The sequence below is a fragment of the Panicum virgatum genome, chromosome 5K (genome assembly GCF_016808335.1).
Source record: "Panicum virgatum strain AP13 chromosome 5K, P.virgatum_v5, whole genome shotgun sequence".
Lineage (NCBI taxonomy): Eukaryota > Viridiplantae > Streptophyta > Magnoliopsida > Poales > Poaceae > Panicum > Panicum virgatum.
In genome coordinates this window covers 17,274,011-17,418,189 of record NC_053140.1, presented here as the reverse complement: position 1 = coordinate 17,418,189, position 144,179 = coordinate 17,274,011, and the positions used below count along the sequence as shown (strand labels likewise).

At 45.3% G+C, this 144,179-nt stretch overlaps 4 protein-coding genes, 1 long non-coding RNA gene and 3 pseudogenes across 8 annotated transcripts; 7 read left to right on the top strand and 1 right to left on the bottom strand.

The window, feature by feature from the left end:
• Positions 1-3,666: 3,666 nt before the first annotated feature.
• LOC120706720 lies at positions 3,667-5,472 on the top strand. Its single transcript, XR_005688407.1, has 5 exons — positions 3,667-3,978; positions 4,064-4,114; positions 4,258-4,380; positions 4,537-4,592; positions 5,104-5,472. It is a non-coding gene; the product is annotated as an uncharacterized LOC120706720 (long non-coding RNA).
• A 9,700-nt stretch (positions 5,473-15,172) lies between these two features.
• Positions 15,173-34,872, top strand: LOC120706714 (annotated as a pseudogene).
• Positions 34,873-49,388: 14,516 nt separating this feature from the next.
• Positions 49,389-50,454, top strand: LOC120706719 (wall-associated receptor kinase 3-like). The gene has a single exon (XM_039991428.1). It carries the CDS (start codon positions 49,418-49,420, stop codon positions 50,384-50,386), a length of 969 nt encoding a protein of 322 aa, XP_039847362.1. The 5' UTR covers positions 49,389-49,417; the 3' UTR covers positions 50,387-50,454.
• A 1,219-nt stretch (positions 50,455-51,673) lies between these two features.
• Positions 51,674-53,491, top strand: LOC120709749 (pto-interacting protein 1-like). The gene is made up of 5 exons (XM_039995407.1): positions 51,674-51,710; positions 51,817-52,043; positions 52,074-52,097; positions 52,196-52,322; positions 52,988-53,491. The coding sequence occupies exons 1-5, from the start codon at positions 51,674-51,676 to the stop codon at positions 53,275-53,277; spliced, it is 705 nt and encodes a 234-aa protein (XP_039851341.1). The 3' UTR covers positions 53,278-53,491.
• A 23,683-nt stretch (positions 53,492-77,174) lies between these two features.
• Positions 77,175-87,918, top strand: LOC120706715 (annotated as a pseudogene).
• A 2,024-nt stretch (positions 87,919-89,942) lies between these two features.
• On the top strand, positions 89,943-101,458 carry LOC120706713 (phospholipase D zeta 1-like). Of its 3 annotated transcripts, XM_039991424.1 has the most exons (20): positions 89,986-90,452; positions 91,699-91,800; positions 92,235-92,353; positions 92,494-92,635; positions 92,778-92,945; positions 93,032-93,205; positions 94,405-94,644; positions 94,722-94,838; positions 95,984-96,123; positions 96,211-96,360; positions 96,468-96,624; positions 96,696-97,235; positions 97,869-97,979; positions 98,167-98,313; positions 98,385-98,582; positions 98,693-98,794; positions 99,122-99,253; positions 100,411-100,476; positions 100,792-100,853; positions 100,935-101,422. In XM_039991424.1, the coding sequence occupies exons 1-20, from the start codon at positions 90,213-90,215 to the stop codon at positions 101,182-101,184; spliced, it is 3,357 nt and encodes a 1,118-aa protein (XP_039847358.1). In that variant the 5' UTR covers positions 89,986-90,212; the 3' UTR covers positions 101,185-101,422. The 3 variants fall into 3 exon arrangements, with proteins under 3 accessions (XP_039847359.1, XP_039847357.1, XP_039847358.1); XM_039991423.1 differs by having other exon boundaries at positions 89,944-90,452; positions 100,792-101,458; XM_039991425.1 differs by lacking the exons at positions 100,411-100,476; positions 100,792-100,853; positions 100,935-101,422 and having other exon boundaries at positions 89,943-90,452; positions 98,693-98,821; positions 99,122-99,256.
• A 2,109-nt stretch (positions 101,459-103,567) lies between these two features.
• On the bottom strand, positions 103,568-107,744 carry LOC120706716. Of its 2 annotated transcripts, none has more exons than XM_039991426.1 (7): positions 107,260-107,744; positions 106,169-106,366; positions 105,783-106,055; positions 105,525-105,627; positions 105,333-105,451; positions 104,926-105,102; positions 103,568-104,543 (listed from the first exon to the last, which is right to left on the bottom strand). In XM_039991426.1, exons 1-7 carry the CDS (start codon positions 107,533-107,535, stop codon positions 103,758-103,760), a joined length of 1,932 nt encoding a protein of 643 aa, XP_039847360.1. In that variant the 5' UTR covers positions 107,536-107,744; the 3' UTR covers positions 103,568-103,757. The 2 variants fall into 2 exon arrangements, with proteins under 2 accessions (XP_039847360.1, XP_039847361.1); XM_039991427.1 differs by having other exon boundaries at positions 107,152-107,287.
• A 3,266-nt stretch (positions 107,745-111,010) lies between these two features.
• Positions 111,011-115,933, top strand: LOC120706717 (annotated as a pseudogene).
• Positions 115,934-144,179: the final 28,246 nt, after the last annotated feature.

The following is a 144,179-nucleotide window of genomic DNA, read 5'->3' as shown; positions in this document are numbered from 1 at the left end:
GATTGTGATTACCCCTTTGATTGCAGGCATTTTCATACACAGATAAAGCTGATGGATGATTGCCTCAAATTTGTTGATGATGCCACGGCCGAAGATTGCGTTGTATGGGTAGTTCATTTCGACGACATCGAAGATAACGGACTCGGTCCTTGGGTTTGATAGATCCCTGAAGGATACCGGGAGGGTTATCTTTCCGAGTGCATTCACACGTTTGCCCCCGAAACCAATGAGCGGGATATCCGCTGGTTGCAGAAGGTTACGATCAATGTTCATTCGGTCGAAGGTGCTTGAAAAAATGATATCCGCGGAGCTTCCGGTGTCAACCAGAATTTTCCCGATGGTCCAGCCTTGTATATTAGCTTCGATGACTAATGCATCAGTGTGGGGAAAGCTGAGCAGGTTTACATCTTCTTCGGAAAATACTATGGGCATGTGAGACCATTGCGTTTTCTGTACGGGTCCATCCACCATGATGGAATGAACTTGTCGAAAGTAGTTTCTTCTTTGCTTTTTGTTTTCGAATTCCAGTGAAGATCCTTCGGATATTGGCATTATCCTTCTGAAGGTTGGTAGTGCTGTAGGCTGGGCATTTTGGTTTGCTTGATTTTCTTGCTTGAGTGGAGGGCCTGGCGGAGGTGGGGGCAGCTCTTCTTGAGTTGCTTGAGCTGTGGGCGGGGGGGGGGGGGGGCAGCCTTTGTTGGTTTTGCTGCGGGGGTTGCCAGTTTATGGGATATGGATTATAGCCGAAGGTTGGCACAGTTTGGAAGGGAGGGTTAAAAGTTGATTGCGGAGGTTGGAATTGTAGAGTTTGCTGGGCAGGCCAGCTGGTGTGTGCCACGAGTTTTTCATTTTTTTCAGCTTCCATTCTTTCAAGTGTCCTTTTCTTTTCGGGACACTAATTTGTTCTGTGACCAGCATCTTCCCCATGAAAGTGACAGAATAATTTCTGCGGGCCCAGCGAAGGTCCGCGTCCTCGGCCTCTTCCTCTTCCTCGGCCCCTGTTGGACCTGCCTCTTTGATGATGTTCTTTTGGGTTGTTGTTGTTTTGCTCCTTCGGAGTTTGTGTGGGTGGTGGGACTATGTAGGGATCAAATTCTTCTGTTTGATCCGTATTTTGCGAAGAATCAACAGGGAGTATGTACTGGTTTTGTTGACTGGTGTTTGTTTGGTTGTTTTGCTGCCAGCTTAGCTGTTGCCTCATTAACTTTCTTTGCTCGACCCTTCGCTTGTGGTCTGCTTCGGACTTGGCGTATTTTTCCACCTCCGCATACAACTCTGATAGACTTCTTGGTGTCTCTCTGTCAAGGTGTGATGCCAGTTGGCTTGGGAGGAGACTTTCGATGAATTTGGCTATTGCATCTTTCTCAGAGAAGTTTGGAGTTTGTGCTTTTTTCTGCACAAATCTCCGAAGGTACTCGGGCAATGGCTCTCTGTCCATCTGTATGCAGCTGAATTGTTGCAAGGTGTTGATGGACAATCTTTTGAATACTTGGAAGTCTTGCTTGAGTTTTTCCTTGAGTTGTACCCAACTTTGTATCGAGAGAGGCTGAATGTAAGAATACCAATGTGCAACTGGACCTTCGCATGCCATGACGAAGGACTTTGCCATGATTGGATCATCTCCGCCAGCTGAAGCGATTGTAGCTTCATAAGTCATTATGAATTGAGCAGGGTCAACTGACCCGTCATATTTTGGAAGTTGGACTGGCTTATAGCCATATGGCCAGGATGTTCGCTGCAAGGCGATTGACAGCGGTGATGTTGAGTCGAATGGAGGGCTTGGTTGGAAGTGTTGATCTTGATATATGTGGGTTGTCTGGCGAAGGTCTTGACCTTCGTGTTGTCTGGAATGTTCAGCAACTGCGTGGGTGTTCGAAGGCTCCTGTGGTTGTCCAACCTCTTCCTGCATTTTCTGGATTTCTGCTTGCATTTCTGCAACTTTGCGTTTTGCTTCGGCCAGCCTTTGAGCTTGCTCGGCTGCCCTCTTTTTGGACGCTAGTTGGTTGGCCAGGTGAGCTTTTTTCATTTCTAGGACGCGAAGCTGAAGGTTGAGCTCGTTGTGCATGTTTTGTTCGAGCTGGACATCTTCAGGTTGGGAGAAGTTGTTTAATGTTTCATCTTCGGTTGTAGTTGTTGCTACTGCTGCTGCTTTTTTGCCTGCTGCTGCAGCCTTTTTGGCCTGGATAGCACGTTCGGCTTGAGTGCGCTTTTCTTTCTCAGCCAGCTGTGCTGGAGTTGGTTCGATTGGAGGAGATTGTCCTACGGGGACCTCGTGAAGGTTTGAACCTTCAGCGTCATGAGCGCCCAGGTTGGTGGTTTTCTTTCTTTGTGGAGCCATCGTAAGGTGATTTTCGAGCTAAGAACACGGTGGGCGCCTCTATTGGGGTCTTAGGTTCGATCCCCAAACAGAGGAAACAAGTTACAGGTGAAGATTTGAACAGGCAGAGAGATATTATGCAATAATCATTGCATTAGCAGTCATGCAATATCATCCAAAAGTCTGTACAACGTTGGGTAGGGGGGTATTTATACCCCCAACCTTATTACATCATTCCAGAAATGCCCCTCCGGTCCCCACGAAGGTTTAGAGATTACAACAGGGGTATTTGGTAATTTCCCAAGGTTGGACAGTCCGACTTGAATACTCCTACTCGGGTCACGTGTTTCTTGCCCTTCTGGTACCTTCGGTGGTAGCCTTGGACAGGCTTCGCATGGAGTTGCCTTCATGATTTGCCACTTTTAAGTTGTAGTCCATGCCCGAAGGTTCCTGTCATGATCTTTGTGCGCATGACTCCGAGCGATCGCCGGAACCTTCGGACTCCGTAGTGCGGGGCATCCTTCGGTGGCGACCTTCGCCATTTTCGCTAATCTTCGGTGGACCTTCGCAGTGCCCGAGGCAACCCGAAGGTCAAGGCATCATCTTCGGTGCCGGGTCTCGGTGAGCTCTCCGATGCTTCGTCACTTTGGTGGACCTTCGGCTCACCTTCGGGTGACCCCACCTTCGCGAGGGGGGCGATCCCCAACACGCCTAATCTCGTGGTCGCCGCCCCCTGCTCCTCCTCCCCCCTCCGCTGCTGGCACCCGTGGGGCTCGGGGTGCGCCGCCCCATGGAGCTCGATGGCAGCGCACGGGCGGTGGGGAAAGGCCGGCGCGGAGGTGGAAGGAGGGGTCCGCGGCGACGCAAGGCGGCGGCGGGCCGCGGCAGCGCGCAGCGAGGCCGTCCGTAGCAGGGGTAGGGGCGGCGCACGGGGAGCTCGTTCGCGGCGGGGACAGGGGCGGCGAGCGGGAAGCTCAGGGGCAGGGGCCGCGGCATGCGGCGAGGCCGTTCACAGTGGCCGGTGAGGAGGCGCAGCGCGACCCGTGCGGCGGCGGCCGCGGATAGGGCGGCGTGGCGACCTTTTAGGAGCGGCCGGAGTCCTCTGGCCCTCTCGCTCCCTTCTCCGCCCTCCTTGCTCCCGGCCGTGGACAGGGCGGCGGGGCGGGGGAGCTCGCGCGGCACCGGCGGAGGTCTGCGCGCGTTGGCGGAGCACGCGGCGACGGATCCAGACCGTTCGCTTTTTTTCCCTCACGAGCGAACTGGCTCATGGCACCGGCAGGCGAGGCCCCAAGGCCTCCTCCTCGCCAGCACCGGGGGGGGGGGGCGAAGCTCTAACCGCGGATCCGTGAGAGGCGGGCGTCAGCGGCTACCTGGAGGAAGGAGCTGCACCTTGCCGTCGCATCGGGATCCGGCGGTGAAGAAAGGGAGCACGCCGCGCTGGCGTGGCGGCCAGTGAAGGCTGGAGCTGGATTCGTGAAGGCGGCGGCCTCGCTCCCCCGTACCGGCCGCCTCCGTGTAGAGGAGGCACCACCCGGCGTGGAGCCGGGCCAAGTGGTCGTGCCGCCGCCGGAGGAGAAGGGTTGGCGGCGTGGGGGTCTCTGTCCCGGAATTGCGCCCTTGTTCTTCCCAATTCTAAAGCATCAACATCGTCCCCCGCCATGGTAACGAATACGCATCCCATCGTCACAGTTCTTTTTTTGATACATTTTTGTTTCTCACCTTGGTTCTTGGTTGATGTGAATCCAGGTGCATCGGCTCGTGGTCAACCGGGACCCCAAGTTCAACAAATTCGTCGAGGTGGGTGGTTCACACTCGCGCTTTTGTTGTCAGAAAACATAACTTGATCTGATTAAAGGCAAGATCAAATCTTGCTTGCTATTGAGTTCCGATTGTGTCAAATCGTATAAAGTTGATTCCAACTTTTTCTCTTTTGTTTGAAGATGGTCAAAAGGTTCTGAAGCACAACTTTGATACCAAGATTACCTCAACGATTAATTCCTCCAACTGTAAGGTTCCGGGGGTTGCCATATTGGTCTGTTTGCAATCTCGATTTGCAATGTCGAGTGAGTATCAACCTGGTGCTGATTCTCTCTCTCTCTCTCTCTCTCTCTCTCTCTCTCTCTCTCTCTTGTGGGGAATTGACTTAGCTGATTATGGGATGACATAAGCCTGCTTTCCTTTTAAATGTTCTAACATTTCTCATTACCTTGAATTTGCAGGGGGCGTTCAACTGAACAATTTGAAGAGCATGCCCGTCAAGTAGATGTGCTTCCTGGTAATTTTCACATTGCTCGTTTTCTTCTGCTGAAACAGTTGGTAGTAGATGCTTAGTGTTGATCATAGTTAATTCCATTCATGTGATGTCTACCTGCAATTGTTGGATAGAGCACTCCCCTTCTCCTTTTGCCTAGATATGGTGCAATCATTTCATGATTTGTTGTCTGCATGACTATGGCACAGAACACTTCTATCTCAGAGAAACTGATATTGCTTGCTACTCATTACATGTGTTTTCTAGGATTTTTATTTTATCCCTTCAATTCTTATATTGTGATTTTACAATAGAGTTACAAAGGACCTATCTTTTTTTGTATAATGCAACTGCATAACTAAAGAACTTCACGAATTAAATGATCACAACATAGAAATAATCGTGAAAATTACTGTGAGATATTCTAATGCATATTCTCAAAAGGAACACTCTTTGTTTTCTGACAGTGGGCATTGCTCTGTAGTATGTTATTGAAGTAAGAAAGCTTTGTAACCTGAGGTGTCCAATTTAACAGGAAGATGCAATATCACGGTCTGCATAGACATTCCACTTGCCGCTGAACTTGCTGCACCTTTGGCCGAGAATTGTATCTGGCGCCAGGTGAGAGGATCTGGTGCTGAGATTTCAGGTTCTGATGGACCAGCCACGGCAACGGAAAAGGTAAAAAGCACTGCCATCTCGGGCATCGTGATTTTTCCTAATAGAGCTTAAGTGGGCTAATAATTTTTTTTTGTTCTATATTTGTGGAAGATTACTTATTTTGTCTTCTACTAAGGATAAAAAAGTGCAGTCAGAGGGGAAAAAGTAAGCCTTTATTATTTAAAAAAAGAATGTTTAGAGTAGTATTGAGAGAAGTACATCATATCCTAAACTACCAAGAGGGAAAAAAGTAAGCCTTTATTATTTGAATTTAAAAAAAGAATACTTAGAGTAGTATTGAGATAAGTACATCATATCCTAAACTACCAATCATTTATTCTAGGCTTGCTTTTTTTCTAGCAATGGTATTAGAATATATTGTTTCCCCTTGACATGACCATAAAACAATTTCTTGTTTTCCATTGACATCAATAACATAAATATAGTGAAACTCTGCCAATATATGTAATAGAAAGGAATATAATTTACAAGGTGAAGAATTCTACACAATGTACCCATTCAATTGCCCAGTGCCCGTTGTGGCAGAACCACCTGAATTATCCCGGCTCAAGTGCGCTGGCCATCACCATAAAGGCAACATCGACAACGCACTTCAAACGGAACAATTCTTGGTCTGTCGGGTAACGTCCCGATACGACCACTGGTTCTCGGATCGAACAAGTATACCCCGCACGAAGGCGAGTATAGAGATATTACAACCATACATATTTTACAACACATGCATAGTATTTATTACATCAAGTTCAAAGTACTTAATACAGATACAAACTTAGTAAAACATTATACAAAACATAAGTTTAAGTTCAGAGTTCAAAAGCAGCGGAACGAAAACACGACGGCTACAACACGTCGCAAAAGGACACCAAGCTAGCCCAAGGAAGGTATCACTCATTGGGGTCATTGCCGGCCGAAGACGGATCCCATTCTACGGACCAGCCAGGAGGCAAAGAGCAGGGCCAAGTCAGACTAGCAATCTGGTCCTCAAAACCCATACATGAAAAATGTTTCAACAGCAAGGCTGAGTATTCTAATACTCAGTAAGACTTAACTGTCAACGGATATACTTAGTCCACCTAGCTAGACTATGCAGGGCTTTGTAAGGCTCTGGTTTTCCTTTTGCTGAAAAACAATAAAGAGTAGGTCCTTACTCCCAAATTTTAGCTTCCAAGATTCTAGTTGATTAACCATTCTATGTAAGCAACTAATGCTTCTCAACCATGGTAGAACTTTAATCAAACATCAAGATTGATCAAATAATGTTACTCTTATTAATCTGTGTGGCAAAGGGATCAAGCAGTCCCAAACCGTGAGAAGCGGACGATTCGAATCGAAATTTGTTGACCTGGCCAGGCAGACTTAACACACACATTTGGAACACCGTCGGGTCGTTCCCAAACAACCGTTGACCTTTCATTCCGGCTTGTGGATAGGGTCACTCTCCCCGACTACAGGGCACCAACTTCCTCCTTGCACCCGTGGTGTTGCGCAACATAAACATAAATAAAACCTATCTCTAAGAGAGAGTGAAAGGTATATCCACTCCCCGGTCCGATCGGCTACTAGGCTTACCGTGTACCATATTTACGGCATGTGGCTAGTACGTTCAAAAACTTAACCACCGCTACCACACACCGCGACATTAGCAGAATTTATCAAAACAGACGGGGTCTCACCCAAGGTCATGATATCAAACACGACCCCGCCCGTCGTCCTTATATTGATAGCAGAAAGTAAACAAGCAATTCCTATAGAGCTCGCGAGTGACAGGCAATCACTCGACTTTTACCGGTCCTATAAGCTTAGCAATTATTCGAACTCAGGTCTAGTGTTCAGTACATAGGTTCCTAGGATCATGCATCTAGGGTTTCAATTCAAATCCTAAGAACTGTAAATGCACAAGTAATAACAGTAAATTGTAATAATTTAAAATACTGGGTTATGTCCGGGGCTTGCCTTCTCGGTAGTCGCTAGCTAAAACAGCCTTGGTCTCTTCCGAACTTTGGTCCGGGTCTTCAGTTAGTACAGCAGCGTTCACCTGGACTTTTAGATCACCTCCTTCAGACTCGGGGATCAACTCGTACCCGTCAGCTAGATCGGTCATATCTATATGTGATATAAGAACAATATTATAAACATACACACGAGGTGAAGAAATTGCAGTCTAACAATTAGCAAACAAACTTAACACATGGGCAGTCATTTATGGAGTAGTTAATTAACATCTCTTATTTCACAGAACAACATGATCAACTTCACAAAAGAACTACACTATCTTCATAAAGCAAGTGGTAGTTGTTTCCTATAGCAAATAAAACATAGTTTGCTAATGAATCAACAACTCAGTACTCAAACAGCAAGAAATTCAGAAAAAATTAATCTAAACAGAAGGTATACAGAGTAATTAATACTGAAAAACTCATACCATTTCATGCAGCCATTTAATCAGAATAAAACATTTACTCAGGAAGCACCTAGAACAAGATTAAATTCTACAGTACAAACCACAACACTTATGAAGCTCAAAATTTCTTTGAACATGCTTCAAATACTTATGAACGTCCTATAAATTTTGCAGAATTTATTTAGGCATAAAACAGAAGTAATAATTTTGACAAAACTAAACCACATATGATAAAGCTAATTAGTACAGGAAGTTATATAATGTTTCTGGTTCTAACATTTTACAGGCATGAATATATGGCCAAAATAGGGTTCCATAAATTTTCTCAGATTTTCCTAAGCAAGGAAACTATTTACCATAATTAAAGCCTACTTAACAAACATTAAATCAAAGATATAGTTAGACAGCTCTAAAATTTCCAAAACATGGGTAACAGCAAGTTTGTAGTTACATGTAAGCATGGAAAAATTTTCACACTCAGAACTTAAATATTTCTACCAGCACAAAACTAGTAGATTTAGGAATCTTGAAACTTTGACCTAGTTAATGATGCCAAAAAGGTTTCAAAGTTTTACCAGGTACTAGTAACACTGTAATACACAAGCTAACCAAAGCTCACATGAAATTACTGAGTAGAACTCCTAGAACAATTAAAGCCTAATTATTCAATTCTTTTTCTTGGATTAAAATACAGACCAAAACTGACAATGTGCATGTAACAAAAGTTGTAGACCTTGTAACAAGGATTCCAAAACATTTGGATTTCTATTTTTATGATTTTTCTACTAATTTCTAAGAATTTTCGAAGTTCAGCCTAAAAACAAAAGGAAAAGAACTGAAGACTTGCATCCAGGCCCATAGAAGATTTGAAATCCTAGCAACCATGCCCCTGGTCGGAGTCAGAGCGAGGGGAGGGGGTTGACCGGCCGAATCCCAGTGAGGTTCGTCGCCGGCGGCGAGGGAAAAGAGACTGGGGAGCAAGAGGAAGTCAAGGCGCACCTAATGGTGTGCTTGGACGGGTCTGGGATGGTCGGAGCGAGGTGGTCCACTGCGAGCAGGGCGACGGCGGCGGAGAAGAACTGCGGTCGGAGCTCGGGAAACGGCGGCGAGGTTGTTCCGGTGGAGAATAGGTGACGAGGAGGGGTCGGTGAGCTGCGCGAGGACAAGGCGGAGCTATTGGTGGGGTCAACGCGGGCGGAGGTGGTCTGGAGGTGCGGCACGACGGTGATGTTCTGGGGGTTCTGAGCAGGGAGCGGGCGAGGCAAGGAGGGGAAAATGAAACAGAATTGCTCCTGGTACTGAGGCGCGCGCGATTTGGGGAGCTGAGGCTCTGCAGCGAGCTGTCCACGGCGACGGCGAGATGGTGGCCGCGGAGCTCGTCGGGGTGGCGTGGCGAGGGGAGGAGAGGTCCAGCGCGGGGGGAAGTGGGTCTAGAGGTTTGCAGAGGTGCCGTGTGGGGCGGTGGGCGAAGCAGGAGGTGGCCTGCGTCCTCCCACGGCGGCGGGTAGCGCCGCTCAGCGCCGGCGGCGGTGAAGCAGAGAGGGAGAGAGGAGGAAGATGAAGAGTGGACTTCTTTGTAAATTCAGAAAATTCCAGGGACCCTACTATAAATCAACAATAACTTTTAAACTAGGGCTCAATTGAAAAACTGCCCAACATGAAAGTTGTTCAACTTTTTAAGATCTACAACTTTGATGTTGTGCAAAAATTGATTTGACCAATGGTTAATGAGTTGTTTTGAAAACATTGGAAGGATTTTGAATTTAATGGACTTTTGTCTTTTCCATTGCAAATTCAGTTTAATTTCAAACTAAAAAGCAAAATTTTCTGCCATGTAATGATTACACTGAATTTTACACATAAACTATAGAAAGGACCTTGCATTAAATCCTATTTACATAAATAACCTTTTATTTTTACAATAAGATCCTTTTTCATGCAAATTAAGCACATGATGCATAAAATCTACTATGCAGACACCTAGGGTGTCACAGCCTTCCCCCTAAAAGGAATCTCGCCCTGAGATTATAAGAAGAATAAGGATGGAAAGATTTAGTACCTGGATTGGTTCTAAGAAAGTCGGTGATGCAAATTGAAATTTATGTATGATGTTGATCAGACCATCGTAGGGTTAATTTCATACTTCTTATGAGCATCTTAATTATGAATTTAATGAAGTTATTGTTCTCATGATTTTCAGTGAACACTGTGACAGGCTACCTAAAGTCCATTGAGCCCCTGAATGGCACCAACTACCCTAGCTAGTATAATGATATTCAGGTGGCCATTGCTGTGTGCGAGTATGATCTGGCCTTACGTGAGGATAAGCCAGCAGCGCCCACTGATCCCAATGGTGATCGGACTGCCATTGAGAAGTGGGAGAGATGTAACAGGTTGGCAACCATGATCATTAAGCAAACAATGACGCCTGCCATCTGTGGTGCTATTCCTGATAAGGACCAGGCTGGTAATGATCTGACAGCCAAGGAATATCTCTCTAAGGTGGAAGAGAATTTCAAGAGCTCTTCCAAGACTTATGCTAGCACTCTCATTATGAAGATGCCGACTTCACAGTATGATGGGCAAAGTGGAATCAGGGAGCATATTATAAGCATGTGTGACATGGCCAATAAGCTGAAGACATTGGATATGGCTATCTCTGATGGTTTTTTTGGTGCACTTCATTATGACTTCACTTCCTGCACAGTATAGTTCCTTCAAAATAAGTTACAACACTCAGAAGGCGACTTGGAGCATGGCTGAGCTCATTAGTTACTGTGTTGAGGAAGAAGAAAGGCAGAAAGCTGAAAGGATAAAGGATGCTATCAACATGGTCAGCGAGCGCTTTGGGTGTGTTAGCGTTAGCAACACTCCTAAGCATCAGGCTGAGTCTGGTAGCAGCAGACAGCATAAGAAGAAATTTAAGGGCCATAAGGGCAAGGATGTGCAGCATAAGAAGACTTCTGAGAAGAGACTGTGCAAGTTCTGCAAGTCACCTAACCATGAGCAGAAAGATTGCCATGGTTTTAAGGACTGGTTGAAGAGCAAAGATACAATTATTGATTATGTATCTTTCATTGATGAATCATTCTTAGTCAATTTTTCTCCTAATACGTGGTGTATTGACTCAGGTGCCACTGTGCACATTTCCAATTCATTACAGGTATTCAGTTCGATCTGAACTATAAGAGAGGGGGAGCGAAGCCTAAGAGTGGCTGATGGCAATGAGGTCAAGGTTGAAGGCATTGGAAGCTTCGTCTTGGAGCTACCGGGTGGCTTCAACCTTCATTTAAATGATGTTCTTTATGTTCCCAGTTTGAAGAGAAACCTTATTTCTGTTTCACGTTTAGATAAGTCGGGACATATTTGTGAGTTTGGCAACTCTAAGTGCAACATTAAGTTTCATAATATAAGTGTTGGCCTTGGTCATTTGCAAGTCGATCTTTATTTGCTCTCTTGATGATTATTCTATGATGAATGTGAATGATGTAACGCATAAGCGCAAGCGTGATGATGAGACTTCTTCGAAATTGTGGCACTGTCGTTTAGGCCACATTTTGAGGGGGAGAATTGAGCGTCTCATTAGAGAAGAGATACTCCATTCATTATATCTTTCTGAGGTAGATCAACAATGTGTTGATTGTATTAAGGGAAAATTCACTAAGATGATTAAGAAAGGAGCTACTCGGAGTTCAAGCCTATTAGAAATAATTCATACTGATATTTGTGGCCCATTCCCAATAAAGTCTGTTGATGGTTTTGACTCGTTCATTACTTTCACAGATGACTTCATTACTTTCACAGATGACTTCTCTCGTTATGGCTATATTTACCCCATCCGTGAACGATCCGAGTCATTAGATAAATTTAAGATATTCAAGGCTGAAGTGGAAAATCAGCATAATGTCACTATTAAATTAGTGAGATCGGATCGAGGTGGTGAATATTATGGGAGACATGCTCCATTCGGCCAAGTACCTGGACCATTCACTAAGTATCTTGAGGAGAATGGTATAAAGGCCTAGTACAGTTTGCCGGGCGAACCACAGCAAAACGGAGTAGCTAATCGTCGCAATCGTACACTTATGGACATCGTACGCGGTATGCTTAGTTATTCTATCTTGCCTGTGGAACTGTGGATGGAAGCGCTAAAGACAGCCGCACACATACTTAATCGGGTTCCTTCCAAATCCGTTCCTAATACACCTTATGAATTGTGGTTTGGAAATAAACCAATGCTTAATTATTTACGTGTATGGGGCTGTCCAGCCGAAGCTAAGTTATTTAATCCACAGCAAAAGAAATTAGATGATAAGACGGTGAGCTGCTATTTCATCGGATACCCTGATAAGTCGAAGGGATACCGATTCTACTGTCCTGATCGCTTCACTAAGTTTGTTGAGACCAGACAAACTGTATTCCTAGAGAATTCAGGAATCAGTGGGAGCTTTCCGAGGAGGGAAATTAATCTTGAAGAAATACGGGTTGAGCTTCCTATCCCGATTATTCAGGAAACAGTAACACCTCAGTTAGTGCTGCTGTTTGTTCCTTCCATTCAGAGTACACCATCTTTTCAGATTACGCTTCCTGTTCAGAGTACTAGCGCTGTTCCGCCAGTTGTAGTAGCTCCTGAGCCTGCGAGTGAACCACAAGCCGAGCAAGTGGCGCCTAATGCTGAAGTTGAAAACCCTGTCGAGGTGCCTCAAGCTGCACCTCAACCAGAACCTCAGCTTGTTCAGCCCTTAGGAAGATCACAGCGGGCTAGGAAACAGACAACCTTCCCTGATTATGAGACATATTTGAGTGAAGATATGTATAACGTTGGGAAAGTTGATGATCCTAACTCGTTCAGGAGGCAGTATCATGTGAGAATTCTGTCAAATGGGTTGAGGCCATGGAAGAAGAGCTTAAGTCCATGAGTTCTAATGATGTTTGGGATGTGGTAGATATTCCTGATGGAGTCAAACTAGTAGGTTGTAAATGGGTCTACAAGACTAAACGTGACTCTAAAGGGAATGTCGAACGATTCAAAGCAAGACTCGTAGCTAACGGTTTTACACAAAAGGAAGGGGTTTATTACAATGAAACTTTTTTCCCTGTGTCTAAGAAAGATTCTTTTAGAATCGTCATGGTGCTGGTGGCTCATTATGATTTAGAGCTGCATCAGATGGATGTTAAAACTGCGTTCCTTAATGGTGACTTGGATGAGACTTATCTTCATGGCACAGCCGGAAGGCTTTGTTGTGAAGGGCAAGGAACATATGGGATGCAAACTAAAGAAGTCCATCTACGGACTTAAGCAAGCGTTAAGACAATGAAACCTTAAATTCGATCAAGTGATTAAGAAATTTGAATTTAAGGAGAATGATGTGGATAATTGTATCTACACTAAAATTAAGGGTGGTAAATTCATAATTCTAGTGCTTTATGTGGATGATATCCTGTTAGCGAGCAGCGATAAGCGTATGCTGCATGAGACAAAGGGATTTCTTTCATCCAACTTTGATATGAAAGATCTTGGTGAGGCCTCTTATGTTCTGGGCATTGAGATACACCGAGATAGGACCAAAAGAGTACTAGGATTATCTCATAAAGCATATATTGAGAGAATGCTTAAGAGATTTAATATGGATAAGAGTAAGGCCACACATGTTCCATTAGCGAAGGGCGATAAATTTAGTGAAGCTAAATGTCCTAAGAACCAATTGGAATTAGATGAAATGAAGGACTTACCTTATGCTTCAACTGTCGGAAGTCTGGTGTATGCACAAGTCTGTACGCGTCCTGGCTTGGCATTTGCTACCGGAATGTTTGGAAGATATCAGAAAAATCCCGGAGAGGTCCACTGGGTAGGTGTTAAGAAGGCATTAAGTTACTGCCAAGGCACCAAAGACTTCATACTCACATATAAAAAGATCAGATAAACTTGAAGTTGTGGGTTATACTGATGCTGTCTTTGCGGGCTGTGTGGATAGTAGGAAATCTACATCAGGATATATCTACACGTTAGCTGGTGGAGGAATATCATGGAAAAGATCTAAGCAAAGTTTAGTTGCAGCGTCGACGATGCAAGCTGAATTTGTGGCATGCTATGAAGCAACAGGACAGGCTGTGTGACTTAAGAATTTTATTCCGGGCCTTAAGGTTATTGACAGCATTACGGAACTTATAATGTTATACTGCGATAATCAGTCTGCAGTATTCTTTTCGAGTAACAACAAGTCAAATGGCGCTTCCAAACACATTGACCTTAAGTATCTAGTTGTGAAAGAAAGATGCCAGGATCGAACCATTAAGATTGAGCACATAAGAACTAATGCTATGTTAGCGGATCCGCTCACTAAAGGCTTACCACCGAACGTATTGAAGCAGCACGTTACTAATATGGGTTTGGTGGATAGTCTTTAGGTCCTGGTTTAGAGCCATTATGAACTCCCAACTAATGAATAAGTGTTCTACTGAGGTATTACAGTGAGACTGTGGGTAATGAGGTCCCAGTAGTGCATCAAGCTACTGACGGCGATTGGTCCGGTACTTGCTGTTATACTGAGGGTGAACTTTAAGTGTGATGTGAACATTTAGCTTAACCGTTCGATCAAGTGGGAGAATATTAGAAATAAATATTTCTATAAGATAAATGTGATCTTCGCTGTTAAGGAAAACGTTTAAACCATCTAAACGCGATTAAGGAAACATAATGAAAAACCCTAATGGGTTGTGATCAGCAGGACCATTAGGCCTGTTTCCAGAGGCTGGCCCCCAGCCCCACAGTGCCTATAAATATGAGGTCATGGTTAGCATCCTTAATCATGTCATTAGCTAAACCCTAGCCACGAGAGTCTGATCGCTAAGGGCACTGGAGGGGTTCGGAAGGCCACCGCTACCCTACTCGCACATCTTCATCAACAAGAACGCCTACTTCCTCTACGGCTCAGGCGTCAAACTCAGGAGGCCCTAATGGCTGCTTCAACCGTTAACGCTGGTATAATGTCTACCATTTTCCGCATTAGATTGATCTGTCATGAACTAGGTTATGTAAAGATCTTGGGTTATTAGCCTCTAATGTTTAAGCCTGGCTAATTCTAACAGCTGTAAGATGATGCCTAGGGGAAGATAGATTTCCCAATAATTTTGAAACATCACTCTAGGGAAGCAAAGGTTTCCTACAACACTATAATTTTTATAGGAAAAGTAAATAACTCTAGGGAAACTATTGATTTTCAGTAGTGTTTGGCCTTGATATCATATTGAGTTGCATGTACTAATCAATTCAACCCAAAAGAAAGAGATGATAAATTCACTTATACTTCAACACAGAGAAACCCTTTTTATAAGCGGATCTACAACATATAAGCTAGTCTCTGTATGTGGTTATAGGTGAGTATAGTTATGGTGTATGTGTGTGAGTATATGCGTTAGTATTATTGTGTTAAAAGGAAAAAAAAAGATTAATCAGACAAATTCAACTGAGAAAACAAATCCGTCCCAACTGCTGCGTGCGCTGGTCGAGATAACATTTTATTTGGCTAATCGATCGCCCATGCACATGGATGCAGCTAGGGGATTTAATGCAATTTGGTTGACCCGTCAGGGACAAAAATTAAGTCCAATTATTGGCGCTAGCCTGTAGTCACCTTCCTCGAAAGAGGATTACTGATTCTTCACGCCGCTGGATGAACGGCGCCGTTGATGGCATAGGCCGGCCGGGCTTTTCTGGCTTGACAGCAAAGCTAGCTGGGCGGCTGAGCGGTTGCCGAAGTTCCTCGGAGCACAGAGCCTGCACGAGAAGGCGACACGCAGGTAAACCACTGATCCCCTCATCAGCTCGGTGTTTCTTCATTTTACATTGGAGTAGGATTTGTTATTGTCAATCGTAAATTTGTGCCAGGTTAACAGAGTTTCGTACGAAAAGATTCTTTTTTTAGCATCGCGATTTCCTCACTTTGCCCTAATCGGTTTGCCACACGCTGAATCTCCGGCTCACGGCTTGTCCGGACTCCACTGCACCACCTCCGATCCGCCCCTTTTGCCCCACCACCTCCGCCCCTGGATCGTTGCCGACCTCATCCGAGGAAGACTCGAGCGCAGAAGCTCCGATGACTGCGAAGCGAGCGGCACCTCGGATGAGGAGGAGGTGGAGGACCAATCCTGGTTCAGTAAGCCCGTGCAAATGTGTGGTACACTTTCTCTCATGACTTAGCGTTTTGAGCATGACAAAATCTCTTACGACTGCGCGCAATAAGGATATACACAGAGAGTCAACGATTTCTCGTTAATTGGTTTCGTATTAGGATCTCTGCTACAACTACAAACTTTATTGGGAGTATTGGATGTATCTGCAATCTGCTAGTTTGGATGAGCATCTTTGTGCGAACGGCATACAGAAACCCTCAGATCTCAAACATTAGTTGCCTGTTGATCACTTCGACAGTAAATAATTTTGGTTTGCTAGGGACAGCTGTCTAGGTAAACACAATAATAACGAGTTAGCACCAATTAGAAGATTGGTTCAGCAAAGTAAATATTTTCACTTCAATTTCCCTGTTCAAACAACGCAACAGCCTTAGATACAAGACACGTACATGAATGCTTGTTCTATTAGGAAAAAATGTTCAGAAATTTCCAGTTGGAATCTGTTTACATATGTCAGCAAAAAGTACACACTCATTGTCTTCAGTAGGTGGCACTAAGTACCCATCATCATGGTTGAAATGGAACCAATTGCACTAATGCTGTACTATTTGTGATTTGTGAATCATATAACCTCTCCATCATGCACGCTATTAAAACAGTTCACAATTGGGCAGTTCCCATGTGCTCATATTGTTGGAGACGTGTTAAAGATTCCTTGCTCCGGAAAAAGAGGAAGTATAATTACAATGATCACAGTAACAATATTTATCATTTTTGTGCAGGCAAGAATCACTCGCTGCTTTCCATCATCCGTATTGCATGGTCTGTTTATGGATTACCAAGGGAATACTCTTACAGATTTTCTTAAAACAAATGGTCATGTGGTGCTTCAGAGAGTGAGCAACTATAATTTGAGATCTTTCACAGAGGAGGAGATACGACACATTACCAACGGATATAGCGCTTTGCTGGGGAAAGGGGCATTCGGTGAGGTTTACCGAGGCGTGTTAGATGATCAATGCCTGGTGGCAGTAAAAAAATACAAAGATGGGACCAGGAAAGAAGACTTGGCCAAAGAGGTGATAGTGCACTCTCTAATAGCAAACCACAAGAATGTGGTAAGGCTTTTTGGTTGCTGCACCGAGGAAAATGCTCTAGCCATTGTTATGGAATTTATTTGTAACGGAAATCTTGCCAACATCCTTCATCGAGGTAACGCTAATGGCCATGTTTTCTTCCCTCTGGACAGACGCTTGAGCATTGCCATTGAGTTAGCTGAAGTGCTATCTTACATGCATTCAATGTATAGTCCTATTCTTCATGGGGACATCAAACCAGATAATATACTGCTCAATGAAAATTTCGAGCCGAAGATATCCGATTTTGGAATAGCAAGATTGATTTCTTTTGATGGGACCGAGCATACCCAAAATATCATTGGTTCTATTGATTACCTAGATCCTCAGCACACTCAGACTGGGATTCTAACTCCGAAGATTGACGTATATAGCTTTGGGGTTCTTTTGGTGGAGATGATTACCAGAAAGAAAGCCGCAGCTGGGAAAAATTACCTCATTCAAAGTTTCATTGAGGCTCTTAAAAGAGGGAAAAAAGTGAGGCAAATGTTTGATAAGGAAATTGTAGATGGAAAAAAAAGCATAAAGGTGCTTGATGATATTGCAATGCTAGCAGCCCAATGCTTGATATGGGAAAACAAACAGCGCCCAGAAATGGTTGAAGTGGCAGATAGACTAAGGAAGTGTAGGAACGACCTGCAGCAGCGCAGGAGGGGAGCAATGCTTGAGTCTTCAGGTAATTATGAAAGATAAATATGTCGTACGTTGTATTGATGGTTAGTTGACATTTTTATTTTTGATGATTTGGTAATTCAATTACACATATTTCTACATTGACACTCCATAGTCGATATTCTTTACACATATGCCTTTTGCCACTATATTAATGATTAGAAATTTTCCTCTTCCTAATTGTATTGTACTAGTTACTAAATAATTGTTTGATTGTTTTTTTCCATGTGTTTCTCGCTTATAACAGATTATCACATCATTCCTTCCTTGAATTTGTTTAAATTACCCTTCAGAGACTGTTCTACTATTTTTTGTGCCAACTAATTGACAAGCATAATATGTTATTCCTAGATTAAAGTAAAATCTAGGGATTTTTTCCTTTTCTTATAGAGGTATTCCTAAATAGATGCCATTTATATGTGTGCCCCCCCCCCCACCCACACACACCCCACCACAGCACAGAACCACCAAATACGTAAAAAAGTATTAAGATCTTACACATGAAAAATGGTATTGGTAGATTTTTTTATATGGGTATTATAGCACAAAAAATTAAATGAAGCAACGTTCTAGGTCATGTATTGAAGGCCACCTTTACGTTCAATAATAAATATTATTTTTTATGTTGAGCTTATTTTTGTGTTGCTTCTTTTACTCGATTCAAGTCAAACTTATAAATATATGAATAACAATTGAACCTTTTTAAATAAAATATGGTCGAGGCAATTCATGAATTCATTGACCGAGACATTTTGTCTTTCCTTAGATGATATACTAGGTTTTGGTTAATAAAAACATGGCATGTCAATCTCTTAACATATAATGCTATTCAAGTTCAGTGACATATAATAAAGGTAATCACAAATATTTCCTGCTTTAAATAAGAAGGTAAGAAGGCAAAATTGAATATGAGTAGAACTGTACTAGGTAGGACCCTTTAATGAGGGACTAATACCAGTAATATTGTTATAAAATAAAGTTTATTGAATATTAAATGTCACAGTAATCTGGCGCATACGCCACCAAATAAATCACAATGCACTACTTCTAATAAAATAAAATAAAGAAAGAAGATTTATTCTCCATCCACAGATACATGTTAGGACAGTGATGCGGTCTAAAAAATGCAAATTTGAGGACTAATTCTTGCATAATATGTGTAGCAAAAAACCAATCAATTTTAATACTATGAAAATTATTTTTGAGATAAACTACATTCGTGTTTCCAATGTAAATATTCCGTTTTGATAATCAAAGTTTGAAAAGTTTGACCATGTATTTCTAGATTCTCATAAATTTTGTGGGAGTAGCATATTACGTTCCTATCACTAGTACCATAATTTTCCATGTTGCAGGCAGCAACTACCCTATCAATCCCACCAAAAAAGAACAGCCCACGCAAGCATTGGCCACCATTTCCCTTGACGAACTAAAGGAAATCACCAGGAACTTCAGTTACGATACTCTAATCGGACAGGGCTCACATTCTGAAGTTTTCCTTGGAGAGCTGAAAGATAGCCGGAAATGTGTGGTGAAGATCCTTGAATATCCCGATGTTGAGGAGCTTGACAACGAATTCCTATTAAAGGTGATGTCTGCCTATTCTACCTTGTCAACCATCCTCGATATGGCACTTTTCATTTAACATTTGCATAAAGGGATTGTTTTTTTCATCTCTTGTTGCAGGTTCAGTCCGTTTCAAGATTGGAGCATAACAATTTTCAACTTCTTGGCTACTATACAGCAGGGAACGTCTGTGCTCTTGTTTACGAGTACTCGTCAAGGGGTTCCTTGCATGATATTCTTCATGGTGATGAGCCTTTCATTCCGAATTCTTTTGTTTTTGTTGCTTGGTACATTTTGGTATCTGTCGGAGGAAAACTCCAGTCGGGTGGCGGATTGCACCCGCCTAATCCTAACTTAGGATGAGCTTAGAGGTAGTCAAGTAGTGCTTGATCTAGAGGCGTACGAACACAAGAAACACACGAGGATTTAGAGTGGTTCGGGCCAAGAAACCCACATCCACTTTGTGTTGTATTGTCTGAGTGTGTATGGAAGTTGGGAGAGTAACTGAGCTAGACTCTGCATGAGAATGCTCTTTTCTCTCTAACGTGCGCGCTCTCCCTTTTATATGTCCAAGGGAAGTGTGTACACAGATCGGGGCCCCGACAGGTGGACCCGATGATGTATTATTAAATAACGTACACTTTGCCCTTCAATGCCTTAGATCCGGAGATCTTCCTTGTCGGCCTCCGCGCGTATCTTCCAACCGGATATGATCTTGAGTTGTCCTGTCGGTGTAGAGCCAGCTACGAGCGTAGAGGGTATGATGAAGCGCCGAACTGTCCCCTCTGTTCACTGTAGCGCATAATGTTGTTCCATACTGCAGCTGGTCATCATGTCTTGCCGCGCATGCGCGTGGCGTTGAGACACTGCTGCCAGCATCGGTACCAGACAAGCTTGTGGTGGCGGACTTTCGTCTTCGGGTACGTGTCCACGGGACAAATGTGCCAAGATTGCGAGAACAAAGTGGTGGAAGCTTAGAGGGGAAGCGTCACAAGCGTTTAAGGAAAGGATGCTAGGTGAGGGGCCTTGGGAAGAAGGAGAAGACGCAAATGACATGTGGCTAAAGATGGCAACATGTGTTCGGAAGGTGGCCTCAGAGGTGTTTGGCGTGAGTAGGGGAGGCAAACAGGAGGGGAAAGACACCTGGTGGTGGAACGACGAGGTGCAAAGGGCTATTAAGGAGAAGAGGAGTGTTTCAAGCGCCTCTACCTTGACAAGAGTGCAGCCAACATCGAGGGCTATAAATTAGCGAAGAGGGTTGCAAAGCGAGCTGTGAGTGTAGCAAAGGGTAAGGCGTATGATGACCTGTATCAGCGGCTAGGCATGAAAGAAGGGGATAAGGACATTTATAGGATGGCTAGGATCCGCGAGCGGAAGACAAGGGACATCAACCAAATCAAATGTATTAAGGATGGGACAGATCGACTGCTAGTGAAGGATGAGGAGATCATGGATAGATGGAGAGAGTACTTCGACAAGTTATTTAATGGGGAGAGTGAGAGCCCTACCCTTGACTTAGATGACTCTTTTGACGATACAAACAGACGTTTTGTGAGGAGAATTCAGGAGGTAGAGATCGGGAGGCTTTGAAGAGAATGAAGAGAGGTAAAGCGATGGGCCCTGATGGTATTCCCATTGAGGTGTGGAGATGCCTAGGAGATAGAGCAATAGTATGGTTAACTAAGCTTTTTAATCTCATTTTTCGGTCAAACAAGATGCCGGAAGAATGGAGGAGAAGTATATTAGTACCTATCTTCAAAAATAAGGGCGATGTTCAAAGTTGTACTAACTACCGTGGGATTAAGCTGATGAGCCATACGATGAAGCTTTGGGAGAGGGTTATCGAGCATCGCCTAAGAAGAGTGACAAGTGTGACCCAAAACCAATTTGGGTTCATGCCTGGAAGGTCAACCATGGAGGCGATTTTCTTAATACGACAATTGATGGAGAGATATAGGGAGCAGAAGAAGGACTTGCACATGGTCTTCATTGACCTTGAGAAGGCATATGACAAAGTACCGAGAAATGTCATGTGGTGGGCTTTGGAGAAGCACAAAGTCCCAACTAAGTACATTACCCTCATTAAGGATATGTACAAGGATGCGACGACGTTTGTCCGGATATGTGATGGCAACACCACTGACTTTCCTATTAACATAGGCCTACACCAGGGGTCAGCATTGAGCCCTTATTTATTTGCTTTAGTGATGGATGAGGTCACAAGGGATATACAAGGTGAGATCCCTTGGTGTATGCTCTTTGCTGATGATGTGGTGCTAGTTGACGAGAGTAGGGCAGGGGTTAATAGGAAGTTAGAGCTGTGGAGACGCACGTTAGAGTCGAAAGGGTTCAGACTTAGTAGGACCAAGACTGAGTACATGATGTGTGATTTCAGCACGACTAGGCATGAGGGGGGGGACGTTAGTCTAGATGGGCAAGTGGTGATCCAGAAGGATACTTTTCGGTATTTAGGATCGGTGCTACAAAAGGATGGCGACATTGATGAAGATGTTAGGCACAGAATTTCAGCTGACTGGTTGAAATGGCGGCAAGCTTCTGGCATCCTTTGTGACAAGAGGGTGCCACAAAAGCTAAAAGGCAAATTCTATAGGACAGCAATTCGTCCGGCGATGTTATACGGTGCTGAATGTTGGCCTACAAAAAGGCGACATGTGCAGCAACTGAGTGTAGCAGAGATGCGGATGTTGCGGTGGTTTTGCGGGCACACAAGGAGGGATAGAGTCCGGAACGAAGTTATTCAGGATAGGGTCGGGGTGGCACTAATTGAGGAGAAACTTACTCAACATCGGCTGAGATGGTTTGGACATGTCCAATGAAGGCCTCCTGAGGCGCCGGTGCGTAATGGGGTTCTTGAGCGGGTCAATAATGTAAAGAGGGGTAGAGGTAGACCTAAACTGACGTGGGATGAGTTAGTTAAGAGAGACCTTAAGGATTGGAATATCTCTAAAGAGATAGCTTTGGATAGGAGCGCTTGGAGACTAGCTATCAATGTGCCTGAACCTTGAACTTATTTCTTTCGGGTTTCATCTCTAGCCTACCCCAACTTGTTTGGGAAAAAAGACTATGTTGTTGTTGTTGTACCTGTTCTGAAGAAGACGCGTTGGACGGTTCAAGAATGATCGTCCTATTAGAGCTTGTGTCGGTATCAAGAACATCGACTGTATCGGCTTGCTCCTTATTTGCCTCCATCAGTATATTAGGAGTTGCAGTCATCTCATGTTGTACTGGACTTTCTCTATTGGGGATTTCTTCAGCTGCATCCTGGAAATAGAATTACAGTCAACCAGAGTACATGTGTATGCAATAAAGAAGAAGTATTAGAAAGATGAGTTACCTGGTTGGTGTTGGACTCTGATGGACTCGGGGAAGCTAGTGCTGATTTCTTGATAATTCGCCTCGTGATCATCTTCATTTTCTTGGTTAAGACTCGGGGGGCAACAATTGCAGAAGCTTGTCTTCGTTTGGAAGCCGACTGAAGTAAGTCTGGCTGAATAGTCATTATCACTTTTTTCATTGGTGGTGATACCTTGCAAAAGAGGACATGAGAAGCAGTTGGAAGAAAGTGGAATGGCTCCCCGTTGCTGGTCATAGGTTCTGGACCATCCTGTTGCTGCTAACAGGGTGAACAGGATTAGTCAAGTAAAGTGATAGAGGACTTAGAAAGAATAAAGTGCACAGATTCAGTACCTCTTCCTCTGGGATTACATATTCATGATCAATTTGCTGCAGTCGAGGACCTAGAGCTTTTCTGAAAACATGGGTTTTCCACATTTCCCACCATGTGCAGAAGTCGATTGATGAAGGATCAAAGGACAGATCGGCTGATATTGGAATGTGGAGATTATCGAACATGCTGTAGCATCTTGAACTGGTGAGGCCATCAGGCAGATCGGCTCTACTCCACCAAGTGGTGAATATGGAAGTGGGGAGGGACCTGTCCTAGGCCGAATTGCTGAGCTGCTATGACTGGTTTGTAAGTTTCGTAACCTGGCTTGATTATTCTATTGGGGGTGCTGATGCCAACAGGAAGGAAGCCAGGTCTGATCATTAAAGAATACAGATGTCGAGTGCTGTCGTCATCGGCAAAGTTATCTAGTCTAAAGGCAGCTGGGTTCTCAAAGGATTTAGATTCAGTGAATGGGAAATGAAGGGGATTCTCTAAGCCTTTATAGAAGACTATGAACCAGTTTGCTGCATCTGCTGAATTCAGTTTACTACCAGGAAGACTAAATAAAGCTTGGCCATAACTAGTACATCTAATTGTTTTGCCACTCTCATCAGGAAAAGGGTTCTTGGTCAGGCCTTGGAAGTTGGGGATATAGTGCTGAAAGTACAGTTGTGCCCACAACTGAATAAACCACCAAGGGCCTCCAGTTCTCAGTTCCTTTTGGTTAAGCAAGTTAGATGTCATCAAATGGAGATATCTGTAGGTTTCTTCAAGGAAAAGCTTACTTAGGCCGGTGTGGTTGCCATGGGCCAAATGATAGGCCAAAAGAAGATAATTCTTAGTTGGAGCTAAAGAAGGGCCACAGAAGATGAAGTGTTCTAGCCAAAGATTTAAGAAGGCTGTGTATTCCTTTTCAGTCACTGGACCTTTTGTTTTCATGTGCTGACTCATGTAAGTGCCACAGTTTGTGCAGTTAACCTTGGATGAAAGTTTAAAGGGGACTTCTGCCATTTTGTGGGCAGCAGGATTAGGAGATCCAATGTCTAGGCCAGTTATCATGGTGACATCTAGCAGAGTAATGGTCATGGGTCCATGACCGAAGAGAAAACAGTTCAGAGCATCAGACCAAAAATAGCCGATGGTTTTCAAAAGATTTTCATCTTTATCTAGAGGAGACAGTGATACGCTAAGTGCATCGGCTATGTTCAAATCCTGCCACAAGGGCATATAAGTTTTTGCTACTCTGCTGTACCATGTAATCCAACTCTCAGGAGGGTTAGGCCAGACTCTTAAGCAGTCGGCTCAGAGGTTCAAATCAATGTGTTGACTCACGAAAGGGATCCTATTTGTTTCCCAAGAGATCAAATCTATGGGATTTTCATAGGTTCGTGGGCCAAGACAGAAAGATTTTGGATTGGAAGGATGCGGCAGAAGGATGTCTGACACCTGAAGTTTAGAAATTCAGAAGTTCCTATATGGTGTCGTGTTTTAGAGTTTGAAGTTTCAGAAGCTTGCTAAGTTGAAGAAAACCGAAAGAATTAGGCTGAATATTACCTTCAGGCTGCAGATTGCCGCATCATCAATAGTAGGATTTGTTGTCTGAGCTGCAGAGTCTGCCATGGTTCAGATCCGTTGACTTGAGGTTTGGTTGCTGTGGGCTCTGATTCGAATTCCGGATGCTTGGAGAGTTCTTGCTCGAATTTGTAGAGCTGGGTTTTCGAATTACGCTCGGTTTTGAGAGTTTGTTTCGAGTTCGGTTCAAGGTGGAAGTGATACTCTACTCTTATGCGGGTTGCTTCTAGTTTGAATTTCGTCGACTCTTGGATATTTATAGAAGTCTGATGCGTTGCCATCGGCTTTTTGGAAAGTAATCAAGCACACAGAATTGAAGGAAATCGATTTCATTAAAAGAAAAAGGTTTTTACAAGGAAAAGCCGATTGTTACAAAGGAATTAATCCTTCGGCTTTATAATCCTACTCCTACGGCGTACTGCTGGTAGGTACCTAGTACCTACGGCGTTTGGGGCTCCGGGCCGGCGCATCTCCGCCGTCGTCACTGTCGTCGTCGTCGTCGTTGTCGCTGCCGAAGGCGCTGCTGCCGCCCTCGGACCCGAAGTCGCTCCAGCCGTCGTCGCCACTGCTGTTCTCTTCCTCGCTGTCTTCCTCAGAGGACCCGAGGAACCGGAAGGGCTTTCCGCCCATCGGCTCGTCGTCGCCGGAGGAGGAGTCGATCTCCTCTTCCGAAGAGGAGTCGACTCCGTCCGAAGAGGGGTCTTCCTCGTTGCTACTCTCCGACTCCTCCTGGAACAGGAGCCGGAGGTCTTCTCCCTCGGTTTCGGGCTCGTCCTCCTCGGAGACGGTCCCGAAGTCGAACTCCTCTGCATCCCAGTGCAGAGGAGCCAGCGCTTCATACGCTGCTGTCGGGTCCCACTCCGGCATCGGCTCCCGACTCTCCGGGATGGAGTCGATGGAAGAAGTAGGGAGGGGGGAAGAAGGAGAAGAGGAAGATGGAGAGTCTCCGAAGGAGTTGGAGTCAGAGGAAGAAGAGATCGCCATGGCTGGCGGAGGAGTGGGGTTTTCTACGCTACTTGGCTTTGGCAGGAAAAAGGAGTTTCCCGTGAAGAAAAGCCGATTCGGGGTAAGGTTAAATAGTAAAAAGATGGATCGGCAGTTTCATGTTCTACGAGGAGCCAGTTGCAGAGACGTTGTGTCTTCCTTGATGGTTGCAGTGTGTTTTAATGAGCATTAACGGGAAGATGAAGCGACGGAGTGGTTTTGGAATTATCATTGCCAAAACCAGGGGGCATGTGTTATCGCCATAAATTAAGCAAGATGGGCTTAAAGCAGAAGATTAAGAAGGCTTGTAAATCGGCTCCTGCGTGAACATTTGGGCCACATGGGCCATGTATCTTTAGATTTAGTTCAAGATTAGATATAGAGTCCGATCGGGACATGATTAGTTTAGATTGTTTCCCAAGTCTCCGGACTATAAATATGTACCCTAGTTAGTTTGATTAGGATTGGCTATAGGTTGCAAGGCTTTTGGGGTAAGTAGAGGGTAGCATAGATAAACCTTAGTCATAACTAGCATGTGTAGGACGTGTTAGGTTTTTCTTATGCAATTAGATTGAGCCCTAGGTTAAAAAACGATTAGCGACCCTATTCACCCCCTCCCCCTCTAGGGTCGGACACCCCGGTGATCCTTACAAAGGCCTTATCAACCAGTGTGCGGGATGAGAAATGACTTCTGCACTCGCCTCCATAGATCTCTGCGAGCAGCTCGCAACCCTCCTCCTGGGTAATGTACCACATGAAGATGCGACTGGCGCCACGGCGGACCGTGTGTCACTTAGCCAACCGCACTATGCACTCAGCAGGTATATGGTCTTCAGGAAGGATGTTGTCTTTCAGGTGGTCCCGAATCTGGGAGATCCATGCATCGAGACCCCCCTGAGCATTTGGATGCGGCACCACAAGGTCTCCTGGATCTCGGAGATCCATGCATCGAGATCCTCAGTGGTGCTCACAATCCTTGGCGGACCCCACAGATGGAGCGCCGCTCGGACCGCTAGCTTCGAGGTGCTAGTCTGACCCCTTCGCCTAGTTTGGCATGCTGGGCGGATGGTCTCAGCAGCCATCTTTCGAAGACGCCCTCAGGCACAGGTGCTTGAGTTGATGCGCTCGTGGAGAGTTCATCTGCTGCTGAGTTGTTTGGTCGTGGAGCATGTTGCAGCTCCAGCGCATCGAAGTCCAGGAATTCTGGCTCTTTTCCGAGTCGAAACCTGGCCGGACCCTCCGATGTAGGGCTTCTTGTTGTCTCTGTGATGGCCAGACCATCACCTTCTGCTTGGGGGGACCTCTGGGGCCCCCTGGGTAAACTGCTTAGACCTCTCAGCGACCAACACCATGCTGGTCACCTCCGTCATTGCTGGAGGCCTGCTCGCGCCGCTTGCTGACGTGCTTCGTGAGCTTATGGATCTCGTGGCATTCGGAGGCATTGTGGCGGCCCCCGGGGTGGACTGGGCATGACCCGCTGTTGCGGCCCTACTGGCGCGGGTGTTTGCCGCGCGAGTTCTGGCCTATGGGCGCTATTGCAGCAACCGGGGCGCCAGATTGTGGCATGTCGACGCTGCGACTCTTCTCCTCATCGCTGCTGCTGTGAGCAGTGGCACCCGGACCACCCATTTGGGCGGCCCCATCTTGAGGAGCTGAGTGCCATGCACTGCCCTTAGCGGCCCTAGTGCACTTGTCCGCCAAGGCAAACAAGGTGGTGACAGTTTCCACCTAATGTGTGGCCAGCTTCTCTAGCATCTTCTCGTCACGGTCCCCCTGGCGGAAGGCAGTGATAATATATGCGTCTGAGATACGTGGAATGGTTCCTCGTACCTTGGTGAAGCAGGAGATGAATGCTCGGAGGGTTTCTTCGGGTTGTTGCCTCACGGCATGGAGGTGGGCCTCCACGCCTTGCTGCTGGTACATGCTGGCGAAGTTCGCCGTGAACTACGCACAGAGTTCCCCCCAGGACTAGATCGATCTCGGGGAAAGATTCATGAGCCAAGTCCGGGCTGGCCCGGTCAAGACTACGTAGAAGTAACTTGCCATTACGGCGTCGTTACCCCCAGCCGCCGTGATGGCGGTGACGTAGACCTGCAGAAATTCCGACGGGTTGGTCATCCCGTCGTACTTTTCCGGTAGGTGAGGCCGAAACTTGGACGGCCAGGCCACCGCTCGGAGGTGGTCTGCAAGCGCTGCGCAGCCCACCCCAGCCACCAGGGCATGGACGTGTCCCTGCGGCTTCGGTGCTGCCGCGTCAAGGTTCCGACCCTCGATGTTGAGCCGGCGCTCACGCGCCCGCTCCATGGTGACACGGGCGTCCTCTCCCGCGCGCCTGCAGTTGATTTCCTCCCGTGGATTCTCGGTCCGTGCACTCCTCTGTTGTAGAGAGCACATAGCCGGATGCGACGCCTTGACAGCGACGCTATCTTGATTCAGATCCCCCTGCGGAGCCTGGGGTGATCTAGGCCAAGTTGAGGAGGCGGTCGACATTGTCGCGCCATTGCCTCAATACGTCTGGTGAGGCCGCCAGATCCGACGGGTTGCGGAGCAGCTCCCACGGAGCGGGATGCGTTGGGGCCCTGAAGGCCTGCTCGGCAGCACGCTACGGCGCAACGTGCACCATAGCCCTCGATGGAGGGCGGCGAGAGGCTTGTGGCGCAGATGACGCCACTTCCTCCCCCATCAGGTGGTCGTGATGCTCGGCTACCCGAGGCATGGTGATGTCAAGCCAATGATCAAGTGGAAACCAAGCTAGCCCCCCTACCTGGCGCGCCAAATGTCGGAGGAAATCTCCAGCCGGGTGGAGGATTGCACCCGCCTAATCCTAACTTAGGATGAGCTTGGGGACAGTCAAGTAGTGCTTGATCTAGAGCCGTACGAACACAACACATGAGGATTTAGAGTGGTTCGGGCCACCGGAGCGTAATATCCTACGTCCACTTTGTGTTGTATTGTCTGAGTGTGTATGATAGTTGTGAGAGGAACTGAGCTAGACTCTGCGTGAGAATGCCCTTTTCTCTCTAACATGCGTGTTCTCCCTTTTATATGTCCAACGGGAGCGTGTACACAGATCGGGGCCCCGACATGTGGACCCAGGGATGTAATATTAAATAACGTACACTTTGCCCTTCAATGCCTCAGATTCGGAGATTTTCCTTGTCGGCCTCCGTGCGTATCTTCCGACTGGATATGGTCTTGAGCCGTCCTGTCGGTGTAGAGCCAGCTACGAGCGTAGAGGGTATGATGAAGCGCCGAGCTGTCCCCTCTGTTCAATGTAGCGCATACTGTTGTTCCAGACTGTAGGTGATCATCATGTCTTGCCGCGCATGCGCACGACGCTGTGACACTGCTGCCAGCCTCAGTACCAAATGAGCCGCCTCGGTAACTGGCGGGCTTACCGTGTTGTCATTTCACGCCTGCCCAACCCGTCAGAGGGCAGCCCATGCCCTGCGGTGGCAGCGCACGCCTCAGCCACCCGCTCTTAATGCGGCAGGTGGGCTGACAGCGCACGTCTCAACCACCCGCATTTAATGCGGCAGGCGGGCTGGCTTACGAAAAAACACTCGCGTCTGTGGGACACGTGGCGGCACTGGACCCTGGGGTCAGCGGATGCGCCCCACAGGGGCTCGTGGCGGCTCCGGAGCCCTACTTGAGTAGGGAGCGGGGTCCAGAGGTTCGCGCCTGTGGGACATGTGGCGGCACCAGACCCTGGGGTCAGCGGCCGCGCCCACAGGAGCTCTTGGCGGCTCCGAACCCCTTCCCGAGTAGGGAGCGGGGTCCGGACCCCTTGGCTGGCTCGAAGGCTCAGGCCTGCTGGAGGTCCGGCTTCCACATGTGGGGGGTCTGGAACCATCCCTCATTCGGGACCTGTCCGCGGGGTCCGGAGCTGTGGTAGCCGCCATTGAGCGCTTCGTCCTTGTAGACACACAACAGCACCGGACCTACCATCATGTGGGGAGCGGTCTCGGAGGCTGTTGTCACCATCTGTCAGGCTCGGGCTCTCGTACCCAGCTGCCTAGAGGCTTAGTGCGAGGTCACGGATAAGCTCACGCCTCTTTGGCTTGTCCTGTAGGAGATCGTATACCTGTCTGAGTGTACCAACAGTATCTTTGATGAAAGCAACTGTCTCTTACTCCTCATTTGTCAAATGTCACGAGTGTAGGAGAATAGATTGTGTATAATGGATGGATGTATTAGTCCGAGCCTTGAGGCTGAATATATAGAGATACATGATTTGGAGGGCAAGGAGCCTCTGCTACAGATATGGTAGGATATGGATACAATCCTAATTTATCTAAAATAGAGATATCTCTAATATACTCTAACATCCCCTGGCAGTTGACAGGATCTCCTAGCTTGATAAGTTAATTATCTTATCCATTAAGGCAGCACAATACTTGCAAGATTGCTGATGAATTGGACAAATAAGGACAATCAATTCTCATACAAGAAAATCCTTCAGAATTTAACCAATTAAAATTAATCAACAAACCCTCTTAATTGGAACTAACTACCATACTTCAGTTCATACACAAGTGACCAAAATCGACCAACTAAGAGTACATGAATCACTTACCAAGCTTGCAGTTCAGAGTCTTTCATATCAGCAGATGAAGGAGGTGCCCACCAAGGGCCTTGAGCCGATGAACCAGCCTTGCTTGGGTGCTGTAGTCTGGGAATTCAGTATGGAGTGGAGGAGGGCACCATGGATTGCTATGGATATGGAGGGCACCAAGCACCAGAGGCGAACATGGAAGGGGTTGTTGTCGGTGGAACAAGCTGAGCACTTGCTGGGGGAGGAACAGACCGAGCCCTTGGGGTTGAAACTTCTTGAGCCCCAAGCGACACGATCTCATTGGTGCTGGCGCGGAGGTCCTCTTGGACGGCCGTGGCATCTCGCAGGGAAGAGGGCCGGCGGTGGCTCCGTTAGCTAGGGTTTGGAGAAGGGGTTGGGGATGAACCGGCTTGGGGATTTGAGGTATAAATCGAAGGGAAATTGATTTGGCACGACGATTTGGCGCGAGGGAGACTGTTTTGGCGGGAGGATTAGTGGAGATTGGAGAAGGGAGGCGGGGAGCAAGGGAGGCGGGGAGGAGCAGGGGATCGGGAGGAGGGAGAGAGTCGTCTGTTCAATCGCCATCGGCGGGCGGAGAGCGGGCGACTGGGCCTTGGTTACAGCTCCTACGTTGAGCGACTCACGAAAGGCCCACTTGGTTCTCTCTCTCATTTTCTCTCACCTCCACGTCGATTTTTTCTTACATGGCCTGTTGAGTCACCGGCTAACTCATCTTCATTATACTTGCTCGAAGAAAGCGACACGTCCAACAGTGATGAGAGCGGCGGCGCTCCAGATCTCGATGATCCTTTCTTTGATGACCTATTCTTCTCTGCTAGCTAGGGTGTCCCAGAGATCCCTCACGACTACCCCAAAGCAGCCATTAGCGCTACTGCTAAGAGCGGTGGGCGTCTCTCTGATGCCTCGGCGGCTCGGAAACATGACTATTCAACTTTTCCCCCTAAAAGAAAGAGTTATTCCAACTCAATGGCATGCCAAGTTAAACCTAAATGCTACAAGAAGAACCCTCTCCATTTAGCACTAACCAAAGAGCTCTCATGTTACTTTATAGAATACACACTGAAGTAACACAATAGAGAGAAAAAGAAACTCTACCCTACACCTTCTCCAGCGACAGATGGGTGGCAGGTGGGCAAGGTGGCCGACAGTGGGGTCGCCGCCGACCGTTGAGGCCGGCGGGGTTAGGGCTTTGGGGTTTTCGGGGTTGGGATTGTGGGGAGGGTTCCATAGCTGGCTGCCTTAGAGGGATGGCCGTAGGCAGTGGCCAGCCCGGTGGAGGTGGCAGGTTGTGGGCAGCGAGGCCGAGCGGCGATGGCGCTGTCGGCCGGGTGGTGTAGGATCTCTAGTGGGCGGGGTCGGCGGCAGGGTCGAGGAAGAGGAGTGGTTGGGAAGGGTGGGGAAGGGGCCGCGATGAGAGGTGGATGGACGACCGGCGGCGACCTCACTGTCGGCCGTGGGTGCTGGTAGAGGCACGCAGTGGCGGGGAGGGAGGGGGTGAGGGGCGCATGCTGGAGAGGAGGACAAGAAAGTTGGGGCAGGAGAGGAGGAAGAAGGCGGGTGTGGAGGCCGATGGTGGTGGAGGAAGGGGTGCACGCTGCAGATCTGGATGGAGAGCAAGGGAGCCGGCGCCAGAGGCCGGGCGGCTCGCTCGAGCAAGATGTGATGCTGCATCGATGAACTGCGCGAGGAAGGGGATAAGGTTGCGGAGAGAGGTACTCCTAATGTGAGAGCCCTCTTGGAGTAGTTGCCTCCTTATCTAAAATAATGATCTATGCTTAGAACATGATAAGTTACCTTCTACCTTTTTCTGTTTATCAGACATTTTATGACATATTGAACATTTAATATGATAGACTTGGACCAAATTTAGTTGACCAAATTTAGTTATGCTGTGCACGGTCGTTGATTTGCCTTTTTTTTAATGGAATGTTAGTGCTAGGAGCCTAAAACCTAAGAAATGTTTGGATTGAAAAAGGAGGTGAACCTCTTTACAGCTTGATGTTTATATGGAACTATCCTTTTGAGTAGGACAATATCTGTAGCACAAATCATGTATTTTTTACAAATATTTCTACACCGTTTTTAATTTGTTTTCCTGCCGTAAATTTGCTGTTATGGTATAAATACTTTTTTACCCTCAATTTGTCATTTTTGTTTGAGGAACCTTGACAATGTTTTTCTTTTAAAATAATCACAGAACATCCTTGGCTTCAAAATGCAAAGAAGGCTCCTAATGTTCCTCTTCGTGATATTGTGAAATGGAGGCTCAAAGAATTTTCTAGGATGAGTAGATTCAAAAGAAGGGCTCTAAGGGTCTGTATCTGGCTCACCTAACCTTTTCATCCTAGTCGCATGTTCAATTCTCTCTTATCTCAACCATGCCGATGAAAAATTGACTGACAAGATCTAGTTTATATATTTCACTAGGTCATTGCTGATCATTTGTCTGCCGAGGAAGTTGAAGGCATAAAGGAGATGTTCAAGATTATGGACACTGACAATGATGGGATTGTATCTTATGAACAACTAAAGACTGGACTAGCAAAACTTGGTTCTCAACTTGCGGAATCGGAAGTGCAGATGCTCATTGAAGCTGTAAGTATTTCAAAGAATAATCCTCCTCCAGTACGCATTGAAACAAGCAATATTAGATTTCTGTATTTCCTTGGAGAAATCTTTAGGTCGTGAACAAACCAAAGGTTAATAGAAATGGTATCAGAAAGATGTGATATACTGCGGAGGTGAAGCCAGAAATTACGGCCACCGAGGTCATCATCATTTTACGATGGGGTCATCAACACTAAAAATAGTAATAAATAGTAACTTTACATAGGATTATTGGAATTTCATCGGGGTCGGCAGACCCCGACAGCAAGCCGTAGCTCCGCCGCTGATATACCGAAGAACTGCAGACATGATAGGGAATTTCATGAGAAGACACATCTTGAACCAACTTCATAATATTTCCCAGTTATTGTAGTGCGCACCTTTTGATGCCATCCTCCACTTTGTACTCACATCAACCAAATAATATTCCTAACTCCTGGGGTGACTATTGTGGCCTAGAATTATCCAGCTTCACCCTCCTTATCGAGGTTGTTTAGATCAACATTATTACACACAGTAACGACCACACTACGTTCTCACAAAACGTTTAAAATATAAAGCATGCTTATTGAAAACCAATCCGTAAACTAAAAGGTCATTCATGGGATGTGAAGAAACGAAGAACTGATGTCTCCAGCAAGCGACATGCCTTGAATCATTCTCTCATTATATAATTTCCGCTAGCCATCTGCAATGGTTCTTTTTGAGGGAGTTGCTTTAAGTTTTTTAGTTCTCTGGTGAATTCAGTTTGACAGTAGATCCAAATTAAATGATCTGTGATATCACTTGATAATCTTTGGCTTGTCTTGGTAGCGAGAGGAGGACAGATTTTTTTTTGGTTCGGGAGGAGGGTAGATTATTGAACTAGTTGACTTGTACACTGCATTTCTTTTATTGAATTGTATAAACTGCACATCTTTGATCAACCGTGGTGGTATTCAGGTCGATACAAATGGTAGGGGAGCACTCGAATACGGAGAATTTTTGGCTGTCTCACTTCATTTACAAAGGATGGCAAATGACAAGCACCGTCGGCGGGCCTTCCTATTTTTTGACAAGGATGGCAATGGCTTCATTGAGCCTGAGGAGCTTCGAGAGGCTCTAGTGCATGATGGAGCAGCTGATAGCATGGAAATGGTGAATGACATATTGCACGAAGTTGACACTGATAAGGTCATTATATATACTTTCATATCTGATACCATTGGTTCTCCATTAATTATATTCATCTGAATGAATATCCTCTCCATTTACATATGCAGGATGGCAAGATTAGCTATGACGAATTTGTAGCAATGATGAAGAAAGATAGGAGAAAAGCATCCCGGCAACTACTCAAGAGGAAGATTTAACAGGCTTAGAGCAACTCCAACAGTCTCTGTATATCCTTTAGGTTAGGTAAAAATAAAAAAAAATCTCTGAAAACTACACCCAACAGACTCTCTTTCCAGCTCGCTTCTCTTTCCGGCTCGGCAACCCGGGCGGCCCCTTCGCTCGGCATCTTTGCCGAGGGAGTCCCGCTCGCCATCCTGCTCCTCCCCTTCCCGCACCACGCGCGTCTCTGGTCCTCCTAAGGCCGCTCATCCTCCGCTGCTACTCCGGCCCGGGACACTGACGCCATGCTGCTCGCTGTCGGCCGCGCCGTCCTCCACCTGGTTCTCCATGCTGCAGCTCTTGCCCGATTCAGCTGTCTCCCCCACCATGTTGCTTGCCGCCTGCCCTACCCTGTCCGGCCTGACATTGCTCCATCTCACCGCCATCGGCCCCCAGTCGTTCCGCTGGCTCGAGCTCTTGCCACGCCTCAAGCCATTCGCCCTGGTCAACTCCGCCGCTAGGAACGCCGACGACCCTCCTCCGACCACCTCCAACCCCGGCTCTTGCCTATTAAATCGATCGCAGGTGATCCCCTCAGGCAACTATATTGCAGGCAAACCCTCCCCTTGCCGCAATTTCACCTCCACCGACGCAGCCATATCTCGGGGACTACATTGCAAGCCTCAAGTTTTTTCTAGGGTGTTTAGTGCAAAATTTAGGGACCTCATTTGAATTTTACGTTCTCAAAATTTACCTAGTCTATTGGTTTCCCCACCATTTAGTAGGTTTTTTTTACGGACCTTCCAACTAGCTAAATTTACCTACCAGCCAGATGCCGTGCGCCTAACTTTCTCCAGTTTGATCTCGTGGCACCTGATGATGCCAAGTGTTGTACAACACAATGTTTTACAGTGGCAAAGTTCATATTTATGTGCTGCTTGCTTGTACCCGCAATGTGATGCCAAAATATATAAGATACTTGTGATGCAATTCGATGTTCACCTAGTACGCTGGGCGGGTGCGGAACGCAGACAACATATCGGTTGCTGCTCAAACTGCCAAGCAAATTGCTCTGACCCTGATGCTCTCGTGACCGAGAAGACGTCGGCGACTGACGGCTGCCAGCATTCAGCCACGTGACCGAATTGAATTCCGCAGCAGGGTAATGCTTCATCAGTGCTGGAGGGCACAAGCACAAACCCCTGGCCGCACCAGCCGTGGAGCATAATTTGGTAAGGGTAAGGCTAATGTGACCGAATTCCCGGCGGGAACCAGATTAAGCCGGGAAGCATGCGGCTCCATTTGACAGGCATCGGCAAAAGGCAGTTATGTCCATTGTCGAAACGTGACGGGTCGGGGCGGGCAGAGCATGGCTTCGTCCGTCCCCGGCTCCCATCTCCGGTCTCCGCAATTGCTCGATCTGAAGGTCTGAGTGACTGGTGATTCAGTGCCGGATAGGAGGCTAGCTAGGAGCTCTGCTGCATGCAGTGGTGCGCAGTCACTCAACCACACATGTTTTAGAATTATTTTAAGAGAAGAGAGAAAGAGAAAATGGTACTTTAATTCAACTATCCAGAAGCGATGGTCACCCCTCTTTGGTGATGACCAGTTCTCCACCATGCATATGTTGGATGCACACTTCTACATGTTGTCTACAAAACTTCCACTGAAAGTTTGATTTTTAGAATGTTCACCCCTTTTTGGTGATGAACAAAGTTGTGTATGCCCCTAGGCAATTTATGGCAAATATTTTTAGTACGCACATTCATAATAATTATGTGCGAAAAATGTGCATTTTAGTATATTACACTACTACATCTGTCCCAAAAATATGTCATTATATGATATAGAATTTGTTTCAAAATACAAGCCATTTTACCTAAAGATGGCAACCGGTAAAAATCCGCATGGATATACATTTCTCAAACCCGCATCCGCGAGATAAAATCCACATCCGCACCCGCGCCCACAACCCGCCACGAGCCCGAAGCGACGCTCGAACCCGCTATCCGCGGATACCCACATGCCTGCGTGCACGCCCGTGCACCCGCAATATTTAGGAAATGAAGCACATAATCACATTTTACCAGCAAGCAAACATATAAGGCCAAGGTAACAAATGAAATAGTCTCATACATGATACTTCCCACCATCATCTCAAATCGAAGTCTTCACATATTAACACAAATAAAAGCATACAACCACATAAAAGTCATTGTTCAACTCCATTATTACATAGGTTCGCGGGTCTGACGGGTTTGCGGATTCGGGTATCAATTTTTTAAACCTGTTGGCAGATATCCGTTGGGTTTAGAGTTGAACCCGCACCCGTACCCACGGACACAAACTCAGACCCGTATCCGTGCCGGTCGGGTTTGATAGCCGCGCATACGCGGATATTTTATACTCGTTGCCATCTTTAATTTTACCTTATTTGGTAGGTGCATGTACACACAACAATTTTTTGGTTTATAAAAGAATGTGCATCCCAGCTGGAATTCTTGATTTTTTTGTTGGATATTTTTGTGTGCACACAAATATGTGCACCTCATATTTCAATAATTCTGATGATTTTTATCTGCACATAAGTGTGTACATGTCATCCGTTGAATATCTTTTTGTTATATGCAAAAAATATATTTACGTTAATTATTATTTTTAGAGCATTAAATCAGGTTGTGCAATATATATGTGCATCTTGAACAACAATCTCTTTGAGAGTTTGTTATATACAATTATAAGTGCATCTCGCCTTCGAAATATGCATCACTTTAAATTTATTTATCTTACCTGTATTTATGTGCATTCTGATCCTTGAACAAAAACTAAAATATGTTCATACTAGTACCAAGTAGCTATAATTACACAGCCACGAACAGGTCTCTCTACCTCGGTTTCTCCACGTTCCGTCTCTCGTGTACGGACTGCTAGTGACCACACCTCTCCCCACCACGTGTCATACATCCACGGTCCTAGTGCTGCACAGCTAAACATGGGATCTGGGGAACCTAAGTTCCTCGTTCCTCTTTCCCCTAAAGTCGCGTCTCCTGAACAGGTGATCTATGGAAGCACTAGGGCTCGGAACCACCATAAGTAAAGCATTCTTTACGTCCTGTTAGATTGTAAACAAGACACGGCCCATGGGCCTACCGTAGCCGGCTCCCCATCATGCATACATGTACACAACTGTGGTTCCTGAGAAATACATTGCGTATTCCACATATCCTATTCGCTATCATGGTATCACAGACGGTTTGCTCCTGCGACCGCGCTTCCGCAAACCCTAGCCGCCGCTGACCCGTCGCCGGCTCCACCTCAGGCCGCCGCCGATCCTTCGCCGGCCTCACCCCTCGCCGGGCGTTCACCCCACTGCCTACTGCCGATCTTCATCGCCAGGCACCAAACCCTGCCGCTGATCTCGTTGATCGCCAGGTGATCCGTAGCCGCTATGGCCGACGACGCCGCAGCCGCTGCCGCCGCCAAGCGTCATGAGGAGGAGGCCCGCACGGCTGCCGCAGCCCTCGACAAGCAGCTCACCACCCAGGAGGAGGCCAACGCCGCCATCCATGCCCAGGCGATCGGGGTCATGAACATCAAAGTTCTTGTCCCTGTAACCCTAGACAAGCCGGCCAACAACTACGGCCGCTGGCGCTCCATGTTCCTCGTCGTCCTCGGCAAGTACAACCTCAAGGATCACATCCTCTCCGACGTCTCCTACCCTGGCAGATCGGCTTGGGCGCAGATGGACTGTTGCGTCCTCACGTGGGTCTACTGCACCATCTCCAACGATCTCCAACAGTCACTCATGATCCGGGATCCTGCTGCCCGCGACGCGTGGCTGTACCTCGAGGGCGAGTTCCTTGGTCAGCGCGAGTCTCGCGCCCTGCTACTAGAGTCCGAGTTTCGCTCCTTCAAGCAAGGGGATATGTTCATTACGGACTACTGCCACCGCCTCGAGACGATGGCCGCCTCCCTCAAGGAATTTGGTGATCCAGTCGGCGATCGGCAGCTTGTCCTCACCCTTCTCCGCGGCCTCAACGGCAAGTTTCGGTACATGGTGTCGAATCTGCGGATGCAGCGCCCCTTCCCCATGTTCACGGAGGCGCGCACGCTGCTGCTTCTTAAGGAGATCTACGTCAACGACCTCCAGGACGATGGCCTCTCCAAGCCCAAGACAGGCACCCAGGTGCTGGTCATGACGCAGCAACCACAACAGCCTCGCGCCCCCACCGCACCTGCTGGTTCTGGCGGGGGAAACAGCGGCAACAGCGGCAACCGCAACCGTCGCCGTGGACGCGGCGGCAATGGCAGCAACAATGGCGGCAACGGTGGCGGGAACGGCGGGCACAACAACACCGGCAACAAGGGTGCCGGCTCACCAGGACCCCGACCAGGCGTGTCGTATCCCGGGTTTGGCAACCCGTGGTCCGGCTAGCTCCAACTGTGGCCGCACGGCTTCGGCGGTCTCCCTGGCCATCTGCCACGCTCGCCGTTCGACCAGCCGCAGCAGGCGCTGCACATGATGCCGTACCAGGGGGCTACTTCCAGACTCCACCCCCTGGCTTCGGCTACATTGGCGGGCCACCTCCGTCTACGCCCTCGGCCTCTTCGTCGACCGGGACGCCACAGAACGCGCCCTGGAACCCCATGGCCACCGTCTTGGGATCAGGGGTCCCTCACCAGCAACTTCAGCACGATGTCGCTGATGCAGCCAACCAACTCCAGCGAGTGGTATGCCGACTCTGGTGCTGCTTCGCACATGACCGCCCACTCTGGTATACTCTCGTCTCCCCGATCCCCCTCCTTGTCTGGTCCTTCTTCGATCATCGTCGGTAATGGTTCCTTGTTGCCTATTACCTCCACTGGCTCATACTCGTTTCCTACACCACAACGTCCTCTTGTTCTTAATTATGTTTTAGTGTCTCCTAGCATTATTAAGAACCTGATTTCTGTTCGTCGTTTTACCATTGATAATAACTATTCCATCGAGTTTGATCCTTTTGGCCTTTCTGTGAAGGACCTTCAAACACGGAGCGTGATCGCCAGGTGCAATAGCATGGGTGACCTCTACCCGTTCTTCCCGCACACCAGCAGCTGCACACCCACTCTTGCCGCGACGACTACCCTGTGGCACCGTCGTCTTGGCCATATCGATTCCGAAGCTTTGTCCAAGCTTATTAGCTCCCAGGCTATCTCCTGTAATAAACCCAAACATGATCATTTATGCCATGCTTGCCAACTTGGCCGTCATGTTCGTCTTCCTTTTGGGTCATCAAACTCTCGTGCCATCAATAAGTTTGATTTAATACATTGTGATCTTTGGACATCTCCAGTTGTCAGTGTGTCCGGTTATTGATGATTACTCACATTATGCTTGGACATTTCCTCTTCGGCTTAAATCTGATACTTTTACCACTATTACTAACTTTTTTGCCCATGTGCGCACGCAGTTTGGCACTTCCGTGAAGGCTGTCCAGTGCGACAATGGCCGCGAGTTCGACAACTCCTCGGCTCGCACGTTCTTCCTCTCTCACGGTGCCATTCTTCGCATGTCTTGCCCCTACACCTCTCAGCAAAATGGTAAAGCCGAGCGCGCTCTTCGCACCATTAATAATATTGTGCACTCCCTGCTTTTTCAAGGCAGCCTGCCACCCGTCTATTGGGTTGAGTCGCTTCATACCGCCACCTATCTCCTCAACAGGCACCCAACCTCGACTCTAGGTGGCCGTACACCGTTCTTTGCACTCTACGACACACACCCCACTTACACTCATCTTCGTGTTTTTGGTTGTGCACGTTATCCTAATTTATCTACCACTGCCACCCACAAATTATCTCCTCGTTCATCGTTATGTGTCTTCCTTGGTTATTCATCTGATCATAAGGGCTATCGATGTCTCGATCTTCATTCTAACCGGATTATCATCTCTTGCCATGTGGTGTTTGATGAGTCCGTGTTTCCCTTCTCCGAGATGTCCACTTCCCCTTCGGATCCCAGCACACTAAACTTCTTGAACGATGCTGATGACTATGCTATACCCGCAAGGTCTAGCACTGTGGCTGCAGGTTCTCCCATCGGCGCGTCGCCCTCGCTCGTTGTCGAGCCCATCTCCAGCGCGAGCGACCACGGCACCCCAAGTCCCAGCGCGGACACCCTCGGTGCACCCTCGCCACCCCCTGTCGAGCCAGCAAGCTCCAGCGCGGGCGGCTCCGGCGCGCTGCCCCCTACTGCACCACCTTCGGACTCCGGAGGCGCCCCCAACATACTTCCGTATGGCCCTGCTGCCCCTGCGGACCCGTCGTCCCAGGTTGTTGCCAGCAGGGCTGGGCGTACAGCCGCCACGCATCCTCAGCCCGTCGTGCCCATCGTCAACGATCACGGCATGAGGACTCGCGGCAAGTCCGGCTTTGTGCAGCCGGTCGATCGGCAGAATCTTCATGCTGCTGCCCTCTCTCCAGTGCCGATGTCAGTTCGCTCCGCCTTGACTAATCCACTTTGGCGGGCAGCGATGCAGGCCGAGTTTGATGCACTCCAGGCCAATGGCACCTGGGACTTGGTCCCTCGACCGCACGGCGTCAACCTCATCACTGGTAAATGGGTCTTTCGCCTTAAATGTTTGGCTGATGGCTCTCTTGATCGTTACAAGGCTCGTTGGGTTCTTCGGGGATTCACTCAACGGCCCGGCATCGACTACGATGAGACTTTCAGCCCGGTTGTCAAACCTGCCACTGTCCGAGTTGTTCTCACTCTGGCTTTGTCCCATTCTTGGCCTATTCATCAGCTGGACGTCAAGAATGCTTTCCTCCATGGGACACTCAATGAGACATTATATGCTGAGCAGCCCTCAGGTTTTGTTGACTCCTCTCGGCCCAATTTTGTTTGTCGCTTGAACAAGTCTCTGTATGGGTTGAAGCAGGCTCCGCGCGCTTGGTATAGTCGCTTTGCTGGACACATCACCTCTCTTGGTTTCGTTGAATCCAAGGCTGATTCATCGCTCTTCATATACCGCCGCGGTGCTGATACAGCTTTCCTGCTTCTCTATGTCGATGATATTGTTCTGACAGCCTTGTCACTTAGACTCCTTCAGCAGATTATTGTAGCTCTTCAGAAGGAATTCTCTATGATGGATATGGGTCCTCTTCATCACTTTCTGGGCTTATCAATTGAGCGCCGAGCTGATTCACTCTTTCTCTCTCAGAGGCAGTACATGCTGGATATTCTGGACGCTGGTATGAGTGGCTGTAAGCCTTGCAGCACACCTGTTGACACTCACGCCAAGCTGTCTGCGGATGGTGTTCCAGTGGCTGACCCGACACAGTTTCGCAGCATTGCTGGTGCCCTTTAGTACCTCACGTTCACTCGTCCTGATATTGCTTATGCCGTCCAGCAGATTTGCCTTCATATGCATGACCCGAAAGAGCCTCACCTCGCCGCCATGAAGCGCATCCTGCGCTATGTTCAGGGGACCTTGACCTTGGTTTCTATCTTCACCGGACCTCACCTGATGATCTTACAGTCTACTCTGATGCTGATTGGGCTGGTTGCCCCGACACCCGTCGTTCTACCTCTGGCTACGGTGTGTTCTTGGGTGACAATCTGATTTCCTGGTCTTCGAAGCATCAGGCTACTGTCTCTCGATCCAGTGCTTAGGCCGAGTATCGTGCTGTCGCCAATGGAGTTGCGGAGGCGTGTTGGTTGCGCCAACTCCTTCATGAGCTCCATTGCCCTCTTCGTCGAGCCACCATCGTGTATTGTGACAATGTCAGTGCAGTTTACTTGTCTACCAACCCCGTTCAGCACCAGCGGACCAAGCATGTGGAGATTGATCTACACTTCGTTCGTGACCGTGTCGCCCTTGGAGAAGTTCGTATTCTGCATGTACCTACAACATCTCAGTACGCTGACATCTTCACCAAGGGCCTCCCGACCTCGGTTTTCGTTGAGTTTAGAAACAGTCTGAATGTTCGCGGCGCTCCCAGTTCTGACTGTGGAGGAGTGTTAGATTGTAAACATGACACGGCCCATGGGCCTGCCGTAGCCGGCTCCCCATCATGCCTATATGTACACAACTGTGGTTCCTGAGAAATACATTGCGTATTCCACATATCCTATTCGCTATCACGTCCTTATTCAAGGATGCCCTCCATTACCGGAGCTGCTCTATTGTTCGCCCTCAGCCCCTCATCCTTAATCGTCATAGTACATGGCGAGGAGGCCCAAGATGGACATCGAGGAAGGATGCTCGAGCCTTTGCATTATGTATAAGAGAGTCCATAAGTATTTTGTTTGGAGAAAGGATCAAAGTCCCAGCCTAGCTTTTGCTTGAAAGCATGCACGCAGGACAGGGGTTCGAGCACCTCTAAGCTCTCTAGCTCAACCACCGAGCTGCAAGCTTGTCTGCGAGTCCATAGGTATTCACCCCGGTCCCTTTAACCATCAACAGCACCACCATACCGTGCAAGCAGAAGTGATGTTGGATAGGATATATTTTTATGTCAAACATCTTTTTATGTATCTATTTGCAAAATATAATCTTTATTTATTATACTATAAACGATGCTATATTCTTCTACTGTCACTGCACTTCCTAAATATCAAATAAATAATTTGCATATATATTTATTCATTTGTCTTACAAAAGCACGGGTTGATGGGCAAACTTTATTCCGCAAGATATAAAAAATGCAACTTTATCCAGCATAATATAAAAAAATGCTTCCACTCAAATTAAATTGCGCCCATGCACCATCAACCCACTCTTGTTAGCACCATCGATCTCGCTAGACTGCCTTATTATGTTAATTTGAGGTACATCAAAAAAGAATTTAAAAGTATATCTTTGATGGCTTATTAGCAATTTTGATTATTATTAGCTATAGGTCTTAATTTTTTTAATGAATTTATAATACCTATACCTGTCAAAACTACTAGCCTGTGCTGCGGAAGCACGTGTTCGCACGGGTTGATGACTGGTAAATTCTAATGAGCCAAGTTGCTCAACATAAAGCAGCTGCAGCCGTCAATGGTTTGAGATTTGTTTTATATCCACTATCTGCACTACAATAATGCCACGAAAGCAAATATCTTCTACTAAATATGTACATAATAGAAAGGAGGCTAATAGCGTGCTATATCATGTTTTCTTTTATACACTGAGAGGGTGCTAATGGCCAGTTAGGTCTTCACACCTACAAGGCTACAACAACATATAAGCTAGTCTCCGTATGAGTATATTGTGGTTTATGTGTGTGAGCATATGTATGTACGTACGTACCTATGTATGTATGTATTAGTACCATGTTTGAAATACTCCCTCCGTCCTAGGATATACAAGCCGCACATAAGGGTGGTAAAGGGTCTTTTAAAATTTGATGTAGATTATTTAAGAGCTGGACTCTAAAAAGACTGGACTCTAATGTTATACAATTTTGAGCTAAAAATATATAAAAGCCAACTTGGATTGTGAAGAGACCATTAGGAACATGGCCATTACCACCGCTAGGCGCACACATAATTTAACATTCAAACTTTAAAAACTATGACCTACAATTAATCTTGTATAATAAAAGTTTTGTTTTATAATAATTATATCATTATATTCATATTTAAAAGTAGTTTCATATAACTATAATTTTGTTGCTACAAACATTGTATTACAGAAGATATTAAGAGTTAAATATTATTATTGAAGACCGTGCTAAGGTTGACCATGCCTTATATCTTGGGACGGAGAGAGTAAACACTACTGCAAAAAAGATTTTTAGGGGCTGGTGTGGTACCCGCCTCTAGTTCTCGCAGTTAAAAATACCATTTTTAGGGCGAGTAATCCGCTCCTAAAAATTGGTTTCTAGGGGCAAGTCATGCCATGACCCGCCGCTTCAAATCCATGTCCAGAAAATAAAAAAGATAAAAAAAAATTAAAACAGCAAAATAAAAAAGTAAAAAAAAACCTAGCCAAGCAGCCACCACCCACTAGCCTTGTAGTGTCAAGCTACAATTTTTTTTGACGAAATATACACACTTGCATTACCTGGGATTCGAACCGCCTACCTCAAATCTCGCGTGTACCTTCTTTACCACAACACTACACAATTACTTGCGACTCTATGAGATATGCTATTCTTTTATATTAACTCAAAAATTGATTTGTAGGGGCGGGGACGCCATCACCCGTCCCTAAAAATATTTTTCTAGTTTATCTAAAAATTCATTTAATTGTTCACATACAGCAAAACAAATAAAAAAATATGAAACTTCTGCACCGTGGTTATTGTGAACTATAGAAACCAAAAAAATATGCCAAGTATATTTTAGTGTATATAAAGATTAATATTTTAGAAACCTCAAAGTATGACTTGAGTTATATGAGATACTATATAGTTATTGCTATTAGAGAACTTATAATAATTTTTTGAACCATTAACTGACCTTAAATGAAAAAATTTTATCAACTACAAAGTTTTAGATCTCGTCAATTTCTACAATTTTGATATAAAGTTTGACTTCATCTGAGATAATATGAAAAATTTATGATTTTTTTGCGTGGAACCATTTGTAGTGGCGGACCATGCCATCATCCGTCCCTAAAAATCCATGACCCACCCCTACAAATGCCACCATTTTTAGGAGTGGTTCATGACATCACCCTGCCCTATAAAATGCTCTTTTGAGGAGCGGGTGACGCCATTAACCACTTCTAAAAATGGCGCTCATTTTTAGGGGCGGATCTAGAGGCGGGTCCGATGCTATAATAACCCCGCTCTATTTGTAGCAATGAGTGAAAGTTTAGTTCGTCTCTGAAAAAAATGGTGGCATTTCTACGAATCATTTTTTAGTAGTGAAAGAGAAAAACACTAGTCAGAGAGATCCAACCATGAGACTGAGAAAACAATCCGTCCCAATGCTTCATGGATTGGACGAACTATCACTAAGGTCTCGTTTGGTTTTTTCAGTTTAAGTTATAAGTCCCATCACATCGCATGTTTACACACTAATTAGGAGTATTAAATATAGACTTATTATAAAATTAATTTCATAAGTCATGACTAAATCACGAGATGAATCTATTAAGTCTAATTAGTTTATAATTTGACCACTAATTGCTACAGTGATCATCCGCTAATCATACATTAATTATACTTAATAGATTCGTTTAGAGTTCTAATTACAACGTATGCAATTGATTTTATATTAAGTTGGCATCTGAATATTGAAATTGACATCTAAATATTTAATATGACAACAATTTAAAAAAAATCAAATGAGACCTAAGCAAATCAATTGCACATGCACATGCAATAGATGCAGCTCAGAGATTTTACTACATTTTGGTTCTCATCAGGGACATGAAGAGCAAACGCCCCTTTATTGTGCGCGCACTGTGAAATTCCGAAGTAATCTTCTCTCTGAAAACAATCAATAAAAACATAAAAATAATTGTCGCCTGGGTGCATTAATTGCGTACTGACATGGCAATCAGTTTCAACGTTGTCATACTTTAGACCAGTCTCAATAAATATTTTATAAGAATTTTATGATATTAATTTGGTGGACACCTCAGCAAAAATGTTGACATGGTAAAGAAATTAACATGAGGGGAACCGTTTGATCCCCACGAAACGAGTCGGGCGGCGTTTCCAAGTTGAGGAAACGCGCACTGAGAGCACGGAGCGTTTCATGGTGGATCCTGTGCGCTAGGCAGCCGCGCTCCCTCTTCACGCGCTCCCGCTCCCACCTCGCGCGCCAAATCCTTCCCAGCTCGCGCCAAATCCGCCAGCTCAAATGTAATACTGATCTGCTCGGAGTTTATGTTGATGGTTGAGGGAATCCTTTTGGATTCGTCATTGGTGATTTGAAAATAATTAGGCACATGTTTGTTTTAGGAATAACTGGTGGAAGTGACTTTATCAGACTAATGTTTTTCAGTCTTAAACTAGTTTAATTTCCCCCTATATCCATATTGTTCCTGTAGTAAAAAGTTGCTTTAATGTCTGGAACAATCTTTCAAATAAATCTTACAAACTGCAAGCACCACTTGTCCAGCAGATATCAAAATTGAAAAAACTTAACAAGCAATGGAAGGTCGTAGTTTCTTTTGACGCTGAATACTTGCAGACTATTTGAGGATGTAATAACCCTGTCTTGCTTTGTGGAACATGTTAAATATCTGGGGAGGGAAGTGGGAGATGGATTATTGATTGGACCTTGCATTAACCTTCTCATTTCATGAGGAATGGGGGGAAGAGGCTACTGCTGAAAAAATTGAGAAGTTCTGAGAGTTTTTTTTTTGTAGTTCCTATTTCCAAACATCCAGTCTAGCCAATCAGCACTTGCAGATTAGAGACAAATCAGTGCAAGTATTCATTTTTTCTTGCTTGATCTGAAGGGGTGCAAGTATTCATTTTTTCTTGCTTGGTACTTGTAGATTAGAGACAGATCAGTGCAAGTATTCATTTTTTTTTCTTGCTTCATCTGAAGGGTTGCAAGTATTCATTTTTTGATTGGCATTGTAGGGGTGGTTATTTGAATATGTTACAGCAACCATATTTTCCACCTTTGCAACCGTTTGGTGAAAATTCCCATTTTGTTGGAGCTGCAAACAACTTCCGGCCACCATCACCAGCACCTGCACCATATGCCAATGAAAGGGACAGCACTGACCTTGATGAAGATGATGGTCTTGAAGCAAGTAGGCCAATAAAGAAAAGATATTGATCACATGACGAGGAAGTCAGACTGGTAATGACGATACATATATAAATCATATTCATATGATAACCTATCTTAAGTATTGATGATCTTTTCATACACTTCAATTGTGCAGGCAAGTGCTTGGCTGAATACTTCTAAAGACCCTATTCATGGAAATGACAAGAAAAGTGATTCATTTTGGGGTCAAATCACTAAGGAGTTTAACCAGAACAACCAACGAGATCATTATAGGGATACCAACAGCCTGAAGATCTATTGGACACGCCTAAGCAAAATGATAAATGAATTCAATGGCATTGGATTTCAGTTTGTAAAATGAATAAGAGTGGATACTCCGATGACCAACAGATGGATGAAGCACAAAAAAGGTATGAGAAAAAGTATGAAAACCTTTCACATTGATCCACTGGTGGAAAATTCTAAAAGATGAACCAAAATGTATGTTCGGCAGTATTGACTGTATGCATTGGCATTAGGAGAGATGTCCAACTACAAGGAAGGGCCAATTTACTCGGGGTGATCAGAAAGTCCCGATGATAATTCTTGAGGTCGTGGCTTCACATGATCTTTGGATCTGGCATGCATTCTTTGGAGTTGCAGGTTCTAACAATGATATCAATATTCTAAACCAGTCTCATCTATTTATTGAAGAACTAAAAAAGGGGCAAGCTCCAAGAGTCCCATACATGGTCAATGGGAACCAATATAACAAAGGTTACTATCTTGCGGATGGGATATACTCGGAATGGGCTGTTTTTGTGAAGTCAATATCCATGCCCATCTCCGACAAGGACAAACTATATGCACAGGAACAGGAAGGGAAGAGAAAGGATATTGAACGCGCATTTGGAGTATTGCGTCGACGATGGAGCATCTTGAAAAAACCAGCTCGCCTATACGACCGTGGTCAACTTGAGAAAGTGGTGCTAGCTTGTATCATCCTTCACAATATGATTGTTGAAGATGAAAAAAAGAAGAAGAAGAGGACATTGAAGAGAATCTTGATCTAAATGAGGCTCCTAGTACAGTGACTAGAATTCTCCCCGAAGAGTATATTCCATTTGAAAGGGTGCTACAAAAAGATGAAATTCGAGATCGTTTGGCTCATATACAACTTAAGAAAGACTGGGTGGAGCACATTTGGAACAAGCATAGGCGCCGTTGAAATATATCTACAAATTGAAATTTACTATATGTAATCTTTTTTATATATGTGCCCATTTAAGATCGTATGGATATTGAAGTTAATCCAAATATTTGTTTTGATAGAATAATGTTTATTTACCATGTTCTACTAGACTAATATATAGTTTACAAACAATTGCAAAAAAATGTTATAGAGTTCTGGTACATTTGACCACAACACATTCCACATATTAAATACTGTATTATGTCTATAAAATTGTGCAATGAAAGCGACAGTTTCATGACAATTTTATCTTATAGAAAAGATGACGTGGCAGTCTAGGTTATAGTGCCATGAAAGCCCCACCTAGACTTGCCTCGGTGCTAGAGCGCCTAACTGTTTCAACACGGATATATCCAATTGGTGCTTGGCTTCCTTCCTCGAAAGAGCACTGAAGACTACGTGTTGAATGGTCGCGCCGATGGATAGATGAACAACGCATGGTGCGCCTAGTCCGGACTTCCCCGGCTTGACTTCGACTCCGAGCTGGGTGGCGACGCGGCTGGCCAAAGTTCCTCTGTTCTGAGCATGGAGCCTGGCTGAAACTGAAGAATACTGGCAGGTAAACAACTACCTCACCTCAGTATTTCATTGTACTTTGTAATGGAGATCGACATGAAACCGACCGCTGTAGCTGATTTCTTCTGGCAACGGATATTTCTTTCCCATTTCTTGGTGCCTTGCCAAATTGCCGTGGATGGAATTCGTTCAGAAACGCAACCTCATGTATGCATTTGTTATTGTGGATCGTTGATTTGTTCCAGATTAATGGAGTTTCTTTGGAAAATTTCCTTGTTTTTAGAGCATCGGGATTTGCACTTTGCGCTAATAAAATGGTTGTATACGAGTTTCGATTTCCCGCACACTTAGTCGCGGGCTCACGGCCTGCCGGCGGCCGCTGCCTTCCGAACTCCACTCCACCTCCGCCCCTTTTGCCCCGCCTCCAGCTACGAGGACTTATCAGGTCTCAGCTAGGTCGACTCGAGAGCAGAACCTCTGATAGCTGCTAATTAAGCCAGCGGCACCTCGGACGAGGAGGCGATGGAGGATTATCCTCCTGGTTCAGTAGAAGCGGAAAATGCAATTGTGTTTGCCTGTGCGATGCACTTTCAGTAGACTTACGCCTGGGCTTGACAAATTCTCCAATCACTGAGTAATAAGGATTTTTTTTGCGGGAAGAATAATAAGGATTATATAAAGTTAACGATCCTGTTTCGTAGAATCTGCTTGAACTACAAATTGTATTGGTTGAATTGGATATATGAACCAGTTCTGGATGGACCTATTTCTGGAAAGTGCATAAAAAACCCCCTCAGATCTCAAATTTTAGTCGCCTGTTGATCATTTAGAATCAGTTGATTTTAGCTTGCTAGGACAACTGTCTGGGTCAACACATTAATTACGAGTTAGCACCAAATTAGAAGATTTGTTTAGAAAAGCAATATTTTCACTTCAATCCCCTTGTTCAGCAAAGCAATAGTTCTAGACAAGATGTTCAGAAACTTCCAGTTCTAGACACATACACGCATGATGGAAGTAAAATTGAAATAATCACAGTAACAGTATTTTGTCATTTTTATGCAGGCAAGAACCACTCGTTGCTTCCCATCGGCCGTATTGTATGTCTATGGATTATCAAGGGAATTCTCTTAGAGATTTTCTTAAAAACAATGGTCATGTGGTGCTTCAAAGAGTTAACAACTATAATTTGAGATCTTTCACAGAAAAAGAGAGAGAACACATTATCAACGGATATAGCACGTTGCTGGGAAAGGGGGCATTTGGTGAGGTTTACAAAGGGGCATTAGATGTTCAATGTCTAGTGGCAGTAAAAAAATACAAAGATGGAACGAGGAAAGAAGACTTTGCCAAAGAGGTGATAGTGCACTCTCAAATAAACCACAAGAATGTGGTGAGGCTTTTGGGTTGCTGCACCGAGGAAAATACTCTGACTATTGTTATGGAGTTTATTTGCAATGGAAATCTTAACAACATCCTTCACTGCAGCAATGCTAATGGCAATGTTCCACTCCCTTTGGATAAGCGTTTGGACATCACCATTGAGTTAGCTGAAGTACTGTCATGCATGCATTCAATGTCTAGTCCTGTTCTTCATGGGGACATCAAACCTGCTAATGTACTACTAGATGAAAATCTTGTGCCGAAGCTATCAGATTTTGGAATAGCAAGGTTTCTTTCTACTAATGAGGTCCAGCAAACCAGAAATATTGCTGGTTCCATAGGTTACCTGGATCCTTTGTTCAATCAGACAGGACTTCTAACTCCTAAGAGTGATGTATATAGCTTTGGAGTTGTTTTAGTGGAGATGATCACCAGAAAGAAAGTGGTAGATGGGAATACTAACCTTATTCAAAATTTCACCAACTCCCTCAAAAGAGAGAAAGTGGTGAGACAAATGTTTGATGATGAAATTGTGGATGGAAAAAAGAAGATAAAGGTTCTTGAAGATATTGCAAAGCTGGCAGCTGAATGCTTGAGATTGCAGGACAGACTGCATCCAGAAATGGTTGGCTTTCTCTCCCTCCTTTTCCTCCACTCTCCCGTTAACGAGATCGAGTGCCAGCTCTGATGAGGGATGGAGAGAGGCCTCCACTATCGTTCTGGACAGAGGCATCCCAGAGGAATGGTTGCTATTAATAGGAATTTCCTCCCTTAGGTCAGATACTGAATCATCTATTTATAAGGGACTTCCAAGACTTTCATAAGTACTCGATTCGGAATCCTTACTTTTGCTTAGGGCGACGGTAGGGCGTCAAGACTAAACCCAAGTAAAGAAACAATACCACAATTAAAGGCCTTACAGATCGTTTATTCTAATCTGGCAAGAGTTGTATTCCCAAAATAGCAATCAGAAATATAGTAAAATGGTAATCGAGATCACCTATTGGGTTGATGTATTTCAGCAGTTTGCGGAAACTAGGCTTAAGTACTAGTCTCATGGCAATGGGAACCTTGTCAAAAGGTATTCTAAATTTTATCTGAAGGCAATAGTACATTGGAGGTATTGACCTAAATCAAGTCTAGCCTATTATTGCAGAGCAAAAGCAGTTTGATAGGAAGAAGTCCGTATTTCTACCGAAAAGTAGTTATGAAAGGAGGAGTTTTCTTACATAAGTTGTTCACGTTGCTTCCTCAGAAGTAGTTAGTTTCCAGAACTAACTACCAAAGAAACTGGTATTTTGGACTGATAGGAATCGGAATAGGCACCTGAACTAGGAAAACACTGATTCTTCTTTCTTTGATGCCCCTTGAATAACAACCTTTTCTTTTCTGAGGATAGCATTTGAGGAACTACTGCAGAGGAATCCTTTTTTAGCAGCGCTAGATCAACCATAGCAATAGGATTTAGTGGCCTTACCGTTCCTTTTTCCAACTACAACTGATGAATTATCAAAAGATACCGCTATCGCTGTTCCTACGATGTAGTCAATACACATTGGAATAATGGCATCCCCTCCACCATAGTAAGAAGTAACAGGTCTACGCCCTGCTTTGATGCCCAGAGGAAGAAAAGCGAAGGCAAAGCAATGGCATGTTTGTACATGGCTAGGAAATGACATGTTTGTAGACAGCTAAGCAATAGCTTTGGTACGACACCTAAAAAATAAAATAATTTAATATGGCACGGCGGGCTAAGCCCTTGGTTCCGTATCGATATCCTGTCCTCGGCTTGGAAGGCGGGGTACCTACCTGGCTCGGCGGTAGTCTCTAAGTGGCAGATAGACTACGGAAATGTAGAAAAGATCTGCAGCTGCGCAGAAGGGGAGAAAGGACTGGGCCTTCAGCGCAGCTTGTCCCTCCAGGTAATGTTGAAATCCAAATGTAAAAACAATACGTTTTACTTCATTGGAGTAAAATGGAACATGCCAAGGGATGTAGTAATCTGGCCCATGGTATACCTTGTAAATAGTATTGTGCTCTGCGAAGTGCTAACACATAAACCTTTGTAGTGAAGCATGTTAGATTTTTTTAACAGTATTCCAATTTTCCCCAATGCAGGTAACAACTGCTTACCTGAGCAACAAACTGCTTCTATTCCTGTTGACCCCACAACCAAAAACCCACCTACTCCTGTATTGAATATTTCCCTCGCTGAACTAAGGGAAATAACAAGGAACTTCAGTGATGATACTCTAATAGGAGAGGGCTCACATGCTAAAGTTTTTCTTGGAGAGATGAAAGATGGCCGAAAATCTGCAGTGAAGAAACTCGGCCAGAATTCTGTGGTGAAGAACCTTGACGGCTTTTTTTCTAAGCCTGATGACGAGTTCGTACATCAGGTCGGTGGCTGCCTACCTTGCCTTTTAATCTACAATCTGCGTCAGCTAGCACTTCTGCCGCAGGAAGAACTGTTTTCCGTATTCGTCTTTTGTTGCAGGTTCAGGCAGTTTCAAGAGTGAAGCATGATAACGTTGTCCAACTTCTCGGCTACTGTGTTGATGGGAACGTCCGTGCAGTAATTTATGAGTATTCATCAAGGGGCTCCTTGCATGATATTCTTCTAGGTAACGAACATTGAAATGCTGGACGACTTCCACATACTATTCCAAAGTCTGTTGCTTGGTGCATTCTGGCATGCTTCATGAAAAACAGCTAGCTATTATTCTTCATGAGCAGAACAACATAAAAAATGTAGATATGTTGTATCAACTATATTTTTGACATTGTGTTAAGCTAAGTTTGAACTAATATTATATATTCATGAATGTTTACAAGTCCCCGCCTAGGACTCCTTCTACAGTGATACTAGTGAACATTTTATTTCTGGATCCTCTTTGTTTCCCTTTTGCTTCATGCATTCAGGTATGCTTCATGAAAGCTTCTATGGGTATTCTCTCATCAGCACGCAATGGCGTGAGACATGTAGAGATGTTATACGGTGACCTTTGTGTTTTGCTGTACATTAGTTACTTCCTTTTGGTTTAGGACTCCTCTTCAAAGAACTACAATTCAAACATTTTCTATGCCTTAATTAATCATTAGTGGAACAAAGTTTTAGGCTCAGGAACCCAGCAAAATTTGGGCACAGTTTTTGCCTTTTTGGTGAGGATTGCTAGCACAGTGCTCTTTTTTCCTTAGCATCTGGCAAACACATGTCAACTATTTGCATTCTATCATAGATGGATAGACTTGCAAGCGAATTTGAAATTCTTCTTGTTCATGATCAAAGGGGAAAATGGTGTCACAGGAACCCGACCTGGGCGAGTTCTGTCGTGGACCCAACGAGTCAAGATTGCCTTAAGTGCTGCGCAGGAGATTGAGTTCCTCCATCATAAGATAGAGCCTTGCATCATTCACAGTGATATCAAGTCGAGCAACATTTTCCTGTTCAATAATGATGTTGCAAAGATTGCAGACCTCCGTATCTCCAAAAATCGCCCCGGTTACTTGGATGATCTTATTTTGGATTGTGTTCATCCTTCCCATAATGTTTATGATGCACCCGAGTATGGAACTTAATATCCCAGTGCTTTCATAATCTTCCACTAGGCTTGGGAGTTGGGATCAGAGATGGCATATACTCTCATGCTTACTGCATCCTTCTTGATTCTATTAGGTGTAAAGCAACAGGAGAGTTTACCAGGGAGAATGATGTATATAGCTTTGGGATTGTGCTGTTGGAGCTTTTAACCTGTCGCATATCAGGACATCCCTAGAATAGGCTCATGATTGGGGTATGTAAATTTGAAGCCAGAGGCATAGTCTCATTGGAAGATGATGCAGCACCTGAACTATTTATGGTATTGACATGCAGGCTATGCCAGGGCTTGGTGAGGTGCAAGTGCAACAATGTATAGATCCAAGGCTTAGAGGAAAATACCCTCCCAAGGCTGCCGCAAGGGTAAAATTATTAACCATGCATATTCTATTTCATTATGTCATAAGAGCAATTTTTTGGTGGATGCTATGAGGTCACTCAACCTTTTGCAATAGAGTTTTTCTTTTACTCTCGCAAAAGAAAAACACAAAAAAAAATTGTGTGCCTTTACGTATATTTCATGTCAAATATCTGTTTAGTCTAAATTTAAGATGAAAAATATCAGCAAAATTTTCTTCAGAATTAGAACAGCCGTTTCTTCTTTTTTAACATTTTGAAAGATATAATTAAGGTATTGTTTCCATATTTTGGTACTTCTCTAACGTGACATTTTTTGTTCGTTCTTCGTGTTAAGTTTGAAGATTTATCTTGGTTACAGTACTACTGCATATACATAAACCATTGAATTCCTGTTTTGGCTAGCAGATGGCTGCAATCGCATGCCGCTGTGTGCAATACAAGGTGGACTCCCGCCCCAGCATGAGCATCGTTGTAACCAATCTGCGCTACTTACTGGAAAGCACACCAAGCAAACTGTGGCGTTGGTGAAGCACCTGGAGTGTGATGCTTGTCTCTTCGGTGATGTGATTTTGTCAAATTGCTCACTGTAGTAAGTTTCAATGATTCATCTGGGTGATCAATGCAATTGTGTAACAGAAGATTACTTGGTTATCTCTAGGATCAGCAATGGATGCCCGTGGTACCGCTCTTCTGTCCATTTGAAAACGAACAATTCAACATATGGGTTAAATTTGCAAATGATGTTACATTTGCATTCTGTCAACAGCATTCTGTATGTGGCAATAACTCAATCACACTACGTTCTGGTTCATTGTTGTCATGTCGTGCAAACTACGGTCGTTGCCTACTTGTCCTACTTGGACGAGGATTCCTCGTAGCCAGCAGCAAGCTTTTTTTTTCGAAAATGGGTTCACCCAGCTTTTATAAAAAGCGAATAGGAAACAAACACCAATCCGGCAAGGTCGGGGAAACCGACTTTACAGCAAGTTTAGGAAATAAAGCGCCCACACGGGCTGAGCGCACGGCAAAGATCAGCTACATAGGCACGGTTCTACAGAAAGTCTTGTGTCGGAGGCCTGTCGCAAACCTTCTCCAGGAACTCTTCCATCCATCCCTTGACTTGCATCTTCCATCCGTCCACCTTCTCCCGATCAGCAACCCGAAACAGTCCTCGCCATTTCTGTAGAAAAGAATCAAATTTGAAGATTACTTCTGATGGTGCCTTGATGAAAACCCCCTCCATAGTCATTTTGTTGCGGGCGTTCCAAAGTGTCCAAAGCAACCTTGCAAGCGTTAGCATTTTCGGATTATAATGTTCACAACCCACCGGCATCCACCCCTCCAGGAGATCCTGCAAAGAGGTGGGAACCCTGTCCCATGGAAGGGCTTCCTTTGCACACACCTAGACAAATCTAGCTAGCGGGCATTGGAAAAAGATATGGTCCCGTGTCTCAGGGACTTTGCACACTACACAACGCCCATCCCCCTTCCAGTTTCTTTTCTTGAGCACAGCTCCTGATGGGAGCCTATCTTGGAATGTGAGCCACATGAACACTTTTATCTTCATGGGCAGTTTACTCCCCCATAGTGCTTTCATTCTTTGGTTAAAGGACCCCCCCTATTTGATAGGGCTCTGTACATCGAGCGCATAGTATAGTTCCCGTTTTTTTCCAGCACCCATTTCACTTGATCAGATGTCTCCGAGATTGTTTTTTGGCTGATGATGTGCAAAAGCTGTTCCCATTGTAGAAGCTCATCATGCCCAAAGGACCTTCGGAAATTAATTTTCCACTCCCCTTCAATCCAGCACTCACTAACCAAACAGTTCTTGTTGTAGGAGTACTCATAACGTTTGGGGAACTCTAGTTTGAGTGGAATATCTCCAACCCACACATCCTCCCAGAAGAGAATGTTCCTCCCATCACCAAGAGTGAATGTTGCCCCCCATTTAAATTTTTCTCTAATCTGTTGTAAGCCATGCCAAAACTAAGATCCTACCCCTTTCTTACACAAGGCCAAAGACTTGCCCCTCAAGTACTTTGCTCTTAGTAAATGGCAGCATTGATTCCCCCCCCCCCCCCCCTTGTTATATAGTCTCCAAATCCTCTGGCTGGCTCCCTGTCCTCGCGCCACACCGCCCCGAGGATCCCTCCTTGCGCCACCTCGCCGGCCGCCCACAAGAGCACGGCGCCGTCGCTGATTTCGCTCTTTATCCTGCTGAACTCGTTCTTTGTCCTCCCCTTGTGCTCATCCTCCCCCTCCTAGCCTATAAATAGCCCTGACCGGGCTTGATTCCGGCGACTCACATCGCCGCCCTCCTTCCCATCTCCGGCGAGCTCTGCTTCACCGCGGACCCGCCGCTCCAGACACTTTCCGACCCCCTCGACCGCCTAGCGAGCTGCATCTCGAACCCATGAAGCTCACCCGCCCTTTCATTTCGCCCTTCCCCTGCCGGAGCAACCCCGCCGCCGTGCACCCGTGCCGCCGCCTCTACTCCCTCGCCGACGACCCCTCTACCGACCACCTTTACCCACGCCACCGGTACCCAAAGGTGCGCCACGACTCACTGAGTCTCCCTGACCCCTTGGACCTCGCCGCCGGCGACCAACTTCGCCGGATTTGGCCGGTCAAACTTTCCCCTCCCCTCTGACCACGGCCAAGGACCACATTGCAAAGGATTCAAAACCCTTCAGGGTCCTTTCTGCAAAAAGACCTTTATCCTTTTATTCTTTTCGCAGTGAACTTCAAAAATTTCTAGAAAAATAAAAAAAATGTGAAATTAATTTTGTTTTGTTCCTTTTATTTAGCTCTATCTTCTGGTGTGAAGAAATTGAAATATTTTCTTGTGTAGCAAATTTCAAAAATAAAAGTTAATAATAGCTCTTTTTAATTTAAACTTTTATTCTAAAGCTATGTTATAAAGGAGCTTTGAACCATGTGTTCTATAACACATGACCAACTTTATAAAAATTTTCAAAACTCTTTTCCAAACTTTAACTCATACTTTTGAAAATTCTCTTGTATTTTGTGTATGCCTTTACAAATTATTTAAAACATTTTTATGGATTGTTTAAATGATTTCCAACTCTTTAGTGAAGGAAAGCTATACTCAAGCACTTCACTAATTGTTTCCAAATATTGCATTTCATATAGAAGTCACCCCGCTAGCAGACGGAACGTACGAGCTTATTCAGGAGCCAGACGGGGATTTTTCTTCTGAAGCCCAAGTCAACTCTGCTGAATTAACTGAAATTCCGAACCTCGATTCGGAAGAACCCCAGTTTACTGACTCCATAGACACCTCTACAGGCAAGCCCCGGTGCATAATCCCAGTATTTTAAATTATGCCACTTATAATTATTATGTACTTGTGCATTTACGTTATTGGAGTTGCTTGAAAACCTTAGATGCATAATTCTAGGTACCCATTGATTGAACACTAGATCTGAGTCCGAATAGCTGCTATGGTAATAGGACCGGTAAAAGTCGAGTGATTGTCTGTCACTCGTGAGCTTATAGGAGTTGATTGTTTACCTTCTTGCAATCACTATAACGATCATGGGCGGATTTGTTGAAGTCTGTCTGTGTTGATGAACTTGATAAGGCCGCAGTGTGTGGTAGCGGTGGTTAAGCGTTTGAAAGTACTAGCCACATGCCGTAAATATGGTACGCGGTAAGCCTAGTAACTCCTCGGCCCGGCAAGTGGACATACCTTCCACTCTTTTTTGTCAGACCCGGGACAGCGGGACTGCTTATAGACATAGAATGTTCTAGAGTAAGAGATAGCTCATGGATGTACCTTATCTCTTTTGTAACTACCCGAATAGGCATAGAACTAGCTGCAGTACAAAGAAAACTACCCAATTGTGTTGTAGTAGGACTCCAACTGTACTCGGCTAGGACTTTCCATGTAACCCTGTCCCCCGGATATATAAGGGCGGGCAGGGACCCCCTCCAAACAATCATCAACACCTAAGGCAATACAAACCACACAGGGCGTAGGGTATTACGCAAACTCGCGGCCCGAACCTGTCTAAATCTTTGTGTTCCTTGTACCATCGAGTTTTAGAGCAGTCGATCATTACCTACAAACCCTACTGCTAAGGGTATCCCTGAGCAGGCTTGGCGGTAAACACCGATAGCTGGCGCGCCAGGTAGGGGGTTCGGCGAGTTCACCAACGAATTCGATGGCCGAACCAAGCAACGTCGACAGCGTGGCAGAAGGCACGACCTTCGTTTTCGGTTCCTGGGCTTGCACAGCTGACGGAACAGGAGGCTTTTCCAGCCACCTTATCACGCCTAATTCGCCTAAATCGAAAACCTGCTCCCAACTCGCTGACATCCGCGAGTCCGCGGATCTCGACTAGGAAAGAGTTCCACCCGAACTCAACTCGAACAACCCGGGAAACATGTCAACTCAAAACCGAACTACTGGTTTGGTCGAGTTCGACATAAATTCTGATTCCAAAAAGCCTCACTTTTCCAAAACTCTTGAAAAATACCTGGCTCATCTCAAGACAATCAAATGCCCTAAGATCAAAATCTCAGAACTACTCGCCGGAGTAGATTAAGTTTCATGATCAATTGAGGGCTGCATCAAACTTGCAGAAACCGCTCTCAGCTCACCTGCGCCACAGCAGAACCCTAAAGCACTAAACCCACCGCAGAAGAGGTCGGGCGATAAGCTCTCAGGGGTCGATCGGGTAAATCCGAAGCTTGCCAACTGCATTAAGGTGGCTGAAAGCACTCTGCAAAATAAAGAGCAGAAATCGGGAGGAGGAATCTGCAGGAGAGCTGGTGAGACAAACCCCCGGCTTGTTCGGATGGGACCGTCTATCTCCAGGATACCTCAGAGCCCTTCACCGAAACCTGCTCACACTCGGACTCCGAAACCAGTTGAGTCCAAGTTCGATCAGGACTTTGATAGCTTCATGAACGGTCTCGAGAACTTTGAACCACTTGACGATCTTGAAGAGTGGTCAGACAACGTCGAGCTGTTCATGGACACTATGGCCAAACCAACCGAGCATGCCGACGCCCTTTGGGAACTGGCCAAGCTTAAAAAAAGAAAATCCAAGGCTCCAGAACAATCCAGCGACTCAATCTATGACAAACCATGGATTAAGGAGCCTGAGGGGCTAACTCCTACTCAATCATGGCTACACTAGATGAACGAGAACGCCCTCCATGTAGAGATGGGCATACCGCTTCTCGCTCACCCAAAACATACATACTAAAAAATCGGTGGGCTAACCGACTCCGAATCCGAGTACTCCTCCGATCCGGAGGAATAACTGGACGACTTAATCCAGTATAGTAAACAAGTCGAGTCCAACTCGGCTAAGAACCTCAAGTCCGATCAGGACTCCCTCCCTAACCTGATTATATATGCAACACCGCAAGGACGGACGGTGCACCTCAGGAAGGCACAAGATCCCAACGCTTCTGCCTCACAGCTAGCGGATATGCCTTACCAACAAAGCACTCATTTAGACCCGTCCCCAAGCAAACAAGACCAAGAAGTTCAAGACCTTTGCCGTAAAATCCTCATGGTTCGTATCGTCGAAGAACCTGAGGGCGATCCCACGGAGCGTCTCAACCTCGACGACTACAATTCTGATGATTTCAACGAGTACCTTTCTGACAACATGGAAACTACTCCTACAATCACAGAAGTCCAAGCTACTACCGAGGAGGATCTACCTACTCCTCCTCCTCTAGTGGTGAATGTCACCGTCCAGCTAGATAAGCTGCATCCAGCTGAAGGTCTCTACGAACGCCGTCGCCAGCTTAACCAGAAGAGGGCGTTTAGGCATCAGCGCCTTGCTAACAGCCTACAGGAACAGCAAGGCGACAACTATGACTACTCCAACTGCGACCTCCGCAGTGTGATCAACGTTGGGCGCGATGCGCGCAACATCATCATCTCAAGGAGAAAGGAACGGGAGGAAGTCAAGGCATATAGCCCTTCTTCCAACTACCGCATCCCCCCAACGACTTCCGCATCCTTCAAGAAGCACAAGCCGGCAACCTTCAATACCCGTCCTCAGGGTAAACCACGCACCCAGCATCAAGCTGAATCGTCTCAGAACAGAAACAGGATCAACAAATTACTGCTACGCAAGTGCTTTATCCACCCAAAGAGCTCTCACATGATCTTCCAATGTGACTCACTCCGCAAGGCCCTTGGGGCACCTCTCCTGAAGGAGACCCCACCAATAAATCCAGTCGACCTCTGCATCGACTAGCTATACCCTAAATCTAATCGACCCCCATATCGACTAGTACTATCTTCGAATAAGTTTTATTCAGCTATGTAAACCATTGCTCACATCCAACGAGCAAGGGGTAGGTCTTAAGAGTCAGAGTCTGTCACTTTACAGTTATTATAATTTCGACAAATCCAAATAAAGTTGATTTCTCCTATATCGACTACTTGGCTCTCGCTCACACGACCAATACCCCACCTCGAAAGTCTTGCTCGGCATCAGAGCAGCTATCGAGTAGTTTTTATGGTTCTCACTCGAGTGCTTTTTTAACATTTACGTCTTGGGCAACCCGACGGGGTTCGTACCTAACAGTTCTGTCTTAAGGATTACTCCAGTCCTTGGTTAAAGGACACCTTACTCGCCTTGTTCGAGTAAGTTTTGGATATCCCTTCGACATTTACGTCTTGGGCAACCCGACGGGGTTCGTACCTAACAGTTCTGCCTTAAGGATTACTCCAGTCCTTGGTTAAAGGACACCTTACTCGCCTTGCTCGAGTAAGTTTTGGATATCCCTTCGACATTTACGTCTTGGGCAACCCGACGGGGTTCGTACCTAACAGTTCTATCTTACGGATTACTCCAATCCTTGGTTAAAAGACACCCTACTCGCTGGCTCGAGTAGGTCTTGGATACTCTTTCGGCACCTTCATCTTGGACAACCCGACGGGGTTAGTACCTAACAGACTTGCCTTAGAGTTACTCCAGTCCTCAGGTAGGACACCTTACTCACTCTGCTTGAGTAAGTTTGGGATGTTTCTAGAATATTCACGTCTTGGTTAACTCGACGGAGTTCAATCCTAATAGTCCTATTCTAAGAATCAATCCAGTCCATTAATAGGACATACTACTTGATACGATCGAGTAGTTCAGGCTATTTTCGTAAATAGCTGCATACTATCTGGATAATCGAACAAGGTCCATCCTAAATGGTCAACTACGAAAACCCCTCAAGGAGTACAGATAAGTTCTTGATACTCTAAAATAAGTTGACACAAGTTTCTCGCTTGCTTAGTTTATTATGGGAATCTCCGTTACAGAATCTTTTTACCTCGAGTACTTGACGGGTACTACTCGCTTGCTTGAGATACAAAAAGAACCCTTGCTTTCCCTTAGTACTCTGAGTAGTTGTCGAGAGCCACCTATCTTCTTATCTATCAAAAAACTTCTTATACCTCCTAAATACTCAACAAGAGTTTTCTCCTTGATTGGACAACAAAGTCCATATTAGCCTCGTGCTAATAAAACATTTCCTTTGAAAAGGAAACCCATACTAAGCTACAGCTTTGAACACCCTTATAGTGCTATTCCCACTTGGTTAATCCCGAAGGATTCAATCCTAACCGGTCAGCACCATGGTTTCAATCTAGAACCATACAAACTCGATCCTATTCGAGAATACTATGCCTCCCGAGGCACTTACGGATACAATGCATCGTATCTACTATTATAACTGAGTAGGGCCCAATGCTGCCTACACTCATGACCCATGAGTACAACCACTCGACACAACAAGGGATTCTACAATCCTACCACCAAGTACTTAACATTACACAAATATCCAACATTTGTTCAAAGTACTTCTGGCCCACATGCCTACTCAATTACAAGAAAAGCTTAAGGAGACTCTGCCCTGCTCAAGGCTTCCACAATCTGATTAGCCACCCCGGAAGTTTCTGCCAAATACTGACGAAACTGATCATCAGTACAATCAGCCTTGGCTCCTCGTCCAAGAGCATCCAGACAAGTGGTCGGCCAATAAGATTTCACTAGCCCAAGTACGTGACCTACGTACTGGCGGGTAATATGGGAGACAACCCTCTCGAAGGCTCCAGGCACCCTGCGAAGCCTCCCGGCCAGTGTGAGTGGCTCATCTCCGTCCCTTCCCGGGAAATCCATGGCCTCCGTTACCTCCAGGGCGGCATCTCTGACTTCTTTTAGCTCCACGAGCTCCCGCTGCATCGAGTCTCGAGACTCCAACAATGCCTTGAGCTGTTGTAGCATCGATGCTGCCACTCGGTCAGAATCCTCCTTAATCTTCTTAAGCTTCTCTATCTCATCTGCATTTCGGTACATAAGAATCTTTAAATCCAGTACCAAATTTTTCTGAATCTCAAAAGATTTGGCACAAGCTGTGTACTCGATTAAAAAGAAAATCTTATAAACACCAAGCGGATCTACTAGTCGAGTGCATATCAAATGCTAAACACTAACCTTTCTTAGATTGGGAAAGCTTTCTAAGCTTCCCTTCAAGAGCAGTCTTCTCAGATGAGAGCGTCTTAACCCTCTCCTTGAGAGCACTTAGCTCTGTCTCATCTGGCGTCTAGACACCCTTTCCTCCCCGTGCCTCCTGCAAAATAAAAAGATCAGTATACTACTCGATCTACTATAAAAGTACTCGAAGCATTCGACTACTTACCTCCAGCAGCTTAAAAGCATGCTTCACCTTCTCTCGCGACAAGTCACTTCCCGATGTGACTTGGGAAGTACTCGCCACAACAACAGTCTTCTTGGGCACTTCTTCAATCCTTCCTACAGTATTTCTCGTGTTTTGGGAATCTAAAGGAAGAACATGCTACTTAATTATATTAAGAGCAAATAAAAGAATACCTTTCCTACAAGGCACTACAACCTTACCTGCAGGGGTCTCCGCAGGCTGTTTATCATCGCCTCCCTCAGAAAGCTTCTCGCCTTCTCCTTCTCCTAAAAGCCTGCCGCTTCCGCCATCCTCTGAGATTTCCTCATTGGCCCTCTCCAAGTTCGGCAATGGAGAATCCAGAAGCATAGCGTTGGCCATCGCCTCCGCATCGTGAGCACTCATCTCAGGAGTACTCGGGGGCTTATCCAGCCCCGGCTGAGAAGCCGAGTGGCTCCAGCTCCCACGTCCTCTCCCAGGACCGCACCTCTGCAAAGACAAAGTAGTTACAAACTACTAGATTTAAAATAGATCCTACACATACAAGTTCTAAAGAACTTACGCAGGAGCTCTTATTAGGGTAAATCCCTTGATGCCAAATTTGCGGGCAGACTTTGTGATCATGGCCAGCTTACCCGCATCGATGGTCTTATCCACATCGGAACTACTCGCTGAAGGAGTAGCTCCGATCCCACTTGATGGGTCCACTGTGGTGGAGGGGACAGTTTGTCCCACCACAATATCATCCCCAGATGATACGATCCATGGCATTTTAGCCGCCGGACTTAAAAATCAAAACACAAATCAAAACTTGCAAATCGACAACTAGAAAGTACTCGATTGCAAAATAACTAGCTACTTACCTGTCGCTAGTAGTATGGGAGGAGTTGTTACGCTTTCTTGCCACTGACTGAGTACTCCTTGGGCGCTCGGTCTGGGCATCAGCACTTGGAGTGGGACTGTGCTCCCCATAACTCCTTTCCCCAGACGCTGCCTCATCTGCACAACCAAGTCTGAGCATCAGCCCTGTTTATATGAAACCTCATATGAGCATACTAAGATTTGATTAACAGATCAAGGAAGTTAGAAGAACAAAAGGACGAATAAATGTCTGGTAGCGAAGGACTACTTTTAAAGTGCTCCACGTCCTCCTACAGAAAGCAAAATCCTATCAGGTTTACACTAAGGTAAAGTAGTCGATATGAGAACACTTACTTGTGTTCCAACCCTCATCACGAGTTGGCTCTACAGCCGCAACTTTGCCCTTGGTCGCTTTCTTGGGGGCCATCCGGAAATCTACGGATCGCTTCACGCACATACACTGGCAGAAACCCTAGGGCGATAGTAGGGAGCAAAGGGAAACAAGAACTTTGGATCTGGGAGCTCGAGAGCGAAAAGACAGATCTGAAGCAGTAAAACCAAGTGGCGGCCGGTGGGGTAAAACCTAAGTTACCGCTTCATTTTATAATGGCGGTGGCAACATGGTAAAAACACACAACAGGCCAACAATCCGTTGCAAATCGCGGAAAAAACGGGATTTAAAAGAGACATTCCCTTTTCTGAGATTACATTCTGGAAAAGAAAACACTCACATCCCTAGTCGACTACTCCACATCCTTTTCCTTAACTGGGATTACATTCCAAAATAATGAAAAGTACTCGACACAGTACAACTACTCGACATTACAACTCGAGTACTTTTTACATAACTTTACAAACGACTCGGGTCTGCACGCATACTTCTTGGCTTCCTGAGAAGCATGCTGCAGCTAGATCGGCCCGAGGCCGTGACAAAGTACAAACTTATTATTCCCATTTCGGGAATAAAGATATTTGTATTCAGGGAGATAAGCTACAAGAGTATGGAGGCAGATTACAGTAATCACCTCGCAAGTCCTCTTCTAGCATCTTGCAGAGAAATTTCTCTTTCCCCCTGAACACTTTGTGGCAAGATAAAGCTTCCCCACCAGAGATGTCAGTTCTTGGGCACCTAGAAACAGGTAACCCCAAGGATGTGACACAACAAGACTCAACCCAACGACCTCAAAACTGCCTCATTAGAAGATGCAAGGACATGATGTCCAGCATGGATCCGATGAGGGCATTAGGGACGCAGGAGGAGGCAGTAGAGACTTCTCTTGTCACTCGCAAGTTCTCTTCTAGCATCTTTTGTTAGAAAGAACTACACAAATCTCAGGAGGGCGAGAGCAAGAACACCAAAGAAAAGCTATGGTCGCTACACTTTGGTGCTTCTGGCAAAAGCCTCTTCCCCTGATTTTTATAGCCACAAGGAGACTTGCGGAAGGAGAACCCGTGAATCAACAGTGCACGTTTCACGGACGCATTCATGACAGTATTCACAGACGCAGTCAAAGTTGTAATAATGCAGATTCTCCAAACAGTAACATCTCATGTGAGCACTGAATAAAGAGCTGTACATCCCGAGTTTTATTCCTGAAATTATTTCGGGCGCAATCAGTGTGGTGGATCCAATTGTCTCATTTTTCTGGGATTTTACCCAAAAAATAGGTCTTTTCGGATTCCGGATCTGTTGAATCCTGCAAATAATCTGAAGGATAAAATCTGATGCCACGACTTAAATCCTTAATTCCAAATCTACGCTCGGGGGCTACTCGCAGCAAAAGAGATTTTAATTTAAGGCTCGGGGGCTGCTGGATATAGGCATCAGAGATTTATTTTTCAATTTTTTTGGAAAATAGTCTGAAGTGACCCTCAGCCTTATTCTACGATTCAACCTAAGACTCGGGGGCTACTCCATATGGAGCGCGAGTACTTCGCGTACCATATATGATCAAGATTTCAGGGCTTGAGCACCTCACAGCCTCGGAGCAAACGGAAGTACTTGAAGAATTACTCGACGTATCTGAGGGTGGGCAGGCAGGGATCTCCTCCAAACAATCATCAACACTTAAGGCAATACAAACCACACAGGACGTAGGGTATTACGCAAACTCGCGGCCCGAGCCTGTCTAAATCTTTGTGTTCCTTGTACCATCGAGTTTTAAAGCAGTCGATCCCTACCTACAAACCCTACTGCTAAGGGTATCCCTGAGCAGGCTTGGCGGTAAACACCGACACTCTTAGAGATAGGAAGTTAAATTACATTGAAAGTTTACTTTATGTTGCACAACAAACCACGGGTGCAGAGAATGGCGGTTCTCTGTAGTCGGGGAGAGTGGCGCTGATCCACGAACCGGAATGAGAAGCCAACAGTTGCTTGGGAGTGACTCGACGGTGCTCCAAGCGTGTGTGTTAGGTTTACCTTGCAAAGTTGGAGATTCGATTCAGAATCGTCCGTTTCTCGCGGATATTGAGACTGCTTAATCTCTTTGCCACATAGAGTAAGAAGTGGAACACAGATTATACTCAATATGTTGGATGAAATAATTTCTCTACCATACTTGTATAGATAGGTGCTTACCTAGACTGGTTAATCCAACTAGAATTTTAAAAGCTAAAATTTGAAAATAAGGATCTACTCTTTGTTGCTTTTCAGCAAAAGAAACCTCAAAGCCTTCATAAACTTTACATGTCTAGTTAAAGGGCTATTATATACCCTTAGACGGGTCAGTCTTGCTGAGTATTAGTATACTCAGACTTGCTTGTAACCTTGTTTTCAGGAATGAACTCAGAGGACCCCAACACTAGTATAACTTGGCCTAGTGCCTCACCTGCTGGCTGGACGATGGAATGGGAACCATCCACCAGCTATTGTTCGGATGAATGATGTCATGTTCGGGCTTATCATGACATCTATCCCATGACGGTTGTACATAGTTGTGTTTTACTTTCCGCTACAGGACCTCTTCTTTATAGTTGTTTCTGGGAAACCTCTTCCTTTGAAATAAAATTGTAAAAGTTCAAGCTTCGGCTCACTAGCTTCAAAACTTTGATATAAATTATACTCTTTATCTATGTGATGTAAAATATTGTGGAATTGTTGTATCTCTGACTTGCCTTTGTGCGGGATGTATACTTGTGTTACGATCCGATATCAAGTGGTTTCATCGGGATTTTACCCGACAGACCAATGATTATACCGGTTGATGTGCAATAGATGTTTAGTGCACTCGAACTGGTGTAATTCAAACTGGTTCTGACATAGAATGACTCAGTGGCAGGGTTGTAGCAAGCTATAGGTAAAGCCTCAGGGTCAGAAGATGTTTGGTCCAGCTTAGGATAGTCAGGAAGTATTTCTGCTCTGCTGTTTGTTCCTTACAGGAGGGTAATCTCATATTGGCATTCTCCTTTTTGGTCAGGGAGTTGTTTGCTTGGAGCTCCCCTTTCCTCTCCCCAGACTTTGTGTTATCTTTATATTTGCCATGAGCACTCCTCCCATACTGTGATTCTTCATCAGTGTCAAATAGATCATCATCTTCATGACTGGAAGTGGAGATTCTTGCTTCCGAACAGAGATGGAAACCCTCTCACCTCCCACTCCCACCTCACCACCTCCTCTCCCTGGCGCCCCCTCCCCTTCCACCAGCCTCCCGCCGGTGATCTTCCCGACTCCAGCGGCCACCCCTTCCACCAGCTCCCCGCCGGTGATCACCCCGACTCCGGCGGCCACCACCCCAATCCTTTCCTCGGCGTCGGCGACACCCTCCCCCGGCGGCCCACCCGGCCGCGGCAAGGGACTGTGGTGGTCCCATGACACCCCACCGACAGGCAAATCTAGCGGTGGTGTTTCTCCGCATTCCTTCAAGGACGTGCTGCTAGCAAGCCTCGCTGCACAGGGTACGCAACCGGAACCGAAGGCGACACTTCCCCCCACCTCTGTTCCGGCATCTTCCGTTGGTGCGGCTCCTAGTCCTGGAGTTCGCCTGCATGCCCCTCCCCCCCGGTGTCTACCTGGTCCTGACGCTGGCGGATGGCACCCGGTGGTGAGCCGTCGCACGCGGAAGGAGCTGCTACGCCAGCGTCCTGGGCGGCGTGTTCCGGCGGACCTACGGGGAAGGTGCTTCAATTGCTTCTTGGCACAACATCGCGCAGCTGATTGCCGATCCGGTGTTCGGTGTTTCCGGTGCCGGGCTGTCGGTCACCGGAGTTACATCTGCCCAAAATGGCGCACGGCCCCTTCGACGAGCTCCAATCTGGTCTGGCGCCCGGTCTCTACCACACCCTCGCCGGCTGCTGCACCCCCCCCCCGGACCAAGCCGGCTGCTGCGCCCTCCGGGTCTGCACCAGCTACGATCTCCCAGGCTACATCGGCAGCAGCGCCTCGTCCTCGACCTCAGGTGTGGAGGCCTGTTGCTCGGTCCACACCGATGACGGCTCCGTCCAACATGCAGGCTGGTCCCGCTACCGCAGCAGCTGGCGGAAGGAAGCGGCGGGGTCGCGCCCATGCTGGGCACGGCCATGGTGTCGGTGGGAAGGCGATGCCCCATGGGACAGCCGGCGGGGAGTCGGACGGCTCTCCTGATCCCCAGGTCGCAACCATCGACGGTGCGCCGCTCGAGACCATGCCACGGCCATTACCACGGTGCATTCTGGACTGGACGGCCGGCATTTCTCAGCGTGAGGATGATCTTGCTCGCGCGCTGATCGTCTCTGTGCTTGACGGTGCGGCCGACTCCATTGTTGCCACCATTGCTCACCGGTTTGAGGTCGAGGAATCGGTGCTGGACCTACGTCCCTTCGGGCCAGCACGTTTTCTCTTGATCGTGCCGAGTTCTGAGCTGGTGGAGAGGATCTACAACGACGGCCGGGCTATGGTCACTTCATCTCTACGTCTACATATCATGAAGTGGACTCGTTTCTTCAACTCCTCGGCGGCGACTCACCCGGTGGCGGTGGAGGTGGACATTCAAGGGATCCCCGCCCATGCCTGGGAGCTCTCGACGGTGAAACTCCTGCTCGACGAGTTCTGCTGGATCAGTGGCTCCCACCCGGACACTGTGGCAAGTCGCGACACATTTCGGGTGGCGGCGTGGTGCTCTGATCCTGCCCAGTTCCCTCCGTCTATGGAATTGGAGATCATCGAGCCCCCGGTGGCGTCTGGTGGTCCGGCGGCGAAGCGTACCCTGTGCTACCCTATCTCCATCTCTGTCACGCCGTACGACCAGCCGGCTAGACAAGGGGCTCCGCCTCCCCCGCCGGCCGACGATGATCGCCCGGGTCGCAGAAGACGGCGGAGCCACCAGTCTCGTTCCCGCTCCATCCGTCCAGCGGCTGGGCTGCACCGTTCGCCGCCGACTTCCGTGCCCTCTTCTCGCGTTCTAGTGCATGAGCGGCTGGGTCCACTACCTGCAGCAGCCAACCACGTGGCGCTCACCGCATTTGGGGTCGTGGTCAATGCGCAATCGGGCATCGAGGAGTCTGATCTTGATCGCGCCGCGCCCGACGCAGGCGCCGAGGTGGAGGTCTTTGATGGCGGTGCGGCTGATACGATTGCCGAGGAAAAATCGGCTGTGCTGCGCGTGAGCACCGAGGAGTTGGCCCCGGATGACGGCGCTATGGAGGCCTTTGATGGCGCTGTGCTGTTCGTGAGCCCCGAGGAGACGGTGGTTGATGGCGGATCGGCTCCCTTGATCGTCGTGGACACGGTTGATGGCGGCCCAACGCTAGAGGTCACGCACGCTCAGCTTAACACCACCCCGGCCTGTGTGGAGCACGAGCGTGCGCTGGTAGTGGGCCCCTGTCTCCCGGAGGACAGCCCACTCGAGGACACTCTGGGGGCCTCTACCATTCCTGGGCTGGGTCTGGTTACTGCTGAAACAAATGGGCCTAGGTGTCTTACGGGACTTCCTAATGTGGAGGCCTTTCCCCCAACCAGCCCACCACCGGGACCAATTGAGTTTCCGAACTCTGAATCCAACGCCTGGTCGCCGAGCATGGAGGCGACTTGGCCCCTGACGCACAGCTCGCCGCCTGAGCATGCCACTCCGGTGCCTAGTGCTGGGACGGATGAGACCGAACTGGTGGAACCTGAACCTGAACCAACCACACGGAGGCTGATGTTGCAGCGCCCTTCTGCTTTGGTCCCTGGTCTCTCCAAGACTTATTCCCGGCGCCAGCAACAACGGCCTTCTGCTACTGCTGATCCTGAAGCTGGTCAGGTTGAAGCTACTCCTAGTTTATGCAGCTCACTGAACTCAAGTGAGAGGAAGCGTTTCATGGCTAAAATCTCGAAAAAGACGACAATGATCCTTCCCACTCCGCGGGCTGCAAAGCTGCACCCCCGTGCTTGCGCGCCGACTGCCCCACGGCGAAGCCGCCGCATCGCTGGCATGGCGCCAGAAACACCGGGCGGAAGCGCGCCCACAAGAACCAAGAAGAAGGTGATGAGAGCTCTGGGCCTAATTAGTGACACTGGCGGCATCGATCGAGAAAGTTTAGAGAAGTACAGCTTGTTGTTCACCCAAGCGTCGTCACTTCCTAATGCACAAGTCCGAGCCATGTGTGCATTGTTTGGTTGGACAACACCTAAGGGGGAGGAAGCCTCAGGAGATGCTGCTTGCTCAAGTTCACAACTACGGTCGATTTACCCCTGTGCAAGATGTACCCATCCAACATCATTTGCTGGAACGTCCGGGGTTTGAACTCAAGAGCAAGGCAGGATGCAGTAAGAACATTGACAACATCGTGTCGAGCGGATATAATCTGTATACAAGAAACGAAAATGTCAGATATCCCGCGTGGTACCATCCTATCCATGCTGGGCTCGGATTTTTCCTTTTGGGTTGAACTGCCAGCTATTGGTGCAAGTGGTGGAATTCTAGTTGCTTGGCGCCATGGGCTTGGCCCCGCCAATGCCACTCGTTTGGATAATCATAGTGTCTCCATCCAGTTTTCTTCCCCTAATCTGCAGAACTGGTGGCTCACTTGTGTATATGGCCCTCAGGGAGATAATAATAAAATCAGTTTTTTGCAAGAACTCAGAGAAGTGAAAGCTGAATGACCCGGGCCATGGCTGGTACTAGGGGATTTTAACATTATAAAAAGTTCAGAGGATAAAAATACTGGGATTATCAACAATGCAATGATGGGAAGGTTTCGTCGCTGGATCAATGACCTAGAGTTGAAAGATTTACCTCTGGCTGGTCGAAAATACATGTGGTCCAACCAGCAAGACTCTCCAACCCTTGTAAGATTGGACAGAGTTCTCTGTTCGTTGGATTGGGAGCAGCTCTTCCCCAACTGTCTCCTCTAGAGCTGTGCCACAGATGGTTCAGATCACTGCCCTCTCTTGCTAGGACTGCATGACATACAGCCTGGTCAGGCTAGATTTCACTTTGAATCTTTTTGGACCAAACTTGAGGGCTTCCAAGAGGTGGTGGCGTCGGCTTGGGCCTCTGAACCAACTTCTCATTGTCCTTTTGATACATTAGCAAGGAAACTCAGAGCAACAGTGAGGCATCTTCAGAGTTGGAGTCAGAAAACAGTTGGACATGTTAACTCACGGCTTGCACTAGCAAGGGAAGTACTCCATCAACTGGAAATTGCACAGGACCACCGATCTCTCTCCAGACTTGAACTTTGGTTGCGGAACAAACTCAAACATCATTGTCTGGCTCTCTCATCGTTGCAGCGCACCATAGCCCGAAGTCGCTCTCGTATCACTTGGCTCAGCGAAGGCGATGCTAACACAGCCCTCTTTCACTCACATGCTCGTCATCGGAAACGGAAGAATTTTATCAGTAAACTCCTGAAGGATGATGGGACAGTTCTCACCAAACATGAAGAGAAAGAGCAAAACATATTTGATTTCTTCAGTAATCTGCTGGGGGAAGCCCTGAGCGAGAGGTGACTGTGAATTTGGCTGAACTGAGCAGGCCGAATATTGATTTATCGAAACTGGATGCACCTTTTTCTGAAGAAGAAGTGTGGTGGACTATCAAAGCCTTACCTTCCGATAAAGCACCAGGTCCCGACGGATTTACAGGAAAATTCTATAAAGAGTGCTGGCAGATAATTAAAGTGGAGATTATGGCAGCCGTCTCGGCAGTTTGGAGCAGAAGGTTCGTCCATTTTGAGGCAGTCAATTCAGCTTATATCACGTTACTGCCAAAGAAAGAGGACGCCTCTTGCATTAAGGATTATAGACCCATAAGTCTGGTACATTCCTTCGCCAAACTTGTCACCAAAATTCTCGCTAATAGATTAGCTAGTAAACTGGACAAGCTGGTTTCTTCCAATCAGAGTGCTTTCATAAAAGGGCGGTTCATCCTAGATAACTTTATGTTGGTGCAGCACACCACCAAGTTCCTACATCAGCAAAAACAAGCTCGAATTCTTATGAAACTGGACATCACCAAAGCTTTCGACTCCGTGTCGTGGCCTTTTCTCTTGGAAGTTATGAGAAATTTGGGTTTTGGACCCATCTGGTGTGATATGATCAGTGGACTGCTCGCCTCCTCCTCCATCCAAATTTTGCTGAATGGTTCACCAGGAGAAAGAATTGTACATCAGCGGGGTCTACGGCAAGGCGATCCTTTGTCCCCTATGCTCTTCATCCTGGTCATGGATGTTTTGAGCCACTTGATAACAAAAGCTTCGGATGAACAACTACTACAGCCTCTTGCGAGAAGAGTCTTGCAGCACCGGATCTCACTATATGCGGATGATGTGGTCATCTTTCTACGACCCTCTGCCAGCGATATTGAAATCACCTTGGATATTTTGCAGCTTTTTGGAGAGGCTTCTGGACTCAAAACCAATGTACAAAAAAGCAGTGTTATGCCTATACAGTGCACCGAGGAAGATAAATTGGTGTTGCAAGAACACCTACCTTGTCAGATTTCAGAATTCCCTTGCAAGTATCTTAGGGTACCCCTCTCTCCCCTCAAGCTAACTAAGGCACAAATTCAGCCCATCATTGAAAAAATTGGAGACCGGCTGCCAGGCTTGAAAGCTGATCTGCTTACGAAAGCTGGAAGAAAAGTGTTGGTGCAATCTGTACTCACCTCCATGCTGATTTACTTAGTAATGGCACTGGACCTTCCCCAATGGGCCTTAAAGGCAATCGATAAAATTAGAAGAGGGTTCTTGTGGAGAGGAAGAAAGGATGCTAGGGGGGGACATTGCCTACTTGCATGGCCAAAAGTCACCAGACCTCCCAATCTGGGGGGGGGCTTGGCATTTCAAATCTTCATAACATGAGTTGGGCATTGAGAATAAGATGGTTGTGGCTGCAAAAAACTGAGCCGGCGAAGCCATGGGCATTTTTCTCCATCCAAGCTCCACCGCAGGTCAAAGCATTCCTCTCTATAGCCATTGTAACAGAAGTTGGAAATGGCAAAAACACCTCTTTCTGGACTGATAGATGGTTGCTGGGCCAAAGCCTTGCGCAAGCATTGCCACACTTATTCAGCTCAGTTGCACCGAGAGCAAGAAAGAGAACAGTTCATGCAGCGCTCTCTAACGGAAGTTGGATTACTGATACAAAAGGGGCACTAACTCTACAGGTCTTGACTGAATACTTACAGCTGTGGGAACTCCTTTCAAACTTTCAACTACAACCGGATGTAGAGGACGTACACATTTGGCAATTTTCAGCTTCAGGCCAATACTCGACAAAATCAGCATATGAAGCACTTTTCATTGGGGCCACTGGGTTTAGACCTTGGGAAAGAATCTGGAGGAGTTGGGCCCCTGGAAAATGTAAATTTTTCATGTGGACAGTGGCTCATAATAGGTGCTGGACTGCAGACCGCCTTGCAAGAAGAGGTCTCCCTCACCCTGAAACTTGTCCTCTTTGTGATCAGGCTGAGGAAACAATTGACCACCTGATGATCTCTTGTGTTTTATCAAGACAATTCTGGTAATTCTGGTTCAACATTCTGGAACTCTTTGGCTTAGACGTCCTTGCTCCTCAGCCGAATGATTCATGTTTAGATGATTGGTGGGCTAACTCAAGTGACAAGGTAACAGGCCAAGTTAAAAAAGGGCTCAATTCCATCATTATTCTAGGAGCTTGGTCACTATGGATCCATCGCAACCACTGTGTTTTTTATGGCGGCACCCCCAACTTGGCTACCATCGTCTCAGCCTTCAAAGAAGAAGTGCGGCAGTGGGCCTTGGCAGGGGCTCGAGGAGTGTCCCATCTTCTCGCTCTTGCCCCTCCTGTTTCTTAGTTGGATGTGTTGCTGGTCAGGTTCTGGTCAAGCTGGTCAAGCTTTTAGCTTTTATCTTAGAGCGAGTTTTAGCTAGCTTTGTTAAGGGTGGCTACAGACCCTCCAATCTGTAGCTTGGTGTACTGGAGGCTCTTTTTTCCTCCTTTCTTCTTCTTAATATATTGAGGCGCAGCTCTCCTGCATTTTCGAGAAAAAGATCATCATCTTCATCCCCTTGAGATTCATCATTAGGGTTTCTTGGTGGGGGAGGGGACTTCCCAGGTCCTCTTTTCTGGATAGAGTTTTCAGGGGTAAACTTCACCTCATATCCCGTTCCTTCAACGAAGAACTCCACAAATCCTTTCAACTTGGAAATATCTCTCGCTCTCAGCTTCACCCTGACTAGTCCTTCTTTAATGAGGGAAACTTCATCCACCACTATCACCTCTCCCGCCAGCTGCGCAATCAAGGTGACTGCTTCCACTGTTTTGGCTGGGTTAGGGATATTTGATATTAGAACTCAACCCTCTTGCAAAATTGAGGAAGCCATAATGTCCATGTTAGATTGAGTAACTGTAGCTAAGATGTTATGGAGAGCCAATTCAATCCCATTTGATCTCGAAAAGGTATCAAGCATTATTTTGTTGGGAAAGGCTGCAAGATATTCAGAATCTGAGATCTGGCGCACTCTCCATTGCCAGGTTTTGTCGAACAGGTGTTTCAGCTCCTCCTCAATTTTCTCAGCATTGGCTCTCCCACTCTTAACCTGTATTAGACCCACATGTTCAGGTGCCTGATCTTTCTCAAGTCCTGGAATCTTCAAGGAATGAAATCCCTGACCTGGGAATCCAAAGCCATACATGTGCATAGAGCAGTTCTGTATGCTAGGACAGTTAGCCCCCAAATGACCATCCTCTTTGCATCTGAAGCAGTATCGAGGATTCCTGCAGTCAGCTTGGTCGTGACCTTCTTTTCGGCACCAGAAGCAGATATTGTCATCCTTTGATCAAAATCCCGCTCTGTTCGTTTCCTAAGTAACCCCCCTTCTCCCTAGCAGAGTCCTCCCTAGATCTAGCTGAACCAAGGCGATCATGCACAGAGATGGGGTTACCTTGTTCCTGAGTGAATCGGCGGCGTGGGAAATCAGAGTTGTCTGTCGATCAGCGTCCAGCGCCTTGCGTTTCCCCAGAGCTTCTTCAGCACAGCCACCTCTACCACCTCCATGGGTTTGTGGTCGGTCGGAGAATCCCCCTCTGGCAAAAGCTTCCCTCTGCAGATCCGCTTCCTGCCTGTTGTCCCATCCTCCATTGCGCCCTCCGTCCTGCCGCATCCATCCGCCACCTCTGGTCTCATCAGATCTGCACCTGTACTCACCTCCCGACTCAAACCCCGTGTTCTTCCCGGGATCTCTGGCCATCTCCCTCGGCAGCACCACACTGGCAAAGGATTTGGTAAGCGGGGGTGGAGGACACACTCTCATCAGCTTGCGTGCACGCCAGCCCTCCCGCCTGATTTCTTCTAGGCGAGTAGGATATCCAATCCCCCCAAGGTTGCGGGCCTGGGAATCCAAAGCCACTGAGATTCAGGCTCGGCCCGCCAGGAGTGTCCAAACAGGTCTCCAATCGAGCGTCCGAAGGAATTTCTCTCCCCGCTTTTTGCAGGGACACCTGTTGGTTCCTCCTGTCTCCGCGTCTCGTTCCCCCTTGCTAGTTGGGATTCGGTTGATTGCTTCCTCCAGATTGAGGCAGGCGCGTTCTAGCTCTACCTCATCATCTGACGAACTTGCATCAGCACTGCGTGGTGGTGTGCATTTTCTGGGCGAGCTGAAGATATTGCGCTTGATGTCTCTGGCTAATCTCTCCTTTTCAATCCAATCCCCATCCAGGTTGCGTTGTTTCGCTCTATGGAATTCCTCCCTGTCAACTCGTCGGACGAACTCAGCATGGCCCCGTTGATTGAGCCGAGTTCTACCCCACGAAGGCCCCCCTCGATCCAGACTGCGTGGCGACCGGATCGTCGTTCTCCTCTCTTCATCGCGATCTCTGGTGATCATCACATCACGGGGAGGTAGGGATTGCGATCCCGCGATCTCCCTCCCAATCCCTCCAGGCGCAGGATCAGACCATGTATTCGATGAGGGGCCTTCTCATCGTAGCGCCCCTTGATGTTGTTGCGGCGCCACTCCTCGCGGCGGGCGCACGCTTCCGCGTGGGAGAGCGTCGGCGTGGTGCTCGATGAAGCTCCCCTTTGCAGGGGATCCGGCGAGCTCCCGTCCGACGGCCGCGCCCATGGCGGAGCGTCGCGCGAGTCGCCGTGCTCGCTCATCTGTCGCTGCAGTTTGGCCCGCAGTCGTTACGCCTTCTCCAGCCAGCAGCAAGCTGGACCTTGGATTTCTAATTTTGCAAGTCCGTAATTTTTGAACTGAAGATCCAGAGCTCTAAATCGTAATGAAGGGGAACCTGGCATGAGGAAGTTCATGTGAGCACGCAGAGGAATACGGTGGATATGATTTGTCGAATTGGGAATAATTTGGCCGGATTACAAGATCTCGGCCGCAGCCGCCATCAACTCACCGCCGGCGCACCGGAGGACGCCTACTTGTTCATGTCACGACTTGGCTCTTCCCAAGCATCACAGCAAGATAAAAGGAACAGAGAAAGACACAGACACGGCAGCTACAGCTGGGCCTCACTCGAAGACCCATTGTCCACCGATGTATCTGGGGTTGGGCTTAGTCACGCGCGTGCTACTCCTTTCTGGCCCACGAACTCCCTTAGAGCTCTTGCTTGACTGGCTCGTGGAGAGCTGCGTTGCTGCCCTCTTCAGTTTGCTGACAGTCCCTAATTTGTATACATGAAGACAGGCCTGGGGGTGTTGAGCGGCGGTCTCACGAGGAGGCCAATTTCCTCCAATTTCGTGGAAAATGGTACGCTTGGCCGCCCGTGGGAACATAGAGTCGTGGAAGAGTCAAAAACAGGGGGACGACTTGTAATGGCTCCTTTTTGCGGATGCAGTTGACTGACTGTCGAGTCGTCTCCTCGCCGACCTGCACTTCACCAACAATGGATGGACAGCGCTGAGGGCCTGTGCTAGCTCAGCTGGGCAGCTGCCCAAGTGCTGAAGGACCCCCGGTCCTACGACCACCGGAGCTCGGTACGTACCCGCTGCTACTTGGATCAACATGTCGTGCACTCGTGCTTGATTTCACGGGGCGGACATGGACACGCACAGCCACTGATGTCTTGTACTAGCATGATCCTCCTTTAATTTTCAGAAAAAAAAGGTAGTATTAGCTCGTTCGTTATGGCTCAGGGTGGCCGTCAAAATTCGATGAAGGGGCTCCGAGTTTGTAGGATTCGCGAGAGATTGGGGGTGGTCAATCAGCCCCTAAATCGATCCGGCTTGCATCGCTCCTGCTTCAAGCTTGCGTTTCGCAACCTTCAGATGCTGCTGGAGATTGGGTGCCCAATAATATTTTATAGGTCAACTAAATAATTATAATGACATGTCATCTTAGTTTATTTTACTTCCTAAATTAATTACGCTGCACAATGTCATTCTAATTTATTTTATCAAAGTTTTGGATCGATCCAATAACCCAAAATAAATATAACTTTGCATCAAGCGCTTGTTTGTTTGACCCGTCGGTAGGTTTTTAGATCTTCCCAGCTGCAGGTCGTCAGCCGGCCAGCGGCGGCGCCGTGCCCGTACTCACGGGTGGCGGCGCGTCGGCGCCGTGCCCGTACTCACGGGTGTCGGCGCCGGTGCCGGCGGCGACGGGGCACTTCAGGGCTTCAGCCCGCCCAAACCTGCCGCTCTCTGAGGGTGTCCTCTGATGACATCTGAGCCAGCTATCAGATCACCACTTACAAATTTGCGAGGTCGCGCGGGTATGGCCCGTCGCCCGCAAACTAGCCATGAGATTCACGCGTTGCCGGAAGCCCTCGTGGCTGCCGGAGTACATACGGGCCATCCTGCATGTATTACTCCTATTCGGTAAGCGGAAATGTGACATATTATTTGCCTTTGCCTGTGTACCCACACATTCTCTCTCATGACTCATGCACTCTTAACGATTTAGCTTTCAGAATGTCTCTAACCAAAATATTTGCCTTTGCATACGCATGCTCATTTTTGCGCAGCGTGTAACCAAGATAGTTAGATTAGCAGTTTCAAAAAAAAAAGATAGTTAGATTAGCCCCTTTTACAATCTCATTTATTTCATAAACATTTGTGTGAATAATGTGATGTTTATAAATGGGACCATACAAAAACAACCAGTTTGATGATGATGTTGGACAGAAATTGTGTTCAGTTTGCTTAGACAACTGACAGGAAGGATATATTAGTTGGTAATCAGGAACCAAGATATACTTCTTGGGAACATATCCATCCAATTTGCTTATCCTTCTGGTGTACCCTCATTCCATTATTCTTTTGTCTTTCTTTTTTGTACAAACAAATGCTTGTTTCATTATACTACGACATATGTTCAGAAATATTCAATTGGTATATGACACAGACATAAGAAATAAAAATAAACCCACTGTCAATGTTGTCAACAAGCGGAGCAAAATGTTCAGATAACAAGATGGTTAAAGAAGACAAGTTACACCAATGATGTGCTTATAACTTCCTGCATCATTATACACTGAAGATGATTAGCTGGAAATTTTTGCATCTCGTCATGTTCTGTTGGACACTATGGAATACCTCGGGTAAAAAAACATCAAAATTGATTCTAGCACAGTAACATTACTTGATACTTTATGCAGGCTAGCATTCACTAACTGCTTTCAATTCCTGGATAAGCCTTCACATGGATTACCAAGGGAACAATCTCAGGGATTTCCTTCAACTAAATGGACAAGTGGTGCTTCAGAGAGTGAACAATAACTATAATCTGAGATCTTTCACAGAAAAGGAGATAGAACACATTACCAAAGGATATAGCACTTTGCTGGGCAAAGGGGCCTTCAGTGAGGTTTACAGAGAGGAGTATTAGGTGATCAACGTCTGGTGGCAGTAAAGAAATACAAAGATGGGACCAGGAAAGAAGACTTGGCCAAAGAGGTGATAGTGCACTCTCAAATAAACCACAAGAATGTGGTAAGGCTTTTGGGTTGCTGCACTGAGGAAAATGCTCTAGCAATTGTCATGGAACTTATTTGTAATGGAAATCTTGGTGACCTCCTTCATCGCAGTACTGCTAATGGCCATGTTTCCTTCCCTTTGTACAGACGTTTGAGCATTGCTATTGAGTTAGCTGAAGTGTTATCGTACATGCATTCAATGTATAGTCCTATTCTTCATGGGGACATTAAACCTGATAATATACTACTTGATGAAAATCTCGCTCCGAAGATATCAGATTTTGGAATAGCAAGATTGCTTTCTTCTAACGGGACCCAGCAAACCAAAAATATCATTGGTTCAATAGGTTACCTGGATCCTCTGTACAGTCAGACTGGGATTCTAACTCCAAAGAGTGACATATATAGCTTTGGGGTTGTTTTAGTGGAAATGATTACCAGAAAGAAAGCGGCAGATGGAGACACTTACCTCATTCAAAATTTCATTGAGGCTCTTAAAAGAGGGAAAAAAGTGAGGCAAATGTTTGATAAGGAAATTATGGATGGAAAAAAAAGCATAAAGGTGCTTGATGATATTGCAAAGCTAGCAGCCCAATGCTTGATATTCGATGACAAATTGCGCCCGGAAATGGTTGAAGTGGCAGATAGACTAAGGAAGTGTAGGAAAGATCTGCAGCTGCCCAGGAGGGAAGCAATGGTTGAGTCTTCAGGTAATTATGAAAGATAGCTGATTTGTACATTCTATTAACTAGAGAAGTGGGGGAAATTATATCTCCGTACTTGACTTGTTTCTTTTTTATGTTCTTGCAATTCAATTACACATATTTCTACATTGACACTCCATAGTCCATACTCTTTATACATACACCTTTTGCCACACCATGTTGATAGTTAGAAATTTTCCTATTCCTAATTTTATTATATTATTTACTAAATAATTATTAGATTGTGTTTCTTACATGTGTAACTCACTTATAAAACATTATCTCATCATTCCTTGCTTCAATTTGTTTAAAATACCCCAAAAAACATTTGAGAAAATATTCTAAGGTTTTTTGTGCCAACTAATTGACAAGCATAATATTTTATTTCTCTTGAATCATGCCTACGTCTTTAAATTTCTTCATTGATTAATATAAATTTAGAAAACCTTTCCTTTTTCTTATAGAGGTATTCCCTGCGTTCTCAAATTGATATCATGTTGCTATGCATGCGGTTACCATTAAACTTTGACCCCCCTAATAAATACAAAAGTATTAAGATCTTTCGCATGAAAAATGGTATCGGTGGATTTGTGATAATGATATATTTAGTGACTTTCAATAACAAAAATTTTAAATAAAGCAACGTTCAAGGTCGTGCACTGAAGGCCGTGTTGATGTTCCATAATTCATATTATTTTTTATGTTGAGCTTATTTTTGTGTTGTTTCTTTTACTCGATTCTAGTCAGACTTACAAATGTATGCACAAAATTGAACCTTTTAATAAAATATGCTGGAACTCAACTTTTTATTAGGGTTTTAGATTGATATCATTTTTCTGCCTCAATGTTTGTTTATTGCATATCTCTTAACTGAAAAATGGTAAAATGGAAAAACCACTTTTGTTAGCCTTGTCTCTTTGTCTAGTTCCTCTAGAAATTTTCTGGGATTTGTTTGAAGTGTTTTGCATGTCTTTTCTAATTTATCTTGTCTAGAGTAGCTGAAATTTGTCTTGCTTATAAATACTTGTATATAATTGATTTTGCTGCAAATCCAACTTTCATGAGTTCATATTGATGTCCTCTGTATGCTCAATTTATTTCATGATTTATGCTTATTTTATAAATTTTTCTTGATGCTAATTCTTGCTAAGGTTTCATGCTTAAGTGTATAGAGATGCTTGATTGTTTTTGTTTGTGCATCATTGCATGTTGTGCCATTCATTCTTCATGCATGTCATCGCATCAACAAACAATGGCATCAAACTAACATACGCATCCATTCATACATTTTAGTTGCCAAAACACTGGAGAATGAACCCGTCGAGCCCACCGAGACTGTTGAGCCCAAGCCTAGTGTTGAGGTCGGAGTTGAGCTGGAGGAAAACCAAGGCAAGCAAGCATGATCACTTTTACTGCCTAAATTAGTATAAAAATCCAGGGAATCTTTCCTTTTTATAGAGTTATTCCTAAATAGATATCATTTATATGCGTGCAGTTACAATTAAAACTTTGATCCGGCTCCCCCCCCAAAAAAGCACAAAAGTATTAAGATCTTTCACATGAAAATGGTATTGGCAGTTTATTATAATGATATATTTAATAACTTTAAATAACAAAAAAAACTAAATGAAGCAACGTTCAATGTCATTATTGAAGGCCACCTTGATGTTTCATAATGGAAAAAGTCTAAATTACTCCCCTGAACTATAACCAAAGTTTGGTTAACCTCCTAAACTTTTGTTTGGTTTATTTTACCCCCAAATTATGCACTTTGGTTCAAATTACCTCCTAATACAATTTGTCTTTTTATATCTCCATGCATTGGTGGAGTCTTAAGCTGAAATTTTACAAGATGATAGTACACATCATAACACATCTTAGAAAAAATACATCATAATTTGTTCTCATTATTTTGGTAGGATAGGATATTTAATAATAAATTAATCATTAGAGTTCAAAATTATATGAAAACTAACAATAAAAAATATATAGCAATTTTTCAATATGCATTGTGATGTCCACTGCTACCCTGCAAAATTTGAAATTAATCTTTAACTTGTGTATGGAGAAATAAGAAAGACAAATTATGTTATGGGGTAAAATGGACTAAATTGCATAGTTTAGGGAGTAAATTGAACCAACTTATAGTTCAGGAGATTATCCAAACTCTGGCTATAGTTCAGGAGAGTAATTTAGACTTTTTCCTTTCATAATTAATATTATTTTTAAAGCTAAGTTTATTTTTTGTTGTTTCTAATTTTACTCGATTGAAGTCAGACTTATAAGTATATGAATAAAATTGAACCATTTTAAATAAAATTTGAATAACTGAGGCAATTCATGAATTCAGTGACCTAGGCATTTTTTTATTACATTACATGTGCTATTAGGTTTTACCTAACAAAAATATGGCATGTCAACCTCATAAGATATATATAATGCTATTCAAGTTCATAGATATACAATAAATATCCCCATATATATTCCTGCTATAGATAAGAAGGAAAGAAGGCAAAATTGAATATGAGTAGAACCAAGGATTCTATACTAGGTAGGACCCTTTGATGAGGAACTAACCAGTAATAATATTGTTAAAGAAGAAAATTTATGGAAAGTTTATAGCAATCTGGCCCACACGCCACCAAATAAATAGTAATGCACTACTACTAAAACAAAAAAAGGGAAGATCTATTCTCCAACCACAGACACATGTTAGGACAGTGATGTGATAAAAAAAATGCAAATTTGAGGACCAATTATTGCATAATATGTGTATGAAAAACCAATCAATTGTAATAATATGACAATTATTTTTTAGATAAACTTACATTCATGTGTCCAATGTAAATATTTCTTTTTGATAATCAAAGTTTGAAAATGTATTTCTAGATTCACATAAATTTGGTGGGAGTAGCATGTATTAACTTTGTTTCATTAGTACCATAATTTTCCCTGTTGCAGGCAGCAACTACCCTATCAACCCAACCGAAAAAGAACAGCCCATGCAAGTACTGGCCATTTCCCTAGATGAACTAAAGAAAATCACCAGGAACTTCAGTTATCATTCTCTAATCAGACAGGGATCCCATGCTGAAGTTTTCCTTGGAAAGCTGAAAGATAGCCAGAAATGTGTGGTTAAGCTTTATTATCCCGACGAGCTGGACAATGAATTCCTATTGAAGGTGATGTCTGCCTATTTACCTTATCAACCATTCTCGATATGGCACTTTTCATTAACATTCGCATAAAGGGATTGTTTTCCAATCTCATCTCTTGTTGCAGGTTCAGTCCATTTCAAGATTGGAGCACAACAATGTTGTTCAACTTCTTAGCTACTGTATAGAAGAGGAAGTCCGTGCTCTTGTTTACGAGTACTCATCAAGGGGTTCCTTGCTTGATATTCTTCACGGTGATGAACAATGAAACCTTTTATTCCATATAGTCTTGTTTTTGTTGCTTGATACATTTTGGTATCCTTGATGGAAGCAACTCTCTCCTCATTAATCAAATGAATAAAGTCTATATAACCCTCCAACGTATCAATGGTGGATCATATCACCCCATAAACTATAAAACCAGATTTCTAACCCCCTCACCTTTGTAAAACCAGACATTTAACCCCCCAAGGTGGTTTTTTTTTTGCGACTCCCCCCAAGGTGGTTTTACAGCCCCGTTTTGCTAATATAGCCTGATTTTGTCTTTGCCTTTTTTATTTATTGCCGCTGAATTGTTAAAATATTATAGTAAATCACAAAAAAATCATAAAATATAAAATCTAATTTTTTGGACCCCAAATGAGTAGATCTACACAATGAATATATAATATAGTATGATTTAGTACAATTTTTTTTGTTGTAGCTTTAGATCTATGCTTTTCTGTAAGTAATTCAAAAAATTGATAGATGTGGCTTCTATAGTCCAATTGTGGTGAAATTTTATAGTGGGCTAATTATAGTATGCTTGAATTGTAGTAAAATTTCATACTCATTAGATCACGTATAACTTAGTTATAGATAAAGTATAGATTTGACAAGCATAAATCTAAATAAATTGATAAATGAAATATACATGATCGAATGAATATGAAATTTTTACTACAGTTCAACAATACAATAATTCGACCACCATAAAAACTTCACCACAATTGGACCATAGAAAATGCATCTATGAATTATTCCGATTAATTTGCCGAAAAGCATAGATCTAAGCTACAACAAAAACTTTGTGCTAAAGAATACTATATTATATGTTCATTGTGTGGATCTACTCACGTGGAGTCCAACAAAATTAGATTTTTTTTATTTTTCTATGATTTACTATAATTTTGTAAAGATTCTACAGAAATAAATAAAAAAGAGAAAGACAAAACCGTGCCACTATAGCAAAACGGGGCTGCAAAACCACCTTGGGGGTCAAATATCTGGTTTTGCAAAGGTGAGGGGGCTAGAAATCATGTTTTGTAGTCCAGGAGGCGATATGATCCACCATTGATATGTTGGAGGGTTATATAGACTTTTTCCTTAATCAAATGTCACGAGGCATGTTGAGCTGCTATATATATCAACTAGGTTGGTTGACCCATGCAGTTGTGTTGTGATAAATTTTGCTTAATTATATCTTAATGAATGTAGATTAAGGAATAAGTCCATTTTGACCCCTTAATTATTGGGTTTGTCCAATTTTAACTCCCAACTACGAAACCGGACACAATGGACACCCTAAGTTGTAATACCGTGCAACTTTGGCACCTGTGCTCATTTTCAGTGGTTTTGCGCTGACGTGGCGGCGGTTTTGGACACGTGGCGCTGACGTGACGGACAGAGGGAGAGACTCAGAGAGAGAGAGGGAGCAGAGCCATTGCCGCCGCCGCCGCGTCCGCCGCCTGCACGCTCACGCCACCGCCGTCGAGGCCGGCTCCTGTAACTCCTCCCCGGTCTGCCCGGCCTTTGCTCCTGCTCCCGAGCGTCGCGCACCTCCAGCCGCGTGCAGGCCTGCGCGCCCGCACCTGGTCCTCCTCCTGCACGCCGTCGTACGCGCTGCCGCCACGCATCCTACACACGCCCGTGCGCCACCACGCCTGGCAGTGCTGCCGGCTACCGCGCCGCTGGGCCCTAGGCCCCTGCTGCCGTTGGACCAGCTGCCCGTGCCGTTGGGCCCCTGCGTGCTACCAGCGCTGCTCTGGCTGACCGCCGCAACGCTTGCCACCGTAGCTGCCCGATAGAGCGGACGCCACCTGCTCCTATGCCCGCAAGAGGAATGGGAGGAGTGGAGCAGGGGACGAGGCGGCCCCATGGAGGATCAGGAGCCGATGGATCTTGCCGCGAGGGGTGCTGGGCGGGAGGAAGAGGCGCGCCAGACGCTGCTCTGCTCTACCTCGCTCCTTCGTCGCACGCCGCCACTGCGCCCTCAAATCCGCCATGGCAGAGGACACCATGGCTGCGGCGGCGCGCAGGGACGCCGTGGCCAGCGGCACGGCAAAGTTGGGGAAGGCCCCGCGCTTGAGGTGCTCGGAGGCTATCCGCGACGGGTTCGACGCGGAGAAGGTGGCGGAGCAGAGCACGCAGCAAGCCTGGCCATCTTGGGCGGCGCCCCGGCGGCCGGCGGCGGCAAGAGGACGGGATCCAGGTGCGCCCAGTACAGGCGCCCTTCCTCTTCACCGCCTTGGTCCGCACCCACACTAGAGCATCCCGCGGTGGAGCATGCGCGTGCCGGCAGCGAGCGCGGCGCGGGCGCCCTCAAGCCCAGCACTCCTGCCGCGGCGGACCCCAAGCCCGCTGCCACTGCTGCCGGGCAGACCGGGGAGGAGCGCGAGGAGAAGGACCCGCCGGGCCGCACGCCGACGCGCTAGCCCGAGGCCAGGAGGAGCAGCACGCCGGCCAGGAGGAGCACAAGCGCGGGGCCTCGTCGGCCGCAGGGGCGGCGCACGCGAGGAGGCAGCACGCTCTGCTCCCTCTCTTTGAGTCTCTCCCTCTCTCTCCCCCCCACTACGGCACGTGGGCCTCGGGCCCCACCTGACGGCCACCTCAACGCCACGTGTCCAAAACCGCCACCACGTCACCTCAAAACCACCGAAAACGAACCGAGGTGCCAAAGTTGCACGGTATTACAACTTAGGGTGTCTATTGTGCCTGGTTTTGTAGTTGGGGGTTAAAGTTGGACAAACCCAATAGTTGAGGGGTCAAAAAAGGACTTTTTCCTAGATTAAATCATCGTCGTGATCATGTCATGACAAATAATAAAACCTTTTATACCAGGATATACTTTAAGTTTGTTTGCCTGGTGCATTCGAGTATGCTTAATGCTTCATGAGAGATGTTATGTGCTGTTTATTTTTTAGATCACACCTGTTGAGATGTTATATGTTAACCTGTGCAATTGCATGGTTGTCTTGCTTTCTTTAATTGATGTTTGTTTTTATAGTTTAGGACTTCCTTATCTTGGTCAATTTTTTTATACGAGTCTTTCATTTCTTAGAGGGATCATAGTCACTCCTTTAGAAGCTTACCTGGTAGCAAATAAGCTCCTAATAACATCCAATGGTTATGCCTTGAAGCATAACCAAGAGGCCTTCTTTAGATTCAGGGGCTAGCGAAGTAACGACATCATATTTGCCAGTGCTGCAAGAATTGTGCTGTGTGTAAAAAGCTAAGAAGGTTTGCAGGTGAAGTTCATATTATTCAGGTTCGTGATCGCAGGCAAAAAGGGTGCCGTGGGAGCCCGACCAGGAAAAGCTCTTTCATGGGCACAACGAGTGAATATTGCCTTAAGTTCGGCAGAAGGGATTGAGTTCATCTATGAGAAGGCAGATCATTGCATCACTCATAGAGTCATCAAACCAAGCAACATACTTCTCTTCGACAACGATGTTGCAAAGGTTATTGGAGATATTGGAGCCTTCGAATCGAACCCTGGTCACAAGATTAACCCGGATCCTCTATATTATGCCTTTCCTCCTCATTGGTCTAACCTTGACGGTTATGGTGCACCTGAGTATGTGACCAAAATACCATGTGTTTCAATGTTTTCATATCTTCTGTTATGAATCGCCATGTCATATACTCTCCTACTAACTCTGTCATTGGTTCTGTAGGTATCTAATGACCGGAGAGTTTAGCAACAAGAGTGAAGTTTTTAGTTTTGGGGTTGTGCTGTTGGAGCTTTTAACTGGTCGTAAGGCACGTGATTGTACACAACCACGTGATCAGCAGGACCTCGTGTCATGGGTATGGAGACTTGCTCTCATACATAATTGATCATAAGGAGAAACTAATCATGGCATTGATTTGTACTCTATAGGCAACACCAAGACTCAGAACACCTCGCAGGATGCACCATTTCGCAGATCCAAGACTTGGAGGAGAATACCCTCATAAGGATTTTGCCAAAGTAATATTATTGGTCCTGTATTCTGCCTTGTTTAAGCATGCAATTTTAGGTTGATGCAATGGTTTCACTTCACCTTTAGCATTGCATTTCTCCTTCGCAGAAAATGACAGGTTTAGTTTTTTTGTTCACTTTTTTTACAGATACTTTCAGTTAACATATTGTCGATCTATTCTACATTCAAGATAAAAAGTATCAAGTAAAATCACATTTAGCATTAAACATATGCGTCCATTTCACAATTTGACCCCGTATGGTCAGGTATTCTTGATCCAGATTCTATCCGAAAACTGGAGAAATCCATGGCAGTTTTGCGTCTAATTCATACAAGAAACCATGACAAACATTTCTATATTTTGTGCTGGCAACATAGTCATCTGAAATATAGTTTATCTCCTGATCACCTCCGTCTCTCTCACATACTCTATTTCAGTAATCATAATCCACCAAACTAACCTAACGATTGCACAAAGTTAGATTGGTAGGAGTATGAGTGATGTGAGAGTATCTCTAAACCAACTATTGGTGCTGGTGCTGTGCGCTACGGTAAGCCTAGTAGCCATTATGCTTGTTATAGTAAGGTACTCATGTGTAACCAGGGCGATTCCCTGCCCATACCACGTGTTATTTCTAATACAAAAGCAGAGGTATATAGTTAAACTTAAACATACACAAAAATTTTGGTTCTTCATTGTCGCACGCACAGAGAGAGGGAGAGAGAGAGTCGTACTGTATCTTGTTCTAAATAACAATACTAAAGTACTAATCTCTTTTTTGGCAAGCAGATGGCTGACATTGCGTCCCGCTGTGTGCAATACGAGCCGAAGTTCCGGCCCAGCATGAGCATGGTAGTCAAGGATTTGCGCTCCTTGCTGCCAGGCGTATCAGGCACATCAAGCGGCGGCCGTGGAGTGTGAGGCTGCTTGTTGCGACTCGCAAACATCTTGCTGTAGGGGCTGCAGGGAGTTCCATCCAACATTTGATATCGGCGACCTTGGTGCTTCGGTTCGGTGCAACAGAACATGGTATTGACATTGGCTTTCTTTTGCTAGGCTTTTGCTCTCTGTAAAGTTTCAATGCCTACGGATGATGCAATGTCTCTTGTGTACGCCTCCCTATATATAAATAAAATGAGCAGTGGAAGCTCGTGATATATAAATAAATGAGCAGTGGAGGCTGCTCTCTGCCCCCCTCTCTCTAGCTGCAGGCACGAATGGCTTGTTTGCTTGGTGTCCTGTCTTCCTCATTTCTTCGCTACGTAATGTACGCTGGCAGCTGAAGACCATATAAGCTCGTCATCAATCTCGAATCTCGACTTCAGTTAACTGGGCCTGGGCCATACTTGTTCCAAGCTGGCTATTTTTGCTATACAAAATGTTACGTCTAGATGCGCAATAAAAAACATTTCGTTTCAAATTATAAGTCATTTTAATTTTTTTGGAGTCAAAATATTTCAAATTTGACCAAATTTATATAATAAATTACTAACATTTATGATACTAAATAAGTATTATTAAATTCTATTCGGTGCTATAAATTTTTATAATTTTTCTCAAACATAAAAAATAGTTTGACTTTCTAAGAAAGTTGAAATGACTTACCATTTGAAACAGAGGGAATATATATCTAGAAAATCTAAAATGGTATATGATTTGAACGGAGTTAGTACTTTATATTACTGCAGCATAGAGGAAGTAAGTGATTTTGACACCAATACATACACAGTTCAAAAAGAATTAACCAGAGATAGGATGGTCCTTTCTGGAGGAAGTATCTGCCAACCACGGTTCTTCAAACAAAAACCCGTCGATAAGAAATTAGTTCCGGCGCAGGACACCAACATTTCTCATCCTCCTCATCACGTACGTAATAACAAGCCAAGCAAGATCACCTGATCCAGCGGTAGGTGCGCCAATCATTCGCGGGGGAGCGCGCAGCCAAGCAACTCGCGTCAGGTCGTGGTATCTTGCAAGGAATGATCTTGGCACCAAACCCCGCATATTCGTGCACGCCTCTGCCCGATCCCCCGCAAAATCCCATCTGTCCAGGTCATTAACATAACATCGTAATCGAGCGCTTAAATTATGTTTGTCTTTTGCTTCTCAACTTGCCTCGTTCTCCACCTCCTCTAAAAGCTGGAGGTCGCTTTCAGGCTGGTTTAAAAAAGACGAACGGAAATCTGAAATCTCTATTTATATTTGCCTTTGTGACCGTAATAGCCTTACCGGAGGTGGGCCAATGTCCGTTTACCTTCATTGGGACCAGCCGGTTCCACGACTCAGCCTGATAAGCTAGCCGTTGGTAGACTAGATTTGAAATGGATCCTGTTTAGAAAAAGGTACAAGGAAAAAAATTCAGAGTTGACTATTTAAATTAGCTCATCACACTCTCAATTTTCCATTTAGAATTGTTTTTTTTTAACACAAATGGCAGGAGCTCTGACTTTTAATTAAAAGAGAAAGAAAGTTTTAAAAGTACACATGACATCATAGCCACGGAAACAAGGGTGGAGAAACACCCTGTCTAGCACTCCACACGACACGACACACAGTAACCTCGCTCACCATTTAGAATTATTTTTGAGCTATCATACCTTATACATGGTACTCTAATTGTGGTCCAACCGGTCCAAGGGTTGGATGTTACATTTACTTTTCTAGTGGACGAGCTGATTAGGAAAAAAGGAACGGCATCCTTAAGTTTCGTTTGGACTACGTACAACTAAAGCATATGATTTATCGTTTGTTTCTTTCCAAAGGCAGCCGGCAAGTACTCTTGCCGAGCATGTTTTAAAAGAGAAACATCTTACAATCCAGTACCAACATCCGCGGAACAAAAGTCATTATTTGTTGTTAGGTGAAAAAAAAGTTTTATTGAGGAGCAACCTGCATTGAAGGCACAAATAACGACAAAATGAGAAAAAGAAGTTTTATTGCGTATTGCTCACGGATTATTCGATGGTAAATATTGAAAATGAGAAATGTTGTGTATCCCTCCCTCCCCTCCGCGATAGGGTATGGAAACGACGATGCTTGAAGTGGCACGCTCACAAGCCTGCCATTTTTCTTCTCCAAAACAATGATACTGACACGTTCACAAATAACGTTTGCTTCCCCCCTTGAGCAAGGAAAAATGCAGGGAATAAATTCGGGTCGCGTTCTCTTCGTTTGTGCCACACAGACACGGGTGCCCGGCGTGCGTGGCGTGTCTAGCAGCCGTGCACGACGTTTGGGGCGCAACGATGGGAAGTGGCCCATGGCACTTGCCACGTCACACCACGTGGCCCACCAAGCCCCTCCATCACGCGGGGGCAAACACGTCCATCTGTCAGTCTACGCACTCCCCCCTCTCCCCTAGCACCCCGGACTCACGAACCTACAGCTTGTTGTGCCATCCAAACCATGCCCCAACCCAAAACCAAAATCAGATCAGGAAGAATTTCGATCGAAAAAGGTGAGAGAAAAAGGCAAAACCAGCCCAAATTTGGCAGAGGCACGTGCGCCGTGCGGCGGCCGTGCACCTACCGGCCATCGATCGGCGCGCCGCCCCCCGAAGCCTTTCCTTCCTCGAGCCGCACTTCGAAACCGAACAGCCCGTATAAAATCCCGCCGGGGAATCTATGACCGGCGACGAGGAGGCGGAGGAGCTCGGGGGCCGCAGGTACTTCAGGATGCCGCCGGAGCCGCCCGAGCCGGAGGGGCTGGCCGCCGCCGCGTCGTCCGCGTCGTTCCGCCTGCCGGAGTCCGCGCGGGTGTTCGACGAGCTGCCGCGGGCCAGGATCGTCGGGGTCTCGCGCCCCGACGCGGGGGACATCACGCCCATGCTGCTCTCGTACACCATCGAGGTCCACTACAAGCAGGTCCGTCCGCGGGGCGCCTCCCTCCTCTTCCCCTGCTCCGGGGGGTTCGTTCGTGAATGCGTGATCCGCCGCTGCGGCTCGTGGCTTGGGTTCGACGCGCGCATGTAGTGTGTAGTGCCCGGCATTTATGCGGTTCGCAATTGCTGCACGATTTGGGCGTTTGTGTGATTTGTTTCTCCTGGGGGGCTCCGACTACATTTTCCTAGGCGATCTCGAAAGGTCCGATTGACCACTTTTGGGGCGTCGGAAAGTCGGCAACTGGGTTGCTCGTTCGGTTCGGAGGTTCTGTCAGTAGCTTGTGGATGAATTCGTGCTGCTCTGATGTGGATGGCAATGTGGGAGTTCTTTTTTCTTATTATCTATATATACTTTGTAAAGGTAGCTTTTCTGTGTGGATTCTGAAGTATCAAATTCTTCTTCCTTTTTTCACAACAACTTTTATGTGCTTGGGCCTTATGGTGGAGGAAACGGTACCAAATGTGCCTGGGATTGTAACAGTGTCAGCGAGTGACTCAATGATTGCATGGGTTTGGTTAAATGCATTTTTATTTATCTGATTGAGTGGTTCAGTAGTCATTGTGTATACCATTTAATGCTAAATAAAAGATTAGGAGTTTGTATAGTCCACTGTCATTAAATATTTTTCTTGGAAAAAGGGGACCCCTCGTTTCATTAAAATGAAAATACGACTGTGCATTAAATATTTCTTAGATCTGCTGTTTTTTGAAGGGTCATGTGCTTATCATGGAATTCATGCAGTCTTTCTTTTAACTCTTTTTGCTATCAAAGGGAGGTAAACTTTTCGTTTTCTGGTAATATCCAGCTGTAATTTGGTGGGGGAATGTCTTGGGACATTTAGTGCAATGTTCTTAGATGACTGGGTGAAATAGTTGAGTGGAGACAGAGAACAGAGCGTGAATTAAGATGCTAGTTCTGGAGCCAATAAACCAAGGAACAAAATCGAAATACCATTGTGCAATTTTTCTGAAACAGCATTTGATATACCCCTTTGCACGGGTTAGGATCAGGTCAAGGCAGTAATAACTAGTACAGCTTGCATCAGAGGAAGATGCACAGCTCATTGCTTGTCCCATCAGTGAATACTGTGAAAAGACCTGATCCGAGTTGGATGGAAAATTTGGAGTTTCCTTTTTCTAATGATCATCAATTGCATTTTTTGCCTCTGCAATTCCCCAAAATATGAATTCTGAATCCATGAAATAATTTTCACTGGTTCTTCTATCAGTTTAGGTGGCATCTATATAAGAAGGCCTCACAAGTGCTATATTTACACTTTGCGTTGAAGAGACGTGCGTTCCTTGAAGAATTCCATGAGAAACAGGAACAGGTTGGTTGTATAGTATTTGTTATTGTTTTGTGCGATACTTGAATCTTTTCTGGTTTACCACTAAATGCTCTTGTTACCGCACATTACAAATACCTGTCATAATGGAAGAACTCATGCACCTTTTTCTTGGCAAAATTATTTATTCTACAACCATTTAAGAGTGGCTTCTGGTTACGTGTGCATTTCACTATGTTTTCTGTCGTTTGACTTGCTTGGGCCAACACATGCAGATTCCTTACAAGATGTTTACTATGCCTTCCAATGATGTAGCTATATATGCAATGCAAGTGTACCTTCTAAATGAGGGCTTTTGCTGATCAACCTGACTATATCCCCTTTTTTACTGTCAATTCTACTTGGCATGATATTATTTTGTGTGAAAGCTTCATTATCAGTGATGAATAATTAAACTAATCTTTATTTTTTAATTCAAGGTCAAAGAATGGCTTCAAAATTTGGGAATCGGGGAGCATATGCCAGTTGTACATGATGATGATGAAGCTGACGATGTGCATGTTCCTTCACAACATGATGAACACTCTATCAAAAATAGGTAATTTGGTGACCTTCTTTACACTGTTCACCTTATATTGAACTAAAAGAGAAACGAAAACTTTAGCAATGATATTGTATCTTATTAGAGCAGCTGGCTTCCCATACATATTCATATGCGCACTTGAACTGTTGTTGCAGAAATGTTCCTTCAAGTGCTGTTTTGCCTGTTATTCGACCAGCACTTGGTCGTCAGCAATCCGTTTCTGATAGTGCAAAGGTTGCCATGCAAGAATACTTGAACCATTTCTTGGGCAACTTGGATATTGTCAACTCAAGAGAGGTAACAAAAGCCCTGTTCTGGACTTGCAGTACAAATCATCATGAGAAGTTTAAATATCACCATATCATTGTGCCTGAATCAGTTGGAAGGCATCATCCTGTTGCTCATTTTCTTTTAGGCCATAACATCTGTGAAAATGCAGGTTTGCAAATTTCTGGAAGTTTCATTGTTATCATTTCTGCCAGAGTATGGGCCTAAGCTAAAGGAAGATTATGTTACAGTAAGGCACTTGCCAAAAATTGAGATGGGCAGTAAAGGAAGATGCTGTTCATCCTGCTGTTTTAGTTTTTGCAGTAGTAACTGGCAAAAGGTACTGAAAATATCTGATGATTTTTTATTTTACTAACATGATGCTGACTTGTATATGAACTGTTTAAATTGATCACTTCTTGATAGGTTTGGGCTGTATTGAAGCCAGGATTCTTGGCTTTACTCCAAGATCCCTTTGATCCTAAGCTTTTGGACATAGTCATCTTTGATGTGTCAGCTTGCTCTGATAGAAATGGAGAAGGACAATCCACTCTAGCATATGAGATAAAGGAACACAATCCATTGCATTTTGGATTTGAGGTATTTCTTTTCTATTTATGAATTATTTGGTCTAGCAGCTTGACATATCAAAACTCGACCTGCGAGGGGCTAGCCGCCCCCCCGAGCATTCTTATAAGGAGACCTTCTAACGCAGGCCGAGAAACCCCCCGAACCCCGGCTCTTTCTGACCTTGGGTCTGGTGCCATTTCCTGGAACCGTTACCCGGGCTGGGACCGTTACCCACTGGGCCGGGAAACCGTGACGCCAGGCCGGGCCAGGCTGACTACACAGCCCAAGCTATCAGGAGCACAGCGAGGGGGTTTTTTTCCCACAGGCGGGGAAATTCGCCCCGGTGGGGGTTTGAACCCCCCACCTGTGGAGTGCCGCCGGTTGCTTCGCACCACTCGGGCTAACAACCTTAGGCAGCTTGACATATCACTTCAACCAAACAACCAACATTGCCAGTGCCACCCCAGACCTAGTTGCTTACATAAGAAATCTCAGCTGTCCTTGGGGTTGGGGATGAGTTTCAGGTAGGACTAGGAGGTGGCTTGTCTAAGTCTAATGGTATGGAGAACTTGATGTTTTGAGACGTTTGTACCTAACCTGCCGTTACAACTTCAACAGAGTTTGATTATTTGCTTTCTACAGTAAGCAAAGCAGACAATTAATAAGTTTTAAGCCACTCAAAGCAACAAGGTGTAACTTGATCAATGTTTTATTAAGCAATACAACAGATGCAAAAGTCCATTATTGACTTATTGTTGAAGTCACACCTTGTTTAAGAGGGATACTACATTTTATCTAGTGTAAGGATCGTCTTGCAATATATGTTGTAAAATGTTTTGGATTATTGATCATACTATTGTAAGTTATATATGACTTGATAATGGGCTGTTGGGCTGCATATATGTGGATGGGCCAGAAGTGTGATGAGTAAATTTGGAGCTCCGGGGGGAAATCTGTACCCTGCCCTGTACTGTAAACCCCGTGGGGGAAAAAACAGACTCGCCCCCGCCCCGAGTGGAGTGGATCACTGCCTCCACAGTGATTTTTGCTATCCATATTGCAAATAACTTGCCCGCATTGTTGTCATAAGAAACTATTTTTGGCAATGCATTTATGCAGCTCAAAAAGAAATATAATAAAATTACCACAAGCTTGTGCTGGCCTCGATTTATCTGATCAAGCAGCATTGTGTTTTGTTCTAGTTTTCTAAATACTGTTGAATGTGTAAGGTATCTTCTGGGAGACGGGCAATAAAATTGAGAACAAGAAGTTCAGCTAAGGTAAAAGATTGGGTTACTGCAATAAATGCTGCTCGGCGGCCACCAGAGGGCTGGTGTCACCCTCACCGTTTTGGTTCATTTGCACCACCTAGGGGCTTGGCTGAAGATGGTAGTGTTGTACAATGGTTCATAGATGGGCGTGCTACATTTGATGCTATTGCTTCTTCCATTGAGGAAGCCAAATCAGAGGTTAGTTACTTAATAAAGTGAGGAAGCCCATTTGACTTCATTGTCATGTCTTGAAGATAATTTAATGCTGAATGCAGATATTTATAACTGACTGGTGGCTGTGCCCAGAATTGTATCTGAGACGTCCTTTTCACTTCCATGGATCATCTAGGCTTGATATTCTTCTGGAATCAAGGGCGAAGCAAGGCGTACAGGTATTTGATTATCATTTTTAATAAGAGAAACTATTAAGACATTGTTCGAATGTGAGCTGTATGATTGGTTTTACAAAACTGTGTTTTTTTCTGTGAGGGTTAGTAATAAAGACTTCAAGCAAATCAGTTAGGATTTAATTTAACAAACATTGTTTGACTTCAAAAGTTTTATTGGATTACTTTTGATGATTTATATTGGTTGTTACATTATCTGAATTTTGGAGGAACTTGCTTTTTTATTCAGGTTTTAGCCTAATCTAAGTGGACAAGTTTTTTTTTTGGTGGTCAAACCTATATCTGCTACTGTCTATAGCCAAGATCCAAACGAGTCGATTTCAGGCATGCTACTGTTAAACATTTGAGGATTAGTTGTATCGTATGATAAATAAACTACTGCTCCATTTTGCAATATAAGACCACGCCATGATTGCACATGGACCAAGGAAACTGAAGATTGATGCAGAAGGAGCAAAAAAGTCAACTTATAATTAGATGTCTGCCCCTTGAAACATACAAATCGAACCTGTTATAAATTGTGGGCATACATTGCAAAATGGAGGGCGTATCCACTGTATGCCTGTGAGGTCATTTCTTAAATCATGTCATGAATGTTGTAATGTTCTGAAAGGCCCTGATACTTTTCAAAAAAAAATTCTACATTGATTTGATGAAACAATATGCACCTCTCCTGCGTATTTGAGGGGGAAAAAGCTATCTACTGTATGGCATGTGGTTGCATGCTCTCTCCCTTCTGACAGTAACATGTTTTGTATCTACTAAGAGAAGATGTGCAATATTGTGATCGAATCATATAAGAATACCGCACTATGTCCTCCAGGAGCTAATCTCACAATGGTTGCTCTCGACGTGAACCTAACAGCATCGTGATGCTCCCAAATATTTTATGTATATTGGAATGCCTAGGGTATAGCTGAGTAAATATTTCTACTTTGTCTACTCTGTTGTTTCTATTTATGCTCCCAAATGCACAGTTCTCTTAAGTTTCATTGCTCAACTAGAAACTGAAAACAGTTTGCTTATCATGAATCATTTTCTGTGAATATTATACTAGAATTAGCTAGATGCTTAATTATCACAGTAATCTGTAAGTCACAATAACTAAGAAATGTGATTTTATTTTGCAGATTTACATTCTTTTGTACAAGGAGGTTTCTCTTGCGTCGAAAATTAACAGCATGTACAGTAAACGAAGGTTACTTAACATTCATGAGAATGTTAAAGTTCTGCGCTACCCTGATCATTTCTCAACTGGCATATATTTATGGTACAATGTGAACTTCTTTGTATATATTTTCTCTGTTAGTAGCAGTTAATTAAATTATTATATTTGACTCTTTGCTATGGCTTGAAGGTCTCACCATGAAAAAATTGTTATCGTTGATAATCAAGTATGCTATATTGGAGGCCTTGATTTGTGCTTTGGTCGTTATGATTCACCTGAGCATAGAGTTGTGGATTTTCCTCCTTCGACATGGCCTGGAAAGGATTACTACAATCCTAGGTAGTTTTCTTGTCCAGACTTTTTTTCAGACTTTATACACACATATGCTTCATGTAAACTCTTTAGCTTGTATATCTTATTGTCGTTATTTTCTAACCTTCTGTAAGAGAATCCGAGCCAAATTCTTGGGAGGATACGATGAAAGATGAGCTTGATCGTACTAAATATCCTCGCATGCCTTGGCATGATGTTCAGTGCGCACTTTATGGTCCAGCATGTAGAGATGTAGCAAGGCATTTTGTTCAGAGATGGAACTATGCAAAGGTCAGTTTACTTGCTTTAGGAGTGTTTTTCATATGCATCATTCCTGAACTTGACAATGTCACCTATGGCAGAGGAATAAAGCACCAAATGAACAAGCAATTCCATTATTGATGCCTCATCATCACATGGTGATTCCTCATTACATGGGTACAAGCAAAGAAACAAATGGGGAAACAGAGAGTAAACAGAACCTCAGCATGGATATTAAAATTGATAGGCTAAACTCTATGAAAACATCAGCATCGTGTCAGGACATTCCATTGCTTTTGCCACATGAACCTGATCACCATGCATTTCCAAATGGAGATTCTGCACTGAACGGTATGAATATCAACAATGGAATTTCAGATCATGCAAATAAAACCAATCGGAACCAGCCACTGCCCAACCGAAAGGCCAAAGTAGATCATTCTTTACAAGATTTACAGATGAAAGGATTTGTGGACAATGTCGGCTCCCCTGAGGTTTCAGTGCCTAAACACTATGACACCTCAAAACCAGATATGCAAAACATAGATAAGGAGTGGTGGGAGACACAAGAACGGGGCGACCAAGTTGCCTCTGTGCTTGATGTTGGAGAAATTGGTCCCCGCGCAGAATGTCGTTGCCAGGTTAGTTAGTTCCGTTTACTGGTGATTGAACTATATAACAATGTTTTGGTGCTGTATTTTTGCATAATGGTATATGATAGTTTACTGATTCAGCTGCCCATAACTTTTTCTCATACTTCATGCAGTTTATAGTTATGCAGTTTAGGCCTTTAGGGTTAGAAGACAGTGTCATGTTTGTTAAAATTGAAGGTGAATGCAGCCTTGCTTCTTTTACCAGCAGAGAAGCAGGCTTGCCGGGACATGTTTTCGCTCGTGTTTGTTGCAATTTTGTTTTGTCTCAAAAGTACAATCTCACCAAGAATTCCACAACATCTTAATGGAAAATCTGAGAGTGGTTCAATTTGTTTACGTAGACCATGTTCCTGTTTTCTATTACATAAAAAAAAAAGAGTATCCATAGACCATAGGCATGAACAGTTCTTGTTTGACACGTGGTAAATCCTTGTCTCAAATTATTACATGCGGCATTTGTTAGAATCAAGTTGGATCTATTGTCCTAGTCTCAAATTGGATTAAAGTGAATCAGAGATGATATGTTTGTCTTATTATCTTGTTTTTATACCAAATAATAACGAAAGTTATATTTGACTGTACCAACTTATATCTAACCAATTAAAAAATTCTTTTATTTAGGTTGTTAGAAGTGTTGGCCCGTGGTCAGCAGGAACAACTCAAATTGAAGGAAGCATCCACAATGCCTATTTTTCTCTCATTGAAAAGGCAGAACATTTTGTTTACATTGAGGTATGTTTTTTTCCTCAGTTTTGCAATTCTAAGTCATAAGATTAAAGCTTCAAAACAACACTTGATATTTGGAACTAGTCGCATTCGTATTTTTGAGAATCAATTGAGACTTGTAGTTTCAACGTGCACGTAATTACAGCATAGACTGACATTCCATCTAAATGTGTCTTTCTGCTGGCCTTTGCAGAATCAGTTTTTCATATCAGGTCTTTCAGGAGATGATACAATTAAGAATCGTGTATTAGAAGCATTATACAGGCGTATACTTAGAGCAGAAAAGGAGAAAAAGCACTTCCGGGTTATTATTGTAATACCACTTTTACCTGGTTTTCAGGTAATGTAAAGTACCAGTTACACAGGTTTTGATGCTTCATGGTGGCTGGGTAGTTACATATTTTGTTTCAGGGTGGCATTGATGATGGTGGAGCTGCATCTGTGAGGGCAATTATGCATTGGCAATACAGAACTATTTGTCGAGGGCCTAATTCAATACTTAAGAATTTATATGATGTAGTTGGCTCAAAGGCACATGATTATATCTCATTTTATGGACTTAGAGCACATGGCAGGCTTGGTGATGGGGGTCCTCTGGTCACCAATCAGGTAAAGTATTTTCTTGTGTGAAGTGTTCTGTGTAGTAGGTCATGGCTTGAGGCAATGGTTGGTTTCTGTACTTTCCTTTCATTCTTTTGCTAACAATTTGAATTTTGCAGATATATGTGCACAGTAAATTGATGATTATAGATGATCGCATTGCATTGATTGGCTCAGCTAACATAAATGATAGAAGCTTACTTGGATCAAGAGATTCCGAGGCATGACTTTCTGAAATTACAACTTAAGTATAATTGCATTCTACTCTTGTAATTATCTTTTTTGGGGGGCACTATTCCTATAATTTGCTGGCCAATAGAGGAATGCACCTAAAGGTTTTACAATTTATATGCTTGACTTTATAGTTTCATACAGACAATAACTGTTGAACTTTAAAAATGAAAATTTTTCTGTTGAAGAGTGTTTTCTTCCATGATCAACTGCAATTAGTGAACATCAAATGACAAGATTAGGTGTTGCTTTGTAATCTTCTCCAGCTCCTGCTAGGCTGCTATTGACAATATGATGCATTTTTACTATTCTTTTAGATTGGTATGATTATTGAAGATAAAGAGGTTGTCAGTTCTATAATGGATGGAAGACCTTGGGAAGCTGGGAAGTTCTCCCTCAGCCTACGACTGTCTCTATGGGCTGAACACCTTGGTCTTCTACCAGGAGAGGTTTGGATTATATATTTCATTTAGCCTTTTACTACCAACTGAGAACTACAATAAGTTTATATGCTGCAGGAGAGAGAATGATTTATAGTTTTTTGTCGATTTGTTTGATTTTTTGGTATTTTCTCAAGCAGTGGCCTGTAGCAGGGGCCCAAGGAGTTTCCTATCTCCTTGCCCTAGCTCCTGCTTCCTAGTTGTTCTAGTCTGGTGGTCTGGTCCTACTCTTTTCTCCTTTTCTTAGAAAGACAATTTGAGTGTGTTCTTCAGGGTGTGCTACAGACCCTTTAACCATGTAACTTTTTTTCTGTTTTGGGGGCTCTTTACCCCCCTTTTCTTCTTAATATATTGATGCGCAGCTCTCCTGCGCGTTCGAGAAAATAATTCTATGCTATTTAAGTTGTGCAATGCCAATGTAGTAGCTTCAACTTCATTGCCTTTTGGCTTCCTGCTATGTTACCCAGATAGTCTCACAATGTGTCTGATATTCTGGTTCCTCGTAAAATCTGGCCTAGCACCTGCCTAGTTTGCTGTTTGAAGCATGCCAAGTCCATCCCAACTGTCACTACCCCAAACCCTAAAGTTCATCGACGGTGTTCAATGCAAAATCAACAATATGCTGTATTTGCACTGTGTGAGCTGAGCTATGCTGCCCCATAGCCTTTCTGCACTTTTCTTTCTACATAGCTCAGTCCACACAGTGCAAATAGGCGGAACACTTCCTCTCTATGTAGAAAGAAAAGTGCAGAAAGGCTATTACCTTGTTGTATCTCCAGTGATGTGTTCAGATGTTGTGTCCAAATAGGCGGAACACATCCTCTCTATGTAGGATGTGTTGTATCTCCAGTGATGGTTCTTCTTCAAGTTGCCCCCGTCTTACTTCTTACCTTGTTTGTAGTAGTGTACACAGTGCAGGTGGATAGAGAGAATAAGTGCCCCCGTCTTACTTCTTACCTTCTTATGGGGAGATACAACACATCCTCTCTACCTATCTGAGCACATCCAACTGAACCAATTCTAACCCTTTAGAACTCTTTCCACACAACTCCTTGTCCTGAAGGACGTTGCATTATGCTTTTGAGTTTTGACAGACATGGAACTACTGCATATACAGTTGGGGCACTTTGTGTTTGATTCCAATAAATGTGCATTCTCTCTTTCAGGTTAGTTGCATTATGGATCCTGTGGATGATTCAGTGTACAAGAACATCTGGATGGCCACTGCCAAGGTGCGTGTAGTAGATATATGGGATCTTGCGGCAGTGTTTTTAAACTAGGCAAGCTGGCATACCTTGTTTGAACTAATTAAAACTATTTGATTATGACTATTCTGGTACTGCACCTGTCCAATGAATGTCTGTGGTTTCATCATCTGATAATTTTCTAGTGTCGAAGTGTCTTTTATGTTTGTAGAATTGCTACATCCTGAGCACTTTTACTTTTTCTAGTGTCGAAGTGTCTTTTATGTTTGTAGAATTGCTACATCCTGAGCACTTTTACTTTTTTTTTATTCCCTCAAAACTGAACAAACTGACACTTGGCAGGTGAACACCATGATCTACCAACAAGTATTCTCATGTGTTCCCAATGATCACATCCATTCTAGGTTAGGCATCTGGAACCTGTCTCCCAGTTTTTCTTCCATTTCGAGAGAGGTTGTGCTCACTGGTCGATCAACATCCTGCAGGAACCAATTTCGGCAAAACTTTGCTCATTGGAAGGAGAAGATCGGACATACGACCATCGACTTGGGTGTTGCCCTAGAGAAACCCGAAACCAAACAAGATAGAGACCTAGCAGATGCCGACCCTACGGAGCAGTTGCAGGCCGTTCGGGGTCACATTGTTTCGTTCCCTTTGGAGTTCATGTGCCAAGAGGATTTGAGACCGTTCTTCAGCGAAAGCGAGTATTATACATCCCCACAAGTTTTCCATTAGTTTTTAACCTCTTTTTGTGAATGTCCACCCGTAGGCTAGTTGTACATGTTATAGGGTTACTATGGTTGTATAGACCTCTATGCCCGGACGAATAGGGAAAAGAATAGCAAAGGAAGAACCATATCCTTGCCAATTTCAAGTAGAGGATATGAGGTCCAAGCTTTGTATAGTTTGTATATGGCAGCTAATTCGGGCAAGAGATGTTAGACTAATAGATTGTTTTGTTCTCGATGCAAAATAAAAGCCAGTTGAAATCGAAGCTGCTGCCTTTGTACATGCACCATTGGCATATTTTCTTGCACTTTGCTGTGATATTCTGTTTCTACGAGGTCATGGTACCTTGTTTCATCCGATCACCGTATATGCAACTGATACATTACTACCTTATTAAGAAACAAAAAAAAAAGATTCTGTGGCGCAATATTGTTACCGGCTGTTGGGGAGAACTGGGCATTGCCATTAGACGTAGAATGCAGTTGTGTTGATTCGTAATATTGGTTTGGGCGCATGAAGACTTTATTTTAAATTGCAGATTTACAGTTATTCGCAAATTCATTTTAGAAGGTTATTAAGCAAAAAAAAATCTTCTATATTCATTCACCTGGGAGAGAAGCATTTTTTTAAAACTCTGTCGGTGAGGGTGAGTAATTCATCTGCACCTAAGAAAAATATTATATAAGTGCGATAATAATAAAATATAAAAAAGGAAAAGTTGGAATAGTATGCTAGCGGGCCAAGCTCAGGTCCTTGGGCCCGTCTCATTCCGAATACCGGCCCACGGAAGGAGAGCGCTCTCAGCCGTTCGCCCGCGTTGGGGATCTTCTCTATTATTAGTACCACACCGTGAGCCGAAGCGACGTGCTGGTTGGCGGAGGTCTATAAGGTCGGGTCGGGAGGCTGGCGGGAGAGTTCACCGTCCATGTCGGGGGGTGAAAGGCGGCCCGTTGATGATCGTATAGAGACTGACGTGCCGTGCCGACACCCAAACTGAACACACCGCCAAGGTGCGCGCGATGTCCCGCCCCTACTTAGGGTGGGCTCGCGCGCCAATTTTTGGAAGGCCCTGCTACCCTCTGGGAAACGGGGCCTACACCACAGCTGCACACAGCATTTGTTTTCCCAAGAGTTTCGTATTTGCTTTCATCGCGACTAGAGAATAATAATTATACACAAAAGCAACAATACTTTAATAGAACCCCAAAAATAGCTTTTAATTTCACAAACGGTCAATGATACTACAGAACTAGGACAACAGCGATCCGAGAATCCGTGGGACGCAAGCTGCAGAGGCGAGCAATCCATAAGAATCCGTGGGCCGCAAGCTGCAGAGGCGAGCACGAAGAAGAATCCGTGGGCCGCAAGCTGCAGAGGCGAGCACGAAGCACAGAGGGCACACAACCGACGGATTTGGCCCGCGCGGCCGCGCCCATGGCCGACGCACGCGGCGGCGCGGCCGGCAGGGAGAAGCCGAGCTGCGCCGGCCGCGGGCCAGCGGCCCTCGTCCTCCCCACCAGCGGCCCTCCTCGGTGGCCGAGCTCCCGCGCCATCCCTCCCCTCAGTGGCCGCGCTGGGAGCTCCGAGCTCGGCGGCGGGCCTCCCTCCCCGGCCCCGGCGACGGCAAGCTCCCTTCACGGCCATGGCGGGTCCACACCGGCGCCCCCTTCCCTCCTCTCCCTCGCGGACATGGCGGGCCGCCGGATTCGCCTGGGGCCATGTTGGCGGCGGTCGAGAGCTCGGATCTCGGCGGCGGCGAAAGCTCCGAGCTCGAAGGCAGGCCTCCCTCCTCGGCCATGGAGACGGCGAGTTCCCTCCGCGGCCATGGCGGGTCCACGCCGGCGCCCCCTCCCTCCTTTTCCTCGCGGCCATGGCGGGCTGCCGGATCTGCCTGGGACCATGTTGGCGGCGGTCGAGGCCCGTGCAGGGCCTACAGCGGCGGCGGTGGTCGAGGCCCGTGCGGGCCATGGAGTCCTCCCGACAGCCCTCCCGCGCCGGCCTTCCTCCTCCCGACGGCGCATGAAGGCGGCCTTCCTCCTCCCCGGCGGCGCTGGGCCCCACCAGACGGCGAGGGAAGGCGTTGCGGCAAAACCACGAGCGACGTCGCGCGTCTCTCTCGAGGGGGGGTGGACCCAGCGGGCCCACGGCGCAGTCGAGGCGGCGCGGACGCAGCACACGCGCGCGACGATTCCACAGCCCGCGTCGACGCGTGTCACTCTGTGGACAGCCAAGCGCGCCCAGGCTTCGCACCCCACGGCGTATATGATATAGTGTATAAGCACCGTAAGGCTTCTGTGCAAACATGAGAGAAGGTAATTAATTCTTTTTGTCTAAGCACCTGATTTTTAATTGCCTTGCAAACAATTTCGGTATCAGAATCCAATCGGCATAAACTGTAAACCAGTCGAGAATGACTCAAAAAGGTATTTAATTTTCAATCCTGATTTCCTTTACATTTACACATCACACTCGCATGACACTATCTAAAATCCTTTGCTCACGGGCCAGGAGGGCAGCACCTCTTGTATATCGCAATGTCAGATAATGGCTAATGACAGCTAGCAGGGAGTATTGTACAGTTATGATGTATATAGGTCATTTGTGCCTTCATATTGCTGCACAGTAGAACCTGTACAAGGGTTGTCCTCATCCCTTGCAAACTTCTCAATGAGTATTTCCATCATTTTCTTGTACATTGGCATGTAATGATCATTGATCATGGTATTCGATAGTCGGATCTTGCTGTAAAGATCTCTAGGGGTCTCGAATATTCCAACAGAGCACTCATCAGCAGCAACTGGATCATCTGGATCGGCATCTGTTGGAGGCATGGCAACCATGTGCATGATTCGACCAGGAGGGTAGAATTGCTGCTTCTCCAAACTATCTGATGAGAACGACTGCCTATCCTCAACATTCTTTAGGACAGCACTTTCCTCCTCCATTATTTCCTTGGCTGCAGCTGCCTCTTCCTCTCGAGTCCGTGCCTCCACTTCCACCTGCCGATCCAAGTCCTTCTCGTACTCGTACCACAACTCACCTTCTGTTATTTCTTCTTCGGCATGCTCCTGAGAGGTTTCATGCTCACTCAAAAGAGCCTCTTCTTCATCTGCTTCCTCACGAACGGAAACACTGGCTGCGCTATACTGCAGCTCTTCTATAGTTTTGTTGCCATGTTGGTCTACAATGAAGGATTCTGACTCCACTGTAGATGTTACATGGGTTTCTGTTGTCATATCATCCTTTGAACCTGCAGTAACTACACCTACACCTCGTCGACGTGCACCAATGCATGACCATGAGGAAAATGCTGACCGACTTCTAGCAACAGCCTGTGCAACATTCTGTGCTTGTTTCATGACAACCTGCAATGGAATATTTGATAAGAATGCTGTAATAATACCTTGGGTTTGGTGGATAAATTTTCAAAAGAGTAACCAGACACCTAAATATCATGAAATGCACATCTTTCATGCAACGAATATTTGAACAGTATCCTTCAGCACTTGTGTTTTGATCGGTCAGGAGCAGAAGAATGTCAAGACTTTATTCAGTTTATGGAACAACCATATCCAAATTAAATGTTGCGTAACACAATTCTTAATCTGACATGAGGAAGCCAATAAGGTGCAAGCATCACCACAGAATCACACTTTTCCTAACAATTAAATATCATGAACCATACAGCAATGCAATCTGTAATTAATCTATACAATACAGTTTGCCAGCTTCTGGTCAAATATTTACCTGGGTTTTGCTTGAAACAGGGCGCAGAAATGCTCCTGCACCTGCAACCCTCTCTCTGGCGCCAGAAAACGATTGCAAGCGAGTTCCTAAGGCAGTGGCTGAGCGGTACACGACATTTAGGAAACGTGTCTGCTGTATTTGATCCCTCAAATCATTCAACCATGACGATGCTGTTACCTGGATGGTAGGTAAGACATGAGGACTGAGGCAGAAGTGACATGAGGACTGAGGTAGAAGTGAAATTCCTTGCTACTAAGCTTTTGAAGAAATCAACCACTGTGTCATATTTACTGGTATATAAGGTGCATTCAAATGAAGCACAAATATATCATATTTCCCTCCAGAGATATGAACAGTATTCAGGGCAACAAATCTCATGCAGATTTGTAAAGGCGAAATGGAGCTACCTCAGAACGGAGGTCATCAATAGATGCTGTTGATACAGTGGGAACCAGATCAGCTCCATTGACAATCGTGGTAACAAAATGCTTGCCTGATTCTGCTAATTCCCATGTCATGCAAGAAGCTGGCCACAAAAAAATGGAACTGTTAGTAGATCCTGACTTGATGTATGTTGAACAGAATAACAGTTGGCGTACCTGGTGCAAACGCAACACAAGTTGTTGAAGAAAACTCCGTGTGCTCTCTGAGGATGTAGGTTAGTAATGCAGCAGTGCCACCACCCAATGAATGGCCAACAATCTAAGAGAAAATCAGTAATTCAAGTGAAAAAACAGTCGTGGAAGATTATTGTGTCAAATTATGCAACAACGACATCATACCATAACTCAGATTTTGAGAACATGACTAGCTATGAACAGTGTGAACCATAAAATGAAAAAAAAATGAATATGCACCTTGATTTGGTAATCTGGGCACTGTCTGACTGCTTCACGGAGGCATGGTGTTACACTTCTTGCAATCCAGCGGGCTGCTGCCACCATCCCACAGTGTGCATAGCCTAACACCAGTTTGCTGACACCACCTTCATCTAAAAGTGAGAGGTGAAATGGTACCACAGCCCCAGTAGCAGCAGTCAGAGTATCTTTCATGCTATGCGTCCCTCGAATCAAAACAAGAAAGGATTTGGTGCACTCATCACGTAGAATTGTATGAGCAGGCTTCAAAATCTGTAAAAGTAGGACGATTGTTGGAAATTGGAAAGTGAAATACATACCAACTAAATTCACATTATCACTAGCAACAAATCATGCCTTTACAATAGCAAACAGTACTTACTCACCCCCGCCTTTGGTTCCTCAATGAGAACATCCTCTTGGGAAAACCCAGCTAATTCCCGAAACACAGGAAATGGTTTCTTAGAGAAAAGAAAGCAAAGGTCAATCAATTGTCGCAAAACAATCAGCTCTTCCATGATTTCAGGCCCTTTCAGTTCAATGCAATTGCTTCCAGCATATATACTGGCGACATGCAAATTACCCTGAAAAGTAATGCCAATTACAGTGAATTATTAGGTGCATACTCAATAATCAGGATTTGTCATCAAAGACGTTACAATGAATAATACACAATCTATATCACACTTTAATAAACTGGGGAAGTAGTTAAATCAGCTATGCATCCTTCAAAAGGAACATATGGCATAATCACAGCCATCCTAACAGTTCTCTCAGGGCTAAACATGTCCTAATCAGCTCAGATACATCATCAGAAAAGGCAAATTTACTAACAAAAAACACACTGGAAGCATAAAAGGGTACAATAGGGGTGAAAATTGAAGAAAAAAAAAAGAACTTGGAGCCAAAATATCTGCAAATTGTAATTCACCAGCAATATAAAACCAATTCTACCTTAACATAACCAGCACTACATCATGACACTAGAATCGGGAGATTTGCAAAAATGGGACTGCAAACATTGGCCTTTGCAGTTTTGCCATTGACCCCACATTTCATAGGCACAGATGGTCCCACCGTGTCATTCACTGGGAGTGGCAAATTCACGAGTGGTCAGTGTTTGCAGTCCTAATATTGCAATTTTTTCCACTAGAATCAGTCCCTAACTCGACCATAAAACCCACAGACTTGCATCTCCAAAGTTGTAATTCTTATCGGCAGGGACCAACAAGCACCATTTCACCAACCTTTGCCCCATCTCAATACTTCCTACCAAACCCTACAAGCTTATAGCCCAAACCTATTTCCAACGAGCAGCGCAGTATGCTATTGGAAAATACAATTCGAGCAAAGGAACTAACTACCATACCAGATCCAAAGCGCAAACTTAAGCCAAATTCGAAATGAAGCCGCGTCCTTTCCCCCAAGCGGCACGAAACCAGATGATTGGTCAGCGAGGACTATCCCAACCCCTGACCTGTCGGCGCATGAGGTATTTGATCCCGAAGGCGAGGTCCCCGATGGGCCACTTGCCGAGCGTCTCCGAGTAGGTGAACCGCAGCGTCTCCGCGAGCGTGCCGACCGCCTCGATCCACGTCGCCGGCGGCTGCGCCGGCCGCCGAGGCGCGTGCCCCCTCCGCCGCTTCCCCGCCCCTCCGCCGACGGAGACGTCCTCGCCGGCCAGCCGCCGGCTCAGCACGAAGTACAGCACCATGGCCGCGCCCACCGCCGTCGCCATCGCCGCCGTCCCCATGGCCGCCCGACGGCGGCGGCGGCGGGATCCCGAGCCCCGAGCGGCGCGTCGAGGGGCCTCTCTCTGGCTCTGTACGACGAAACTTTCCTCGCAGGGGCTGAAATGGAAATTCTCGCTCCGGTTTCTTCCCCGCTGCGGACGCGAGGGGAAGAAATGGGTTGGGGTTTGGGTTGCTTCGCCGCGTCAGCTGATGCCTAACCAATGAGCCGATTTGTTAAGCTTTCCCAATTAAGGCTAACCGACTAGTAGATCGATCTAGGTGTCCTACCCACTGTTCCATGCTCCAATACTCCTCCATAGCTAACGTCTACGCTAAATCCGGATATGCTTTGCATCCGGACGAATATTTCTGAGCATATTTTCCTTTCAGTGTTCTATGCGCGTGATTGCTACACGTTTTATGTATTTTTATTAGAAAGAAATCAGTCGAAGCGGCATTGGTGCCATCGTCGTGGCAGAGCAAAAAAAGGGTTGACGGGCCATTCAGTCGATGAAGGAACAGTTGACAGAAAACGTCTCAAAAATATATTATCCCAAACATATAAATTTAATCGCTTGTAATCATGTAAAATGGAATTTTCAAATGGCACATGAATTTTAAGAGATATCACATGGGTTTCAATGTAGACGCAATAAACTACTTCTCCGTTTTAGTTTTTAAAATAATGGTCGTTTTAATTTTCATACATTTATATAGCCATATAGATTTTACTCTATATATAAATTAAATATACATCTAGCTATGTAGCAAAAGTTATATACTAGAAAAACGAAAACGATATATAACTTAAGATGAATGGAGTATATACACAAATAATGGCGGAGTTTTGGCTGATGTCGCTACATTTTGTATGCGTACATTATTCTTTGCCTTGTCACGCTGCAATGTAGATAAGCTAGTTGCATGCTTCATATGTTTGCATCATTCATCAAATGTGTCTAAAATTAATGCAATACTCCTTTAGAAATCCAAAAGCCAAGTAAAAACAGGTCCACGAGTGCCTTCTTTCTTGTCAAATAGCTACGAATATACCTACGGTCCAAAACTTCAGATTCTTAGGGCAAATGCCACCTCCACTTCTGTCATAGTCGCAAGTCGCAAAATAACAATTATTTGTAGTGGCTAGTTGACTTTATCTTCTTGGTTCTTTTTCATTACTCGGATAAAATTTTAACATTAGCATACGTGGTATAGTTAGATTTTAAGGTGGGGTAAATATACTAATTGTTTGGTCCCATGAACTCCCCTATGGGATTTTATTTCTTTTTTTTTTCTTTGATGAAACAGGTCGACAGACAGCTTTGATGTCCGGTATGTATTGGTAGAGAAAAGATGCGAGATTTTGTTTCTCTCACAAGTTTCATTTTGATCACTAATTAGGACATCAAGTTTCGTCTTTTATTCAACAAAAGTCTCTTAAGTCTATAGAATTTATATTCGAAAAAGGTTGTGTCCCCCAGATCCCTCATCCGTTTATATATTATATATAAGAAAAGGTAAAAAAAGGAAATTACACTACCTCTCGCATTCTTAATTGGACCGAAGGAAATTGGTGTCCTAAGAGAAAGAGACAGAGGTACTGACCATAAGTGAGGACAAGAAGAAAGTGAACTCATGAGGATGTGCCCCTTTTCAGTGTAGTGGATGGATTCATCATAGATACAGAGTGGAAGACCTTTGTACTCTTTCTGTTATTTTTTTTTAAAAAATGAGACTTTGATCATTTTGTAGGCAGATTTATGGTTTAAAACTATACTACTTTTACCATAGTTTGTTTTGCTAAAATAGTAGATAGTATCGAGTGGACAACGATTTAGTTGAGTTAACGGATGTGGTGTTCCAATGAAAAAACCGGGATAGTTTGACCAACATAAGTTTTTTTTATAAAGAAAATATAGTAAAAGAAAACGTTAGCTCCCATACTGAATTGGAACTTACGCCTGCATATGTGTTCGGATATAAGAAATCTAACCAACTGAGCCTAGTCAACATAATTGTATAGCAACTTATGTTTTTGTCATATATTTAACAACCATATGGTTTCGACAAATTGAAAGGACGACTAACAGTTAGACTGTGCTATGGAGAATCAGAGAGACCGAATAGTCCCTAAATTGGCGACTCCTTTAATCATGTTTCAAGTAAAATTTTGTTCTTTTTTTTAGGGGAAGTAAAATTTTGTGATGTTTGCTTGCAACCGGAGAGACTACAGTATTTCTTCATCATTGTTGAAAGAAAAAAGTCCCATTTACCTCCTATACTATGGGCCGAGTTTACATTTCCACCTTAAACTCGAAAACTGGGTATTTTGCCTCCTCGAATTCGCAAAACCGGATATATGACCTTTTTGGGTGGTTTTTGTTAGTGATTTCCTTTTCTTCTTTTATGTTTATTTTAGATGAATCTTTAGAAAATCATAGTAAATCAAAAAAATTATAAAATGGAAAATTAAATTCTATTAGACTCCACAAGGGTGGATCTATGCATCGAACATATTGTATTTTAAGTTTTTAATATATAATTTTTTGTAATTAATTCATATCTACACCTTCCTTAGTCTAATTATGGTAAAAAATTTATGGTGAGCTAATAATTATGTTCTTAAGTTGCAGTAAACATTTCATGATCATTGGATCATTTATTCATGATTCCTTAGTCTACATCTTCCTTAGTCTAATTATGGTAAAAATTTTATGGTGAGTTTATATTCACGTTGCATTTGAGAGGGGGTGTTAGAGTATAATAGTCAAGGGTAGTTTAGTCTTTTCCTATTCTAGGGTTTGGGTGACTAAATAGTCTGGTATAGATTGGAAATAAACTCATGAATCTATAACTCTGGCATACACGATCCAATGAACATGAAATGTTTACTACAGCTCGATCATTTAATATTAGACCACCATAAAAATTTCACTATAATTAGACCACAGAAAATGTAGATATAAATTAATTATAGAAAATATATATCTAAAATTTAAAATACATTTTTTACTAAATTATATCATATCATATCATATCATATGTTTACTGCATAGACGTACTCACATGGAGTCCAACAAAATCTGATTTTCTATTTTATATTTTTTTTGTGATTTACTATAATTTTTCAAATATTTATTCAAAATAAAAATAAAAGAAAAAGAGAAAAACCACTAAGAAAAACCGCCCAGAGAGGTTATATGTTCGGTTTCGCGAGTTTGAGGAGGCAAAATACCTGATTGATTTTTAAATTTAAGGTAGTAACATAAACTCGATCTATTGTTCGGGAAGGTAAATAGAAATTTTTTTCTTGCTGAAAATTCGGCCCTGGGTTTCGGCCCATGATGTTCCAGTTCTATATTAGTCTCTGTTAGTGTGGGCTCAGATGGGACGGTGGGAGGAGAGAGATGGGCTGGCTCGGCCCAAAATGAACAATTACTCCACGCTGGGCCCGGTGTCACGCGGCCTTTCCCAGACGGGAAGAAAGTAAGAAACCCAATCGAGCACAACAGACAGGAGCTAGGGGCACACCAGCCACCTCTGCGCCCCCCGTTCGTCCGCCGCACCGCACGTCTGGAGTGGGCGGGTGCGGGCAACGTAGACTGCTCCGGGGTGTGCTGTCTCTGCTCCAACAAAGGTAGAGGGAGCGGCCTGCTGGCAGTCGAGCGCCCGGGATGTTCTGAGCATCGGAGAAAATCTTCAGGTAATGCAGCGTTGTTCTTTTTGTGTGTATCCTAGCATAGTAGCATAGCTGATTTCTCAACCTATTTGGATGCGTTTTGATTCCTTGTGTGTGTGTGCACTGCGTACCCAAACTGAATTCGATAATTGAGATTTAACGGTACACTTGAGCATCTTTGCAGCAATTCTATTCGATCACTGTGAGAATTAATTTTCTCTGTCCGATGATAAGAGTATTAGCTAATTCTGTTATATGTGGAGTTTTCTTGTGGACTAGAGAGCTATTCGGGCACTCGATGGGATGGCCTCGTTGGCATTATAATGACAACGGCAGTGGAATATTTCATGTTTTCCCAGCATTTCCAAGAAAAACATGAGCTGAGAAGCTCAATTGTATAAGCTTCTAGCGCCTTCCTGGCTGCAGCGGTGGTTTGCTAGAGAACTTCTGTATTCTGTCCTTTATTTCTTCTAATGTTTTGTTTCCGGAGGTAGTGTTGGGATCAAAGTCAATGACGACATTGGTCACTACTTCCAAACCAAAAAGGGTTTACGTCAAGGCGACCCAATGTCACCAATCTTATTCAACATCATCGCGGATATGCTTGCCATTTTAATTAAAAGGGCAAAGGATGATGGTCAGATAAGAGGGGTCATCCCACATCTGGTAGAGGATGGATTGTCCAAATAGCAATATGCAGATGGCACCATCCTCTTCATGGATCATGATTTGGACCAAGCCAAAAACATGAAATTATTATTGACTGTTTTTGAGCAATTATCTGGTCTGAAAATAAACTTTCACAAAAGTGAAATCTTTTGCTATGGTAAAGCGAAAGAATTTGAGGATGAATATATCGAGCTCTTTGGTTGCAACACAGGAGAATACCCTTTCAGATATTTAGGGATCCCAATGCATCATAGAAAACTCCAAAATATTGATTGGAGGAGGATCGAAGAGCGTTTCGAGAAGAAGCTCTCATGTTGGAAGGCTAAGCACTTGTCGTATGGAGGTAGATTAATCCTTATAAACTCGGTGCTTAGCAGTTTACCCATGTTTATGATGTCCTTTTTTGAGATACCAAAGGACGTACTGAAGAAACTTGATCAATATCCATCAAGATTCTTTTGGCAAGGTTATAAAGATAAAAAAAATACCGCCTAGCAAAATGGGACATCATTTGCCGTCCTAAGGATCAAGGAGGTCTTGGCATTATAGACATTGATCTTCGGAACAAAGCCTTATTAAGCAAATGGATAATAAATTTGCTTAATGGTGAAGGGATGTGGCAAACATTGGTTAGGAATAAATACCTAAGCTCCAAATCTCTATCGCATGTTGACACCAAACAGGGCGACTCTCATTTCTGGAGAGGGCTCATGAAAATAAAAAACGAGGTCCTAGCTAATGGTTCTTTCCAAATAAAGGATGGAACACAACACGGTTTTGGGAGGATACATGGGCATCAAACTAGCCATTCAAAGATATCTACCCCACTATATACAACATCGCTCACCATCCGCATGATACGGTGGCAAAAGTCATGAATTCAACATCGTTGAACATCTCTTTTAGAAGAGCGTTGGTAGATGAAAAATTGGATGAATGGCTAAGACTAGTAGCACAAGTCTCCAACTTTAATTTGACTCAAGGAAGGGATACTTTTAGCTGGCACTTAACCAAGAGCGGACAATTTACGGTTCGCTCGATGTACCTTCATCTAGCTAACCATAACTTCCCTTTCCGACATAAATTTATTTGGAAACTTAAAGTTCCACTAAAAATTAAGATCTTCCTTTGGTATCTGCAAAAGGGGGTTCTTTTAACCAAGGATAATCTTCGAAGGAAAAACTGGAAGAGCAGTTAAAAGTGTAGTTATTGCAATTGTAACGAAACAATCAAACACCTCTTTTTCGATTGCCAACATGCCAAGGTAATCTGGAGGACTGTCTAAGTTGCTACTGGTTTAACCCCACCTAGATCGGTAACCCACATGCTTGGGAATTGGCTTCAAAATTTTAATGCACAAGAGGCCTTTACTATTCTAACAGGGACAGCGGCTCTATGTTGGGCAATATGGCGTTGTCGAAATGATATTATCTTTGACAACGTTAAACATTCATCCTTTATGCAGGTTATTTTCAGGGGGACCTACTGGCTACGATTTTGGTCAATATTGCAGCATAAGGAGACGACAAAGGATCTGTTCATGAAGATCAGCACTTCTTTGGAGATAATAGCCTTAGAAATGTTTGCGAGTCATAGATGGAAGTATAATAATAGACTTTGTCAGGCTTAATTTTTTTTGGTTCTCCTGCTATTCCAGCTTTTGAAGCTGGAAAAATTGTAATAATTGAAGGCTGTGTACGTTAAACCGTAGAGGCCGGAAAATTCCATTATCTAAAAAATTTCTTCTAATGTATCTTGGCAGCTGTCCTGCCGCCAATTATAGAAAATACCTTCCATGCATGTTCCAACGCCAAAGTTTAAAGCTATACTTTTGCATTGGTGCAGGTATTTTTATCTTACACAATCTCTTTAGGGTTGGAACTTTGGTGACCAAGTTTCCATTAGTACACAGTGCAATATCTTGCCTTTCTTTTTCACACGTGTATCTGCCTTTAGTTTAAAAACTAGTTTGGTTGTCATCTTTTCATGATTATTTGGAGCTTGCTCGGACCTCAAATTTCTCTTTGTTTTGCTAATGACCAGATGTGAAGGATTGATGCTCTCGTCAAAGATCCTGCAAGGCTATAATTGATTTCAAGCGCTAGCTTCTTAATTCTCATATGTTGAACTATGCTCCTCTATGCTAAGAAGTCATTTAAGAAGATGTATCCTGTTGCAAAGAATTATTTTGGAGGTCTGCTCCAAGCACATTCATTTTCAGGTTATGTTCCAACTTTTGCTTTTTCAGATCATCTTGAAATCAAGGGCCGCTCTAAGCCTCTAACTCACCCTTTTATGCATTTTTAAACAGTTCCTGATCTTGTCAATCCTCCGAGATCCTCAAACACAGCTTCTAGATATGCTATTCCGTTCAAGGCTCGTTCATTTACACAATGTTCCCTTGGAGGATGTTCAGCTGACCCAGAGATTGTGATTGCTATGGGAAGTAATGTGGGTGATAGAGTCAATACATTTGACAGGGCATTGCAGCTGATGAAAAGCTCGGGCTTGAGCATCACTAGGCATGCCAATCTCTATGAGACTGCCCCTGCTTATGTGACCAATCAGTCACGGTTTCTTAATTCTGCCATTCGGGGCACAACTAGGCCCCGTCCTCATGAGCTTCTTAAAAAGCTAAAGGAAATTGAGAAGGATATAGGACGCACTAGTGGAATAAGGTATGGACCGAGGCCTATTGATCTAGACATACTTCTATATGGTAACTCCAAGATTAATAGTGAGACTCTAATTGTGCCACATGAGCGCATCCATGAGAGGCCATTTGTTTTAGCACCTCTTGTAGACCTTCTAGGTGCTTCTGGTGAAGATGGTATCGAAACAAGCTGGCACTCTCTTTCGAAATGCAGTGGTGGTTTCTTTGAATTATGGAATAAACTTGGGGGTGAATCTATCATTGGTACAGAAACTATTAAAAGGATATTACCTGTTGGGAATCGTTTGTTGGATTGGTGTGAGAGAACTCTCATCATGGGGGGTCCTTAATCTAACACCAGATAGCTTTAGTGATGGAGGTAAGTTTCAACAAGTGGAAACTGCCATTTCTCAGGCCAAGTTATTAATCTCAGAAGGTGCTGATATAATTGATATTGGGGCTCAATCTACCAGGCCCTTTGCAAAGAGATTATCTCCAAACGAAGAACTTGAGAGATTGGTTCCTGTTCTGGATGAGATTATGAAAATTCCCGAGATGGAGGGAAAGTTGCTCTCAGTGGATACCTTCTATGCAGAAGTTGCTAGTGAAGCTGTCAAAAGAGGAGCTCACATGATCAATGATGTATCTGGTGGACTGCTTGACCCCAAAATTCTTAAAGTTGCTGCTGAACTCAGAGTTCCGTATGTTGCAATGCATATGAGGGGAGATCCATCAAGTCATGAACTATGCAAAGTGAACAAAATTTACATTATGATGATGTCTACAAGGAAGTTGCTTCTGAGTTATATGCACAGGTGAGAGAAGCAGAGTTATCTGGGATTCCATTGTGGAGGATAGTTCTAGATCCAGGCATTGGGTTCTCCAAGAAATCCAAACATAACCTTGAAGTAATTATGGGATTGGAATCTATTAGGAGGGAGATGGGTAAAATAAGTATAGGTGCTTCACATGTGCCAATATTACTGTACTGGGACCCTCGAGGAAGAGATTTTTGGGTGAAATATGCAACCGTGCCAATCCAGTTGAGAGAGATGCTGCCACTGTGGCAGCTGTGACAGCTGGGATTTTGAACGGTGCCAACATAGTAAGGGTCCATAATGCTGGATATGGCGCAGATGCTGCAAAGGTTTGTGATGCATTGCATAAGGGAGGAAGATGGGAAGACTGAACCACCTGATCAAATAGATACCAAACTCTGATTTTATACAATAAAATGGTGATGCAGGATAGTTACTCTGTTGCTCAATTGGATTCTCATATTATATCATTTGTGGAGTGTCGTTCTTGTAATAAACCAGGGATGACGTTTTTCTTGTGTCATCTCCTTTCTAAACTCTTCAATGAAGCATGGGTTCAACTCAAATCACTTGGAAATAGTAGTCAAGGAATAATGTTGCAAAAGCTGTTAGTAATTACAGATTCATACCCCTTCTGGTTCTATTTAGATGATTTCATATAACATTTCTTTCCAATTTAATAACATCAGAAGGATTTACATTTCAGAATTTCAAATTGTCGACAAGTTTGATTTGCGTCCATCTTTTCTAGTTCAGACATATTTGATAGCTTGGGTTTGTACCTTCTTGCTTGCTTCTCCTTGTAACTTCGTATTTGCAATTTATTTTCTGGAATATGCAGGAGAGCTACCCATCATTGTGTTAGAGAAAGTGTATTTGCATTTTTGTATTCCCCATGAGGAAACCTCATGTTTTGCAAGTGCTGTATGACATGCATAATCTCAAGACTTGGGCTATTTACCTGGTTTCTGAGGGTAACTACGAAATATAAATATTTTCCAGGTACCTCTACTTTTCATTCTGAATCGCTTTGGATCGCATTTTTAACTCTTAAAGAAACTCCGTTGGTATCTCCTAGTCTTTGTTGTCTGTGTCCACTGTTGAAATTTTAAGAACTACAAGTGCTAGTCTGCTGGATGATTATACTGTCATTAAGATGGCTATGATGATTTAAACTCAGTTTCTGAGGTCTTTTTTTTTGTCTTGTGAAAGATGTTGGAATTTGTTGTCAAATAGACTTCACTCACTCAATTTTGTTCAAAACATTTGAGGAAATACAAAACTTCATGAGATTTATACTTGTTTGTGTATCAATCATTTACTGAATCATGAAAGTAATATGAACAAAGTACTGCTAATAGAATCTGTTATAATTCTTCTCTTGTTTGCATGGTGTTTTTTTTTTTGCTTTCTTTGGTATATTTCCACAATGGATTGATTTGAACTGGATTACTGGAATCCATCGCCTCATCAAGGCCATATACCGGTTTCCTTACGGACATCTTTGAAGAGAAGTTGATTAGTAAATAGTAAACAACAGCCATACGTCTGAGAGTCTGAGATTAGATGCCAGAAGCCTAGGTTGGCTTACTTCAGATGAGATCATGAGAGTAAGAAAAATATTATCATTGCAAATACCATTTACTGTCAAAATTTGCTGTGTCACTATATGACTATAAAACTTTAATGCGCATCCTTTTAACACATGTTGCTAAAAGAGCTTGAAATAAGTGGCAAGGAAAAAAAGTTTCTTATAATTCCAAGATAATGCAGGTATAACCTGCTGAGTTAACCTGAAGGAACCATGCAGTATGGAAAGCACAGCGTAAAGTTTTAGCCAAGTGGTCATAGGATGTTAGCCACAACAATTTGCACACTTCTATTCTATGTTTCCCCCAGTAATTTATACTCTGCTTTTGTTTTGTAAATCATGAAGCTGTCCTGCTGTTTTTTTTTACATTCAGATTCACTACTTGTTGTCTTCTTTGAAACAACCTTAGCCTTGACATGGAGTGGAGGTGCAAAGATCGTCACACAATTACATGCAACTGTGATTTGCTGTCGATGAATCATGTGTGCCTGTTGATTTTTATGAACACCAGTCAACATAGTTTTGAATCTCAACTGTTGAAATACTTGAACAGTTTTACTAAAAGAACCATATTTGTGTACACTAAAGACAGGATAATACATGAACATCCTCCCCTGTAGTAGTATATTATGTAAGATTATAGTGACACATATCTGGCAATATTTTACAAAGAAGTATACATTCATCGGAGATCACCAATAGAAGCCTGATATATATAGATGTTTAGAGTTCGATGCAGATTTTTTGCCATGCTTGCACTTACTTCATCTAACTTATACTTTTCACTTATGTCAATTTATGCTATGGTGTTAAGGTAGGGTGTGTTCCTTTTTATAGAAAGCCCTTTAGACTTTAGGAAAAATACTCTCGACTAGCTGTGGCTTAGGAAGCATAATAGTTATTACAAACCAGTTCAAAGCATTATTACAGATTCAAACTCAGTAAAACATTATACAAGTTGAAAAGCAGCGGAAAGAAAACACGACGGCTACAACACGTCGCAAAAGTATACCAAGTTAGCCCAAGTAAGGTATCACTCGTCAGGGTCATTGCCGGTCGAAGACGGATCCCATTCTACGGACCAGCCAGGAGGCAAAGAGCAGGGCCAAGACAGACTAGCGATCTGGTCCTCAAAACTCATACCTGAAAAAGGTTTCAACAGCAAGGCTGAGTATTCTAATACTCAGCAAGACTTAACCGTCAACGGGTATACTTAGCCCACCTAGCTAGACTATGCAGGGTTTTGTAAGGCTCTGGTTTCCTTTTGCTGAAAAGCAATAAAGAGTAGGTCCTTACTTCACATTTTAGCTTTCCATATTCTAGTTGATTAACCATTCTATGTAAGCAACTAATCCTATCCAACCATGGTAGAACTTTAGTCAAACATCAAGATTGATCATAGTAATGTTGCTCTTATTACTCTGTGTGGCAAAGGGATCAAGCAGTCCCAAACCGTGAGAAGCGGACGATTCGAATCGAAATTTGTTAACCTGGCCAGGCAGACCTAACACACACGTTTGGAACACCGTCGGGTCGTTCCCAAACAACCGTTTACCTTTCATTCCGGCTTGTGGACAGTGTCACTCTCCCCGACTACAGGGCACCATCTTCCTCCCTGTAGCCGTGGTGTTGCGCAATATAAACATAAATAAAAACCTATCTCTAAGAGAGAGTGAAAGGTATATCCACTCCCCGGTCTGATCGGCTACTAGGCTTACCGCGTACCATATTTACGGCATGTGGCTAGTACGTTCAAAAACTTAACCACCGCTACCACACACCGCGACCTTAGCAAGTTCATCAACACAGACGGGTCTCACACAAGGTCATGATATCGAACACGACCCCGTCCGTCGTCCTTATATTGATAGCAGAAAGTAAACAAGCAATTCCTATAGAGCTTGCGAGTGACAGGCAATCACTCGACTTTTACCGGTCCTATAAGCTTAGCAATTATTCGAACTCAGGTCTAGTGTTCAGTACATAGGTTCCTAGGATCATGCATCTAGGGTTTCAATTCAAATCCTAAGAACTGCACAAGTAAGTAATAACGATAAATTGTAATAATTTGAAATATGAGTTATGTCCGGGGCTTGCCTTCTCGGTAGTCACTAGCTAGATTAGCCTTGGGCTCCTCCGGATTTTGGTCCGGGTCTTTAGTTAGTACAGTGGCGTTCAGCTGGGCCTCTTGATCACTTTCTTCGGACACCGGGATCAGCTCGTACGTCCCGTCCGATAAAACAGTCGTATCTATATGTGATGCAAGAAACGGTATTATAAACACACGCTTCACAATAAAGTTGCAATTTAAAAGATAACAAACATAACTAAGCATATGGGCAATCGTTTATAGAGTAGTTATTTAACATTGCCTACTACACAAAACAATATGATTAACCTCACAAGACAACTTGATTAACTTCACAAAGTAAGTTTTAGTTAACTCACATAGCATTTAAAACATGGTTCGCTAAGAATTGAGTAACTCAGAATACAACCAGAATTTAAATGCAGAAAAATTACTTCAAACAGGTAGTACAGAGAGCAATCAACCCTAAAAATTTCATGCCATGTCATGCAGCCAATTATTCAGAATAACACATTCACTCAGTCAGCACCTAGAATAAGATTAAATTCTATAGATTAAACTAGAGCAAAATAGAAGCAATAAATTTAAAAGCAAACCAACACAGTGTTAACTAAGCAGCTGTAAAATTTTCATGATTTTATCTGCACAGAATTAATTCTGATAAAAAGAACAAAACTAGCATTAACACATCAAGATTCATTTTTAAATTCTGTTCTAGACATGATCAGTTGTTCAAACTTCATGGACAAGCTGAGATATTCAAAATGAACATTCAAAAATATTTGAATGATTTATCATGAACAGAAACTATTTACCATAATTAAAGTCTACTTAATAAGCATTAAATCAAAGAAATAGCCAAACAGATCGAAAATTTCTAAAACTTGGGCAACAGCAAGGTTTTAGTAACATGTAAGCACGGAAAAAGTTTCACACTTAGAACTCTAATATTTCTACCAGCACAAATATATTACCATAACTAATAGATCAAGGAATCTTGAAACTTTGATCAAGCTAATGATGTCAAATAGGCTTCAAATTTTTACTAGACTCTAGTAATACTGTAAGACATAATCAAGCCAAAAATCGCAGACAGTTACTGAGTATAACTCCTAGAACAAATAAAGCCTATTTATTCTTTCCTTTTTCTTGGATTAAAATACATACCAAAAATGAAGATGTGCATGTAACAAAACTTGTAGTTATTGTAACAAGGATTCCAAAACATTTGGGTTTGTATTTTTCTACGAATTTCTAGGTATTTTCAAAGTTCAGCCTAGAAACAAATGAGAAATGATTGAAAACTTGCATCCAGGACCCTAGAATTCTAAAAGTACTTGCAGGGGAGTCCCTGGCCGGAGTCAGAGCAGGGGAGGGAGGTTTGACCGGCCGATTCCGGTGGGACTCGTCGCCGGCGGCAAGGGTGGAGGGGCTGGGGAGGTTCACCGGGTCAGGGCGCACCTGTAGGTGTGCTTGGCCGGGCCTGGAACGGTCGGAGGAGGCGGGTCTGCTGCGAGCAGGGCAGCGGCGGCGGAGGAGAACGGCAGCGAGGGTGCTCCGGTGGGTTCTGGGCGAGGAGGAGAGGTCTGCGAGCTGCGCGAGGACGAGGCGGAGCTAATGGTGGAGTGAGCGCAGGCGGAGCGGGTCTGGAATGGAGGGTCGACGGTGAGCTTCGAACTCGCCGGTGTTTGGGCGGGGCGGCTGCGGTGTTCTGGGGGCTTTGGGCTGGGAGCTAGCGAGTGAGCGAGTGGATTGGGTTGCTGGGGTGCTCTGGGTGCTGGGGCGCGCGAAAGAAGGAGAGCCGGGGCGCTGCGTCGGGCTGGCCACGGCGGTGGCGAGGTGGCGGCCGCAGAGCTCGTCGGGGTGGCGTGGCGAGGGAAGGAGGGGTCCAGCTCGAGGGGAAGTGGGTCCAGGGGTTCGCGGAGGTGCCACGTGAGGCGGTGGGGAAACCAGGAGGTGGCCTGCGGCCTCCCACGACGCCGGCAGAGCAAGCAGAGGAACTAGGGCTCAAATGAAAAAGTGCCCAACATGAAAGTTGTTCAACTTTTCAAGATCTACAACTTTGATGTTGTGCAAAAATTGATTTGACTAAAGAATCCCTTGGAACTAAATTGATGTTGTGGATGATAAGCTGAACTACGAATCAATTTAGTTCCAAGGGATTCTTGCAATTGCTCCCAGAAACGTGCAACAAATTGAGCCCCACGATAAAAAATGATCGTCTTTGGAACTCCATGCAGACGAACAATTTGGTCAAGATAGATCTCTGCATACTTCTTAGCAGGATAAGTTGTATTCACAGGAATAAAATGAGCTGTCTTGGTGAGTCTATCAACGATTACCCAAATAGAATCATGTTTCTGTGAAGTGTTGCGTAAACCAACGATAAAATCCATACTGAGGTCCTCCCATTTCCAGGATGGAATAGGTAAAGGTTGGAGAGTACCGGCTACTTTCAAGTGACTAGCTTTAACTCTTTGACAGACATCACACTCAGAAACATATTTGGCGATCTCTCTTTTCATTCGAGTCCACCGGAAATTCTATTTAAGATCCTGGTACATCTTGGTACTACCGGGATGAATAGAAAACTTCGATAGATGTGCTTCATCAAGGATTTGTTTTCTAAGCTGGTGATTCTTGGGTATAACAAGACGAAAGTCAAACCATAGAACTCCTTTATGATCCACTCGGAAACACTTGTGATTTGCTTCTCATTGGGATAACTTTTCCTTAATTATTTTGATACCTTCATCATGTAATTGTGCCATGATGATGCTATCATGAAGTGTAGGCTCGACAGCTATATGGTTCAGACTTCCTTGAGGTACCATTTCTAGATTTAGTTTCATCATTTCCTGGCATAGAGTTTCGTTGAATGGCTCTACAAATAGACAATGACATTGTGACTTGCGGCTGAGTGCATCCGCAACCACATTAGCCTTTCCTGGATGATAATGCACTTCTAGATCATAATTCTTTATCAACTCTAGCCAGCGTCTCTGCCTCATGTTGAGATCAGCTTGGGTGAAGATATACTTGAGACTCTTATGGTCAGTATAAATATTACAATGAGTTCCCATAAGATGATGTCTCCAGAGCTTAAGAGCATGAATGACAGCTGCTAACTCCAGATCATGTGTTGGATAGTTCTTCTCATGATTCCGGAGAGCTCTTGATGCATACGCGATCACCCGGTTGTCTTGCATAAGTACACAACCAAGTCCCGTACCAGAAGCATCACAATAGACATCAAAAGGTTTGGTACTGTCCGGTGTAGCCAGCACTGGAGCAGTAGTCAATCGTGCTTTCAGAGTTTGAAAGGCTTCTTCACATTTATCATCCCAAACAAATTTCACTCCTTTCTTTAATAACTCCGTCATAGGTTTGGCTATTCTGGAGAAATCAGGAATGAATCGACGATAGTATCCAGCTAAACCGAGAAAACTGCGAATCTGATGGACTGAAGTAGGAGGTTCCCAATCCATCACTTCTTGCACTTTAGTTGGATCAACTGATATACCTTCACTGGAGATAGTATGACCTAAAAAGTTCACACTATCTAGCCAAAATTCACACTTGGAGAATTTGGCATAAAGGTGATGATCTCGTAATCGTTGAAGAACGATGCGTAAATGCTGAGCATGATCTTCTTCATTCTTGGAGTAGATCAAAATGTCATCGATGAACACCACAACAAATTTATCAAGCTCCGGCATGAAGACTGAATTCATCAGGTACATAAAATATGTCGGGGCATTGGTAATACCAAAAGACATAACCAGATACTCATAGAGTCCATATCTAGTCGAGAAAGCTGTTTTTGGAATGTCACAAGGCTTGATCTTTATTTGATGGTAGCCAGAACGAAGATCGATCTTAGAGAAAACCTTGGCTCCAGCTAACTGATCAAACAGGATATCAATGCGGGGAAGAGGATACTTGTTTTTAATAGTAACCGCATTGAGTGGTCGATAATCAACACATAGCCTCAAACTGTTGTCCTTCTTCTTCACAAACAGGGCTGGACATCCCTATGGTGAAGCACTTGGACGAATAAAACCCTTGTCAAGAAGGTCTTGAAGTTGGATTTTCAATTCTGCCAACTCATTTGGAGGCATTCGGTACGACCTCTTAGAAATAGGGGCGGTACCGGGTTGAAGCTCGATAACGAACTCGATATCTCTATCAGGGGGCATTCCAGGTAAATCATCTGGAAATACATCCGCATACTCACACACAACAGGAATATCTTCAATCTTAACTTCTTTTATGGCATAGGCACAAGAGTTGAAGCACTCTCGTTGTGGTAGATAGAGTATGGTGGCTCCTTGATATGGTGAATCTACCTCGATAGCTCGGGAAGAGATATCTAACAATACTTTATGTCTAGTCATCCAATCCATGCCTAGAATAACATCCATGCCTTCTAAGTTCAGTAAGATCAAATTTGTCTTTATTAATTTGCTACCCAACTTAATTGGAACATATCTAATAATTTGATTGGAAGCTATCTTCCCACCAGGGGTTGCTATCATGAAAGATCCCTTAGTATGACAAAAATCCAATCCTATTCTTGCTCCAAATTTGGCACTTATAAAACTATGAGTTGCACCAGAATCAAATAATATGACTGCGGGTTTATTGTGAATAGAGAAAGTACCCGACATGACTGGTGCTCCTTCGGGAAGCTCTGCAAGAGTAGTGAAATTAACTCGCCCCTGTCGGACTTGCACCATTTGCTTCTTGCCCTTGCCCTTGTTGTTCTGATTGAAGTTCTGCCCTGGATAAGACTTCTTGGGTTGCGGGCAATTCTTGGCAAAATGGTCAGTACTGCCGCAATTAAAGCATCGATTGTTGCCATTCCCACGATTGAATTGTGGGGTATTTGGCCTTGGGCCAAACTGCTGTGGCTGTTGAAAGACTGGAGGTCTGAATCCTCCCTGTTGCTGAGGCGGCCTAAAAACAAATCTGCCCGTTGGGGCATTTCTCTGTGGAGGTCTGGGTGGAGTATTCTGCACCAGACGATACCTCGGTGGCTGAGCACTCGAGGGTCCTGTTGGTGCCTTTCGCTTCTTCTCGGCGCGATGCGCTGCGATACAATCTTCTTGAGTAATGGCCATATTGACCAGCTCATTATAAGTATTTGGTTGAACAAGGTTCAGGCATTCCTTGAGCTTGGTGTTGAGGCCACGACGAAAACGGTCACGCTTCTTGGCGTCAGTATCCGCATGATGGCCCACGTACTGGCACAAATGATTGAAGGCCTGTGCATACTGAAGAACAGTGCGGGTTCCTTGATTCAAAGCCAATAATTCATTCAACTTTCTCTCAATCAATCCCTCAGGAATATGATGTGTCCGAAAAGCATTCCGGAATTCCTCCTAAGACATAACATGTCCAACAGGCTGCATAACACAATAGTGATCCCACCAAACACGAGAGGTGCCACGAAGCTGTTGGGCGGCAAACTGTGCCTTGTTCGCATCAGCATAAGGTACTGCTAGCAAGGCAAACTTGGACTCAATAGTACAGAGCCAAGCATCAGTGTTCAAAGGTTCATCAGTTCGGCTGAACAGCGGAGGTTGGGTACCAAAGAATTCCTAGTAACCCGCTGGTTGTGCATCACGTCCTCCATGTTGCTGGCGTGGCGGATTCTGCTGCCCTTGGACTAGCTGACGAAGAAATTCAGTTTGCATGGCCATTAGCTCGGCCAGATTCGGCGGTGGGGGCGGTGGCTGCTGAGATCCACTGCCAGTTTCACGGCCGAAACCTTCAGGCGATCCACGGGTATGACCAACCATCTGTAATTATGGAAGACATCCATTAGATAAATTTTTCTTGCTCCCAAAATCAATGGTATGTGCAATGATCATACATTGGATATCAAAACAAAATCAGCAGAATTTAACCAGATGCGGTGTAACACAATATGCATAACACATATTTGCTCAACCAACATAGCTCAAAATTTGGTCAGCTGTTAAATAACTTCGTACTCTCTCACTTCGGTAAGCAGAAAAAGTCTTGATTTCCAAACTGGTAGTCATTATTTATATTACATCCAAGGTAGTCTTTATAGTACAAACCTAGCATCACACTTTCTTACCACATATGCTACAACAAGTGGTACTCCTTCCTTGGGCTATTTTACAACATCTCCTTCCTTATTTACATATACTACAACAAGGAAGATCACATGCTATCTAGGACTATCCTAAGATACCTAGAAGTTGTCGAGGTTGCCCACAGAGGAAGCACTACCGGAGGAAGAGTCGTCCGGCTGAGGGTTAGGCTCGGCAAGCGCGTGCTCGGAATCTATCTCAGAAACTCCCTCAATCTCCTCTGGGTCTTCTTCTGCTGTTGCAGGCTCGGCTGGAACAACTGGGGGTATTGGCTGCTCATGGAGCATACCAATATGGGCCATAGCATCATCCAGATCCACTTGGAGCTCGTGAACCTGCTCCTGAAGAAAAGCAATCACCGTGTTGCGCTGCACTATCTCATCACAATGCTCCAGAACCTGAAGCTCAAACTGTGCAATGGCCCCTGAATCTGAGTGTCTCTCAAACTAAGACCTCGCTGAAAAGTCTGGGCCAAGTCTATCACCTGATCCATGTGCTCTGCTGAAGGATCGGATAGTGGGACCGGGCATTCATATACCTGATCACCGCCTCGATAGTCTCCTCAGCTACATCTCCAACTAAGTGTCCAAAGTGGGTGGTCCTGAAGAGCCACTCTGCGTTGCCAGCACTGACTGCCGGAAACAAGCCAATAGGATAAGCGGCTGCTTCATCGGGATGATGCTCACAGAAGGTAGTGATAGCTTTGAGAGCTGTTGTCTCAAAAGCGTCCACAAAACGATATCCAACCACATCAATCTCAATAGGTGGCCACTCCAAGGTGGGGTGCTGAGGAATGGTCATGGTGACTCTGCTCTTCTGAACTCCATCCTCAGAAAACTGTCGTCCCTTGTACCGGGGTGGGTGTGGGTAATGGAAAATACGGAGCGTATCCCACAAAATCCTTGGAAAGCCCTCCCAATACAGGCAATCAATATGAGCACATCCATCCTCATCCCAAAAGACATTGTGATAGTCCGCCATCTGAATAAAAAAGGATTCAAATGTGAGTTATATGCTTATCTCAAGACTTCTCAAATAAAGCTTTTTAAGAAGACTGCGGAAAAATATGATTCTGATTTAAAGAATTATATGGTTTCACCAATTTCAGAAAGTAACAAACCCCAAGTGGTACTGGTTCATCATTTGAGATTCTATGGAACGAAAAGATCATTATAACATCGTGATAGGGCTAAGGATGAAGGCATGACTCAAATCCATCTTTTCATCCAAGGAAATCTAAATGTTTCAACAAACATGCTCCTAATATCAAGCTTTAACTCCACTTATGGGTTAAGTATACTAGTACATATCCATGAAGATCCATACTAGAAATTCATTAAAAAGACTCATGTCGCAATTTCAAATTCTAGGAATCAAATCAAACATATTCACACTATGCATGCACGACCAATTCGCCCTCACAAGATAAACAATTGCCAACTATTGTTGGGCTTACGCGGTTAGTACGGTGGCATAACATAAATACGTCTCTCCCTATTATATCTAGTCGATAAATTCTAACCGTTCTTAACTTATCGAATCGTGGTTAGTGTACCTGCAGAAAATTGACAGAATACATATATACATTGAACCTTTCATGCCAGCACTCATGAAAGCGTTCCATACATTACCGCTCACTATAGAAGCGGCAGCCATACAATTTCCGCCATATGGCCAACGTTAACATACGCCACTGAGATAGCATATTCACAAGTTCCTTTACTCCCAATATAATCGACCGATGGTCGGTATATTGGCAGTAGCTCAAGTAGGCCACTGCTTGAGCGCAGCGTTCGGTTCGCATCGCCGACGGGAAGGTCAGACTCCGTCAGCTGACTGAGTACACTTTACTTCCAATATAGTCAACTAATAGTTGGTATATTGGGAGTACCTCAAGTAAACCACTGCTTGAGGGCAGCATTCGGCTCACATCACCGACGGGAAGGTCAGACTCCCTCAGCTGACTGAGGATCCTTACCTTCTTACCTTAACGTAGATGTGTCGTTACAGAAATCAAGGGTTGCTTGTGAGTATGGTTTGACAAAAATGTGAAGTGCTGGAAGTCAGATATAATAAACCATACATAGATAGCCATCTGATAAATCCCATAATTTCCCTAGGGCTTTACGCTCTATGCACAATCCTTAACGAAACCAATGTAGTTTTATAAACACTTTGTTGGTCCAATTTTTATACCGAAATCAATTTTTAAGGTTCCAACACCTATGGTGTACACTTGCAGCTCTGATACCAGCTGTGGCAGAACCACCTGAATTATCCCGGCTCAAGTGCGCTGGCCATCACCATAAAGGCAACACCAACACAAACGCACTTCAAACGGAACAATTCTAGGTCTGTGGGGTAACGTCCCGATACAACCACCGGTTCTCGGATCGAACAAGCATACCCCGCACGAAGGCGAGTCCAGAGATATTACAATCACTTATTTTACAACAGAAGCATAATAGTTATTACAAACCAGTTCAAAGCATTATTATAGATCCAAACTCAGTAAAACATTATACAAGACATAAGTTTAAAGTTCAGAGTTGAAAACATAAGTTTAAAGTTCAGAGTTGAAAAGCAGCGGAAAGAAAACACGACAGCTGCAACACGTCGCAAAAGTATACCAAGCTAGCCTAAGCAAGGTATCACTCGTCAGGGTCATTGCCGGTAGAAGACGTATCCCATTCTACGGACCAGCCAGGAGGCAAAGAGCAGGGCCAAGACAGACTAGCGATCTGGTCCTCAAAACTCATACCTGAAAAAGTTTCAACAGCAAGGCTGAGTATTCTAATACTCAGCAAGACTTAACCGTCAACGGGTATACTTAGCCCACCTAGCTAGACTATGCAGGGTTTTGTAAGGCTATGGTTTCCTTTTACTGAAAAGCAATTAAGAGTAGGTCCTTACTTCACATTTTATCTTTCAATATTCTAGTTGATTAACCATTCTATGTAAGCAACTAATCCTATCCAACCATGGTAGAACTTTAGTCAAACATCAAGATTGATCATAGTAATGTTGCTCTTATTACTCTGTGTGGCAAAGGGATCAAGCAGTCCCAAATCGTGAGAAGCGGACGATTCGAATCGAAATTTGTTAACCTGGCCAGGCAGACCTAACACACACGTTTGGAACACCGTCGGGTCATTCCCAAACAACCGTTTACCTTTCATTCCGGCTTATGGACAGTGTCACTCTCCCAGACTACAGGGCACCATCTTCCTCCCTGTAGCCACGGTATTGCGCAACATAAACATAAATAAAAACCTATCTCTAAGAGAGAGTGAAAGGTATATCCACTCCCCGGTCCGATCGGCTACTAGGTTTACCGCGTACCATATTTACAGCATGTGGCTACTACGTTCAAAAACTTAACCACCGCTACCACACACCGCGACCTTAGCAAGTTCGTCAACACAGACGGGGTCTCACACAAGGTCATGATATCGAACACGACCTCGTCCGTCGTCCTTATATTTATAGCGGAAAGTAAACAAGCAATTCCTATAGAGCTCGCGAGTGACAGGCAATCACTCGACTTTTACCGGTCCTATAAGCTTAGCAATTATTTGAACTCAGGTCTAGTGTTCAGTACATAGGTTTCTAGGATCATGCATCTAGGGTTTCAATTCAAATCCTAAGAACTATAAATGCACAAGTAAGTAATAACGATAAAATGTAATAATTTGAAATATGGGTTATGTCCGGGGCTTGCCTTCTCGGTAGTCACTAGCTAGATTAGCCTTGGGCTCTTTCGGATTTTGGTCCGGGTCTTCAGTTAGTACAGTGGCATTTAGCTGGGCCTCTTGATCACCTTCTTCGGACTCCGGGATCAGCTCATACGTCCCGTCCGATAAAACAGTCATATCTATATGTGATGCAAGAAACGGTATTATAAACACACGCTTCACAATAAAGTTGCAATTTAAAAGATAACAAACATAACTAAACATATGGGCAATCGTTTATACAGCAGTTATTTAACATTCCCTACTACACAAAACAATATGATTAACCTCACAAGACAACTTGATTAACTTCACAAAGTAAGTTTTAGTTAACTCACATAGCATTTAAAACATGGTTAGCTAAGAATTGAGTAACTCAGAATACAACCAGCATTTAAATGCAACAAAATTATTTCAAACAGGTAGTACAGAGATCAATCTACCCTGAAAATTTCATGCCATTTCGTGCAGCCAATTATTCAGAATAAAACATTCACTCAGACAGCACCTAAAATAAGATTAAATTCTATAGGTTAAACTATAGCAAAACAGAAGCTATAAATTTAAAAGAAAACCAACACAGTGCTATCTAAGCTGCTGTAAATTTTTCATGATTTTATCTGCAAATAATTAATTCTGATAAAAAGAACAAAACTAGCATTAACACATCAAGATTCATTTTTAACTTCTGTTCTAGACATGATCAGTTGTTCAAACTTAATGGACAAGCTGAGCTATTCAAAATTAACATTCAGAAATATTTGAATGATTTATCATGAATAGAAACTATTTATCATAATTAAAGTCTACTTAATAAGCATTAAATCAAAGAAATAGCCAAACAGTTTGAAAATTTCTAAAACTTAGGCAACAGCAAGGTTTTAGTAACATGTAAGCATGGAAAAAGTTTCACACTTAGAACTCTAATATTTCTACCAGCACAAATATATTAGCATAACTAATAGATCAAGGAATCTAAAATTTTGAAATAGCAAAATGCATAACCTCCATGTTTTAAGAGATCTGACTGAACTACTTTCATGTGATTAGATATGCCTTGCAAGTTCCAATGTTAATTTTATGAGTTGGTTTGTTTTTAGGAATTCCTTGTTTTTATAAGGGAAATTAGGGAATAAAGGATGCTATTTTTAGTTGAGCCCTTTCTATCTCTAAATATTTGAAAGAAATGAATTACACAAAAGATAAAACTATACTTCGATACAACATTAGAGTCTATGCTCAAATTAATTGCATTTGCAATTTTAGTTTTTTAAATGATTATACACCACAGAGCTGGACATCATAGAACCATATCTGTCTTGGTGTGACATCCCAAAATCCACCAAAATAATTCACGTGATAAAATGGTTTAAAATGTTTTTCGTCGTCGAGCTCAAACCATTTTCCCGCCTGATCTCCCGATCTCCGAAAGACCCGACCCCGACATCTGAATCCATCACACTGTTCGCCTCGGCCAGCGTGTCGCGCCCGACCGTGCACGCGTGCCCGACACCGCGCGTGGCCGACCTGGTGCCGCGATCGCGGCGCGAATCCCTCCACCTCCCTCTCCTTTTTCTCTCTCCCATCCTTTTCTTTTCTTTTTCCCATTTTCCATTTTCTTTTCTTTTCTTCTTTTCTTTTCCTCTCTCCTTCCCTCTCTCTCCTTCCTTTCTCCTCTACCGCGCGCTGCAGAACTGCCCGGCCCCGCCTTCCCTGCTCGCCGAGCGCGCCCGGCTCTCGCCACCACCCTCACGCCGCGCGCGCACACCACCCCCCAGGCCGTGCCCACGCGCACGTGCAAGCACGGGCTCGCCACGCCGGGCCACGATGCCACGCACGCCGCTCGCCGGTCCGCCACCGCCTTCCTGTGCCGCGGTCACCGCCGCGCCGCTCGCTGCTAACGCGCCCCCCCACGCGCACTCGCCACACCTCTCGCCGCTGGCCACCCTGTTCCCCCGCTCAGCGCTACACGGCTCGCCGCTGCCCGCGCGCACACGCCCGCACGCCCTCCTCCCTTGCTCGGCCATGTGCGCGCCTGCCCACACCACGACGCGCACCGCCTCGGCCCCTGCACGCGCTCGCCGGACCGCCCGCCGCTGACGCCCCTCTCTCGCCGCTCGTGCCTGCGCCGCACAGCACCCGGCCCCTCCCCCACATGGCCGCACGCTGCCAAGCCGTCGCTTCACCCCGGCCTCGCCGTCCGCGCCACCGTGTCCCGACACGAGCAAGCGGCCGGAGCGCCATTACTTCGCCCTGCACCTCTTGCCGCCCGCCCCACCGGCCACCACCCACCCCGCGCCGCTCCACCGACCTAGCGCGCCTATAAAAGGCCCCCAGCGCCGCCCTCTCGCTCCACGACCGCCATCCCGAACTCCCAGCACCACCACTCACCATCACCGCCGCCCCGAGCACCGGCCACCTCGGAGCTCCCCTCCCCGCAGCGCCGTAGCCCAAACCAAGGAGGGCATCGGGACCCCCAAGACCCTCTCCTCCTTTTTCCCTCGGATCCGGGCCGCCTACAAGCTCTGCAGTGCCGCCCCATGCCCGCCGCCACCCGCCGCCGCACCCCGTCGCGGCCAGGCCGACCCAGGCCACCTCCGCCCGAGCTGCGGTCGGGAATCGACCTCGCGGGCCTCTCTCTCCCTTCTCCCCCACTCCGGAGCCACCCCCGTGCCCCTGGCCGCCGAGATTGGCGCCGCCGACGCCCCCCATTCCCTTCCTCTATCCTGGTCGGGAGGGAGGAGGAAGAAGGGAGGGATTTTTGCCCAAAGAACCCTCCCCTTCCCTTTATTTCTTAAAGAAACCTCCCATCTTTGGTCCTTTTTGCAAAAGAGACCTTGCCTAAGTTTCTTTTCCCAAGTAAACCCTTTTTCCATATAAACATAATTCTAATTTAGTACTTAACCTTTTAGAATAATCCAGATATTTCCAAAAATTACAAACAGGCCCCTGCCTTCTCTAGATTAATTACAACTAGGCCCCTGACCCCTTATCTAGCCCCTGAACCTTTATAAAACTTATCATTTCGTGTGCCAAAACAACTCCGATCGACCCGAAATTTTACCACGCCCCTCGTGACATAATGTTGTCCATGCCATTAGGAAACCGCCCCAAAATATTACTCCGAACTCTATATCTTGATTATTTCCGATTCGAGCTCAACGATAAAACTCCTATTTCTTTTTCTTGATTGTGTGTTTGTTTGTACGTGTCGTAGACCATGGTGTGAACGAAGGAGAGCCCGTTGATGAGCAGTACTGCGAGCCCGCGAACGAGGACCAGTTCCACGACCCCGAGCCCGAAGGACAGTGCTTCGACCAGGACCTCCCCGAAGGCTTCGAAGACGGCAAGTTCAATCCCGCCCCTTTGATGCATGTTTTGTCCTAGTTTTTATAAACACAACCTATTGTCCTGTTTTACAAAATTGCATATGTTTTGCTTGCATGAAAACACGGTTGGATAGCCACCCCTTGATTTGTGATAACCATTCCTTGACCACCTAGATTAATGTCTGATTTTGCTTGGACGTTAATCGATACTAGAACGCTTAGGACCTGCTACTTTATATAGCTTGTTTTATAAAGAAAAGGTGTGTGTGTGGGAAGGGATAAAAGTGGATTTTCGAAAGATGAGTCTAGACGGGATGGATGGCATTTCAGTGTGATTTGCCGTTTGGTGTGCTCGTGCCGGTGTGGCAGGGCAAGGAAGGGAGATATCCATCTTGTCACCCCTAAGGACCGAGTTGGTGTTACATCTCACCTAACTCCACTATCGTGCAAACCACTCGGCCGTTGTATGGGCAACGGCTTAGCATAAATCCCACTAGTTAGTCTGATAGCCATCGGGAGAGCTGAGAGCAACGGGTGACTAAGGAGAAGGGATAGGCCCCGAGTGACTTATGCCCCGATTAAACCTAGGTGAAAGGTCGATGACCCCTTGGTGCATCCCGTGATGGCTAGTCAGGTCTTGCTAAGGTGGGTAATGGCTTTGCTGGGATCTGCACCGACACTAAGGTGATCGTGTTGTGGTACCCCACTTGTGGATAAAGTTGCACACCTCTGCAGAGTTAAAAACCTATTCGAATAGTCCGTGCCCACGGTACTGGGCGAGTTACGATGTGGTCTCACAACTAGTGTTTCATCTGGGATTGATGGGTTGGCGTGAGTTGTTTTGGAAATGTGTCCGGCAGTTGTGCCGTGTGCTACGGCGGATGAGGAGTCCGGTAGCAGTCTTAAAATTTGGATCCGGTGAGGATCAACCCTTGGTATAACTCGGTGAAAGGAAACTGGTTTTGGAAAAATGCTTTCTTTCAAAACGAACCCCTGCATAAAATAATTGCTTTCCGCAAATCAAACCCTAGCCTTATCCTTGATTTACCCTGTGCATGATATTCTGTTTATACCCCCTCCGTGGGTGTGGTTGGACTTGCTGAGTACGTTTGTACTCACCCCATTCTTTATTTTTACAGAAGAAGATCCAGACTTTGTGCCCGACGACGTTGAGTAGGGGTACCGTCCTGCACCCAGCCTTGCCTGTGGATTTGGGTCACCCGCAGGAGATACTGCATGGCGCAAGACTCTGATGACTTTCTTTTTATATTTAATATCACTGTGTGTGTGTGGATTGTAATCCTCGTGATAGTGGCGCTTCTCTGCTCACTACTGCGTAGAGTTGTACGGTAATGAACTATCTGATGTAATAAATGTGTCATCAGCCTCCTGGGACTGATGTTTGTAACATATTTAAGTCTTCTCTTATGAGGGGACGCTTCACTTGGCGTGGAGTGTTATGTGGTGCCGGACCTTCTGTCGATGTGCCAAGAAGAACAATGGGAAGTCAGCAGCTTGATTTGCCACAGTGTTCAGATATCATCGATCGATCATCTATAGTTTGATGTTAGCCTCAATTTGTTAGGATTGCCTAGGCAGAATGGCTCACGTGTGGTTTTGTTACTAGCAATGAATTTTCCATGAAAGTTACAGGACATGGAAACAGGCAGAAAGATACAGTGCCAGCATTTGCCTCATCCAGTAATGTGCACTTTGGCCTCTTACAATGGTCTCTATCATTCTAGTTACTACCTCCCTAGGTTAGTACTTCCCCTGCAGGATTGCTTATCTCTTATTTTCCTTGTAGTGCTAGAGATATTGCTCGATGGTGAAATGAAATTTACTAACTTGTTATCGTTTTATCAAAGAGTTTCACTTTCCTGCATGAAATTATTACTTTATGTAGGAGAGAATGACTCAGTGTATTCCTCCAAACCCTAGAAGGGTGGGTAATACAGTAACTGTACATGGGCCACTAGATGGGCCTTAACACATGGGCCATATGGGCCACACATATACACCAACACCCCCCGCCATCTGGACTACCGGCGCAGCGGAGTTCAAGACTGGACAACAAAGAAAGCACACACAGGGACGACACCCCCCCCCGCAGCCACAACTAGCCATTTGCTACGTTGAGGCTGGAGCGAAACTCTGAGAAAGTCAAGGAGGGGAGACCCTTGGTGAAGATGTCGGCAAACTGGGAGGTGGTCAGGACATGGAGGACCCGAACATCGCCGATAGCGACCCGATCGCGAACGAAGTGCAAGTCGATCTCCACATGCTTCGTCCGCTGATGTTGAACGGGGTTGGTGGAGAGATACACAGCACTGACGTTGTCACAGTAGACGAGCGTGCTCTTGGCGAGCGGGCTATGGAGCTTAGCCAAGAGCTGTCGTAGCCAGGACGCCTCCGCTACGCCGTTAGCGACAGCATGGTACTCCGCCTCGGCACTGGAGCGGGAGACAACCGGCTGCCGCTTGGATGACCAGGAGACAAGGTTGCCGCCCAGGAAGACGGCATAGCCGGAAGTGGAGCGGTGAGTGTCCGGACAGTCAGCTCAGTCAGCGTCGATGTAGACAACCAGCTCAACAGAGGGAGATCGGTGAAGAACCAGGCAGAAGTCAACAGTGCCGCGGACGTAGCGAAGGAGACACTTCAGCGTAGCAAGATGTGACTCCCGGGGATCATGCATATGAAGGCAGACCTGCTGAACGGCATATGTGAGGTCCAGCCTGGTGAAAGTGAGGTACTGCAAGGCACCAGCAAAACTCCGGTAGGCAGTAGGATCAGCCATGGGATCACCTAGAGCAGCAGACAGCTTCGCCTAAGTGTCGACAGGAGTGGAGTATGTCTCAGTCATCCCAGCCCGCTCTAGAATATCAAGTGCATACTGCCGCTGGTGAAGGAGAAGGTCGATGACCCCTTGGTGCATCCCGTGATGGCTAGTCAGGTCTAGCTAAGGTGGGTAATGGCTTTGCTGGGATCTGCACCGACACTAAGGTGATTGTGTTGTGGTACCCCACTTGTGGGTAAAGTTGCACACCTCTGCAGAGTTAAAAACCTATTCGAATAGTCTGTGCCCATGGTACTGGGCGAGTTACGGTGTGGTCTCACAACTAGTGTTTCATCTGGGATTGATGGGTTGGCGTGAGTTGTTTTGGAAATGTGTCCGGCAGTTGTGCCGTGTGCTACGGCGGATGAGGAGTCCGGTAGCAGTCTTAAAATTTGGATCCGGTGAGGATCAACCCTTGGTGTTACTCGGTGAAAGGAAACTGGTTTTGGAAAAATGCTTTCTTTCAAAACGAACCCCTGCATAAAATATTGCTTTCCGCAAATCAAACCCTAGCCTTATCCTTGATTTACCCTGTGCATGATATTCTGTTTATACCCCCTCCGTGGGTGTGGTTGGACTTGCTGAGTATGTTTGTACTCACCCCATTCTTTATTTTTACAGAAGAAGATCCAGACTTTGTGCCCGACGACGTTGAGTAGGGGAACCGTCCTGCACCCAGCCTTGCCTGTGGATTTGGGTCACCCGCAGGAGATACCGCATGGCGCAAGACTCTGATGACTTTCTTTTTATACTTAATATCATTGCGTGTGTGTGTGGATTGTAATCCTCGCGATAGTGGCGCTTCTCTGCTCACTACCACGTAGAGTTGTACGGTAATGAACCATCTGATGTAATAAATGTGTCATCAGCCTCCTGGGATTGATGTTTGTAACACATTTAAGTCTTCTCTTATGAGGGGACGCTTCAGGTGGTATCAGAGCCGCAGGTTGGCCGTAGGACGTGACACTAATAGCGAAACCCTTTTTTTTTTGCCCTTTTTCACTAGGACATTTCTTTCCTTAATCCTTCTTTCACACAAACACTCACCACTGGTTCTTGCCCTGTTCCAGATGGCTGACAATGAATGGATTGGCGGAATCTGCCACGCAGAGCCCGGCCTTCCCAAATTACTGATACTCAGCCTGGAACGCATTGGAGTTCTGGACCCACCAGAGTTTATCTACCGGGAGTACGACTCCAAGGGCACTCTTCGGTGTGATCTGATGATCTTCGTGGGGAAAAGCACCCGCTACCCAGATGTGGACCCTTGGTTCATCTCCACCATTGGTTTTCACTTCCCAGACACCTATCGAAAAGCCGCTCGTAAAGCCTTGCGACGTCTACGAGTGATCTACAGGCATCACCTTCAGCGGACTCCAATGGAATTTTTCCCGCCGACTGAAGGAGAGGACGCACATGGATTGCCCGGATGAGAGGACTCGGAAGAGAAGAAGAAGACTTGGAAGATACGGTCTCTCACCTATCCATCTATCTCACCGGCCTGGATGAGCTCTTCCGCGAACAAGCGGCACAACTGAAGCAACAAGTCCACAGAGCAGAGAAGGCAACCCAAGAGCTGGATGAACAATGGACAAGAGCCGTACACGCCGAGTATTCCCTAGCCGCTCTCCAAGTCCAAATGCAAGAATGTGAAGCAGAACTGGAAGAACAACGGACAAGGACCGCACGCGCCAAGAATTCTCTAGCCGCTCTCCAAGCCCGAATGCAAGAGTACGAGGCTCGCAGAGGAATAGGTGGATGGATAGAGGAAGAAGAAGAAGAAGAACCCGTGGAAACCCATTGGGATGTAGGTACTCAGACAGAAGAAGAAGAACGCGAAGAAACCCACTGGGATAAAGGTACTCAGACCGAAGATGACGCAATGGATTAGTATCTTCCACTGAAGAAGCACCCTCTTAGGGTCGAGGAAGAGTCCCCATGATAGGAGTAGCCCCCTAAGCTAGAACCTCTGCTCTAATAATTGTGTAACCATGAAACTTGTACCCCACCATGTTGCAATAATAAATATCATCTACTCCCTTTGTGTACCCCAAATAATTGTGCAAGTTTATTCACCCTATCTTTGTTTTCAGATGGCTGAGGAAGGATGGACCCAGGGCAATTGCCGAGCTGCACCTGGCTTCCCCAGCTTGTTGATCAACGCCTTGGAGAGCCTTGGTGTTACGGAACGCCCAAGATACTACAGCAGAGAGTACGAGCACCATGGTACCCTCCGCTGCAGGGTGATCCTGGTCATCGCCAGGAGTGATCGCTACCCCGACATCCAGCCATGGCGAGTGGCCGCTACGGGGTTTAGGCACCAAGACACCTATCCCTTGGCCATAAGAAAGACACTCCGCTACCTGTGCCGGATTTTTGAAGAACACCTAACCCCCATACCAATGAGGTTCTTTCCGCCGGCCATCAGAACCCCAGTTTGGGAAGCACGCATGAGAAGTCTGGAATGGCGCCGCCATGAAGAGGACCCTCTGTACCAAGTGGCTACCTACCTAGCCACCTTGGATCAGCTCTTTGACGAGCAAGCCAACATTCTGAGGGAACAGACCCATCGAGCCAAGCAAACAGAGCTCGCGGTGAGACTGCAACAGGTACGAGCAGCCCAAGCCGAGGCAAGAGCCGCAGCCGCGGTCAGCAGTGAAGCAGTTGCTCAGGAGAGCCTCAGGCAAGCCCGAGACCGGCGTATGCAAGAATGGACCAGAAGTGGAACCCCAGTCCCAGCAATTGGAGAAGACCAAATTCTACTTGGGACACCCGTCATAGGATGGGGACCACTCGTGATAACCCCGCAAGCCCCACCCGAGAACCCCGAAGGGGCTACTGCCGTCGGTGAAGGAGAAGCTGCTACGCAACCCCAGGAGAACGGGAACTTAGAGGACGGCGAGCAAGGACTGCTCACAAACTCCGCCCCAGAAGAAGGCTCGCCCTGCGAGTAGATTGACCGACGCCATCCTAGTGTTGTACCCTCCCAGCTCCCCTGGCTTGAGTTGTACCTTTAGTGTGAACCTGTACCCGGTCGTGTAGTATGCGTTTTAGTCTTGCCCCACGTTGTACCCTCCCTTGCAATAATAAAGTTGTGTGTGCTTGTTGTTTGCCATGTTTGTGTGCTTGTTACTTGTGTGCTTATCGGCAGAAGTTAGATTCTGCCTTTTCAAAAATACGAATTAAATAACTTAAACATCACCTAATCCCAATCTCACAAAAACTCTATCCAATTTACAGATGGCCTCCAGAAGCGTTACGAGGGCCTCTCGCATTCGAAACCCTGCAGTCGCTGACACGGGAATGCAGCCGAATGGACAGAACCCTCCCCAGGATGAACAGGAAGTGAGTCAGAACCGAGGAGAGAATCAAGGAGAAGTGCCACTGCCACCACCTCCACCCCTCGGAGACCTGGCACAAATAATCCACAATTAGACCCTCATCCTAGAAACACTGGCCAATGCCCTTGTCAACAGGCAGCCACGAGGACAAACCATGAACGACAAGCTGACAGCTTTTCTGAGGACCAAGCCGCCCACCTTTGCTGGATCAAGCAACCCCTTGGATGCAGACGACTGGCTTCGTGTGATCCAGAGGAAGCTCGAGCCGTTTGAATGTCAGGACCGAGACAAAGTCCTTCTAGCAGCCCACCAACTCACCGGGTCTGCCTTAGCCTGGTGGGAGAATTACTGCGCTGCTGCCAAAGATGCCTCCACCATCACTTGGCAGGAATTTGTGAAGGAATTCCGCCGATATCATATCCCCTCGGCCACCATGAAGCGCAAGGCAGATGAGTTCCGCGCACTTCAGCAAGGAAGTATGTCGGTGGAAGAGGATACCCACCAGTTTATGGAGTTGGCTCGCTATGCACTAGAAGAAGTAAACGACGACGAGAAAAAGCAGGATATGTTCAAGAAGGGACTAAACCCAGAACTCAGGACCCTGCTCACCCCTCAGATCTATCCTGATTTCAACACCTTGATGAACAAGGCAATCCTCACAGAGAAGGCCAAGATTGATGAAAGAAAGGATAACAAGCGCAAGTTTCTGGAGAGCAAGTCACGCCAGCAGGATCGTTTCCAGAAGCCCAGAAGCATCAGCTAGAACGCACCAAGGTCCCAAGCCCCAATGCAGTACAGGACCCAGTCTCAAGTGACAGGACCACGGGCCCCTAACACCCAGCCCAGAAGCCAGAACACCATGAGGGCCCCGCAAAGTAATGCATGCCAGGTCACCACCAACAACAGCAATGTGAGGGCCTGCTTCAACTGCCGTGAGACGGAACATTTCATCGCCGACTATCCCTATGCCAAGAACAAGCCAGCTACGTCAGCCTTCTCCAATACAGTAAATGGACCAAGGCTAGTCCTGTCGGGTTCCAACCGAGTGCCCATCCGCAACAACAGCAACGCCAACAACAACAGTCAGCAGATGAGGCAGCCCCAGCAGTTATTTGGACAAGTCCGCGTCAACCATATCAACGCACAGGAGGCTCAAGGAGCTCAGGGCATAGTACTCGGTGAGTACCTAGTCAGCTCAGCCCTTGCAATAGTATTATTTGATTCTAGAGCATCACACTCTTTCATATCCTCGAGTTTCGTGGAAAAGCACAAAATACCTACAGTACTACTAAAAACACCCCTAATAACCCGGACGCCTGGAGGTGACATCAAGTGTCAACTAGGTTGTCTACGGGTAAGTATCAATTTAAGTGGGGTAGAATTTTTAGCAGACTTAGTAGTACTAAAGTCCAAGGGAATAGATGTAATCCTTGGAATGGACTGGTTAAGTCGACACAATGGCCTCATAGGATGTACTGACAAGGTGGTACACCTCACGAACCCGGAAGGAGTCCGAGTGACCTGTCATACCCGGGAGAGTGGATCAAACACGATGGTGTTTAGCATGGAAGCCAAGTCTTTGGAAGAAGTCCCAGTAGTGAATGAATACCCAGATGTCTTTCCTGAAGAACTCCCCGGTATGCCACCAGATAGGGATGTAGAGTTTGTTATTGACCTTGTCCTTGGAACCGCCCCTATAGCCAAGAGACCCTATAGGATGGCAGCCTCTGAATTAGCAGAATTAAAGAAACAGCTGGAAGAACTACAACGAGTTGGCTTCATCAGGCCAAGTTCGTCTCCTTGGGGAGCCTCGGTTCTATTTGTCAAAAAGAAGGATGGAAGTATGAGGTTGTGTGTAGATTATCGGGCACTGAACAAAGTCACTATCAAGAACAAGTACCCCATTCCCAGGATCGACGACCTTTTTGATCAGTTAAAAGGGGCCAAGTACTTCTCCAAGATCGATCTGAGGTCCGGATATTTTCAGCTCAAGATTAGGGAGAGCGATATCCCGAAGACAGCCTTTGTCACCCGATATGGGCAGTTTGAGTTCACAGTAATGTCTTTTGGACTGACAAATGCACCTGCTTACTTCATGAACCTCATGAACAAGGTGTTTATAGACGAGTTAGATAAGTTTGTCGTTGTCTTCATCGACGACATACTTATTTACTCGAAGAGTATTCAGGAGCACGATCAGCACCTGAGGGTAGTTTTGGAAAAGCTGAGAGTGCATAGGCTATACGCCAAGTTCAGCAAGTGTGAGTTCTGGATAGAAAAAGTAGCCTTCCTTGGTCATATTCTGACCGCGGAAGGAGTAGCAGTGGACCCCGAGAAGGTCGAAGCAGTCTCCAACTGGCAGCAACCGACCAACGTTAGTGAGATCAGAAGTTTTCTCGGGTTAGCTGGATATTATCGGAGATTCATTGAAGGATTTTCCAAGATAGCCCGGCCCATGACAGAGCTACTCAAGAAGGAGAAGAAATTCACCTGGACGGAGTCGTGTGAAAGGAGTTTCCAGGAATTGAAGCGAAGACTGACGACCGCTCTAGTACTAACCCTACCGGATATTCATCGGGATTTTGTCATCTATTGTGACGCATCCCGGCAAGGATTGGGTTGTGTGCTGATGCAAGACGGGAAAGTCGTTGCATATGCTTCCCGCCAGCTCAGGTCTCATGAGCAGAACTATCCAACCCATGATTTGGAATTTGCAGCCGTAGTGCACGCTCTTAAAATTTGGAGGCATTATTTGATTAGAAATAAGTGCGAAATCTATACCGACCATAAGAGCCTGAAGTACATCTTCACCCAGCCGGATCTGAACCTAAGGCAGAGAAGATGGCTGGAATTGGTTAATGATTATAACTTAGAAATCCATTACCACCCGGGGAAATCAAACGTAGTAGCCGATGCCCTAAGTCGGAAATCCTATGGGCCCAAGGATGATCATCTGCGAGAGGAAATGGCACGATTAAATGTACACATTGTCCCTCGAGGTTCTAGCCAAGTGCTGAATGCCCAATCCACACTAGAGGACAAAATCAGAAAGGCACAAAGTTCGAACAAGGGGTTGATGGAAATTCGGAGGCAGACTGGAGAACATAAGGTGCCAGATTTTAGAGTGGACAATAAGGGAACCTTATGATATAAAGATAGAATTTGTGTGCCCCAGAAAGGAGATTTCAAACAGATAATCAGGGATGAAGCCCATAACTCGGCATACTCCATTCATCCAGGATCCACCAAAATGTATATGGACTTAAAACAAAAATATTGGTGGAATGGGATGAAGGCGGATATTGCACGGTTTGTCGCCCGTTGTGATACTTGTCAAAGGATCAAGGCCGAACATCAGAAGCCAGCAGGGCTGTTGCAACCCCTACCTATCCCGGTTTGGAAGTAGGACGAGATAGGAATGGATTTTGTGGTGGGTCTGCCTAGGACCCAGAAAGGACATGACTCCATATGGGTAATAGTGGACCGACTCACTAAAGCGGCTCACTTCATACATGTACGAACCAACTACGGTGGAGAAAAGCTAGCCAAGCTCTATGTGGAGAACTTTGTGAAATTGCATGGTGTGCCCAGCCGCATTGTCTCAGATAGAGGGACCCAGTTCACCTCTAGGTTTTGGAAAAGTTTGCATAAAGCCGTGGGCACCAAGTTGGATTTCAGCTCCGCTTATCACCCACAGATGGATGGCCAAATAGAAAGAGCGAATCAGATTATAGAAGACATGTTGAGAGCATGTGTTCTCACCTATGGCAAGGATTGGGAACAAAGCTTACCCTATGCAAAATTTTGATACAACAATAGTTATCAAGCGAGTTTAGGCATATCACCGTTCGAAGCTCTTTACGGGAGAAAGTGCAGAACTCCCCTAATGTGGTCAGAAGTTGGAGAACGGGCCCTAGTCGGACCCGCACTCATAAAGGAAGCCGAGGAAAGAGTAGCAGAAATCCATGAGAAGTTGAAGGCCGCCCAGTCTCGGCAGAAGAGCTACGCGGACAAGAAAAGACGGGAAATAAGTTTCAACCCAGGAGATTTTGTCTATCTCAATGCTTCACCCATTCGAGGAACCCGAAGATTTCCGGTGCAAGGAAAGTTGGCCCCTCGGTACATTGGACTGTACCGAGCTCTGAAGAAAGTCGGAGCAGTAGCGTACCGTCTAGAGCTACCAGAAGAAATGTCGGACATACACCCAGTGTTTCATGTCTCGCAGTTGAGAAGGTGTTTGAAGGTACCCGAGGCAGAACACGTGCCAATAGAAACAATAAATCTGCAGCCAGACTTGCGATATCAGGAGATACCGGTCAAGATTCTGGATACTGTAACCAGGAGAACAAGAAATTCCGAAGTACAGATTTGCAGAGTCCAGTGGAGCAGACACGGAGTAGAAGAAGCTACGTGGGAACGCGAAGACGCTCTGAAGAAGGAGTTTCCCCATCTGTTTAGGAGCCAGCCGAATCTCGAGGACGAGATTCATTTTAAGTGGGGTAGGTTTGTAACATCCCAAAATCCACCAAAATAATTCACGCGATAAAATGGTTTAAAAAGTTTTTCGATATTGAGCTCAAACCATTTTCCCGCCTGATCTCCCGATCTCCGAAAGACCCGACCCCGACATCTGAATCCATCACACTGTTCGCCTCGGCCAGCGTGTCGTGCCCGACCGTGCACGCGTGCCCGACGCCGCGCGTGGCCGACCGGGCGCCGCGATCGCGGCGCGAATCCCTCCACCTCCCTCTCCTTTTTCTCTCTCTCTCTCCCCTCCTTTTCTTTTCTTTTTCCCATTTTCCATTTTCTTTCCTTTTCTTCTTTTCTTTTCCTCTCTCCTTCCGTCTCTCTCTCTCATTCCTTTCTCCTCTGCCGCGCGCTACAGAACCGCCCGGCCCCGCCTTCCCCGCTCGCCGAGCGCGCCCGACTCTCGCCACCACCCTCTCGCCGCGCGTGCACACCACCCCCCCAGTCCGTGCCCAGAAGCACGCACACGCGCACGTGCAAGCACGGGCTCGCCACGCCGGGCCACGACGCTGCGCACGCCGCTCGCCGATATGCCACCGCCTTCCTGTGCCGCGGTCACCGCCGTGCCGCTCGCTACTAACGCACCCCCCCACGCGCACTCGCCGCACCGCTCGCCGCTGGCCACCCAGTTCCCCCGCTCAGCGCTGCACGGCTCGCCGCTGCCCGCGCGCACACGCCCGCACGCCCTCCTCCCCTGCTCGGCCATGTGCGCACCTGCCCGCACCGCGACGCGCACCGCCTCGGCCCCTGCACGCGCTCGCCGGACACCGCGGAGCTCCCCTCCCCGCATTACCGGCCACCGCGGAGCTCCCCTCCCCGCGGCGCCGCTGCCCAAACCAAGGTGGGCATCGGGACCCCAAGACCTTCTCCTCCTTTTTCCCTCAGATCCGGGCTGCCTACAAGCTCTGTAGCGCCGCCCCATGCCCGCCGCCGCCCGCTGCCGCACCCCGTCGCGGCCAGGCCGACCCAGGCCACCTCCACCCGAGCTGCGGTCGGGAATCGACCTCGCGGGCCTCTCTCTCCCTTCTCCCCCACTCCGGAGCCACCCCCGAGCCCCTGGCCGCCGAGATTGGCACCGCCGACGCCCCCCATTCCCTTCCTCTATCCTGGTCGGGAGGGAGGAGGAACAAGGGAGGGCTTTTTGCCCAAAAGACCCTCCCCTTCCCTTTATTTCTTAAAGAAACCTCCCACCTTTGGTCCTTTTTGCAAAAGAGACCTTGCCTAAGTTTCTTTTCCCAAGTAAACCCTTTTTCCATATAAACATAATTCTAAT

Excerpts from the sequence above, each read along its gene's own strand:
- LOC120706719 (XM_039991428.1), top strand. The coding sequence starts at position 49,418 with ATGTCTATGGATTATCAAGGGAATTCTCTTAGAGATTTTCTTAAAAAC.
- LOC120709749 (XM_039995407.1), top strand. The coding sequence starts at position 51,674 with ATGGAACATGCCAAGGGATGTAGTAATCTGGCCCATG. Across the intron at positions 52,098-52,195 it reads ATGACGAGTTCGTACATCAG|GTTCAGGCAGTTTCAAGAGT; the intron begins GTCGGTGGCTGC and ends CTTTTGTTGCAG. Across the intron at positions 52,323-52,987 it reads CTTGCATGATATTCTTCTAG|GGGAAAATGGTGTCACAGGA; the intron begins GTAACGAACATT and ends TCATGATCAAAG.
- LOC120706713 (XM_039991423.1), top strand. The coding sequence starts at position 90,213 with ATGACCGGCGACGAGGAGGCGGAGGAGCTCGGGGGCCGCAGGTACTTC. Across the intron at positions 91,801-92,234 it reads TCCATGAGAAACAGGAACAG|GTCAAAGAATGGCTTCAAAA; the intron begins GTTGGTTGTATA and ends TTTTAATTCAAG. Across the intron at positions 99,254-100,410 it reads TTGGTCTTCTACCAGGAGAG|GTTAGTTGCATTATGGATCC; the intron begins GTTTGGATTATA and ends TCTCTCTTTCAG.
- LOC120706716 (XM_039991426.1), bottom strand. The coding sequence starts at position 107,535 with ATGGGGACGGCGGCGATGGCGACGGCGGTGGGCGCGGCCATGGTGCTG. Across the intron at positions 106,056-106,168 it reads TTGAGGAACCAAAGGCGGGG|ATTTTGAAGCCTGCTCATAC; the intron begins GTGAGTAAGTAC and ends CTACTTTTACAG. Across the intron at positions 104,544-104,925 it reads CTGTTTCAAGCAAAACCCAG|GTTGTCATGAAACAAGCACA; the intron begins GTAAATATTTGA and ends ATTCCATTGCAG.